Source organism: Xyrauchen texanus, chromosome 40, assembly GCF_025860055.1.
Source record: "Xyrauchen texanus isolate HMW12.3.18 chromosome 40, RBS_HiC_50CHRs, whole genome shotgun sequence".
In the NCBI taxonomy this organism is placed as follows: Eukaryota; Metazoa; Chordata; class Actinopteri; order Cypriniformes; family Catostomidae; genus Xyrauchen; species Xyrauchen texanus.
Window position 1 is genome coordinate 20,213,994 of NC_068315.1, and position 144,179 is coordinate 20,358,172.

The 144,179-nt window shown below is 38.9% G+C and overlaps 4 protein-coding genes across 5 annotated transcripts; 2 read left to right on the forward strand and 2 right to left on the reverse strand.

Moving 5' to 3' along the window:
• Positions 1-13,372: 13,372 nt before the first annotated feature.
• atpaf2 (ATP synthase mitochondrial F1 complex assembly factor 2) lies at positions 13,373-17,225 on the forward strand. Its single transcript, XM_052112942.1, has 8 exons — positions 13,373-13,778; positions 13,885-13,929; positions 14,063-14,211; positions 14,300-14,397; positions 15,128-15,208; positions 15,316-15,428; positions 15,511-15,626; positions 16,708-17,225. Exons 1-8 carry the CDS (start codon positions 13,643-13,645, stop codon positions 16,843-16,845), a joined length of 876 nt encoding a protein of 291 aa, XP_051968902.1. The 5' UTR covers positions 13,373-13,642; the 3' UTR covers positions 16,846-17,225.
• An 11,640-nt stretch (positions 17,226-28,865) lies between these two features.
• Positions 28,866-44,786, forward strand: tom1l2 (target of myb1 like 2 membrane trafficking protein). 2 transcript variants are annotated; one of them, XM_052112431.1, is made up of 15 exons: positions 28,866-28,984; positions 29,615-29,699; positions 30,048-30,126; positions 30,234-30,383; positions 32,561-32,695; positions 32,901-33,068; positions 33,175-33,291; positions 34,175-34,308; positions 34,422-34,470; positions 39,313-39,478; positions 42,351-42,468; positions 42,613-42,685; positions 43,258-43,317; positions 43,784-43,820; positions 43,927-44,786. In XM_052112431.1, exons 1-15 carry the CDS (start codon positions 28,933-28,935, stop codon positions 44,079-44,081), a joined length of 1,578 nt encoding a protein of 525 aa, XP_051968391.1. In that variant the 5' UTR covers positions 28,866-28,932; the 3' UTR covers positions 44,082-44,786. The 2 variants fall into 2 exon arrangements, with proteins under 2 accessions (XP_051968391.1, XP_051968392.1); XM_052112432.1 differs by lacking the exon at positions 43,258-43,317.
• Positions 44,787-54,769: 9,983 nt separating this feature from the next.
• Positions 54,770-58,095, reverse strand: LOC127633899 (forkhead box protein L3-like). Its single transcript, XM_052113276.1, has 3 exons — positions 57,915-58,095; positions 56,338-56,506; positions 54,770-56,100 (listed from the first exon to the last, which is right to left on the reverse strand). The coding sequence occupies exons 1-3, from the start codon at positions 58,019-58,021 to the stop codon at positions 55,684-55,686; spliced, it is 693 nt and encodes a 230-aa protein (XP_051969236.1). The 5' UTR covers positions 58,022-58,095; the 3' UTR covers positions 54,770-55,683.
• A 4,015-nt stretch (positions 58,096-62,110) lies between these two features.
• Positions 62,111-116,924, reverse strand: fam20cb (FAM20C golgi associated secretory pathway kinase b). Its single transcript, XM_052113252.1, has 10 exons — positions 115,639-116,924; positions 114,940-115,115; positions 114,024-114,102; positions 78,361-78,453; positions 68,149-68,264; positions 67,427-67,607; positions 66,446-66,555; positions 66,228-66,309; positions 66,035-66,094; positions 62,111-64,863 (listed from the first exon to the last, which is right to left on the reverse strand). The coding sequence occupies exons 1-10, from the start codon at positions 116,160-116,162 to the stop codon at positions 64,626-64,628; spliced, it is 1,659 nt and encodes a 552-aa protein (XP_051969212.1). The 5' UTR covers positions 116,163-116,924; the 3' UTR covers positions 62,111-64,625.
• Between the last annotated feature and the right edge of the window lie 27,255 nt (positions 116,925-144,179).

Genomic DNA, 144,179 nt, shown 5'->3' on the forward strand with positions numbered 1-144,179 from the left:
GTGGAGAAATTTCATGTAATTTAAAGCTGCACTAACTTTGTGCTCTCTATCAGCATCTGTGGTTGAAACTTAAAATTGCGAGCAATTTGCGGAAGAACATTTTATGTGAATCTGCTCTTCTGGCAGATGAATCTCATGATATGAGCTTTGGCTGTGTGTTATCATGACTGAAGATATTCAGAGCCGTAGTCATAAAGTGCTATTTTCATGTTGATATAATGTTCAACTTTATATCAATTATATTATATTAATACTACGAGGGAACGAGACGTTGTGTCGAAGAAGCGACACTAGGGGTCTCTCTTTAGTGCCGAATATGCCTCTGATCTATGAAAAAAGGCCAATGGGAATTAGGCAGACAGTATTTGAATACCCCGCCCCGGATATACATAAAAGCAGAGAAATAAGTCGAGTTCATTCAGGAGTTTTCTGAGGAGCCGGAAATGGTCACTACAGTGGCTCAGCTCAGCGACGTGGCTGGGAGGACACAAAATCTCGTTCCCTCCATCTGGGAACGGAGGTTACATCCGTAACCTAGACGTTCCCCATCTGTCGCTCACTTTGACGTTGAGTTGAAGAAGCAACACTAGGGGTCCAATTCAAATCACGACATGCACTGAGCCGTGTACGTGTACTGTTGACACAAGAGCGGGCAGATATTTCACGTGCAAAGGCAACCAGTTGTGTCAGACTGCACATAACCTACCCCAATGCCCCATAAAAAGTCGTCGGAATCCTTTTGGTTACCCTAAGCAGGGAAACAAGGCGACGCTTGCCAACCTGGGAATGGGCCGAGCCTAGCCAGGCCTCTTTTCTCTCTATGTTTCTCGCATAGAGCCAAACGGCTGGGGCCCTTACATGCATCGTTGGAAGGGGGTTCTAACCCAGTTTCCTATTCTTTCAGGGGGAAAAGACCCTGCGGAGACCACACCTGCCCAGGGACGGGGAGGTAAAAGTGGTGAATACATCACATGGGCAATTCAGGTCACATGTGGAAAAATGGCGCGGTGGTAGATCCAGCCTCAAGGAGGGGGGAGTTGCTACAACTGGAACTGCCTAAGGGAAATGCAGGTCCACTCGCAAGGGGACCGTACCACTGAAAATACACACAGGAAGAGTCCACGTAGGAGTCCCGACCTGTGCAGCACCTATTCCAGTACAGGGTAGATTTGAGTACCCGCAGTGGATTGGGTCAGCTAATTCCTCCGCCGAATTGCGGACCCATAGGGCTAGGGAGTCGTCGTCCAGGGATCTGAATATACAGAATCTCCTGGGAGAGAAAGCGCACAGTTTTACCTCGACTGAGGGAAAGGGCGCTAGGTGCAAGCGATCCACCCGGCCTGTCCGTCAGCGTGTTACCGAGTTCTACCAGCTCGGACCTGAGAAAACACGGGACGATACTGACTCAACCCTGAGATTGTAAAATCTTGCAAAGTTATTAGGTGTTGCCCAACCCGCTGCTCTACATATGTCGGCCAGGGAGGTGTCCCTGGCCAGTGCCCACTAGGACGCAACACTCCTTGTTGAGTGTGCTCGGACCCACAAGGGGGGGGGGGCACGGCCTGGGTGTGATAGGCCAATGAAATGGCGTCCACCACCCAGTGGGAAAGCCTCTGTTTGGAGAGAGTGTTCCCTTTCCGCTGTCCACCAAAGCAGACAAAGAGCTGCTCAGAACATCTAAAGCTCTGTGTGCGGTCCAAGTAGGTATGCAAAGCACGTACCGGACACAGCAACGAAGAGACTGGGTCTGCCTCCTCCTGGGGCAGCGCTTGCAGGTTCACTACCTGGTCTCTGAAGGGCGTGGTAGGAACCTTGGGCACGCAGCCCGGTCGCGGTCTTAGGATCACATGTGTGTCTGCCAGACCGAAATCCAGGCAAGTGTCGCTAACAGAAAACGCTTGCAGGTCCCCGACCCTCTTGATGGAGGCGAGCGTGATCAGCAGGGCAGTCTGTAGAGAAAGGGCCCTGAGTCCACCTGATTTTAGCGGTCTCTGAAGGAAGGGAACAGGCTTGGCCGGGAAGGATTTAACCTCCGGGTGCCTTTTTGGAACCTGATTATTAAGTCGTGCTTACCCAAAGACTTGCCGTCTACTGCGTCGTGGTGGGCCATGATAGCAGCGACATACACCTTCAAGGTGGAAGGGGACAGCCTCCCCTCCAACCTCTCCTGCAGGAATAAGAGCACTGACCTAACTGCGCACCTCTGTGGGTCTTCAGCCCGGGAAGGAGGCGTCGATCATGACCAGGACGCAGCGGGACACCTGCTGCAAGGGCACTCCTGCCCGCAAAAAGCAGAGGTCTGTCCAGGGATTGAATGTTTGGCAGCAGGCGGGGGTGATCATTACACGGTGCGTGCCATGGCACCATGCTCATCTTGGGACTCGAGTCTGAAACCTTTGCTGAAGCGGTCTCATATGCATCAACCCCAGAGGCGCGACTGCCGCGGAGGATACCATATGCCCCTGGAGCCTCTGGAAAAGTTTTAAAGGGACCGTTGTGCCTGGCCTGAAGGTGGCGAGGCAGTCCAGCACTTACTGTGCACGCTCGGTGGTGAGACGTTCTAACACTGAGAATGAGTCTAACTCTATGCCGAGAAAAGAGATACTCTGAACCGGGGCGAGTTTGCTCTTTTCTCGGTTAACCTGAAGCCCTAAACGGCTGAGGTGTCTGAGCACCTGGTCTCTGTGAGTGTATAGTAACTCTCGGGAGTGGGCCAGAATGAGGCAGTCATCGATGTAATTGAGTATGCGGATGCCAGCTTCTCGGAGCGGAGCAAGGGCTGCCTCTGCGACTTTCATTAAGACGCGAGTGGACAGAAACATGCCGAAGGGGAGGACTTTGTACTGATACGCCTGGCCGTCGAACGTGAACCGTAGGAGGGGTCGTGTCGAGGCAGAATTGAGACGTGAAAGTATGCGTCCTTCAGGTCTACAGCTGCGAAACAATCTAGATGTCGGACGCAAGTTAAGATGTGTTTTTGCATGAGCATTTTGAACGGGAGTTTGTGCAAGGCCCGGTAGAAAACTCACAAGTCCAAGATCGGTCGTAAGCCCCCGCCTTTCTTGGGTACGATGAAGTAAGGGCTGTAGAAACCCTTCTTCATCTCAATTGGAGGGACAGGCTCTATCGCGTCTGAGTAAAAGAGTAGCGAACTGAATTGCGTAACCGAGTCGAATAGTCCGGGCCAGCCAGCGTGACGGGTTGGGAAGTGAAAGCCATGCATCCATGCTCCGTGCTAGGGGCACCAAAGGGACCATTATTTTTGACGTACACGGCGGGGCTTCGCAGCAGTGCGGAGCAGGTAGTACGGTGTCAGGAGGCACGAATCCGTCCCGAGGCTCTGTGCTGAGAAAACACTCGAAGCACTTACCTTGCTCCGCACACCTGGCAGGGGGCGGTCTATTGAATGAGGAGGTGGTCCTGTAGTGGAGTCCTCTGGACTCGTCAGAACAGTCATGGGGCTGAGGGTGGAGGGTCCGCGTCCAGCGCGCCGGGACTGTTGAGGTGTGGCGGCAGAGTGCCGTGAGAACGTCATTTGCGGGCCAGGTGACCCAGAGACAAAGGAAATAGCTCTTTTACTGAGAATGTGGGTACCGCAGCCCCGTGTAGGGGTGCAGCAAATGAAATACATTCAACAAAAGATTCTCCTCCCGGCCCTCCACCGGGGGACGGAGTGGTCTGCTTTACCGCTCCGGAGCTAACGTCTTGGTCCCTGGGTCAATCGTCTCAGGAGCGCATGGGAGCCTTGCGGGTCCTCGAGGGGGTCCGGGAGATGAGGGGCGTCGACTTCCTGCGGGGTGCTCGACGTGTGGGCTGAGAGCAGGGCCCAGGTTGAGGCGGAGCAGGGCGTTTCTTTGCCGCAGGAGGACGCCCTCGGCTAGCAGATGGGGCATGGCCCATGGCGGCAGGCTTGCGGCAGGATACAGCCGCATCGTCCTCAATACCGTGGGAAGAAGGAGCAATGCGGGGGCGGCTGGAGTGGCGTGCTTTCTGTTGAAAGCGAGAGAGTTGCCAACGTTGCAATGTCTCGCAGCGAGAACATGAACCATCCACAAACGCTGTGATCGCAACCCAGACACACGAGACAACGCCTGTGGCCGTCTGAAGTGGAGAGCACTCTACCACATCCAGGAACTACGCAGGGGCGGAAGGGCATCTTTACGGACGTTCAACCCCAGCTGCGTATTGCTCTTTTAGAGAAAATAACTCTTTCAGAGAAAATCACTCTTTTATAAACTCTTTTAGTTTTTTGCGCTGTTGAAGCGCCATGGGGCAAACTGTACTGCCGTGCAGAGAAGGAGAAAGCCGCCCTTAGTGCGCCGTAGATCCAACAGCAGACAAATGTCAGAGGAACAGGAACAGGTGTGTAACTTGCAGCTGACTGCAACACGACCATCGGCTCTGAAGAAAATATTCGGCACTCAAGAGAGACCCCTAGTGTTGCTTCTTCGACACAACGTCGAAGTGAGCAACAGACAGGGAACTGAAAATACCAACCTGTGTGTATTTTCAGGGTAAAAGAGTATGTATAACATTGTAATTTACTTGATTTTATTTTTGTGTTTTCACTCTCTATCAAAAAGGAACAAAATAATATTCCAAGTTCAAATCCGGCTCAGTGCCTGTCTGTTATTTCTCATTACAACCCGCTACCTCCTTCACGTTCCCTAAATCTTCTGGTAAACCTAACTGGTCCAAAAGCAATTCATTATTGCCAATACCTTAGACACCTGTTACAATGACAAGCAATATTATCTTCAACAACCCTACCAGACAAAATATCCAAGCATTATAGCAGGTAAACAACTTCGCCAAATGGATAAAAGATAAAAATTATCAAGATTGCTGTCCTTACCTGTGTGAGTGTGACTGAACTGAACTGTTGTTTCTTTCTTTTTTTTAATGGCTACTCGCATTACTAAAACTACATCTACTGTACACATGGGCTCCGTAGGAACGAGACAGCTGGCTCTTCTTTCCTATGTTCATGGACATTACATAATGATGCAAGGATGTACATCATAAACCAGCGATTTCACGCCAAATTAAAGCATTTTCGAAGATAACGAAGATGAAAAATATTTAAACCAAGCCTTTGTTTATTAATAATCTTTATGAGGTTAAGACCTCATGTCGTGTTGTGAGTGTATGTTATTGAGTGAGAGACTAAGTTGTTCTCGGCTGAGTGCGTTAGAAGGCGGCACTTTTTAATGTAGAAATAATGCAAAGTACGTGCCTCATATCTGAAGATTTTTAAATGCAACCTATTATGACCATACTCGCCAAATTGAAGCCAACAGCTCAAAATTCTAATAATTTTTATGGGCTAACCGTAGTGAGGTAAGGTAAGAATTGTTTTGAACACTGGTTGTTTATGTACTCAATCAATAATGGCAATTTGTTCATTTTTAACCAAAGAAATCCTACATAGTGCAGCTTTAACTCTAGTCATTAACTGGGCGTGGCCCCTTAAAAACCGGAGTTCTGCGACACCTCCTTTCCAATGGGGTATTCCAGAAAGCAGGTTAAGCAACGGGGTAAGTTTACTCAGAGTAAGCGGATAACCTGAACTTCCTGAGGTAACTTTTATGGTATGGAAGTAGCCATAGCAACTGCCTCTCTGAACATAACCTGCTTCGACCGCTCTTTTTTTTTCTTCCACTTTTAATAAACAGCCATCAGAATAAAACCACAAAAGATATTTTTGTATCCTGTGGTGAATATTTTTTAACCCACTGACTACAAATAAATAAGATTCATATTATTTATGTTTGATCATAGTTATACTTTGAATGTTTGTATATTATAATTATTAAGCATGTTATTAAGCTTGTGTTAATTTGTTTGTGAACTTAAGTATGCTGTGGTATATATGGTGGTTATATTAATATTCAAAGAAAACTTATTAAATGATAACTTTTAATCATTGAGAGGAAAAAAAAATTTCTGAAATATGTGTTATGTGATTTTTTTTTATGTGATACAATAGAGATTCTTCAGTAATTTGGTTGCTATTTTATTCTGTTTATTATTTTAGAATCCTCTGAGTTCTCAAAAAGGAACACTGTGTTGATCAGTGGTTCTGTAAATCAATGGCATTTTAAAGCCCCAGTGAACACTTTTACAGAAAATCAGGTCTAGGTCATGTGTTCAATGGAGAAGTTAAAGGCGTCCATAGAAATTAGAAGTTCTTTTCTCTGGCTTATATGGATGTATGGCTGGTTCGATCCCCACCGCCACCACCATTGTGTCCTTAAGCAAGGCACTTAACTCCAGGTTGCTCTGGGGGGATTGTCCCTGTAATAAGGGCTTGTAAGTCGCTTTGGATAAAAGCATCTTCCAAATGCATAAATGTAAATGTATGAGGCAGGCAGGCATTTCAGATGAGCAGCTAAAATAGATAGACAGACAGACAGACAGATAGAGTCCACCCCCCAACCCATGCTGAAACCAAATTTACACCCTCGCTCTGGTTAACACCCTTTTGGCATGTTAAAATTCCACAACATTGTTAATTGCCCATTAAACCGAGTCATCCTGCATTACTTGTTTTCTGTTTGCTTCAGTACTTTTTTGTTATGAGCAATTTTGACAGTCTGTTAGGTTAGATAACTGGTGATTTATCACATCTATTGTATTTGGATAAAACACCTATGATGTAATGGTGTAATTGCGCAATATGGTCCATATTTAGGACCATATTTAGGACTTACACCATTTTAAATAAGGTTCATAATAAATTAGGTAGTCCTAGATAAACTTGTGAACTATTGCAAAATTGTGGTGTTAACTACCACAGTGAAGTGATGAAGGACCTAATAACAGGTTTTGTGCTTAAAGTATATAATTATCCTAGTGACAGATAATTTGCCTTCGATTTAATGTTACAACATACACCGATCAACCACAACATTAAAACCATTAACCATCTGCCTAATATTGCATAGGTCCCCCCCATATTTCTGTAACTGTTGATCTCTGGGGATTTTCACACGCAACAGTCTCTAGAATTTACTCTGAATGGTGCCAAAAACAGAAAACAAGCAGTGAGCAGCAGTTCTGCGGATGGAAATGCCTTGTTGATGAGAAAGGTCAACAGAGAATGGCCATACTGGTTTGAACTGACAAAGTCTACAGTAACTCAGATCACCACTCTGTACAATTGTGGTGAGAAGAATACCATCTCAGAATGCTATTCTGAGATGCGGGTTGGTGCTGTTTTGGCAGCAGGGTACCTACACAATATTAGGCAGATGGTTTTAATGTTGAGGCTGATCAGTGTACAGTTGCAGGACTTATTGTTGAAATCTAAAAAAGAGCTAAAAAAATACTCTCAGTAAATGTCAGAAAGCAATAACAAAAATAAAACTTTTCTGTTTTTTCAACATGAAGCTTTTCTGAACTTAATTGTTATTATATTTCCACAGTATCCCAATATTTGTATTTAAAAATTCCATATTAGAAATGGACTGTTAGAATTTAAACACAATCAGAAACATAATTTGCCCATATGCTCTGTCTCTGACCCAACTGTTTGTGTTCATGGACTAATAACTGACAACTGCTTATGAAGCTAGATTTGGTGTTAAATCTGAATGATCCATTTCAAATACCATGCCCTAAACTTCCTGCTTCCCACATATGGGTTATGTGACTTACAGGCAGAAGTCTCTTCATAGAATCTCTGCGCATCTCTGCACAGCCCACAGTCACATTTTTGTTAGCTGTATACAATGCCTAGGTCTGTCACACAGATTGGAGTGATATTTCAGGACATCAAATTCAGTGAAATCAGTAAAGTTAATACGGGCAATTTCAGCATGCTATTCAATAAAAAAAAAAAGTTTAAACCTAGTTTGCAGATTGGCCACAGGTCATATTCCCTGTTGTTTTTGGTCTTTTATGTTGTAATTCTTGTTTAGTTCCTGTTAATTTTTGTAGTCATTTGTAGTTTCATTTTTATTATTTGGTTTTCCCTTGTTTATTTAATCAGTTGTCCCTCGTTCCCTTGTTTGCCCCTGTGTTTTTAAGCCCTGGTTTTACCTGTTTTATTTGCATGTATTGTTGGATGCTCTGTGCCTGGTTCCTTGTGTTTTTGTTTTCATTATATTCTGAGTTAGTTTGTTTATTCTTTGTTGCATTTAGATCCTCATTCCTCGCCTGCATCATCACAAATAGAAACTATAAATGTAAGAGTAATACTTAAAAATGGGCGTTTCATTTAGTTTGGACGCACTTCCGGTTTAAGCCCCACGCACACTCGGTTCTATCGGAATACAGATCATTTTGTCATATGAACAGCTGTAGATACAAATAAAGATAATGACTCAGCTGCACACCCCTACTGATCAGTGCACTGACTACTGAACTAGGGAGCTGATTGAGCCTCTCGTAACTTATTATTTAATTCAGAGCTTCTGTGATAGTAGTATCCATATACAGTTTCTGTGGATCTCAAAGTTCATCTAGTACAATCCAATGGTGTCTCAAGGAGACACCAAGAACTGCTCCTGCTAAGAAAATAATAAATGTTACTCAATGTTAATACCAAATTTCATAATCACATGACTATTTCAGTGTTAGATGTTATTTGCACCCTGCTGTAAATAGTGGCAGACACTATTTGCACTTCTAAATAAATACTAACATACAGTATGACAGCATAACTGCAGTATGCTTTTTTTTGTGTTTATTTAGAGTCCCACAGACCTACACAACCCCCAAACCTAACCCTAACCTTCCCTTAGAAAAATTAACCATGTTTTTACTACAGTAACCATGGTATCACCATGATATTTTGTAGTAAAATCATAGTAACCACAAAATTAAACATGGTTACTACATTAACACCTTATTACTGTAATAACACCATGGTTATTTGCATTAAAACTATGACTTCTGCCAAAAAACATGCTTACTACAATTTTACTATTGTAAAACCAATTTGACACGGATCAAACTTTCGCTCAACTCCCTGACCTTCACAGTGACCAATTCACTGTGAAGAAATAAGCCTTTTTACAAATTTGTATTTATTATTATATGTAGTATTAAAGGAAATATTAAGAGGATGGGGAAAAGCACTTTATTAAAAAATAATATTTTATACATTAATTAATTCATGAAAAAACTAAAGAAACTGCACACAAACTAAATGACAGATAAATAAACAGACTACAATAAAATTTAAATGAAAATATAATACAAATATATTATAAAAGTATAGCAAAATATAAAAAGTAAATGCAGAAGAAGACATAATAATATTAATAAATAGAAATGTATAAAAGAAAGGTTTGAAACAATGTATGATTGTTCATCAACAATTGATGAACTCTGCCAGTCAATTGCACTTCATGTGCATCCTTTTACACATTTATTTTACAACTGTAATTACTACAAAGACTTCTGGATCCAGTTATCTATGTAAATATTTGATGCATTCAATAAAATAATTTCAATAGATGATATTATGATCCTGTTTTTGAACTGCAACACTGGCTTTCCCATAACTGTTGACAACAAAAACAACAAAAAAAAAACAGGGCCACGTGGTGAAAGAGAGGCACCTAAGTTTGCTGGCATTGAACATTTTGCTAACAATTTACTTATTTATTTGCAGCAAGTTGTTGCTCGTGATTACGTTACAGTGACCTAATTTTGTTGTTTTAAAAAAAATCGCAGAAGTAAACCAAAAATCATGCAGACACCTTTATGCATTTTTTAGGATATGTATGCATTTTTAGGATATGAGCAATAAAACATAGTGGCCCTGTTTTTGTGCTACTCTGTAAAATTAATAATTCCTCTTGGGAAATGTTACTTGCATAAAGCTAAGGTAATGTCTTTTAAAACATATTTTAAAGCAATTGTATTCAATTGTATTTTATTTCTGGGACACCTTACAGAATTGCACAAACTTTAGCTGCGTCCGAATATCCATACTTTCCTACTGTGTAGTATGCTTAAAAAAAAAAAAAAGTATGCAAATGGAGTAGTATGTGAATCAACGGTATTCAATCAAGCAGTGGGCGAGAAATACCAGTATGAGCTTCTGAAATGTGGATCGACTGAACATTTTTTCAGTCAAATAATCCCTCTGGTGCTGATGAGACATCACGTTCTAAACGTTGGATTTAAAAAAAGCTCTTTTCAACTGTTAAGTGATATCCACCTTTTTCCTGACTTCTCCATGGGCGTGCCATTGGGGCGAGAGACTCGGATACTCCACACTTCCACTTAGTTGTTGTTATCAGTTAGTCAAATGTTACTGGTGATGGTGATCAGCCTAGGCTCTGGATATTTATGCGCTGTTATAGGGTGTTATAAAACTACAGGTGGCTTAAAAACTACTGGAAAATTAATGCCACAATGATAAGCCCCCCAAAAGCAGCCAATGCTGAAACATTCCGAGTCGAACCTGATGTAATAATCAGAGATTGCAATAAACTAATTCTGTCACTTGTCTTTAAAAAAATAAAAATACATACAATATTTTTAAAATATACCAAATACTGGCCGCCATTTTCGAAGATAACGAAGATGAAAAATATTTAAACCAAGACTTTTGTTTATTAATAATCTTTATGAGGTTAAGACCTCATGTCGTGTTGTGAGTGTATGTTATTGAGTGAGAGACTAAGTTGTTCTCGGCTGAGTGCGTTAGAAGGCGGCACTTTTTAATGTAGAAATAATGCAAAGTACGTGCCTCATATCTGAAGATTTTTAAATGCAACCTATTATGACCATACTCTTTTTTTTTTTTTCGAACCTGTTTTCGTATTGAATTTCTTGTCATTAATAGACTTAAAATAAGATGCCAGGTAATGAATAAAGTTTAATAAAACTATAATAACATAAAATAAAATATGCATTTAACAAGACATTATGAACATAAGAAAAAAAAGTTATTGGTTTCTCAGGGTGTGCAGCACAAAAAATGATTTTGCTGCAAATGATGCATGATTGTCCTGCCCCAGTAACACCTGCATTTGATCTTTTTCTGCCAAATTGTAACTCGATTATGATTTCAAGCTTGATTTCACTTTCTAGTAATTGACGTTTGCGCAGAGCCCTAGGTGGCGCTATAATCTGTAATCGAAGTTAAAATCCTGATCTCCACGGAGACTGCTAATGTCAAGATTTATAGTCATACAATTTGTTATATTTTGGTCTAATCTCACCCTAAACCAATCCATTCAGAAGATATTTGTGAAACCACTGAAGTCTTATGGGTTACTCTTATGCTGCATTTATGTGTTTTTGGAGCTTCAAAGGTCTGGCCAACATTCACTTACATTGAATTAACCTATACATAACAGTGATATTCTTCTGAAAATCTTTTTTTGCTTGTGTTTTGCAGGAAAAATAAAAATAAAAATCACATCTCTTGGATGAGGGTGAGAAAATTATGAGAATTTTCATTTTTAAATGATCTATCCCTTTAATAGCACATTCAAATCAGAATGATCATATTTATGTTATGAATGTAAATGAACACCACAGTCCACAAAAACTGCAACATTTGAGGTTGAGTCATATTAGTGACCAGAACAGAGACTTGTGTGTGTGGGCTCTTTTCATTTGGGCCAATAAGCAACCACTCAGCAATCACTCAGAACACCCTGGCAACTGCATAGCAATGTGCTAAAAACAGAGTTAAAACAACTTAACTTAGCAGCATAGCAACAACCTGACAACCACCTAGAACACCCTGACAACTGCAGAGCAATGTGCTAAAAACACAGAAAACAACTTAGCAACAGCATAATTACAACCTGGCAACCACATACTGTAGCAATGCCCAAAACACACAGCAGAGATCACCTTGATTACTGCATTTCTCCTAGCAACCATCCAGAAAACCCTAGTTACCACATACTGTAGCATAAATGTGCAACAAAGCAAATATAACACTTTAGCAACCACCAGAAAACGAGTTCTGCTTAGGCAAAGACCATTCAACCATCTTCATAAAATATACAAATAAATATTGTTGGACATTTTCATGAGCGCTGGTAATTATTCATTCACATCATACCTTGTTTAAATGTAAAATGTAAACGCATGTGATTGACTTTTAAATGAACAGGTCCCCTGGAAAGGCTGATCGCACATAACTTAATTATTTAACAGCTTTTATAATGTTTAAGCCTAAACTTATCAAATTAATTTGTCAATAAAAAAAAAAAGAAACTCACATGAGCAGTTTCTTGTCTTCCCAGTTGCAACTGACAACGGAACACGTAATCTGGCCACGAATAATTCAGACCGCTTTTTGAATTTTTTTGTTCAGTTCAAAGGAATCAAATTTAGATTAGTCTCAAACAATAATTTATTTTTTTGCGGTGTTCAGTCGCAAAAGTAACGAAAGAGAAATTTATCAGAGTAAAATTATACATTTTCTCTTCAAAATGTAGTGAAGTGAAAGTCCAAAGAAATATTTATACTCAATTAATATTAAAAAACTGTACTTAGGTGCAGTAACAAAGTATTTGTACTTCGTTATTATACACCTCTGCAACTCACACCATTAGTTGATTAACGTTGTTGGAGCGGGTCTAAGTAGGTCACTCAAAACAAACAGAGCAATTTTCAAGGTGCCGCAGAGACACGTTTTTGAGAAAATGAATCTATGAATGGCTTACTTATAGATGTCTCTACATATTAAGCTGGGATAGAAGAATATATTTTAACACAGAACAAGTTACAGACTTCAGCTTTAAGTTATTTTGTATAGATATAAAAATGTTTAACAGTTTGGGAATTGCAATGACCAGTAATAAGTAATCTACAAAAACATTCTGTTGAAAAATGTATTTAATTTAAGAAAATATGTTTTTCTACATTGCTTAAGAAAAAGAGACTTATTACATTTTCATTCATTTCTGAATGAAATATGTGAAGATTGTTTCGTATTCCCCTATAAGTGCATTCCATGTTTGTTTGTCTTTACACACACACACACACACACTTGTTGTGTTTCCATGTTTTATGGGGACTTTACATAGACATAATGGTTTTTATACTGTACAAACTTTATATTCTATCCCCTAAACCTAACCCTACCCCTAAACCTAACCCTCACAGAAAACTTTCTGCATTTTTACATTTTCAAAAAACATAATTTAGTATGATTTATAAGCTGTTTTCCTCATGGGGACCGACAAAATGTCCCCACAAGGTCAAAAATTTCGGGTTTTACTATCCTTATGGGGACATTTGGTCCCCACAAAGTGATAAATACACGCTCACACACACACACACACACACACACACACACACACACACACACACACACACACACACACACACACTAAGGCAGGGACTTTTATTATGAATTGTCCTTTACGATCACTTCTTAGGTCACAGTCAACAGCTTCACGCTTCGGTTTCACGTTGCTGAATGAAGAAATGAAATAGCGTGCGTGCCTTGACATTCCCTGTCAGAATTTTTCTTCTTTCGCTTAAATAATAAAGTTAACTTAGATAATATTTAATACCGGGTGTTTTGTTGTATTATCGTTGAAGCAAGAACGATGATTTAGCAAGCTAGCTAAAACGCCTGCTAAACTTAAATTAATGGTTCTACATTTAAACTGCTGAAGTTTAATACTAATACTTACTGGTTTAGACATAAGGGATGTTGCGGAATTTTTGTAGGTATCACAGACAATTTAGTCATGTCAGTGTGCCATTTTTATTTCGTCAAGGGCAGCATGTCCTCAGCTTATCAACAACGCACATTCAGAAGGCAAAATATGCCAGTTCCATCACAGGTTAGATGAATTGTAGTACAAATGTATTGTAAGACAAACCTGATTAGATGTCAATCAAGATTATATTGTGTGTTTGACCACTTGTCTTAAACTTCCTTTTGTACAGAGAGAAAGAAATTCTATGAGAATGTTTCTATATCTCAAGGTGAAGGTAAGCATCATTCAAGAAAACATGCAGGTGTCCATAGCAACTCATGCCACCAAATTCTCGAACAGAAACCCAGTGTTTTATCAAGAGACTTGCAACAAATGTATTCATGTTTGATTGTGTGTGTCGTCTGTAGGAGGCTTATTTGAAATAAACCTTGACAAGCGAAAGCTGAAGACCCCAGGAGGAAAGCTGTTCACTGTGCCCAATGAGGCTCTTGCCATTGCTGTTGCAACAGAATGGGATGTTCAAAAGGACACACTGAAGTTTTATGCCATGCATTTAGTAAGACATTTATTGTGTCTAAGAAAGTTCCCTGATTGTACATGTGCTAAAATGACAAGACTTGTAAGACCTATTTTTGTCCATACAGACCACTCTTTGCAACACAGCTCTTGACAATCCATCACAGAAGACGAAAGACCAAATGATCTCAGCTGCTCTAAAGTTTTTGGAGACAGACACTATCTGGTATGATGAGATGCACTGGTTTATCACCTGTATTATTATTACAAAGTTTAGAGAGATGGTGTATAATCAAACCAAGTCCATACTTGGTGCCATTATTGTTTTACATACTGTTATTGCAGATTAATTAAAGGTTATGCATTTTATAATTGATCCTTCGATTATTATAGTCACTTGAAATGAGGCAAACTTCATTTAATAGCGAATACACATCTAATAAAATTAGCTTAAGTGAACAGAGCTGTTTAAAACATCTTTTTTTCACTCATTTTGATGCTGTGAACTGTTTATTTACTATCACTTTTACTATGACTTGAATCAATACATAAATAAATTGAAGTTCAGTCAAATGTAGTTGTCTTGCTGATGTTATATGTTCATTTGGGAATGAGGGCTGACAGTTTAATCCATGATTTCAAGATTTAAAAAGAAAGAAAAACACTGTTTGTATTCTCTCTGGGTAACTCATGTCACTATTACAGATTACCTGGTAACGACGTGTTTTACATTTTTTTTTTATTATATTGATCAAATCCTGCTTAAAATTACTCAAACACACATTACTTTCATAGGCTTTGTTGGAAAATGGCAAACGCGTGTCAGAGTAATTGCGGCAGGGCAACAGTTGCTAAATCAGGATTGGTCTGAAGCACTTTTAAGGCGGGGCTTAGTGAAGGGTCGATTGTTTTGATTCAAATAATGTCATGACATTTCAGATCAACCATCCTTGTAGTTACAGAGTCGAAGAACCTCCAGGTCTTGTGGCGCTTCAGAAAAATGAATGGGACCCTGTAATGGACTGGATAGAACAAAGGTGACATACATATTTATATCAATATGACTAGCATGATAAAATTCCTACTTATGTAATAATCACAATAGCCACAATATAAAAGCCATATATGAATGACTTTTGTTTAGGTACAATGTAGTCATTGGCTCATCATCCAGTATAATGGGACCTCAAATCCCAGAGGAGACTAAGGAGACTTTTAGTCACCACCTCAGGTCCTACAATTTCTGGTCTCTGACAGGTAGTCACAGTTGAGCTGTTTTTTATTTTTGTCTTATGAGAATGAGCATCATTCAACAGTACAGTTTTTGTTGTTTCTGCAGGGCTTGAGTATGTGATTACTCAACTGAAATCGTTGGTCCTGTCTTTTGGACTGATTGACAGACACTTAACTGTGGAACAAGCAGTTCTGTTGTCCAGACTGGAGGAAGAATTCCAGGTATGCTGCTTCTATTTTTCAAAGTGTTTAATTATAGCATATATCTTGCATACGTTTTATACTTGTGTTTGTGCTAGAAGTTTAGTAGAACATTTAACGGAATAGTTCACCCAAAAATGAAAATTCTCTCATCATTTCCTCACCCCCATGCCATCCCATATGTGTATGACTTTCTTTCTTCTGCATAACGCACACAAAGATTTTTAGAAGAATCTTTAGGTCCATACAATGCAAGTGAATGGTGACCACAAGTCACCATAAAGTAATCCACAAGACTGCAGTGGTTAAATTAATATCTTCAAAAATGGTTTGATAGGTGTGGGTGAAAAACAGATTAATATTCTAGTCCTTTGCTCTAAAAATCTCCACTTTCACATTTTTTTGTGTGCATATTGCCTCCTATTGGTTTGGGCTGGTCAAAGGTGGAGATTTATAGTAAAAGAAATTACTTGATATTGATCTGTTTCTCACCCACACCTATCATATCTCTTCTGAAGACATGGATTTAACCACTGGAGCCTTGTGGATTAATTTAATGTTGCCTTCATGTGATTTATTTTTTATTTTTTTGGAGATCTGTTTTTTCAGAAAGCTTTGTTGTTTTGGTCATCATCCACTTGCATTGTATGGACCTACAGAGCTGAAACATTCTTCTAAAAATCTTAATTTGTGTTCTGCAGAAGAAAGAAGGTCATACACATCTTGGATGGCATGAGGGTAAATAATGAGAGAACTTTTATTTTTGGGTGATCTATTTTAAAAGAGAAGACAAATGTAGATGTCAGATATTACAAAGTGTAGCTTTACAGTATTCCAATTATGTTGAGTCAATGGCAGTTGTTCTCAACCTTTTTGGTATGCAGCATCATCTTTCAGGTTCCAAAATTTTGCATTGTTGCATCCCCCACCCATGTCACAGCATAAAAAAATAAGATGCAGTTTATTGAAATCTCCTGACCCCATCTGCATTTCTTGAGACACTATGTGGAGTTGGAACCTCAAGGTTGAGAATGAAGAGAAGGTTGGTCTGTGGTAACATTTAGCTTGTTCTATACTTACAGCTTGTTCTGTTCTGTCCTAGATCCAGCACTGGGGAAATGTGGAATGGGCCCACGATTATGACATGTATGAGTTGCGGGCACGAACAGCTGCTGGTGCCCTGTTTGTGCATCTTACCTCTGAAAGCACAGCTGTCAAGAGAAAAATCTTACAGGACTGATAATGCCTGTGAACAAGGGCAAACAAGCACTATATAGGACTGAAAAACTCAGAAATGTGACTTAAGTTTATCCATGATAAACCTTTGATTTATATGATTATAAAAGGTTTTTTGCAGGAAGCTTCAGTGACATCAGTTTCTTGCTATATTAACATAGAAGAAAACACAGCTGCTGTCTAGCTATGTTTTGAGCAACAATGTGGATATCTAAGACCACAATAAATATATTCTGTTTCAGCAGTTGCCATATGGAAAGTGTGTAAGTGGCAAAATCCCAGTTTTTTTTTTAAAACTGTGATAATGTTTAGCTATTGTTGTGTTGGAAATTTCCAAATCTTTTGATAAATGACCATCACGTGCAAATGTGTGGTTGAGTCATAATTTCTTTTCACTACACAACCCAATCTGGCCTGTTTTACAAGAAGTTCCCTTAAAGGAAATAGTTAACCCAAAAATAAAAATAATTTACTTACCCTCATGCCATCCCAGACTTTCTATCTTTAACTGAACACAAAGATTTTTAGAAGAACATTTCAGCTCTGTAGGTGCTTACATTGCAAGTGAATGTGATCAGAATTTTGAAGCTCCAAAATGCACATAAAGACAGAATATAATTAATCCATATAACTCCAGTTAAATTAATGTTTTCAGAAGCAATATGATAGGGGTTGGTGAGAAACAGATTAATACATCCTTTTTCTACTACACATTCTCCTTCATGCTCAGTAAGTGGAGATGTGTAAGAAGAATGCAAATCTCCAAAAATAAAAAGAATGTGAATGTGAAGATTGATAGTAAAAAAATACTTAAATATTGGTCAGTTGCTCACCCACGCCATCAAAACGCTTCTGAAGACATGGATTTAGTCACTTGTTTAGTCACACTAGTAGTCTTATGGATTGCTAATCGTGTCTTTATCTGCTTTTTGGAGCATCAAAATTCTGGAGTATGATTTGCTTTTATAATGCCTTTATGTGCTTTTTATAGTTTCAACGTTTTGGACACTTGTCTTGCACTGTATGGACATACAGAGCTGAGATATTCTACAAATATTTGTTTGTGTTCTGCAGAAGACAGAAGGTAACACACATCTGAGATGATATGAGGGTGAGTAAATGATGACAGTTTTGGGATAACTATTTTTTAGTTAAAATATATTACAATCTTTGTATACTTAAGGAGTTCACAGTCTGTTAGGACACTCTACTGCATTAGCAATCACAAGCTGTAGAAAGAAAAGTCATCAGAAACATTTTACAAGGCAGAAACAGACGTCAATTCAATTTGCCTTAGTTCAGAATAGCGTATTACCATGCCATGCTACCAAGGTCGGATTAAGACCTGAGAGGCCCATAGTCCGGTACACCGTGGGAGCTGGGCAGATTTGGATGGATTTTCAAATATAGGCTATACGGAAGAAAAGTTTGTAGCAATGTCTGACACGGCCAGTTATATATACTTGTTATATGTGTCAGATATTGCTACAAACATATATATATATATATATATTTTTTTTTTTTTTTTTTTCTTAATGCGCGTTTCTACACTTTTGTTGCTTTAATATTTTTCTAAATGTTCTCCTTTTTTTGTTGCTGTAACTTTTATGGCCTGGTGTGCGGATTCCTTTTTGCTTTCTTTGATCGACTTAATATTTGTGACTTTATCAATTGGCGTACTACTTTTGTATTTATTAATAGGGAAGTGCACGGTATTCAAATCTGATTCAAAATTCAAATTCTGTTTTTCTGCACGTGTTTAGAGGTCTTTAACCCGATTGGAGTCCGACGGTACCCGACAAACCATTAGGTTTTGAGCCAGGGCGAGTTACGGACTGTTCACACCTGCCTCTAACTGCGGTCAGGCAAGCCTCCACTTGGAAAAGCATGGCCAAGCTAGCCCCCACGCTATTTTGTGGTCCGCGTATACACTATGCATTATGGTAAGAGCGACCTTCCGGTGAACATCATTTCACATTCAGTCACTCGGTCAATTTCAAATTAAAGCCCTCCAAAATGCCATATATAAGATGTGTTTTCTATAAATTCAGATAGATATTTTTCTAGAGATATTCTATAGATATATTTGAGTTTCGATAGAACAATTTCACATGAGAGTGATAGTATACCACCTATGAGTGACAAAGACGCAATGTCAGGGCAGTCTGATGTTGATTTTCAAAATTAAAGCCCTCTAAAATATCATGTTGTGTTTTCAATAAATTCAGATAGATATTTAAAGGAAACTACCTGTTTCAAAATAAATAAATAAAATTCACTTCAGAATGATAGTACACCACCCCAGAGTGTCAAACAATATAGGGGCATTCTGGTGTTTCAAATTTAAAGTACTAAAAAAATATGTAATTACATTGTCAGTTACGGTTCGATTATTTTTATTCGTAGCCCCAAGTTGTTTGTTATACTCTAAAAATATTCTTTATTATTACAGTGACACAGATAGGAGGTGGAGTATGTCAGTATGATGCATTACATGTGTCACACGTCGGAGTGATAGAAATCACTATATTGCCAACCTTTTACCCAAAAGGAACAATGAGGAAACCTCTAATGTCCGAGTGGCAGTAAAGAGTGATTATTTTGTACTGCTGTCTTGCACTCTGAAAATTAGATTTTTGTGTTTTCAGCAGACACTGTTGAATCACTCTGAAGTTGGTGCTTAGTGCATTTTTATGAAATTATATTTATAATAAATAACCAATTTCTATTTACATAGCACTTTTCAAAAGCTATGTTACAAAGAGTTTCACAACACAATAAAACATGATAAATAATATAATAAATATAAAATAACTTAAAACTGAGCATCTCAAAAAATATCAATGACAACATGGTATAAAAATAGTAAAAAATAGAAGTATATATATAAAACAAATATATATATATATATATATATATATATATATATATATCCATGCTTCAACACAAAGGGATTTAAGGGCACAAGCTGCAATTCTAATGGTCTACCTTGGACTGTTTCAGGTCCTTATCGTCCATGTCCAGGCACTGTTAATGGAACCACCTCTCACATGCGGCACACTGGATCTATAAAATGACAAGGTGGAAATATCAGGGTAATCTCACAAATTTATACATATCAGTATTTAACAACAAATTAGATTTTTCCGTTTTTTATTATTTTAATAAATTTGCAAAGATTTCAAACCAACTTCTTTCACGTTGTCATTATGGGGTATTGTTTGTAGAATTTTTATGAAAATAATTAATTTAATCCATTTTGGAATAAGGCTGTAACATAACAAAAAGTGAAGCGCTGTGAATACTTTCCGGATGCACTGTAAGTTTCTGGAATTTTGGCCCATTCCACCAGACAGAACTGGTGTAATGGAGTCAGGTTTGTGGGCCTCCTTGCTTTTTCATTTCTGCCCACACATTTTCTATCAGAATGAGGTCAGGGCTTTGTGATGGCCACTCCAATTCCTTGACTTTGTTGTCCTTAAGCCATTTTGCCACAACTTTAGAGGTATGCTTGGGGGTCATTGTCCATTTGGAATACAGACTGAGCTTTAACTTAAATCCACATAACTTTCTCATGATGCAATCTATTTTGGGGAGTGCACCAGTCCCTCCTGCAGCAAAGCACCCCCACAACATGATGCTGCCACCCCCATGCTTCACGGTTGGGATGGTGTTCTTTGGCTTGGAAGCCTCACCCTTTTACCTCCAAACATAACGATGGTCATTATGGCCAAATGGTTCAATATTTGTTTCAAAAGATAAGTGGACATTTCTCCAAAAAGGAAGATATTTGTCCCCATGTGCACTTGCAAACTGTAGTCTGGCTTTTTTTATGGTGGTTTTGGAGCATTGGCTTCTTCCTTGCTGAGCAGCCTATCAGGTTATGTTGATATAGGACTTGTTTTACTGTGGATATATATAATTGTCTACCTGGTTCCTTCAGCATCACAAGGTCCTTTGCTGTTGTTCTGGGATTGATTTGCACTTTTCACAACAAACTACATTCCTCTCTAGGAGACAGAATGCATCTCCTTCATTAGAGGTATGATGGCTGTGTGGCCTCATAGTGTTTATACTTGTTTTATACTAATTGGCTAATTGTCTAAAGGCTTGACATCGTTTTCTGGAATTTTACAAGCCTCTTAAAGGCACAGTTAACTTAGTGAAAGTAAACATCTGACCCACTGGAATTGTGATATTGTCAATTAAAAGTGAAACAACCTGTCTGTAAACTATTGTAGAAAAAATTACTTGTGTCATGCACAAAGTAGATGTCCTAAACAACTTGAAAAATCTATATTTTGCTAATATTAAATCTGTGGAGTGGTTAAAAAATGAATTTTAATGACTTCAACCTAAGAGTATGTAAACTTCTGACTTCAACTATAGATTACCTGTCTTAATATGCATTTTAAGGAATATTAACAATGAATAAAATGGGTTTACTGTCAATATGTTGGTGTATCTAAATACTCAGCATCACAGTTTACAAGTTCTATGGTTTTTCATCTCCAAATTCTGCTTTCACAACACCAGCATAAGCTACTACAAATGCTTCTATCACAGAGTTCAAAGTCAATGGAACCAATATGATATGCAGCCTTTATCCCAGTTTATTCCAAGCCTGTTCGTCCACCTCTAAACACCTCAAAGCAGCTTGTCTTGTGACACTGTGTTCCTGATTAATTCCTGAATTTCTCAATTACATTGTGGAGAGACACATATTTTACATCGATTGACAGATCCCTGTGTGTGAACTGTTTGAGCTACTCATCCAGGAAGATAGCCTTTGAGAAGCTGTCTTTAACTTACATGTGAATCAAATTTGCCTGACACCCCCCAACGCAGACAGAGATATTACACTGGCCAGCAAGTCGAAGGGATTAGCCAAATGGGCCACTGGCAGATTGAACTAGATTGTATTGTCAATTACTGTCCAGGATTTCCAGAGTTCTATTAACCTTTGCTATCACTTAGATATCTTGATTAGCCCAGCACACAACCCATTGTTTTGGGCTAGCCTATTTTTATTAGTATACAACCTTGCTCTAAATGCTAACCCTTCAGAATACATTTCATAACTGCTGTGAACTCTCTCTCTACTGAACATTGAAATGCTCATCATAACCATCTGTTTTCCTCTGATGCTTAAAGATTATTATCTTCAATTAGGAAGCTGAGTGAAGTTTTCTTAAACAAACAATTTCTTCTACAACTGTTTTATTATATATGTCTGCTGCCTTGTGTGTTTGAGTCCTGACAAAGCTGCATTATGGTTAGTGTTCCTCTACACTACAGACAAACACTTTCTTTACATACCTGATGCTTTCAGTGTCTGGAGAGCCATTGTTCTTGCATGTGCCATTTCCTTTTTGGACATCCCAAGCCTGATTAGTGGAACAGCTGGAAAGGGCTGTATCATTGCCTGTACTTGTATCTGATTACTATATAGCAAAATATAATTGCAAAGGTAAAACTGAGTTTAACGAAGTAATGGACTTAAATTACAGAAGACAACTGCGAGCTAACCTACTTAAGAATAACATTACATTTTTAGGTATTACATTACTTCACTTACCATGATGATAATTACCCCAAAGCTACTACCATCCCACTGGATTGGATGGGTCAGAACTCCTTTCTACTGTATGTCCACCCACTCTGTTTTACCATGGCACGTTCTTCTAATTTTTAGGTACTCACTGTATGTGATTTATGATGGAAGTTCTTGTATTTACATTTAGAACAAAGCAGATAAAGTTTGCTACATATGATCCATATTATAACTGGATCCATTTCATATTCTTAGTAATTTTACATTATGTTTGATAATTTAAATACACCCAAATAATCTTCTCAAACTCTTAATTTTGTTAATGAATCCATGCCAAAGAAAGTTGTTTGCCTTCTCTTTCCCCACCCTACAATCACAAAAAGCAGGTGGGCCCCCACCCTAACAGGCTCTGCCTACACTCATTGAATCAGGAGACAAAAATTCTATGTTACGTTATATTTCATGTTGGGCTCCACCCTTTTGGGATTAAGGTTGAAGCTGTCGGCAAATGTCCCACTGGCTCAGTGGCTCCAATAGGAGTGTTAACTTACAACACAATGGGCAACAGCCATCACTTAAAAACTATTACAGCACTGTATATTTTTAAAAGGTTACAAACTGTGACTGTCAGCAGAACAGTGTGGGTGTTAATATGCCCCACAACAACAGAACAGAACCGAACAACTCATGAAAAATGGCAACTATTCACAGAATGTGTACACCACTACACAGTAATGGAGGGGCCAGTGTAACAGCCGCTGGCCCTCTCTAGTCCTCTCCAAGCACCCAAGAGTGAATGGGACATCGTGGGCTGAGAAAGATCTCACAGATAAAAGTAGAAGAATGAGAACGAGGAAGGCCAAGATGCTGCTGTGCGTTGTCCCTCCACTGACAACCCTCTCTGTAGGCCCTTGGAAGAAGGCAAGCCCTTGGTGGAATGGTCCCTAGCACCACCAAATGCATCCCAACCAGATGCCACATATGGCTTATTAAACGCACTAACACTAGAAGCACCATAAAAAACTCCAGCACATGCATGTGGTAAAGTGGACATAGGTGGGGCCCTCCTAATTATCAGGGCAGGGGAAAAAAAAATCTTCCAACCAGGAGTAAAGTGCCTTGCTCAAGGACACAATGTGGTGGCTGTGGGATCGATGCACTGAAAATACATCTATGCACTGAAAATTATAAGGAACTATTTCCTTTAAATATCTATCTGAATGTAGATGGACCACATCTTATATATGGCAATTTAGAGGGCTTTAATTTTGAATTTCAACATCAGACTGCCCTGACATTGTGTGAGTGACACTCTGAGGTGGTGTACTATCACTCTGTAGTGAAATTGTTCTTTGGAAACAGGGACTTTCTGAATGACAGTCTGTCATTTTGGTGCTTAAAAGTCAGATGGTCTATGGAAATGTATTCTTTTATTATAAATGTATTATTACTTTATTATTTTTTATTAAAATAGTTTTTTTATTTATTAATTTTGTCTTATTTAGTTATTTATGTATTTTTATTCATTTATGTATTTTTTCATTCATTGATTATTGACCAACTGTTTGAATTAATGTGAAATTATTCACCGGAAGGTCGCTTTTATTTGGAAATCAGTTCTTGCACGCTCTTACCATAATGCATAGTGTATACGCGTACCGTAAAACAGCATGGGGGCTAGCTTGACCATGTTTTTTCAAGTGGAGGCTTGCCTGACCGCAGTTGCATACACGTTGCTTTTAAATTGTTTTTCTATGTTAACAAGCACTGAAAGGACGTTTTTGACCGTCACGTTTTTTAGACACTGCATTTAGTTTAAAAGAACTTTAATATTTATAAACGCATATCGAGACACTTGTGTTCTGTTTCATCATTTGTTGCACTGCATCAGCGCTGGTGTCAAATCGACATTCTGATGAAGTTCAGGTTGCAAAAAGGACTTAATGTGACTGTTACACATTATTCCAGAACCTCTGTGAAGTTGGCACCCCATATAATTAAATCATTACTAAATCTATACCATTTGTTTGTGCTGATTTGTGCCCCAAAAATGAACATGTGTGCTGGTTCAGTGATTGACATATTAGACATTATTGTTTTGGCTGTGTGATGTCACATTCCACCCACGTGGTCCAAATTGCTCCAAACTGGCCCCATTCTTTTGTGTCGTTAAAATTAATCTTGTATTTATTTTCCTTCCTTAAAAATAGCAGATTGTATTCGGGAGCAGTAGCGTCTCTCTCCACCCCATGTGGTCCAAATCACTCCAAACCGGCATCGTTCATTTCTGCTTGTTTTGTACCGTTAAAAGAAACACTGCAACTATTTATCTTACTTAGATATAGCATGAAACTTATAGCATGCAGTGACATCACTACAAAAGGCTCCTAAACGGTGTCGTTTGTTTGTGCTGGTGTTCTGCCAAAGTCTGTTCCCCCTATGTTTCCCCTTAGGTTAGTGTCAAAGTCTGTTCCCCCTATGTTTCCTCTTAGGTTAGTGTTGAAGTCTGTTCCCCCTATGTTCCCCCTATGTTTCCTCTTAGGTTAGTGTCAAAGTCTGTTCCCCCTATGATTCCCCTTAGGTTAGTGTCGAAGTCTGTTCCCCCTATGATTCCCCTTAGGTTAGTGTCAAAGTCTGTTTCCCCTTAGGTTAGTGTCGAAGTCTGTCCCCCCTATGTTTCCCCTTAGGTTAGTGTCGATGTCTGTTCCCCCTATGATTCCCCTTAGGTTAGTGTCAAAGTCTGTTCCCCCTATGTTTCCCCTTAGGTTAGTGTTGAAGTCTGTTCCCCCTATGTTTCCCCTTAGGTTAGTGTCGAAGTCTGTTCCCCCTATGATTCCCCTTAGTTTAGTGTTAAAATCTGTTCCCTGTATGATTCCCCTTAGGTTAGTGTCGAAGTCTGTTCCCCCTATTGATTCCCCTTAGGTTAGTGTTGAAGTCTGTTCCCCCTATGTTTCCCCTTAGGTTAGTGTCAAAGTCTGTTCCCCCTATGATTCCCCTTAGTTTAGTGTTGAAGTCTGTTCCCCCTATGTTTCCCTTTAGGCTAGTGTCGAAGTCTGTTCCCCCTATGATTCCCCTTAGGTTAGTGTTGAAGTCTGTTCCCCCTATGATTCCCCTTAGTTTAATGTTGAAGTCTGTTCCCCCTATGTTTCCCTTTAGGCTAGTGTCGAAGTCTGTTCCCCCTATGATTCCCCTTAGGTTAGTGTCGAAGTCTGTTCCCCCTATGATTCCCCTTAGGTTAGTGTCGAAGTCTGTTCCCCCTATGTTTCCCCTTAGGTTAGTGTCGAAGTCTGTTCCCCTATGATTCCCCTTAGGTTAGTGTTGAAGTATGTTTCCCCTTAGGTTAGTGTCAAAGTCTGTTCCCCCTATGTTTCCCCTTAGGTTAGTGTCGAAGTCTGTTCCCCCTATGATTCCCCTTAGGTTAGTGTTGAAGTATGTTTCCCCTTAGGTTAGTGTCAAAGTCTGTTCCCCCTATGATTCCCCTTAGTTTAGTGTTGAAGTCTGTTCCCCCTATGTTTCCCTTTAGGCTAGTGTCGAAGTCTGTTCCCCCTATGTTTCCCTTTAGGCTAGTGTCGAAGTCTGTTCCCCCTATGATTCCCCTTAGGTTAGTGTTGAAGTATGTTTCCCCTTAGGTTAGTGTCGAAGTCTGTGCCCCCTATGATTCCCCTTAGTTTAGTGTTGAAGTCTGTTCCCCCTATGTTTCCCCTTAGGTTAGTGTTGAAGTATGTTTCCCCTTAGGTTAGTGTCGAAGTCTGTTCCCCCTATGTTTCCCTTTAGGCTAGTGTCGAAGTCTGTTCCCCCTATGTTTCCCTTTAGGCTAGTGTCGAAGTCTGTTCCCCCTATGATTCCCCTTAGGTTAGTGTCGAAGTCTGTTCCCCCTATGATTCCCCTTAGTTTAGTGTTGAAGTCTGTTCCCCCTATGATTCCCCTTAGTTTAATGTTGAAGTCTGTTCCCCTATGTTTCCCTTTAGGCTAGTGTCGAAGTCTGTTCCCCCTATGATTCCCCTTAGGTTAGTGTCGAAGTCTGTTCCCCCTATGATTCCCCTTAGTTTAGTGTTGAAGTCTGTTCCCCTATGATTCCCCTTAGGTTAGTGTTGAAGTCTGTTCCCCCTATGTTTCCCCTTAGTTTAATTTTGAAGTCTGTTCCCCCTATGTTTCCCTTTAGGCTAGTGTCGAAGTCTGTTCCCCCTATGATTCCCCTTAGGTTAGTGTTGAAGTCTGTTCCCCCTAAGATTCTCCTTAGGTTAGTGTTGAAGTCTGTTCCCCCTAAGATTCTCCTTAGGTTAGTGTTGAAGTCTGTTCCCCCTATGATTCCCCTTAGGTTAGTGTCGAAGTCTGTTCCCCCTATGATTCCCCTTAGGTTAGTGTTGAAGTCTGTTCCCCCTATGTTTCCACTTAGGTTAGTGTGGAAGTCTGTTCGCCCTATGTTTCCCCTTAGGTTAGTGACGAAGACTGTTCCCCCCTATGGTTCCCCCTAGGTTAGTGTAAAAATCTGTTCCCCCTATTTTTCCCCTTAGGTTAGTGTCAAAGTCTGTTCCTCTATGTTCCCCTTAGGTTAGTGTCGAAGACTGTTCCCCCTATGGTTCCCCCTAGGTTAGTGTAAAAATCTGTTCCCCCTATGTTTCCCCTTAGGTTAGTGTCGAAGTCTGTTCCCCCTATGTTTCCCCTTAGGTTAGTGTCGAAGTCTGTTCCCCTATGATTCCCCTTAGGTTAGTGTTGAAGTATGTTTCCCCTTAGGTTAGTGTCAAAGTCTGTTCCCCCTATGTTTCCCCTTAGGTTAGTGTCGAAGTCTGTTCCCCCTATGATTCCCCTTAGGTTAGTGTTGAAGTATGTTTCCCCTTAGGTTAGTGTCGAAGTCTGTTCCCCCTATGATTCCCCTTAGTTTAGTGTTGAAGTCTGTTCCCCCTATGTTTCCCTTTAGGCTAGTGTCGAAGTCTGTTCCCCCTATGTTTCCCTTTAGGCTAGTGTCGAAGTCTGTTCCCCCTATGATTCCCCTTAGGTTAGTGTTGAAGTATGTTTCCCCTTAGGTTAGTGTCGAAGTCTGTGCCCCTATGATTCCCCTTAGTTTAGTGTTGAAGTCTGTTCCCCTATGTTTCCCCTTAGGTTAGTGTTGAAGTATGTTTCCCCTTAGGTTAGTGTCGAAGTCTGTTCCCCCTATGTTTCCCTTTAGGCTAGTGTCGAAGTCTGTTCCCCCTATGTTTCCCTTTAGGCTAGTGTCGAAGTCTGTTCCCCTATGATTCCCCTTAGGTTAGTGTCGAAGTCTGTTCCCCTATGATTCCCCTTAGTTTAGTGTTGAAGTCTGTTCCCCTATGATTCCCCTTAGTTTAATGTTGAAGTCTGTTCCCCTATGTTTCCCTTTAGGCTAGTGTCGAAGTCTGTTCCCCTATGATTCCCCTTAGGTTAGTGTCGAAGTCTGTTCCCCTATGATTCCCCTTAGTTTAGTGTTGAAGTCTGTTCCCCTATGATTCCCCTTAGGTTAGTGTTGAAGTCTGTTCCCCTATGTTTCCCCTTAGTTTAATTTTGAAGTCTGTTCCCCTATGTTTCCCTTTAGGCTAGTGTCGAAGTCTGTTCCCCTATGATTCCCCTTAGGTTAGTGTTGAAGTCTGTTCCCCTAAGATTCTCCTTAGGTTAGTGTTGAAGTCTGTTCCCCTAAGATTCTCCTTAGGTTAGTGTTGAAGTCTGTTCCCCTATGATTCCCCTTAGGTTAGTGTCGAAGTCTGTTCCCCTATGATTCCCCTTAGGTTAGTGTTGAAGTCTGTTCCCCCTATGTTTCCACTTAGGTTAGTGTGGAAGTCTGTTCGCCCTATGTTTCCCCTTAGGTTAGTGACGAAGACTGTTCCCCCCTATGGTTCCCCCTAGGTTAGTGTAAAAATCTGTTCCCCCTATTTTTCCCCTTAGGTTAGTGTCAAAGTCTGTTCCTCTATGTTCCCCTTAGGTTAGTGTCGAAGACTGTTCCCCCTATGGTTCCCCCTAGGTTAGTGTAAAAATCTGTTCCCCCTATGTTTCCCCTTAGGTTAGTGTCAAAGTCTGTTCCTCTATGTTCCCCTTAGGTTAGTGTGGAAGACTGTTCCCCCTATGGTTCCCCTTAGGTTAGTGTCGAAGTCTGTTCCCCCTATGTTTCCCCTTAGGTTAGTGTTAAAATCTGTTACCCCTATGGTTCCCCTTAGGTTAGTGTCGAAGTTGGTTCCCCTATGGTTCCCCTTAGGTTAGTGTCAAAGTCTGTTCCCCCTATGTTTCCCCCCTTCGCTACGACATAGAAAGTCATTTCACAAACTATTAAAAAAATAGTAGGCAGTATTCATACTACTCAGTATACGATAGTATTCCATTTAGAACATAGGCCTTCTTTGCGTCCTTGAATAATAATAAAAGGGACCAACTGAGCCACAACTGTCCCTTTAAATAGCTTTCAATAATAGACAGCGGGCTCGTCCAATAGCGATGCTGAACTGCGTTACGCAAATCAATGTGCATCTCCAGTGGGCGGATCTTCAGTGTTTACTGTTTTATTGACTGTTTGTCATTGGGAATGTTGACAAGATGGAGTTCTTGCTGGGAAATCCATACAGTACTCCGGTGGGACAGTGCATTGGTACGTTATTCATTTCTGAATTAATGCTTAAAATCGCGTCGCAGCAAGTTAAAGCTTTGAGCGATGCGTCTTTAGCTGTGCTGCTGTCCAGAGGCTGAACATATGGATAGCCTGTCACTTAGCTGCCGGCTAACAGCTAATGTTCAGTTATGCTAGCAGTTTCTAACTTGCTGTTAGCTTTTAATACGTGCTTATTTGAAACAGTAATGTACTTAATTCTTTAAATGACCAATTTTAAGAGAGTGAAAATGCCTAACACTGAATTTGTGTGTTAAAGTACCAAGTCCACATTCATTTACCACCTAGTCAGTTGCAACTGCGTTTATCTTTCACGCCCAGATTCTTATCTAAAGCTTGAAGTGATGTGTGTAATGATTCGTACTATTGATCAGGCAATTCCATTTTATAAACGGCCACTCTGTGTAAGGAAACGGACTGCTTGTTTTGGCTGATTGGCAGCAAGCAAATATTTCAGTGTTCAACAGTTCAGCGTTGTCATCAACACGGTGTCATCAGTTTCGATGTCTTTCCAGCCACTTTAATTAGTAACAGTCAGCTTTTGTTTTTTGTGCAGTCTGTTTATCAATATCTGTTTAATAAAAATTTAATTGGCCTTTTTATCTTCCCCAGAAAGGGCCACAGAAGGCTCCCTACAAGGTGAAGACTGGACTTTGAATATGGAGATATGTGATATAATCAATGAAACAGAAGATGGGTGAGAAATGAAAGAATTCAGTTTTATAACATGTAGCAGGTTAAATTAGGCAACCTCACGTATTCAACACTATGGAACTATTAGCATTACACAAGTACAGAAGATGTCATGGTTTCATATATTTTTAATGAATAGAATGCTTAATTGTGGATGAATCATGGGCATCATGAACAGTAATTGACATTACATAAATTGGATAATCATCATCAACAGCGTTATTTGTGCAACTTGACAATGCTTGCAACATGAGTCATACAGGGAGTCTTTTTAACCTCAAGTTGAATTGCTTGTTTGTTTGGCTGCATGAATGTGTCTCTCTTGAGTTTATTTAATGTATCTGATCTAAAGGCCGAAGGATGCCATTAGAGCTGTAAAGAAGAGACTTAATGGGAATAAGAACTACAGGGAGGTGATGCTTACACTGACGGTGAGCAACAACAAATCGAAAAGATGTTCTTTACAGTCTTGCAAAACAGCCTTGGATTGACTTCTTTAATTTGATTCTGATAATAATTTGTTTATTATTATGTTCAGGTTCTTGAGACATGTGTAAAGAATTGTGGGTATCGGTTCCACTCACTCGTGACCACCCGGGACTTCATCGATGGTGTTCTGGTGAAAATAATATCCCCTAAAAACAATCCACCGGCTCTAGTGCAGGACAAAGTTTTAGCTCTGATACAGGTATTGCAAAAGTCACCTGGATTTTTGGTTTTGATCACATGAGAAAATTTGATTGCCTCTTGGTTTACACTTAGCATGAGGAAAGGAAAGATTAGACATAAGGCATTTCAAAAGGAGAGTGTCACAGAGAGAGAGGGTGCACCATAGGCCTGGTTACCTGATGCTCCATAGTCAAGGAGACCTGGCTAATTTGTTGGTACTTGCGCTCATTACAACCAAGTGGATCTGGTTACCAGGATTGGCTCAAATGACCAAAAGGTGATTCTTCCATTAAGACAACGTTGTTTGATCTTTAAACTGCATGGTTAAAAGAAAGAGCTTGTTTTGCATAGTGCCTACAAATATTTAAATGATTTCACCCAAAAAATATAGTTCTCTCATCATTTACTCTCAAATGAACCCTTATGTCATCTCAGATTCGTACAACTTTTTTCCACGGAACATAAGTGAACAAATTTCAATGGAGATATGATGTCTGTTTGCCCATACAATGCAAGTGAATGGTGGTAACATTTTCAAGTTCTAAAAAAGGAAATTAAGGCAGGATGAATGTAATCCATAAGACTTCAGTAGTTTAATCCATGTCTTCTGAAGCAATCAAATCGGTTTTGGGTGAGAACAGACCAAAATGTAATTTTTTTTCACTATAAATCTTGACATAAGCGATCGTGATTTCAAGCTCAATTGCACTTCCTATAGCACCATCTTGCACTCTGCACATGCGTCAAGCACTAGGAAGTGTTATCAAGCTTGAAATCATGATCATGCCTAGAGACTGCAATGGCAAAATGTACATTGAAAAAGGAGTCATGTTTTGTCTGTTCTCATCTAAATATTTCAGCTCTGTAGGTCCATTTAATGCAAGTGAATGGTGGCCAGAACTTTTAAGCTTCAAAAAGCAAATAAAGGCAGCATAAAATTAATTCACTCCAGTGGTTAAATCCATATCTTCAGAAGCAATATGATAGGTGTGAGAGAGAAGACTTTTTTTACTGCCCAGTAGGTGGTGATATGCATAAACAATGCAAATCAGCAAAAGAAGAAGAACTCTTAGGAGAGAAAAGAGCACTTAGAAGGGCTGGTGAAAGTGGAGTAAAAAAATGACTTTAATATTTATCTGTTTCTCACCTACACTATACAGTACTGTGCAAAATGTTTTGGCACTTAAGATGTTTCACAAAGTCATTTGTCTTAAGATGGTTATTTATATCTTCATCTGTAGTGTGTCAATAGCAAAAATTAATTTTAGACTCCCAAACATTTCTTTTGCAAATAGAAAAGATTAGAATAGAAGAACAAGGCACTCTGCAAGAGATGGCATTGCCCCCACAGTGCCCCTCATTGAACATCAAGTCAGTCTGGGATTACATATAAAGACAGAAGCAATCGAGCCTTAATAGATATAAGAACTGTGGCAAATTCTCCAAGAAGTTTGGAACATCCTATCTGCCAACAACAAAGACAAACTGTATCCAGGTGCACCTAGGAGTATTGGGGCTGTTTTAAAGGCAAAGGTGGTCACACAAAATATTATTTAGCTTTTTTACTGGACTTTGTATGATGTTAATTGATAAATGAAAACTATTTATGTCATTATTTTTTAAGACATCCTCACTGTACATTTTTCACAACATTTTTCACAAGTGACTTTTGCACAATACTGTATATCACTTTAGAAGATATGGATTTAACGACTAGAGTCTTATGGATTATTTTCATGCTGCCCATGCTTTGCATTTTGGACCGTCAAAGTTCTGGCACCATTCACTAGCATTGTATGGTTCAACAGCTAAAATATTCTTAGAAAAATCTTTGTTTGTGTTCTAAAGAAGAAAAAGTCATACAAGTTTGAGACAACATAAGAGTGAGTAAATGATGAGAGAATTATTATTTATGGGTGAACCATTCCTTTCAGTTGTGAATTGTTCCATTAGAAAAGATCTTGGTACTCTGAACTTTGGTTCCATGAAAACATTTGAAGTGTTTTGTGTATAATTAAGTTTTATTAATAAACAGGGTATGATTTGTTCTAGTAGAGAAGACCTGGGCACGCAAAACTTGTGTTCCTTGAACACATTAGAAGTGTTTTAGCATGTACAGCTATTCATGTACATTTTTAAATGTTTATGCCAAGTTTTCAAGGAAGATGAAGAGTTTACACATGCTCTATATGTCAGGCTTGGGCAGATGCCTTCAGGAGTAGTCCAGATTTGACAGGAGTAGTCCACGTCTATGAAGAAATGAAGAGGAAGGGAATAGAGTTTCCTCGATCTGACTTGGAGACCTTGTCCCCCATCCACACACCACAACGGGTACTTGCTGACACATTGTTTTTGTTTTGTTTTTTGTCAGAGAGGCTCACTGATATATGTTTCCTACTCACAGTAATGCATTTACAATTTCAATTTTAACATCAGGGCATGGAAGGTATTCTGCCCCTTATCATTTACTTAACTTTATAGCTTTACCATTCCTCATATCTCTGTTCTTTCTGTTGTATTGCTCTGCTTATTTCAGCTACAAACTGCTCCAGAGATGGACCAGCCGAAATACAATGCCCCAGCCCAACCCAAGCCACAGCCTCACTCTGGCTCAGTTTCTCCCTTCTCCGCCCCTGTGACACATACTTCTCCACAGATGCCCAATCTGAACACGTCTGGACCCATAAACCCTTCTTCTGAACAGGCACTGCAGAACTTCTGTTTCATTCCTTTAACAGCATGAGTTTAAATTGCATGGATTGGAATTTGTTTTAAAAGCATAATAATGTAATTATATGTAATCATACTAGATTTGCAAGCTGCGTAGTGAGCTTGACATTGTGCGTGGGAACACTAAAGTGATGTCGGAAATGTTGACTGAGATGGTACCAGGTCAAGAGGATCCATCCGATCATGAGCTTCTACAGGTTTCTCATTCAGATGATTTTCTTGGTCTAACAGTCTTACAGTTCTAAACGTTGTGGCATCTTTTTATGATGTTGTTTTGCCGGGTAAGACTTGTTCTTATATCACATCCTTGTTGGTCCTAGTTCAACATTTCTATCAATTAATCAGATTTTAGAGTTACAGTACAGTGTCATTTTTTACTTTTAATTTAACTTTGAAAAGCACCTTTGCCCCATGAAGATGCTTAGACTACCTGACTCTCAAACTATAAATTGTTAATTATATCTAATACATGGGTGTCCAAACTGTGGCCCACGGGCCATAGTGACCTGCCGACTACTGTGATGAGGCCAGCAAGAAATATTTAGAAAAAGAAAAGATTTTGGCCAGCTTCTGAGCAATTATATGAAATTCATATTCTGAACACTAGATGTTGATATCAAGTGCAGCCACATTTTACAGCGCATTGTCTCCGCTAGTGTGCTCTCATTAGTTGCACCAGCTTGGGCAATTTTTTGTCACTTTTGGGGGCATTTATGGCCCCTTAATTTTGGACCCTGCATCACTGTTCTAATACAATTGTTCTTGGTAAGATAAATATACTTTATTAACACAAAATGTTATTACATTTTTAAAACAACATTCTAATCAACTTATAATTTTCCTCTGATTTTTAGTAGTTAATGGTTAAGCTAGTACTTAGTTTCTTTGTTTGTTCCAGGAATAACAAAAGATGTTGATCCAGCAACACATCTTACAAGGCAAAACTACAATGACTTTGTTTATTGCTAGATTCTCAAAAGATGTACAGAAGGCCACTAGAGGGAGTGTTGGTATCTTTCTGGTGCTGCATTATATGGGCTCTTTTATACTCCAGTGTTACAATGTTTACTCTGTTTGAAGGAGTTGAACAGGACATGCAGGGCAATGCAGCAGAGGATAGTTGAGCTCATCTCTCGTGTGTCCAATGAGGAAGTCACGGAGGAGCTCTTGCACGTCAACGATGACCTCAACAACATCTTTTTACGATATGAGAGGTGTGATCTAAAAAGATGAATTTACCTTTCTGCAATGCTTTGTGAATAAGTTATATTTGATTCTTTAATAAGATACATTGATTCTTATTGATCACTTTTTGTACTCCTTTTAGATACGAGAGGTTCCGGTCTGGCCGGACATCTCAAGGCGTTAACAATGGGGTAAGGTTGGATCTTCTGTTAGAGAAAGCTTTTATCTGTGTATTAGCATCACTTCATCTTCACTGTGTTTTATTCCAAATACATTTGCAGTAAAATCGTCATGCCAAAGGCACAGCTCAGTGTCACACATCTAATTTTCTCTTCCCCTTGTTTGCTTGCTTGTTGCTTTACGGTATTCTCTGAGAATGTGCTGAACATTTGCTGTGGGATGCAAAGACTTTCATGCAATTAGCAACAAGAAATGTGAATGCATGTTGCTGTTATTTATGGTGTGGTTTTTCTGTTTTTATTTTTTGTTATTGCTAGCTGAGGGAGGCAAGTATGAAAGTCATCTTATCATCATGCTTATCATGCTTTTTACTTTGACATGAAGATGCTAAGAAATTTAAATGTTGCTTGTACAGTCTTCCCATGTTGCATCTGGCATGTTTTGATCATGTGTTTCACCTAGTCTGTGACCTTTGCTTGGCACCGCCTCCATCTCCTTCCCCACTAGTTCCTAGTACCACTTCAGACAAAAGGCGACATAGGGATTTAGGAAAGATGCATTTCATGTAATAACTACTTGTTATCTCATTGCATATTAAAGGTCCTGAGAGCATTTTCAGCCATTTTGACTTCACATCCACTAACAAACACGCACTCTTCCCCAAATCCATCTCCAAAACATGGCTTACAGCTCCTTTAAATAATATTTTGCCATTGTAGATTATTTACAGGAATGCATGAGGTGAATATTTAAATTTTTTAATGTTTGTTTCTGTTAAATAACAATTTTGACCCCACACTCAGATTTCTTATAGAATTGACATTGAAGACAGTAATTTTAGAAAGGCCATAATATACAAATGCAGGTTAAATATGCAATTTCTACAGTAAATCTGAATTGTTCATAGAATCTGAAGCCAGCGTTGGAGCAATTTTTATAGTGAGGAATATCTCTATTATTAACTGGTAAACATAGCATTTATCACAGAATGATATTTTTAATTTTGTGTGATTTTGCTTATTTATTATATTACACTGGAAAGGGGACTGATTTTTTCCCCCCTCATATTAAAGGAATAGTTCACCCAAAAATGAAAATTCGCTCATCATTTACTCACCCTCATGCCATTACAGATGTCTGTCTGTCTTCTGCGGAATACAAACAAAGTTTTTTAGAAAAATATCTCTGCTCTGTTGAAACATACAATGCAAGTGAATGGTGATCAGATCTTTGTAGCTCCAAAAATTCACATAAAGGAAACATAAAAGTAATCCAGAAGACTCCAGTGGATAAATCCATGTCTTCAGAAGTGATATAGTAGGTGTGGGTGAGAAAGAGAACAATATTGAAATCCTTTTTATTATCAATATTCACTTTAAACTTTCAAATGTGAAAGTGAAGATTTAGAGATCGGCTGAAACAATTAGTCGATGTTGTCGACAAAAAAAAAAAAATGTTAATTGTCAAATAGTTGTTATGTCATTTAATGTATAACATGAGATCATATGAAACTCTAATGATGGAGCATGAGGGGAGCACCGCAGCTCACACCTGACTGACGAGAGGAAGAAAACACATGTCCAGATGCACTCTAAACTTTTCAAACAGCTGATGTAGATAAAGTATGAGGGAATTTGTGGCAGGGCGGAGGGCGGGGCCGGGTCGTGATCCTACACACCCGGTCCCGTATTAGGCTAATTATGCCTCCGTGAGGTTTAAAGGTCGACTGCAGAGGGCTGTGCGGGAGAGAGAGATCGTTAGCGGACATGTCCGTCATGTGTGTTTGTGTTGTCTTTTAAGTTTTCCATTAAACTATGATTTATATCGTCAAGCCGGTTCTCGCCTCCTCCTTCCCGGGTTTCAGCATCAATGTAAAACAGTTAAAGGATGGGAAAGGAGGAGGCGAGTACCGGCTTGACGATATAAATCATAGTTTAATGGAAAACTTAAAAGACAACACAAACACACATGACGGACATGTCCGCTAACGATCTCTCTCTCCCGCACAGCCCTCTGCAGTCGACCTTTAAACCTCACGGAGGCATAATTAGCCTAATACGGGACCGGGTGTGTAGGATCACGACCCGGCCCCGCCCTCCGCCCTGCCACAGAATTATAATCCAGAAATACGAAATGAGTAAAATGACTCTGATACTGTTTTACAAAAACTTTAAACTGTAAAGAATTGTAAGATGGTACATGCATTGGCCTTCATGTCTCCCTATTAAGCACAAAAACTGCATGAGTGAAATGGTATAAGGTTACCAAAAGAATCTGTCCATGTTCAGATGGACAGATTCTTTTCATTTTAAGGTTTCATTTGGTAACCTTATACCATTTCACTCATGCATCATGAAATATAGCAGAGCCGGATCTGGCATTCCGCTTAAGGAAAATGTACATGTCTTAGCATCTAAAAAGCCAGATTTAATGCATCCTTTATGAAAGTTCAAATAATAGCGAAGTGTGTCACAAACAAACTCATTTTGGCATTTCTCTGTGCTGTCAGTGCCGCTTCTATGATTCGCGTGAAGCGGGAGAGATTGAGACTGCACCCGGCTGATGCACACTCTGGATGTGGGACGCTCTGGATGTGTGACGTACCCCGTGTACATTTGCTGCAGCTAGATTATAACGTGATGGCTTGCAACATAATGAATCATAATATACTGTACCATTGGTAAATATGAGCAAAGTAGACAGAATTATTTTTTTTTTGCATTGTTTATCCTTTTGATCTTTCATTCAAAAATATTCACAATGTCTCCACGTACAGTGAGGAGGGTTCAAGTGGCCAAATAATCTCCAAGGACCACAGCTGGAGAATTGCTGATAATAGTTGGGTCTTGGGGTCAGAAAGTCTCAAAAGTATATCAGACATCACCTACATAACCACAAGTTGTTTGGTAGGGCTTCTCATCTCCGCTCTCATCCAACAACAAACTCAAGCATCTTCAGTTTGCCAGACACTACTGGAACTTAGATTAAACAAAAAAGAGATTTTTGGCAGCAAACACCAGAGATGGGTTTGGCGCACACAGAGTTCTCAATTCCCACGGTTAAATGTGGTGCTGGATTTTTAATGTTGTGGGCTGTTTTTATGCCAGAGCTCCTGGACATCTCATTTGGATACATGGCAGCACGGACTCTATCAAATACAGACATATCTGCCAGAAAGCTTACAATTGACCCTGGTTGGATCTTCCAGCAGGACAATGATCCAAAACAAACATCAAAATCAACACAAAAATGGCTCACTGACCACAAAATCAAGATTCTGCCATAGCCATCTCAGTCTCCTGACCTGAACCCCTTAGAACATTTATGGGGTGAACTGAAGAGGAGTCCACCAACGTGGACCTCTGAATTTGAAGGATCTGTAGAGATTCTGTATGGAGGAATGGTCTCAGATCCCTTGCCATGTGTTCTCCAACCTCATTGTGCATTATAAGAGAAGACTCAGAGCTGTTATCTTGGCAAAGAGAGGTTACAAAAAGTATTGAATAAAAGGGTGCCAGTAATTATGACCAATGCATTTAGGAGAAAAATATTTATTTAATCATTATATATTTCCTGTTTTACTTCAATTAAAGGTTAGTGTGGCAGGGCGGAGGGCGGGGCCGGGTCGTGATCTTACACACCCTGTCCCGTATTAGGCTAATTATGCCTCCGCCCTGCCACAGTTAAATTTTTTTTTTTTTAATGAAAGATCAAAAGGAAAAACGATGCAGATTTTTTTTTTCACAGCTGCCTTTGCTCATATTTAAAGTGGGTGCCAATAATTTTGTGATTTTTTTGGAGCTACAAAGGTCTGATCACCATTCACTTGCATTGTATGGACCTACAGAGCTGAGATATGTTTCTAAAAATCTTCATTTGTGTTCTGCAGAAGAGAGAAAGTCATACACATCTGGGATGGCATGAGGGTGAGTAAATGATGAGAACATTTAGATTTTTGGATGAACTTCCTTTTAGTAATAATATTCAGCCTTATTATGCCACATAAAGAGAATGTATTTTACAGTCTCGCCACTGTTTCACAAATTCTTAGTGCACTTTGAGTTACAAATATAAGCCAAACAAGACTATTTACCAAAATAAGAGTTGGTGAAACTCGTGAAAGCAATGTGTGTACAGTATTCCAGCACTTCATCTGAACTCCCCTCATCCTATAGTATGGCTGCACATAGAGGCTCTTTTTTGTTGTATGTAAACCAGTGTGAAAATTTTATTTTTGTGAAGGTAAGATATTGCTTGCGGGCACCAGATTATCCAGATATATAAAACCTTAATGTCTGTTTATTTATATTAAGATAGTCAAAGTCTGGCCATAAATTCCTTATTAAAATGTGGCTGAAGAATACTCTTAACATTCTAGGGCCAATATTTACAAATGATAAATATTTAGGAGGAACATTTAGATGTGCTAAAGCCCTCTCACATTATCAACCCACTTATGAAACCAATGCCCATATAGACATTTTTACTTTTACATTTAAATGTAATTTGCTTTTTTGGAATACAAAAATTTCCATTCTCCCCTTTCTCTGTTATACAGTATCATTCCATTTATTAAAGGAATAATTAGTCTTAAATTGCTCTGGTTGGCATGATAGCTAAATGCTGTTGCACATGCCATTGAGCGTTGTAATCTCACCTTTGAATGCTGTTGCTTGTGCCTGTGAACGCTGAGTTTTGCACTGAGAGCAATCTGGTATTTTAGACTGGGAGGCAGTTTTATAAAAAATCAGTCGGAGGGCCAGATAAAGATGATTAGCGGGCTGCCGGTTGACTAGCCCTACCCTAAAGTGCCAATCAACGTGTCCTTGAGAAATGGTGTTGCATTTCCACAGGTCCTGAATGAGGCTACAGAAGATAACCTGATTGACCTGGGACCGGGGTCTCCAGCTGTGGTCAGCCCCAGGATCATCGCTACTCCTCCGTCTAGCCTGCCTCCTTCAGTAGCTCCAATTCGCTCTGCCTCTCCAGTAACACTCTCTTCCAGACTGGCTGGTTTGGGTGAGTCTTGTGCCTTTTTGTGCCTAAGCTTCAATTTACATTTCAATGAATAGTTAATCCAAAAATGAAAATTCTGTCATAATTACATAATAAATAATTATTTTATTACAAAACGGTTGCATGATGTTTCTTTACAAATTCTCATTTTGTGTTAGTGGTAGGGTTAGTTTTAAAAAATAATGACAAAATTGTCATTTTTAGAGAAGACCTGAGACCCCTGCATGACTGCTGTGGGCATTTCCCTTTCTGATTTGTAACTAGTAGCACCTAATAAACAAGCAAAAAACAATTGTTGTTTTCCTAAAAATGTATGTCCATATATGTGGACAGTGGGACTAAGATCAAGCTGTAGAAAGTAAATTTTTTTCTTCATCAAATAGTTTGTCAAGGAGTGATTTTTTGAGACATTATAGACATTACAGCTGATTTTCTATAAAGCTGAATTAATATATCTTATTAAAAGTAATGGCCAGAATCATCACATCACTGCCAACCATGTTAAAATAAAATTTGAATTATAAAATTCTGAATCTATGTACTGATTATCATTCCCCCATATCTGCCAAACATGTTGAGCTGTCCTAACAACATATGCAACCTGAAACTGAACTTTTGGTCAGATTTTAGGGCTGAATACACTTAGCTGCATAAAAAGCTATAGGATTCACATTTGCTTCCTTGCTCCCTATTTAGTGAATGGCTTTTTTTCAGCTTTTGCATTTATACATTTATTCTCAATGTGAAAATGCATAGTAAATATATAGTAATGCATTAACTAATGTTAATGAGTAGAACCGTATTGTACAGTGTGAACAAAATAAAACAGTAGCAAAATGTATATAATAGGGATGTGCATCTCCATAACTGAGGCCGATGCGATACGCATCTCGATGCTTAGTCAATGATACGATACATTAAATATACGTTTGAAGCAGCTACCGATGCAATATGATTCACCCCTATTACGATGCAGTGCAATCCGATTTCGATTCAATGCGATTCAATGCAATAGGATGCAATGGGAAAAATATGATGCTATGCAGTTCAATATGGTAGGCTACAGAGAGTTCGCTTTTATTTTTTTGGTTCAGACAGACAGCAAATCATAAATTAACTTAAGTGCCTTCTGAACCATGGACCTTTCACAAAAAAGCCTTTTGAATTGCAAAACATTATTTGTTTATTCCTGTTCTGTTTCCAGTTACACTTAACAGTTCACACATTTAACAGTGAAACAATTTAAGAATACTCAGGGATAAACAATGAAGAAATGTTCCGTAACTTACCAGCAGACGAATGTGCTTTCGTGTCGGCGCTTCAAATGTGTTGTTAAATTAGTCGCACTGCCTGTATATTTTATAGCGGCATGACATATTTTACAAACTGCATGGTTTTATCAAAATCTCCAAACATTGGATTTGTAATTATTTGGTGGAAGATGCAGCTCTGCCTCTGCCATGTTAATCTATATTTTATGTCAGGGGTGCCCACACTTTTTTTGCATGATTATCACATTGTTTCATAAAAATAAAAAAAAATGCTTGTTGGGACTACTGCATGTATCCCTACATGGAATTCATCTTCTAATTAATAAAAAAAATATATGATAATGTTCAATGTTGATATCATTCAGTTTTAGCACTAAACCCAAAACACCTACAGCACAATAGATTACAATAGCCAGGGCATTTACCTTATTCTGATGACGCACTGAATGGAATCAGACTGTAGCTGCTGGTAGCTGGTCTCAAACACTGCTAACTTTGCAATTTCGCGCTCTGTTCTCAGAAGCCCTTGGAAGGCGCAAACCTAGTTGTCATGGCAACTGAAACAAAACTCTCGCCTGGTCAAAATGTACTTGTCAAGTGCAAGTCAGACAGAAACTAAAAGATGGAAAGACATATTTATTTTTATAAAAATTTAATGAAAGCACATTTCAGTTTTGTGCGATCTACCAGCATTGCCTTTGCGATGACTGGTAGATCGTGATCGACGTATTGGACACCCCATGTGACTCTCAGGATATGCCTCGGTCTCCGTAGTGTTGTTATATGTCATGTTAACGTAGCAACAGTGGTGATGAATGTGCTGGAGAAACCGTTTAGAGAGGAGAAATCAGCCTACATATAATATATGGTCACAAATTTTTGGTCACTTTCCAAATAATAAAATTATAGCGCATCTACTAATAATTATATATAAATAGTTTTTTACTGATGCAAATATGTGTGATGCATCGCGATACAAATGCCAATTTGTACTGTATCCGATGCACACTTTTTTAAATCGATGCATTGTTAGCTTTTATGCCGATGCGAATCGGTGAATCTTACCATCCCTAGTATATAACAATGAAGCGAATTGACCCAAAGATGTGTTAATGTTGAAAAGTATAAAAAATAACTAACATGTTTTTCAGCTTTGGAGGGAACACGGTCCTAATTTTCACATATGTGGACTTCATGTTTATTAGCGCTGACGCGCGAAAAATGAATGAATTTTATAAAGCTGCATATCAAACGAAACTACAGATGCTACTCTTTACAACCAAACAGGTTTCAATCAAAAGACTTACAGAGATTTCTTAACAGAGGCACTTTTGTTGACTCTGTGCCCGTAGAGGCACTTCCTGGAAATCAACTTCATGCTGTTACATCACGTGATGTGGTGTGCCAGACGTTTAACCCTTATATGACATTGTAGAGTGTTGTGAACAGTATTCAGTCACTTTTAATTCATTTAAATTATGTGTTGCATATAGCAAAGCCAAAATACAACAAGGTTAATTTACACAGAGCAACTGTTTAGTTTCCAGTTCAGTTTTTGCTAATGTATATTTATCCAGATTAATGTGAAAACTGTTGCTTTACAGATGTCGGTTCAGATAGCGTCAGTGGCACCTTGAGCTCTCTGACCAGCTGTCAGCCTCAAGATGACTTTGCCATGTTTGCCCAGACCAGGACTGGCACCATTCCTGATCAGAGGAAGAGGTATGAAAAATACAATACAATCTCGTTTAAACACTTTGGATAGATGCCTTCCTTTTTTTTGAGAAACCAACAGCATGTATATGAAATAACATCATATAAGCTTTTTGCACATTCGCTCACATGTTGCTGGTTTTGAACTGTCAGTGCACCATTCGAGGACACAAAGGCTTCAAGTGGAATGGCTCCGACTTTGGATGTCATACAACAAAACACAGGGGTGAGTGTTCTGTGACTTTTTGTGTGTGTGTTTTCATTTTTGGAAGGAGAAGAGAGACCGTTTCTTGTCCATCTTAAAAACTAAATTAAAAATTAAAAAATAATTTTCATCATAGAGCAGGGTGTTTGTTTTGAGATACTGGATTGGAATAAAGTATTTTCAAAGGGTACATATTCAAAATGTGTAGTAATGCAGCTATATTGTATTTTACACCCAACTATTGAATGAGAAGTTTGTGACTTTTAAGCTATGCATAGAAGATGAAGTTTGAGTTTGATCTCGTTTTGGAAACAAGTTGAAAAATGTAAGTATATTTTTTAGCAATTCTTGACCGATATTGTCCAGTGCAGCGCAATAAATGAATTGATGTATTCGGCTGCGTCGCATGTTGTTGAGTGTGTTTGGTGTTTGATTTGTTACCACGTGTCCATATGGGGGTGGGGGGTGGGGGGGTGCTATTGGTTTGTTGAAGACTTTTATGTTGATTTATGTTTTGTTTGTTTGTTTTGTCATGTTTTCTTGGGATGATTTATTTTGATTTGCTTGGTTCCGGCCCATGGTTTGTTTCATAGGCAGCTCTTGAGCAGTCCTCTGTCATGGATGACATTGAGGAGTGGCTCAGTACTGATGTGGTGAGATTTTCTTTTGTTTATTTTTATGAAACTTTTTTTCTTCATTAGGACGTTGCATAACAACATTATCTGAAAAGAAAGATGCCTTTTTAACAGCGTATTTCTTTTTGTTTGCCTTTATATTCTTGACTGACTACCACCAATATCTTTCTTGAATGGTGTTTTTTTCTGCAGAGCTGCATTCTTTTCTGGGATATTCTTACAGTTGATTTAATTTAGTTTAATAAACACTAGGAGTGCAATGAATAAATGCTTGCCTGACAACTTTTAACTCTTTATTTTCTTTATAAATGCCTCTTTTGGATGGATGTTTGGGAATTACTTTTGGACAGTATGAATGAGATATTTGTTCAGACACACCTTCCATTTACTGTTTTGAAGGGAAAAAGTTGTTGAGCTAGTTTTGATGATATGGTTGCAAATGCCCTCTAAATCATTTGCCCTTTTATTTTCTGTTGCTCCACAGAAAGGAGATGAAGGAGAGGAGGGTGTGACAAGTGAAGGTATGGAGAATTATTGGACTTGTATCCATTGATACAATCATATGTAGTAATGCTGCAACTCTATGCAGTTTTGACTTTCAAACACTCCATCAAAATGTTCTTCCAGAGTTTGACAAGTTTTTAGAGGAGAGGGCCAAAGCAGCAGAGATTGTGCCCACACTGCCGACGCCTCCTAGTGACGACCTTTCCGCTGCTGCAGGTGCTTCCGTGAGTGCAAGTAAAAAGGTGGGCAGATCCGAGGACGTGCTCTTTGCTGTGTAGATAAGTGTCAGCTCCTCTGGGGTTGCCCAGCACTACTCCTGTGTGTGAGGTGGATGGCCATGATCCGTCAGCCTCTCCCTCTTTCTCTCCTGCTTCCTGCTTTTCCAGCACAATCAACACTAGCACGGCTGCCTCTTGTTGCCTCTGAAGTGAATCGGAACTGTTTCATGACACAATCCATAAAAAGTGAAATTTTTCATATTGGACATTTTCATACACTAGTTTTCATTCCATTTGAAAGTGGTAAATAAGATCCTCCCATAACTTCTAAAAACATACCATTCCAGATGGGTTCGAGAGGTCAGTGTCTATTTTTGTTTATTAATATTTGTGGGATAAAGCAAGGAAATTCTTGCTGAAGTCTACGGCAAAGTTCATGGTCATATCTAGCTATGTGTTCCCTGTGGTCCTGCATGCAACAGTGGAATAATCCTATCTATTTGTCTTTCCTGAAAAACATTTCCCAAAATTTTTTTGAAAAGGGATTTTTAAGTTAGTGTTATTTATTATAAAGTTTCTTCTTAATTCCTCTGAAAAGATATACATCAACAAAAAGCTGATGGTAGCAGTTCATGTTCACATTCAGGAGCATTTTGACAAATTTAAAGGAATAGTTCATCCAGAAATGGAAATTGTCTCATTATTTACTTACCCTGATGCCATACCAGATATGTATGACTGTCGTTCTTCAGCAGAACACAAATGAAGATATTTAGGAGAAGGTAGAGATCTGTCAGATCCTTAAATGTGTGCCAGCACTTTTGATGGTCCAAAAGTCACATTTAGGCAGCAATAAAGTAATCCACATGACTCCAGTCGATCAATGAATGTCTTCTGAAGCAAATCGATATGTTTGTATAAAAAATAAATCGCTAATTAAAATGTAATTAACTTTTAAAAAGCGCTTCCTGCCAGCAGTTCCTACCATCTCGTAGGTGTTGTGTGATGTAAACGCATTCGCGAGTTCACACGAGAATTCGGAATTGGTTTATTCTGCAAGCTTATTTACAACAGAGGAACGAACGTCACGCCATTTTAAACAGCATCAGAGCCCTGAATGGAAGAGCTGACTTAAAGTTAAAAGCTTTTTAATTATCAACTTATTTCTTACATAAACCTATCGATTCACTTCGGAAGACATTCATTGATCGACTAGAGTCGTGTGGATTACTTTTATGCTGCCTAACTATGACTTTTGGACCATCAGAAGTGCTGGCACCCGTTTAAGGACCTGACAGAGCTCTACCTTCTCCTAAATATCTTCATTTGTGTTCTGCTGAAGAAAGACAGTCATACGAATCCGAGTAAGTGAATAATGAGAGAATTTTCATTTTTGCGTAAACTATTCCTTTAAGAGTTTTGTGTCATATTACCGAAGTTGGAATGAATAATTGAGAGAGAGAGAGAGAGAGATTAGGTTTTTTAGCTTCTTGGTATTTTAATTCTAATTCAGAATTGATTTTTATTTTTTTGCTAATTGGTTTAGCCTGTTTAAATGAATAATTTACCCACAAATTAAAATTCTGTCATCATTTATTCACCCTTATTTAGTTCCAAACCCGTATGACATTCTTTGCTCTGTGGAACGCAAAAGTCCTGTTGGTAGCTCACTTTAATGTCTAATTTGGGTTTGGAGTGACACAAGGGGGAGTAAATAATGACAGAAATAACATTTTTGGTTGAAATATTCCTTTAAAAGTCAAAATGTCAGGAGTGATGTGTCTCTTAACTACATAGACCACACCATAGGAGGAAATGGTATTATTTCACTGGACACTTTTAAATGCTATTATTTCACTTGGCATAGGAACAAAAGAAAAGTATGTATTTCAGTTTCATTTGCACTGAAATAATTATTAGCCTTTTGGCTGTGTTAAAAGAGCTTTTGTTCAAATACAACATTTTAGCTATCAACGTTCATTTAAACACTGCCTAATATGAGACTGGAGACAAATTGAGTTTATAGAGAACTGATGGTGACTGCAAGGCAGTTTAAATGGGATTTTACCTTGCATAACTTAAGCCAAAGTGGTGTCAAGCTCAGCGTTGTTGTTATTAGGGAATGAAATGGATCTGCCTTAAAGAACAGAATGTAGGTAGCTAAAACAAGGGATAGTCAGCTAATGGTCATTTAATGGTTGGTACTCATGTTTGAACGTCAAAGATTTGAACTGAAGTCAGAGTTGAATTTGCTAATATTGTAATGCCTTTAGTTTCAGTGCTGTCTCACGGTTGTGTACATACTGTTTTGATGGACCAAATGTTTAACCTGAGCAAATATATTAAGTGTTATGTCGATTAGCTTTAATGCATATATGACTTTTAGTGTCCATTGGAGTTGTAGTTATGTTTGTAAACATTGTAAGATCTTATTTGTTCATGTGGGTGAATGCAAATCAAAGGGACAGTGCTTTTTTGCATAGGTGAATATTTTATGTAATTTGTCAGGCCACAAATTATGTCTCCCAAATGAAAATGAATTACATTTCTAGAGCAAGAGGGCTGAGGTTAAGTAACTTTGAGGATGGCCTTCTATGGCAGAATCATTCAGATTTCATTGTGCGGTGTTTGTAAACTTTACGGTTACCACCAAACTCATGTTGCTGGTAGATTTGTTGATGTAATTTGTAAACAGGAAAACGTTTAAGGGGGCATGAAACAGAGGGGTTTTTCTCTTGTTGACAGTGATTCAGTCTGTTTGTTTGGCTGTTTGGAAAAGAACATAATAAAGAAGGGAGGAAATTCATCATTAGCTTTAGCAGAGATTTTGTAAAAGCTGTTATTGTGTTATTATTACTATAAAAGGTTTCGACTTATTAACACAAATATAGTGGATTCCATCTATTTTATTGATAAGAGACTTGAGGGCTGGACTGGTAATCGTGCATACCAGGCATTTTCCCAGTGGGCCGACACACTTTGGGGCCGATCGGGGGCGGACTGGCTATCGGGAGAACCGAGCCGGCCAGTGGGTCAGCTGCAAAACGGGCCAAATGGGCCGCGATTAGCTAAAATGAGCCGCCGCGTTATGCAGAACAGACCATAAAACTGCGCCGCGATATGCAGTAAAGGCCCGCTCAACAACATTTGGCTCAACTTTTAGGCCAGTTGCTATGTAAAATCCCTGATCGATTTCTCTTCCCAGTCCAGCCCTGCTTGAGGGACACGATTGGTGGTCACAACTGACCTAATGACAAGTGTTTCTTTCAAGACATCTATACCTCCCCCTACATATTAATTTGTACACTACGTTTAGCCTAGTGTGAAATAGAAAAATATTTGACTTCACATGGACGCTAACCATCTCTTTTAAATGCTGTTTTTAATATTTATGACACTATCGCTGAAATGTCTCATCCAGACTAAGATAAGAACGTGTAACTTATCGGAAATATAATTATTTATCATCTTCATTGTAGATTATTCAGCAAAATGTGCAATTTCAACTATCAATGCTGCACTACGGTTTCATTTCAGTCGTAATGGCTTTGGTTGTATATTGGTCTCAGAAATGTACAGTTTGAGAGTGTAGAACAAATTTATGTTGATGAGTCTTTTATTTCAAAAGTCAGTATTGGTTACTGTATATTGGTATGAAGTGGACTGTAAAGATCAGATTCTGAATCATAGGTTTTGAGATTCAACTCATCTCTGGACTATTATTTTCAGTACAGTTAATACAGTCAATACAATCAACTAAAAGGAATCAGACAAATATTATCCCCAGCATATGGTCAGGTTACGCCAATGCCATTGGTAGAGGAACCCTTTTTGTACTGAGAGCATTTCTTTATAGAAATGGCACCTTTCTTCTCTTTGATATGTGTTTGAAGTTGTGTTTGTGTGTGTGTGTGTGTGTGTGTCTCTATGTATACGTGTGAACAGCTCCTGATTTCATGACCTCTGCTGCAGACAACATGTTTATTCTGCATTTACCAAGGGAAGGAAAGGAGAGAATCAAGCTTTTTATAAAGGGACTGAACAAACAATGTGTGTGTGTGTGTGGGGCTGGCATAAGCTGTACTCTCTTAACCAGTGATCATTGCTGTGGTTGATCTTGGTTTTGCAGATTGTACTGTTGTTGGTCTGTGTGCTTACCTGTTGTTATACCTCAAGTTGCTCTCTGTACTGTTTGACTCATGCATGTGTTGAACTCCAATAAAATATACCAAGTTGGTGACCTGTTACCAGCCTATAATGTTTTTTTTATTTTTTATTATTGTTTTAAATATGGCAAAATGTAGACATTTGCTAAGACAAAATGTCTTAACAAATCAAACTCTAATACAAATCCAACATTGACCACATTTGCATGCAAGGAATTTCTGAATAATATCTTAAAATTATTGGAGTATCATATCCTGATATCATGTTAACACACTAACCCAATCAAGCCATAACCCAATATTCTGATTTCTAGAAATCTAAATAAGAGAGCTAGCTTATTCCTACATTATTTAGAATTTTATTTATAAAAACAATTAATAATTATTGCCAAGTCATTTTGAGTGTTACGTGAATTTTGCAATTCATCTGCATGTTTAATATGCAGAATTACTTTTAATGAATAGAAATAAATGGCAAGAGTGAGTGTCTCCAGTATTTCCACAAGAGAATAGTAAGAAAAGCATGTACATGTCTGGGATTATTTGGAATATGCTGATTACATGTATACAGCAATATTCCAAAAGCTCTGCAGTTGTAGTTTAATTAATTAATTAATTTTATGAATAAACGTTTAACCAGAATATCGTTAAGTGTGCATAAAAGCGGTTATTGAAACTTAGTTCTGTGTGATATTTTTATAACGTGTGTGTGTGTGTGTGTGTGTGTGTGTGTGTGTGTATATATATATATATATATATATATATATATATATATATATATATATATATAATATATATATATAATTTTATTATTTATGTATTTTTATTTTTTTAATGCAACATTGTTTATGTTAGAGAATATCTCTTAAAACCCTGAAATATGCTGTTTGCATAAGCATTCAGTCCTTGTATTGAAGAGGTTACAGATTCAGTATAACTGCCCTAACAGGGACACATACATCTTATACAAGAAACGCACATTCCACATAATGTGATATTATGTTAGTTAGAGTTATGTGGCTGCAGAGAATTTAAGGCTTCACAATTAGTTTCTTACAATTGCCTAGCCCTAAACCTTTGAAGACAGGACCTCCGGTGCATGTGGACAAATTTGACAACAATTTAGAGGAAATGATGCAAGCCCCAGTGAGAATCAGGCTTGCATGGCACATTACTGACTAAGGGTTTAAAATAAAAACTCCCATGTTAGCTTTATTCTCACTTTAAACAAATGCAAAACCACATATTCCTTTTCAAGGGGTTGAGGCAAATGAATTATTTCCTGATCATAAGCCCTTAATTTGTTTACATTGTTTCCTCTTTGTGCTCTGTAATCAATTCAATAACCCCACTCCTCAAATCAATGCCTAATTACTGCATAGAAAAACATGACTTGACAGCCTAAATGTTTGTATTGAGAGTAACACAGGTACAACGGATGTAAACAGTCACATTTTCAATAAGACGTGGCCTATTCAGTTTATGGTCTGCTGTGGTTTCAGGCATTTAGTCAGTGATTAATATGAATGTATTGTCTTCTATCACTAATGTCAACGTTTCACATCTACTTAAGGATATCTGTTTTTTTTGTTGTTTTTTTTATCTCCTGCTTTCACAGTCATTTAGGAGTCATTTTTCCTGTTTACTCTGAGATGCATTGATAAACTGCAGAGTCAGTGGCAACTCCATGTGATCACAAAATCACAAATGAAATTATTGATTTTCTAGTAAAAATGTTCTGGTGTCACTCACTACCATCCAACAAATAGCATCTTGATTCTTTTGTTTTAAAACCTCGTAACCGACAGTTATTTTAAGAATTATTTAGTTATTTTAAGGTTATTTAGAAACCCTTCCACTGCTTATTCACTGAATTGAGCTATTCAAATTAAAAATCACACCTTAAGGAAACGTTGATTGTTAATAAGGGACTTATTATTGGATTATTGGATTGCCTTTTTTCCCTGTATAAACATGTATTTAGTTTTTTAAGGTGTATTTCTGAAAGGCTTCATCACTATCTTGTTTTTATAATAATTTCCTCCCCAAAATCCAATTATAAAACAGGAAAAAAGGCAATGAAAGTTAAACATTTTGAGTAAATTTGCTGTTTTTGTTTATTATATGGGTGCCATTATCGTTGCACATCACTGATTTCCCAATTTCCTCATTGAGTGCTGTTTACTTAGCCTTAAGCCACTCATTTCACTACTCTGACAATGCTTCATTATATGTGCACAAATAGAAGGCTTTTTTACAAATATGAAGGAAATAATAATAAACATTATCTTAATATTTAAACAACTGTAGATAAGCTAAGAAAACAGCACTGGTTCAAATATTCCTAAACATGAAGAGACGCTTTTAAAAATAAAAAAAGGTTTGAATTATTTGGGGTATATCGGGTGTTTTAAGCTCAAGCCTTGGAGCACTTTATGCTAAGTTAATTTACCCAAATATATCCACACCAGAGCACACATCATCAACAGCGCTGTTAATAGAAACCTGCTGATCCATAACAGTTTTAGAGTTAGATGTTCACTTGGGGGCAGTGCAATATTTACGTAAATATCAGTGATCGATCAGAGGATTTGCAAGCCGGCATAAGGCGTTTAATTATAATTGCATCAGGATAGGTGTTGTGGTGGCAGCAGGATTTGAATAAGGTCACATCTCCGGCTAACCTTGCAAGTGTAATGCTATATTAAATGCCACTCATGTTAAGTGTGTTGAAACCTTTCTGATGCAGTCACTCTGTAATATAAAGGTTAAATTGAAAAATGTCCCCTCCTGAGCACAAAGCAAGCCATGATTGATACACCTTAGAAGGAAAATAAATGTTAACAGGCTTCCGTTTTAAACTCGCCACATTATGAGTGATATATATTCTAATAGAGTGTTTGGATCAAATTTAGTCCCACTTCAGATGAACGGAAAAGGTCAAACAGAGAGATTAGGGAGATTTGGAGAAGGTTAGACTGCACTTGTCTGACAGTTTGTTAGTATTCAGTTACATCTATTAAAATATGGGATTATTGTACCGTTTTGTTTTTCTATACCATTAATATGAATTTTCACATGACACATGTAAAATAGAATACATACTTATTAAAGACTTACAGTATATTTGAATGCCTTTTTTTAAATAATAGTTTGGTTATCACACATGAAACACCTGTTTATTTACACTTTCTAAATGTTTTATTCTTCACCTTTTCTGCTGTGTTTCATTTTAACATTATTGCAAAACTGGTGGATATTATTGAGATTTAGTCTGTATTATTTACACAATTTATTCAATATTTGATTTGATATCTGGTGACCTTTTTACATTATTTCACTATGGATTATAACAGTGAGAGTTCTCAATTAAACAATTGCCTCTTCTTTTTTTTTTTTTTTACTTTTTTTCTTTTTTACAATGTGCTATAGAATATTTTTCATTTTCTGCAGATTTTAAAATCTTGAATGAATCATGTGTTTGATATATAGGGGGAATAAAAAGTATCCTTACATGTGTTCTGATGTTCCAGGTGAGTCAGAGCTGGAGTAAGTGCAACTATGTCCTATAGTCATTCAGACATTCTATTGATGAATGACTATAGGCCGGTTGCCCTTACTCCTATAGATATGAAGTGCTTTGAAAGACTGATACTGGCACACATTAAAGCTGTCATCCCCACTGACCTTGACCAACATCAGTTTGCTTATCGAGGCAATAGGTCTACAGAAGATGTGGCCTCAACTGCTCTGCTCACAGCTCTGACTCACCTGGAACATCAGAACACATATGTAAGGATACTTTTTATTGATTTAACTCTGTCTTCAACACTATAATACCCATAAACTGGTTGGAAAGCTCAGCAATCTCAGTTTTGGCTCATCACTCTGTGCTTGGATAATGGACTTTTTAACAATTAGTTAGAATGTTAAGATTGGAGATCACTTTTCTCCACAACTTGGCCCTCAATATCTCAAAAACCAAACAGATCATTGTGGACTTCAGGAAGCAGAACTACTCTGCCCTATACATACATGGAGAAGAGGTGGTAAGGGCAGAGAATATATCAAGTTCCTGGGAGTTAACATTACATGCAATCTCACTTAGTCCATGGACACATCCAATTTGGTGAGGAAAGCACAACAGAGACTGTTCTTCATACGGAATCTGAAAAAAAGCACAACTACCTCAACAACTACTCATCAACTTTTACCACACTGTACTATGGAAAGTATACACTTCTACTTTGCCACAGTGTGATATGCCAGCTGCACGGCTGCTGACCGGAGAGATCTTCAAAGCCCAACCCACCCTGGACACTACCTGTTTGAGCTTCTACCATCTTGAAGACGTTATAGGACACTACATGCACAAACAGACAGATTGAGGAATAGTTTTTTTTCCATGAATTATGGCCTCCCTCATCTCAATTACATAAAGAAAATGTACATGTATTCATAAGTGAAAGTATGTATGTGAGGGTATGTATATTAAATGGATGTATGTATGTATATACAGTATATGTGCTGTATGTGTATAAGTATGTACATGAATGTATATGGGTGTATGTGTATATATATATATAGTGTATTTATTGTACTTAAATGTATTTATATTGCTTGAACTGCACATTTTCTATGTATATTTTGTATTTTGTTCTTTAACTACTGTTTGGATTGAGCCACACAAAATTTCATTGTTCATGTTACAATGACAATAAAGGAATCTAATCTAAGAAGCGGCCTTAAGTAATAGATTAAGTTACTGATTTATTGCCTTATACCAGCAGTCAAACAAAAATGGCAAAGATCATAGGATTGCTTTCTGCTAATTTAACAAATGTCATGGATATATTTTAAAATATTTATTTTTATATGTATCTTTAACAACTTTTTGGTCACCATAGTGATGTCTAGTCGAAAACTATTGGCAAAAAAGATTGGTATATATGTTGCAGAATACAAGAGCTATAGTGACACTAGATTGATGGATATACACCGATCAGCCACAACATTAAAACAACCTGCCTAATATTGTGTAGGTCCCCCTCATGCCACCAAAACAGTGCCAACCGCATCTCAGAATAGCATTCTGAGATGATATTCTTCTCACCACAATTGTACAGAGTGACCGTATCTGGGTTACCGTAGACATGGTCAGTTCAAACCAGTCTGGTCATTCTCTGTTGACCTCTCTCATCAACAAGGCATTTTCATCCACAGAACTGACACTCACTGGATGTTTTTTGTTTTTGGCACCATTCATAGTAAATTCTAGAGATTGTTATGTGTGAACATCCCAGGAGATCAGCAGTTACAGAATACTCAAACCAGCGGATCTGGCACAACCAATCATGCCACAGTCCAAATCAGTGAGATCACATTTTCCCCCATTCTGATGGTTGATGTGAACATTAACTGAAGCTCCTGACCCATATCTGCATGATTGTATGCACTGCACTGCTGCCACACGATTGGCTGATTAGACAATCGCATGGATGATTGCTGGTGCCAGACGGGTTGGTTTGAGTATTTCTGTAACTGTTGATCTCCTGGGATTTTCACACACAACAGTCTCTAGAATTTACTCCGAATGGTGCCAAAAACAAAAAACTTCCAGTGAGCAGCAGTTCTGTGGACATAAATGCCTTGTTGATGAGAGAGGTCAACTGAGAATGGCCAGACTGGTCCGAACTGACAAAGTCTACAGTAACTCAGATCACCACTCTGTACAAGTGTGGTGAGAAGAATATCGGGTTGGCGCTGCTTTGGTGGCACACAGTATTAGGCAGGTGGTTTTACTGTTATGGCTGATCGGTGTATGTGACACTAGATTTCAGTTGAACTACTATACAGCAAAATGTGGAAAATTCTGAAATCACCTTTCAATTCACCATTCCAAAGTCCACCACTTAAATGGAAAATAAAAAGAGAGTCCTAAAAACAAAAACAAAAACAAAACAAAAAGATGATTAAACATCCCTGGGAGGGCTCCAGAGCTAGAGTAAGTGTTGCCCAGAGGAGCATTTGCTCAGTCTATCAGTGATTGATACGGATCACAGACTGTCAAGGGCCAATGATACACATTATAAACAACATATGTAAACAACAGAGTCATTCAGCACGCCTGCAATAAGCAGGGAATGCTGATTACATTAACCCCATAGCTATGTTTGCGCATTTGTTTGGGAACAATACACTAACTACATATCCATGTCTACAAAATGATGCAGCACTAAAACACTTCAGGTGTGCATAAGATTTAGTTTTCCAGGTTTAGAACGTGGAATTGTGTCAAGGTAAACTGAACATGGAAGATCAGAATAAATATTTTTGCATTCCCATTCATTCCAACACTAATTGAAAAAAATCCACCACTTTTTTAGAAGATGAGAAATAGAGAGTGATGGATTACGGGAGTGAAAGATGCCAAATTTACTCTCATTCCCTCAACAGCTGTATTTGAAAGATTTTTAAAATTATTATTATTATATTAATTCCAGGGTAATATAACACAAATAATGTTGTACATGTACATTAAATAATTTTAAAAATCAAAAATAAGGAAAAATGTTGCTAGATTCATGTGCTGTTTTATTAGGACAAAAATGCGTCACCACTGTTTGTGAAAAGGGTCCATTGAAAGTCTGAACGAATAATTTAATCAAAATAAACTAGTGCACCCTGTTTAGCTCCTTTATCTATATGCTTTCCTCAGCTCACTACCAAATATTGTAAAGTGACTAAAATTCATGCAATATACAAAGCGACCCTTTCCAAGTGAGGATTGACTGTTTTAAAATCTTTTGATGAGATGGTGTATAATAATTTACATCTAAAATATACCTTAAACTCCTTTTAGTAATCACTGAATAATTATATACTCATAACTTACAGTTTTATCTATGCTTGTATTCTTATTTAGCAATTTTGCTGACATGAATCATTAATTGAGCAGAGCTGCCGACAAGAGCACTAGCACACAACACACTGCATGTGCATAATTACAAGCCAATTTGCAATATAGGAAAACTTACAAGACTATGCACACTACTGAAGCTTTAAAGTAATAGTTCACCCACAAATGAAAATGTTGTAGTTTGTAACTCACCCTCTTGTCGTTCCAAACCCAGTTGACTGACTTCTGTAGAATATATCAAAGGTGATTTTTTGAAGAATACCCTGACCATTTAATCGCTACCATGGCTCCAGAGGGCTTTGAATAATTGACCACTTTTATGAAACTTTATGATCCTTTTTTTTATTTATTTTTTCATTTTGTAGCTTAAAGGCCCCAGTCTTCATTCTCTTTTCCACATTGATAAGAGTGACCAGGATATTCTTCCAAAAATTCACCTTTAGTGTCCCACAGAAGAAATAATTCGCTTGGGTTTTTGGGTGAATTATTACAATTTCTCTCTTTTTTGAAACTGTTTCAACATCTGGATATTTACTGATTTGCATCCAATAGGTTCTCTCAGGTTGAATAGTCATGGTTACATGGTCCAGAAGTGCAGATTGAGATTTTGGGGCTCCAGGTGATGGATCACAGCTCTAGCTACACCATTAGCGGCTCTGAACCCAGGTAGAGGGTCCGGTGTGGAGAGTATGTAGTCGATGCTGAATTTGATCTCGGGCTCAGGTTTGCTGAGGGGTGGGTTGATTTGGGCTGGTCTGTGACTAGTGTTCATGGAGCAGAAAGAATCTGAATTCATGGATCTTACTGCAGCACCCTGATGAGTGTCCATGGCAACAAAGGGTTCGACTGGCTCCTTGAGGCCCATTTTCGAGTTACGTCTGCGGCGGCGACGGCGAAAGTTGCCATTTTCAAAGAGGTCCAGCATGGACTCGCAGCCTGTGGCAAATGTCCAGTAATTACCTTTTCCTTTCTCGTTACCTTCTGTGCGGGGCACCTGAGGAAAACACAGGTAGTCAGAATTGTAGACAGGCAAAGCAAAGCAAAATAGACTGATTACACTTAAGTTGAATGAAGGTAAAGTGGGACAGGTGGTAAAGTGGAACACTTAAACCTGTATTTAATATTTAATCATATTTCCTCTGTGTACTGTAGTGGAGATCTTTGGCTATTTAAAGATTAAGCCATCACATGTCATCACACTTATCTGACACTAATCTGTCATCTGTCATACCTTTATGAAACAGCTGTTTAGAGAGAGGTTATGGCGAATTGAGTTTTGCCAAGCCCTCTGGTTGGATCTGTAATAAGGAAATCTCTTCATGATGAACTCGTAGATTCCTGATAGGGTAACTTTGTTCTCTGGACTCTGTTGTATAGCCATTGCTATTAGTGCAATGTAACTAACAGAGAGAGAGACAGAGACGAATAAGAGTCAGAGATCATCTGTGACTTTAAAGAGTCTTGTACCCCCATTTATTAGGGCTGGTGTAAATAAAAAAAATTAAAAATAATATATATATAAAATAATAAGAAATAAAATCACACACACAATATTAATAGTATAGGGTACAATGGGGCTAAAGGCTCCCTGAGGTAAAAGGCTCCTTTTCAATTTAATTTTCTCTCAAAATGCTAAATAGCAACAAAAACTTCTACAGGACTTTCCTAAACACCTTTTTGTCACTATACGCTGGAAAAATGTCCTCTTCCATGAGATCATTGCATGTAATGTCTAAAGGTTGATAATGAGGCAATTTGATCTAACAGTTTCAGTTGTTGAAAATGTATGTAGCTCATGAATATCCTGGAAATTATCTAATTTATTTTGAGACTAAATACTTATTTGTCATTTAAATTTTTTTCAAGGTGATTAAATCAAACAATTTCCAATAACAGTCCAAAAAGTGAAAGGATAGTATTTGGGGTAAAAGACCCACTGTTGCGGGTGCTATAGGCTCCTATAAAACACGTTCCTTTTCTTAAGTGAGGGGAATAGATTTGTTCTGAAACATGTTAAAAGGGCCCACACTTCAATCTTAATGGAGATAAATTTGTTTATAGAATACATTAGATGTAATGAAATGTCAAAGGTGATTGAATTGAACAAGAAAATGTGCACCCTTTTCTGAAGTAGTTATTTCGATAAAGCATTATATTAATTTGTGACAAAAAACTTAACAAAAAACAACAATGTCTTGCTGTATTTGCTATTTGCTATATACTTTTGTACAACTATTTGCCCTGGTTTCTACACTATATCAATAACCCCCCTGTGGACTTTTTTTTTTTTCACACAGGTGTGGGGTGAAAGGCACCCTCCGACCTTTTTATTTATTTATTTAAATTCACAACAACCTTATGTTGTTATTTATTTTCACACAAATGATGTTGCTCCATCAATATTTTAATACAAATAAATGTATTTTTTTAATCTTGATACACTTTGAGACCAGAAAAAAAAAGCAGATTTTCCTTCAGGTGTGCCTTTAGTCCCGTGGCACCCTACATGCTTTAAATGAACACTGCATATTTTAGTAATATTGCAACAGCTTCCATGTTTCATCTTCAGTTCTTCACTGACCTAGACAGCATAAACTTATAAAGAATAATGAAATGTTACATTATACTGTATATTATTATAGTTGCATAATTATTATTATAATTTTATGGTACATCACAACTTTTAATTTGAAGTCAATTGTTGTCAGCATACTAAATGTATAATAATAGGCTACTAACAACAACAACAACAACAATAATAATAATAATAATAACAATAATAATAGTAACTGTAGTAGTAGTAATTACCTGTAAGCCGGTCGGCACACTTTCTTCTCTTCATCTGAGCCACATGAGGGGTATCCATCGCCATCATAGTTAAAACAGTTATAAGGATATTGCGAGGTGTCAAACATGGTTAGAAGTCCAGGAGGCAAGCCTTTATGATGAAATAAATAAGGCTCTAGCTGGCCAAGGCAAATGAAGCTGCTCTCATGAGAAGTGGGAGTGTGTAGGAACTCACCGGCTGCTGGTCAGATGCTGATATAATGGGCGTTCATGACTGGAACTACTGTAAACGTCGGAACCCGGGGCGTGATCCACAAACTACAGTCACTCATTCACTCTTTGATTCTGGGTGGTCCGGTCCGATTTAAGATTGGATGTTTTGTTTTGCAGTGTTTCTTTTTATAGTCGTATCCACTTAACAATAATTGAACGATGAACGAAACATTAACAAACATGCTTCTCGTGGCTGTAGTCTTAACTCTTTCAGGTTGTTTTTGTTTCTCTCACTAAAAGTTGTTGTGGCCCCTCGAAATGAATCACATATCTCTCGGCAGCAACTCTTGGCTTCTGTAGATGCGATCTGTAATGCGGCATAATAGCCATAAATTGTGTTTCCGTGACTAAAAAGGGGATGTGTGTTCAAAAGAACATTTAACTGGGCATATGAGGGACTGAGAAACGGAACAAATATCCCACGGCGCGAGATGTCTGTGTGTGTGGCCCCTTGATCTGAGACACAGATTCATCTCTCGGTTGGCGTGGACTCAGCTCGAACATTTAGGACTAAAATCCTTCAGAATTGCTTCGAAAGTCAGCTCTTATAGTCCAGCCAATTCATATTACGTATTATATAATAAAGCATATTATAAATAATATTATTAAGTAACTTCGCTTCGAACAAGTATTAGACACATTTTGCGGCTTTGATTTGTAATTTCAACAGGTGAGATTTTAACTAATATGGTTATAATCGGGAATCATTTTGCATTCGTTCATTTGAAATCACGTTAACAAAAGAGAATAATGATCAGACAGATATTTGGGTTTCCTGTCTGAGTGCACTGAGAGTGCGATCTGATTAGGGTCCCAGCGGAGTCCCGCTTCGTTCCCATGACGCCGTTTCCTCTGCTGGACCGTCTGCGGCCGCTCTGATTGCTGCTGTCCGATTAGTGGTCCCTGTCCCCCCAGACCGCTCTCAGTTGAATTTCCGGAGGACCATTAGGCCTACTAGGCCTCTGTTTACCCATGTAAGGTTTTCATCACAAATGCGAGTGTTTTTATTCTTCTGTAGCCCAACTGTAGACATATTTGAACTCCCTGTATTTCCTTGATGGACATATTAAGAATGATATGTTCTGAATTAAAAAGCACTTTACTTGTGGTGGTAATAGGGTGGAAACAGGTTATTAGTGTCAAATAATTTTAATGATCGTTTGTCTAAATATCAGCTGTTTTGGTTATTTTAAAAAAAATATATATAGGCCTATATTAGCTTTTTATAGATGTGATCAAGCTTCACCATCTAAGCGAGCACATGAGCACATTTAAAATGACTATTAGACTGTTACTAACAAAAGTAGGGGACAACAATGGAGACATGCCTTAATGAAAATGTGCTTATTTTTTCTCCTTATCACAAAATGCATCAAGATCGGAAAATTCCGATGTTTTTTATTGAATATTGATAGATCAACATCATTTGTGTGAAAAGTAATAACAGAAGGTTGTTTTGATTAAATTAAGTTTTTAAACAAGGTAGGGCGAGGACATTTTACTCCACACTTGGGGTTTATTGTGATGTTGTGCATAGAGACAAATGATATAGGTCAAAATTTGTCAACATTTGCAAAGACTTTTGAGACAGTAACAAGTAACAAAGATAATGCTTATTCGAAATAACTACTTCTGCAAACAGTGCACCATTTCCATTTCATCACATCGAAATACTCTATAAACAAATTAATCTCCATTGTGATTGGATCAGTTAATGTACGTCCATTTAAAAAAATAAATCTATTTGCCCAACTTAAGAAAAGCAATGGTGGCCTTTAGCCCCTTCAACCAGGGACGGATTAACGCATGGGCCTACAGGGCATTTGCCCAGTGCCTCCGGCAGCAGAGGACCCTGAGGATCTGCAGGGTATATACATATATATATATATATATTTTTTTTATTTGTACAAATTATTATTTTAGAGTAACAGAGCAATGTTGAAAAATTTGTTTTGAAATTGTTATTTATTAATATTTGCCAAATAATAATAAATAGGCCTTATGCTGCTAGTCAGAGCCCTCTGGCTTAGTGGTGAGGGGAAATAATTGCGTTATACGAGCATTAAAGGGATAGTTCACCTAAAAAAGAAAATGACCAAATTATTTACTCACCCTCATGATATCCCAGGTGTGTATGACTTTATTTCTTAAACTTTATTGCTTTAGAACACATTAATTTAACAGTTGGTGTGGTATGGATGACGTTTATGCTGACTGTCTGTGATTTTTGGAGCTTAAAAAATCGTATCACCATCCACTTGCATTTTAAGGACCTACTGAGCAGAGATATTATTCACATTTTCTTCAAGTGTGTTCTGGTGGAGAAAGAAAGTCATACACACCTGAGATATCATGAGGGTGAGTAAATAATAAGATAATGTTTTAGGTCAACTAAACCTTTAAGCAACACATTTTTTCAAAGTGGATTTATTTAAAGAAAAATAAAATAAAAAAGCAACTTGCTTCTTCTGTAGTTGCTATACAAAGCAAACTAGTGAGAGAACTGAACATTAATGACATTGTGGAAGACTTTTTTTGAAGGAAAGCAATAAAGAGAACCATCACATCAGCTAAAGCAAGAACACTGTTAATTTCTCTGAGCTTGTTGACATGTTGCTAGTTTTTAATGTATTGCCTTATGATTGGACAATCTGGAGAGGCTTTAAATCTGTAGTGAATACTGATAATAAATGTAATAGTACATAAGCCTGTTTGTTGTATTATCATTAAATAAAGCCTGTTTGGCCCGTCGTGTATTAGTGCTATTAAATTCTGTTTAAAGGGCATTCCACATGTAAACAATGCTGTAGTAAATGTGCTGCAACCGGTGTATCTTTGAATTCATTCATCAACATTACACTTGAAGAACGTCACAACGTGACGAAGATCAATCTTATTATATTGGAATGAACAATTTCCACACTGCATGTGCGCAACAGTACCTTTAAGATAAGTAGGAAAGATTTTTATCCAAAATAGAAATGGAACAAAATGGAAGTTCTTTTTTACTCTAAATCTCCACTTTCACTTTTACATCTAAAAGTCACATGTGGTGCCTGTTTAGTTTCACTTTCACATCTGAAAGTGAAAGTTAAAGTATAAAGTTAGGGTAAAAAAGTAATTATAAAAGGATTAATATTGTTTTGTTTTTCACCCACACCTATTATATTACTTCTGAAGATATGGATTTAAACACTGGAGTTGTATGGATTACTTTTATGTTTCCTTTATGTGATTTTTGGAGCTACAAAGGTCTCATTCACTTACATTGTATGGACCTACAGAGCTGAGATATTCTTCTAAAAATCTTTTGTGTTCTGTTGAAGAATGAAAGTCATAAACATCTGGGATTACTATCCCTTTAATTATATTATTATGAGCTAATATGAACCATGCCATATAACAGTCAGAGCCTGAACATATCCAAATAGCCCAATTGTAGCTTTGCTATAGCACAAACACAATTTTTTATGGTTGCCTGTGTTCTCTATCTGGTCATTGTCATTAGCCGGTTTAGATGATTGATCAGTTGGCTACCAGCGAGTGGGGTGTTATTGACCTGGTAGACCATCTTAGCTGGTTAGGGCTGATAGATCCACTCTGACCAGTAACAAACCAGCTACCATGTTCCAAAAAAGAGCTTGACCATAAGTTGATATGACCTTTTTTTCTGAATGTTTTATCACTTTTTATCACCAAAGACGTTTTTTAAAGAATTTAAATGAAAGAAAACATTTTTGCTAAAAAGTTTCAAATGCTGTTTCAATTTTTCTGATGAAAAAAAGGTCAAAGAAAAAGCAGTTCCCGTGTTCAGAAATGATCACTTAATTACCACATTGAAATGGTATTAAATATTGTTTTGATACATTTATATCTAGGAGTGTTCTAAGGCTGGTCAGTGGGCACCAATATACAGTAAAAAGGACGTTTCATTTTTTTCCACTTTGGAGTTTTTATTTCTAGGCATCAAATGCTGCAACTGATTTTATTTATTGATAAAAAAAAAATGTAATCTATGTATAAGACCATTTGCTGAATCTCTCAGTTTATTGCACTTAAACCAGGGGAAAAGTGACACAAAAATTCCCATTGAGAGACAAAATAAAGTACTGTAGCAACAAAAAAAGGCATACTGTAATCCTCCGTAAATGTGAAAATACTAACTGTACAAATAAAGGAAACAACAAAACAATGTACAAAATACTTGCCCAGCAGCAGCTATCCCCTCACTACAAATTGTACTGTCGCCATGATATAATAAACCACATTTATTCTGCTGATTACTCTGTTATCTACATAACCGAGTTTTCAAGTATTTCTATAATTGCACAGGCACTGGATTCACATAGTATTTACACAACTTTTTCAGCAGTTATACAAATGTGTTTTGTAGCCCAGCAAAGAATGCTGAGAGCTTTACATAAACACCCAAACTCTCCCCACACTGAAATAAAAAGACACTTAATGTTATAATGTACATGCAATGTCTATACATACACTGGAGCATACAGTATATACTGTACAAAATAATACTAAGAAAATATCTCAATCAGCAAAACAAACACGATCTTTGTGCTACTACCGATAACTCTGGGCAACTATAAATCAATTAATAGTTTTTACAAACAGATCAGCAATTCTAATATAAATTCTAATGGATAAAAGAATCCATTGTAAAGTTTGAGGCCAATTAAATGCTGAATCGTGTTTTTCTAATTTGATAGAAAGATTTAGAAAAGGTATAGACTGCTGTATCAGCATATGTATAGGACTAGAGATGGGTAAACCAGCATTTAGACCTATGGAGAATCAGTCATATACTCCTCTGAGCACATTAAAACATATTTTGTTTTTGTGTCAGTTTAATAGCATGACAATTTTACAATGATCCATACTGTAGGTTTATACATAATCAGCATCACTGTGCCCCTTTAAAGTCTAAATTTTTGGGTCAAATGTGGTAGAAATGCAGCAATCACACTGTTGACAATGTTGATTATTGATATTTGAATAACACTTTTTTCTTTTCATATTTGTTACTACATTTGATGTGCAAGTAAAGAGATTAGACTAAGCAAGAATTATGCAAGGTGTTAAATGCTTAGGATGTTTTTCTGAAATCCAATAAACTGTCAAGATTTCTTATACATACTACTCATCGTTACTGATCTACTTGCTAGCACAAATACTGCAACTCGTTTAATGTACTACACTGAATCTACCTCTTTGATTTGATGTATAGAAATGAAAATGGTATGAGTGACATGTTGAAGAATAAATATGAAACTCAATAAATAAGCTCTGATCATCTATAACATTGCAGACGGGGTGAATACTTTCTGGAGACAACTCACCCTTCACTCCAAGCTTTTTGTCTTTAACAAGGTACAGTAAAATAAAGTGAAGTGAATTGATTTTTGAATGCACAGTTCCTCATTTTCCTCACCATGAAGAGAAACAAAATACCTCATTTTATGCAAAAAACATATATTCAGACGTCATTCACATGTACTGCGGCAAAAAGTTTGGGAATCTGTCATTCCTCATTAGTTTGACCTGAAATGTGAGTAAAATGTTATCTTCTGTTTCTGCTAATACTGAACCTTCAGCCAAACATTCACTGTAGAAGTTGATCTGTCCCGCACATCAGCACATTATTGATACCACTCATTAAATCTCTAAAGTTTAAATAAAGTGACAGCAAATACTGAACCAATGATGTTCAAGCATTTTTCATTATTTATTTTGATCCTTTAACAGTGGTTCTAAACTGGTTTTGCTTCAGGACCCAGATTTTACATTAGACATTAAGTAGGGACTTAACACTTAAGTCCCTACTTAACTTGTTTATCCTACAACAAAATTATCCTTAAAATCAAACATTGAAAGTAATTAATGTTAAGCCCACTAAGGACTGCAAAGTCCAAAGCAAAAAGTAAAATGATTAAGATGACGTGGGTTGAATAGGAACATTTAAAATTTGGTAAAAACAACATTATAATCTGTGCAAATCAATGGGGCACTTGTGGATGTGCCCAGTGAGTCAGTTTATTATCAGAGATTTATTATTGTTATACAATTTATTTAACTATTTGTATTTAGCTTTGTGTTCTTCCTGCTGTTCGTGACCCAAAACAGGTCTGTAACCCATTTTTTGGGTCGTGACCCTCCAGTTGAAAACCACTGCTTTATAACACTTGTTGTGACCTACAGTATGAAGCTCAGTTTACATTTAAGATTAAATTAATGCAGGACTGCAGATCACATTCTCTCAAACTTTCTCTTTCAACTGTGTATCTTTATTTAAACACATGGTCCATTGGTTGAGGAATGAGTCTTTGGAATTCACTGAATTCAGAGTTTATCAACAAGAGCATCTCTTGCAAGACGTTCATGGTCTACAGAGCTGTGGTGGGACTTCAAAGGACCCAACAGGGCCACCTAATCAGTCTGTGCCCACTACCTCTGTGGGACTGTGCCCATGTCATCCTCTACTACATTGCTGTAGCCCTCCTTCTCAATGCAGCCAGCCAGTACCTGGAGCACCAGGCGCAACCTGCGGTCCATGGCCTCTAGGTGAGGCCTAATGAGGATCGGCAAGAGCGTGTCTGTCTGGAGACTTTCTTCCATCAGTGCACTCAGTTTGTACTCCTCCTTAGCCAACAGCTGAAGCCTTAAATGGGTGGACTTCTTCAACCTGGGTCAAGCAGTAAGTCAGAATCACTACTAATACCTTACAATACTACACCAAACTTTTAATCATTAAAAATTTGTATTTATTACTTTATGTACATTAAAAATATCACACAAAATATTTGGAAATACTCTTGCAGTCAGATGTGTCATGCACCTCTTTAAAAGACATGAGACAAAATAAGACATGACCGAAGCATAATTTTTTCCCAAACAATTTCAGTTATTTTACCGAAGTATTGTAAAGTTTTTGTTTGGCGTGTAAGGGGACACAGAATCATACGTATCCATTCATCCATATAGGTATATATATATATATATATATACCTATATGAGAGAGTACTGTTTTAGGCAGTTGTGAAAAGTGAGGATGTTTTCAAAAATAATGCCATGGAAAAATAAAATGTAACAACTAACTTCATACAAATTGCAGTAAATTAAAAATACCCATAAAAATCCATATTTGGTGTGAAAATGCTCTGCCTTTAAAATAGGGTATTAAACCTTTTTCAAGGTTGTTGGTAGATAAGTTGTTCCAAGCATCTTGGAGAACTTGCCACAGTTTTATGTATTTAGGCTGTCTCACTTGATTCTGTCTCTTCATGTAATCCCAGACTGATTCAATCTGGGATTGCAAAGTATTGTATGTTTATATGTATATACCATATATAATTTAATATATTTATAAGTTCAGATAGCAATTTGTATATATATATATATATATATATATATATATATATATATATATATATATATATATATATATATATATATATATATATATATATATATGTGTGTGTGTGTGTGTGTGTGTGTTTTATATTACAATTATATATATAGTAAAATTGCTATATGAACTTATAGTTATATTTTCATAAAACTGAATTTGTGTACAAGTTTCAAATAAATATAGTGGGTAAATGATAACAGCAAAAGATCTGTGGAATGTGACTTCATTGGACTGGCCAAATGTGGTTGTGAATGGGTTATATAATCATGCAACTTAACAATTAAAGACGCAAACCATTTTTGGTTTTTGAAAGTTTGAAATCTATTTTGGTCGAACATTTGGTGGGGCATGTGCAACCTCAGTTTAAATGGCCATGACACTTCTGCTTGCAGTGAGATGACAAATTTTTATAATAAATTCTTCTTTGTTTCGAGTTAATACTAACCTGCAGCATTGACTCAAAGGCACCAGTATGGAAAGCTCATCATGAGAATGTTTACCAAAGCTGAACATTAAAAGATAAATAAGTTACATTTCAAAATGTAAACAGCACATTAATAATGCATTTATAATGCTATATTCAATTGTTATATATGGTACTGCGAAAATGCATCCCAAAAAGTAATGTACTGCCTTACCCTCTTCCATTATCAAGATGAATAATGAAAGTTTCATTTCCAAATTTTTCAAATGTCTCATAATGATGACGATCCATATTTCCTTTGAAGAAATACAGGACAAAAATAATGTACACCATAAAAAGTTAACATTTATTACAAAAATGCCTTAATTGAATTATGACTTCAACTTAAAGTGTTTACATACTTAAGGGCTCACTTCTCTAAAATCATCTTACCCATGAGGAAATCAAATATGGTCATGTCCATAATGTCGAGCAGGCGAGTGCCGCTGTCATAGGGTGGCGTCTGCTTCACCTCCTCGCAGTAGTCTGGATCCACCTCCCATCTACAAACACAGACCTCATTAGTTTACACTGACACACACACTCTACAGAGAAAAACAACACAGCATTTATGCATGTCACGGTAACAAGAGGCAGGGGGGTTAGCTTGATAATTAGAGGCTAAACTGGCTGGTTAGAACTGAGTAGGTGCAATGTGTTGCATGTTTAATATCCTCCCATTCAGTTAGATCAGCGTCTGTCTTCCTGATACATGTTGCACTATATTTATAGTACCGCAGCCCCTACTGAGTGCACTCATTCGGTTTGTTATGAGGGTATACAGAGAGTAAAACCTGAAATAAATAAATGTTATTTATTTCAAAAAATATTTTGCCGTGAATATTTCAGCCTTTTTATCAAGGCGATTCTGGGATTTCAGCTTTAGGGAGCCTGAGCCCCTCATAAAGTGAGATAAGGGTGAGACCAGTGTGTTTGGATTAGACTGTCATGTTTTTTACTGATAGTGTGAGAAGTGTGATACCTTGCTAGAGTAAATTATTTCTTGAAAGTTTTGAAGGATCGGTGCAATAAGGGGAGAATTCATAATTCAAGCAATGTTTTTAGTAAACATGAAGAGGGATCAGATCACACAAAGATCACACAAGAGATTTTTAGGGGGGCACAGATGCACGATACATGGGCTGAAACCCAACTTAACAGGGATTAGAGTCACTTATGATCTAAATGAATTATCCCTTTAACACGGAGATATATAAAAAGTTTTTTTTATGCTTGGATTGTCTTATTTTTTTTAAATAAACATAAAAGACCCTTTGCAGATCGGACTGGTTATTTGCAATCCTTGGTGTTCTTGCATATGTTCTCATTTCTTCATCAATTTTATAAATAAAACGAGAGCTGTGTGGTCCTCACTCTGCTTTCTTGCGCTTGTGATAGGATCTCCTCCAGGGATTTCTCCAGGTCCTGCGCTTGGCCAAGGCCAGGTCTGGCAGAAAGGCTGCTAAAGAGCCCTCGATCTGGTCAGGCTTCCCACACAGAGCGTGTTCAGTAGAGCAGTAGTAAGAACATTCACCGTAAAAGCAAATGTTATTGGCTGAAGGGATAATAGATAGTAAAAAACAAAACACAAATGATATATACATTAAAGGTCAAACAAACCACCTTAAATTTATGTTACAGAGAGTTCAACACATTTAAATGCTGTGTTTGCTCTTAAAAAAATGTGCATTTAAAAAAAAAATATATAAATACATTTCTCAATTTCAGCCCATCAAGGAGAGTAGTTCCAATCAGAAGTCTTAATAGTCAATGACTTTAGAACAAACTGCCCCATCTGCTGGAATTTTAGAGTAGTGGGAGAAAATTACAGTTGCTTCTGATTAGTAATGAGATAAGTTCTGTTCCAAAAATGTTTGGAGATAAGCACAGAAAATATAAAGCACAATTTAAGATGACTGAATAATAAAACAATTCTTGCTTACATTCCTGTACAGAAATTGTTATCTTGCTTGGTTAAGCATTATATAGACCAATGGTGGGTCCAGTTTAAGCCAGTACATTGATTTAATGGATAACTAAGATGGGCGTGGTTACAGACAGACTCACGGGAGAGCTGAATGGTGGTTGGTAAGTACCTGGTGAAATGAAAAATGTTCTCCACAGTTTTTTGTCACGGGTCACGTCTCTGATCTCTTTGGTCATATTCACCAGTCTCCCAGCCACTGGCGGCACTCGACGGAAATCCAAGATCCTGTTGATGAATCAATAAGACATGGATATATATATATATATAATATTGATTTTGCAATCAAAATTATTCAACCCCCCTGACCAGCAATACATTCTGGTGATGTGAATTAAAACACATCAACTAAAACCTCAGTAAACAGTTTTTAAATGAAAGTAAAAAGTGTTTAATGAACATTTGAGTGATTTTGAGAATGAAGAGTTTAGTTTACCAAAATGTTTAAATAAAAATAACAAATTCTCTCCCCAAATGTCATGTCAAAAATATTCAACCCCCAAAGTCAATCATTTGTGGACCTTTATCCTTAATAACAGCAAATAAATGTTACAGGCAAGTGTTCTCAGGCTTCAAACATCTCTCTATTGGAATTTTTACACATTTATCATGAGTAAAATCTTCCAGCTCACTGGCATTCTTTGGTTTCTGTGCTGCCACTGCTTCCTTGAAATCCCACCAAAGTTTGAAATGGGATTTAATGATGGACTGAAAGGGCCATTTAAGGACATTCCACGACCTATCCCTGAACTAGATTTTGGACAACTTGGATGCATCCTTGGTGTTATTGTCTTGCTGGAAAGTCCAGTGATCACCGAGCTTCAATTTACACACTGATGGCATCACATTTTTCATGCCAAAATGGCCTGATCTCTGAAAGAATCCATGGCATCAGTCACATAGTCGTGATAGCCGTTTCCTGCAGCTGCAAAACACCCCCATAACAGGACTGACCCACCTCCATGCTTGAATGTGGGGATGAAGTCATTCTTGTTATCTCCTTGTCATCTTACTCCAGACGTACTGCTAACCCATGGGTCTAAAGCTAATTTTCAGTTTAGTGTCATATGTCTATAAAACCTTCTTCAAGGACTCCACAGGTCTTTCCTAATTACTTCATGAATATTCAGTCAACTGGAGTCAACATTTCCCTTGGAGAAGTTTTGCTTTCTTCCACACCCCAAGAAGGTTGTTGTTGTACCATATTTAATGTTTTTTATTAATGGTGCTGCCAACTTTGTCTATTGGAAATTGAAGTGCCTTGGAAATGTAGTTTTAGCCATGAACTTTCTTGTGTAATGAAATAATCTCCTCTATTATCTTTAGAGACAGTTTATTTGTAATTGCATTTTTTGCATAGAAATACATTTTTGCTTACTCTGCTATAAAACCATACATGCCATTGCAGTTTGATGACTTAATTTAGTTTTAAGACAATCATTTGTTTAGCCATATATATTTACAGAAACAGCTACACGCAATAGGGGTTGAATAATTATGACATGGCTGTTTTTTTTAATCACTGCTATTTAAAATATTAGATTATATATTCACACTATGACTGAATGTGTCACTCAGTATCAGTGTTAAGATTTCCAAACAATCCTTTTGCAAATTGAATAGAAGCAGAACAATGGTGGTATGGCCCACACAGAGCCCAGATATCAACATTATTGAGTCAGTCTTGAATTAAGACTTTAGAAGCAATTACGAAGCAATTACGACAGCCTAAATAGATAAAAGAACTGTGGCAAATTGTCAGTGTCAGATTAAGGTACTCTGGGAGTTGGAGTTTTGTTGGGCCCAGCCAGTCGTCGAAGCAGAATGTTCTTACCCTATTACCATATGCTATACAGACACATTTCGCTGTTGTGCACTGTCTCTGTGTTTACGTCAGCTTTATTTTTGGCTAATGTGGGCCCTCTAGTGGCCTGGGCCCCTGGGCACATGCCCGTAAAACCCATTGGATGATCCGCCCCTTCCAAGAGGCTTGGAACAATGTTGAAAAACTATGCAAGTGTACCTAAGATAATTATTTTAAAAGCATATGGTGATTACACTAAATGCTGATTTAGTGTTTTTATTTTAACTACATTTTGTACAAAGTTAATTCATAAATAACAAATATTTATGGCATAATTTTGGAAAACATACTCACTGTACAAAATTTTTCACAACTGCCTTAAATCTTTTGGACAGTAGTGCATATATGACAGAATCCACTCAAAGCACAACATTGATTCAATCTGCAGGAAGAACCAAAGGTAAGATTGGTAATATTTTCTACCACTAGAGGACGCTCAAGTCATATTACATCAAATACATTTTAAGCAACTTTTTAATAACAAATAGATACCCTGTCTGATTTTAACTTGCAAATAAATTCAGCCATATATTTTTTGCTGAATTGAAAATGTACTGAAGTAAATCAATAGCTTTAATTAGAAACATTAATCTGTTTTACTTTCATTCATTCTTTCTTTCTTTCTTTCTTTCTTTCTTTCTTTCTTTCTTTCTTTCTTTCTTTCTTTCTACAGCTTGCTGGTATATTTGTATAACTGATCTGTGTAAGTACTCTACCATCTGCTCATTCATGTTTTAGACATTCACCTTGTGTGCTGCATGTATGTGAATACCTTCTGCTGAAAGAGCAACTTAAAAAAAATAATCCTGAAAAACAACTAATGGACGGGGGCCTAAGGGATAAAAGCACTTGAAGCTTCTAATTGCATAGACATGCTGACAGAGATGACACAGAGAGTTTGTGTGTAGAAGTGTTCTTCTCCACTCTCTGTACAATACATTAGTCAGAGGCAACCATGGGACAAATGAAAGCTCCTTTCAAACCACTCTCCTCCAATACTGTCATCTTCCTTAAAGCCACACTACAATGAGCATTTCCCATCCACTAAAATCAGATAATTAATGGTAAAGTACCTTGTCAGATAAAGCCGTGGTGGGCTTGTGAGGACACAGAGGCCCACTGGGTGATGGTGCTTTAAAATAGAAATAACAACCTGCACTTTTGCCTAACCCAGATGAACTTTATTTAGAAAAGAAGGCATTTTTCATGCGTCTTGGTTTGTGCTTTCTACCCACATGCATGCCTGTGTGCACCGGGTGGATTTTACTCCCGGCCAGATGTTTAGATGTAAGCGAGGCAGACCAGGCCCATCTGGGCCAGGCCTGCTGAATAATGATATTGTGCCCAAGACTCACGCTGGGTTCAGTTTGACGCAGTGCTGGCCAGTACCGGGGTGAGAACATCACTGAATTACACTGTAACACACCATCCGTGTCAGGGACTTTTTCAGAGCATTCACAAACGTTCAATCAAAGTGAACAAATGAAGGGAAAAAGCTGAGGGTTTAAATGATCTATCATTGTAATAATTCATAGAGTAAATATTTGTTCTTTTAATTTGACAATGACTTGAATGATTGCGATGGTTTACTAAATAAAGTAGTGTTACTGAAATCTGAAAATTGGAGACAATTTGGCTGTTGGCAATTATTTGGGGTCTATAATTATTTCCAGAAATATGTAGAAGACAAATTTAATTGGAGGGACATTCAAGCATATATGTGCCAGAAGCTGATTGGGTATCTGGGTTTGTTGGATGAATATAGATGCACTGAAAATAGGTCATTAATTGCATTTTGGATAAGAAATAAACATGGAATAAGTAATATCGAACTTGCTGCACGAGTGTTGTTGTACTGAATATCAGCATGATCACAGGTAATCAACGCTATGCTAATATTTGGTACAACAGCATGGTTGTGAGTGTGATATTGTTTTTATACAATAGTACTATAAACAAAAACTTAATATTGAGTAACTTACAGTTCAGATGCAATATGGACAGTCATTTTGTCTATTTTTGATCTGCTAAGCAAAGTTTTGATTAGCTCATACTTATGATCGAATAATTGGTGTGCTGATATTCAGTACAACAGCACTCTTGCTCATGTGATTTTGATTTATATAACAGTTCTATAATTGTTCCATACTTTTATGCCCTATTCAGGTAGGATTACTTTTATAAGGGGATGTTGGGTAATATAATAAAAATGTTCATATCATTCATATCAGCCATTTTTCCAGACCTTTTAAAGACTGTCCCCACATTGGTAAAGATAACAGCATCTTTTTCCTTCTATAAAACGGCTGGTAAAATAACCACAGGTTACATTAATCACATGCAAATTGATATATTATAAGTGTAAATATTAAACAATCTCCTGTGAAAAAGGAGTTTTCCAGAATTTTCACACTTTTTTTAATATAAAGGCCTTTACAAAAAATCCAGAGTTCGGGCAAACTGGGTGCAATCTTGCCACAAATTTTCCATTAATTATTTTCACGTTAAAATGAGCTTGTGATTGCCGCAAATGCTTGCCAGAAGTTTGCAACTCTTCACTGGTAGTGGTGAACCAACAGCAAACCTTTGGTAACAATGGACAATGTGAAGCAAGTTTGCCAAAAAGCTCATTTGCATGTGAATATAATCAGTAGTGAATTTGCGACAAGTTTGTGGAAAATTTGCCTTGAACTCATGATTTCTATAAGGGGTGCTCCTGGATGCTTTTTTTTTTTTGGACTTTCCTAAACACCTGTTCCCCTTCTGTCGCTCTCTCCACGTTGTGTCAGAGAAGCGACACTAGGGGTCTCTCTTGAGCGCCGATATTCACCTCTGGACTATGAAAAAAGGCCAATGAGAGTTGGCAACCAGTATTTGCATGTCCCGCCCCCGGACATACGGGTATTTAAGCGGCGCAAATACGGGAGTTCATTCAGAAAATTTCTTCGGAGCCGATGGTCGTGTCTGCAACTGCTGCGTGTACACACCGAGTTCCTGTTATCCCTCTGCTGCATGCTGTTGGATTCTACGGCGCACAACAGCGGCTTTCTCCTGTTTGCACGGCTGTGCATTCCTGCCCCTGGGTGCATCGACAGTGCAGAAGTTTTTTCCCTAAAAGAGTGATTTTATTTAAAAGAGTAATTTCCTCTAAAAGAGCAAAACACAGCGGCGTTGAACGTCCTTTTAAGGACGCATCTTTATAAAGATGCCCTTCCGCCCCTGTGTTGTTTCACTTCCCGTTTTTCCCGGAAGTGCTCTCTGCTTCCGACGGCCACAGGCGCTGTCTCGTGTGTCTGGGTAGCGATCACACCGAGGCTGCGTTTGTGGATGGTTCATGTTCTCACTGCGAGATGACCATGACAACGTTGCGGTCGCGGCTTGCTTACAACCGTGAGCAAGCCACTCCAGCCGCCCCCCGTGTTGCTCCTTCTTCCCACGGGATTGAGGACGATGCGGCTGGCGATGGAGGCGATTTGGGGATGGCAGCGGGTGCAGCTCCGCCGGGTACGCCCCCCTCGGACCACCCGCACCCCAACACGCTCGTTGATTCCCGTCCGTGCTCGAGGCAGTGGTGACTCGCCTCACAGCCAGTCTGCCGACCCTCTTGCGATGGAAGCAGATGAGCTCACCGCGGCATCAGAGGGCGGGTTATCTGATGCTGAGGACTCCCCTGGGCTGCCGCTTTCGGGCCTGCACACCCAGGCTGAGGCTGACGCACAGATGACTGACATGCTTTCCCGGGCAGCCGACAGCGTGGGCTTGGATTGGAACCCTCCATCCTCCCCACAACCATCACGGCTGGACGACTGGTTCCTGGGGTCTGGGCGCCGCTCACAGCCTCGACCCCCCCACGCGGTCCCGTTTTTCCCGGAAGTGCCTGATGAGCTGACGTCTTCGTGGAGAGCACCCCTCTCCACTCGCCACATCGCCACAGGCTCGTCCGCCCTCGCCACCCTCGACGGCGGAGCGCGCCATGGGTACGAGGCGATTCCCCAGGTGGATAGGGTGGTTGCGATCCATCTATGCCCCGGTACCCCTACCACCTGGCGAGGTCGCCCCGTACTCCCTTCCCGGACCTGTACAGTGCCACGGGACATGCCGCTTCCGCCCTGCATGCCATGGCTCTCCTGCAGGTCCACCAAGCCAAGGCACTACGCGACATGCACGGGGGTGGCCCTGATCCTGACACGCTGCAGGAACTGCGCTCAGTGACCGACCTCGACTGAGAGCGACGAAGGTCACAACACAAGCGCTCGGGCAGGCGATGGCCACGCTAGTGGTCCAGGAACGTCAACTGTGGCTGAACATGGTCGAGATGCGTGAAGCCAACAAGACTCGCTTCCTCAATGCCCCTGTCTCCCAGTTCGGCCTCTTCTGCGACACCGTCGAGGACTTTGCCCAGCAGTTCTCCATGGTGAAGAAGCAGATGGAGGCCATCTCTCACATCATGCCTCGCCGCAAGCCTGCCGCCACGGCCCATGCCCTGTCTGCTCACCGAGGGCGTCCTCCCGCGGTCAGAAGGCAAGCCCCTGCTCCGCCTCAACCCGGGCCCAGCTCTCAGCCCCAGCGTCGAGCAAACCGTGGGAAGCGCACGCCCCCTGTCTCACGGACCCCCTCGAGGACCCGGAAGGCTCCCAGGCGCTCATGAGACAACGCACCCAGAGCCCAAGACGTTAGCTCCGGAGGTGGTAAGACCGCTCCGTCCCCCGGTGGAGGGCCGGGAGGAGAATCCTTTGTTTTTTCATTTGCCGCACCCCCTAACACGGGCTGCGGTACCCAAATTCTCAATAAAAGAGCTATTTCCTTTGTCTCTGGGACACATGGCCCGCAAATGCCGTTCTCACGGCACTCTGCTTTCAGGCGTCAACAGTCCCGGCTCCATGGACGCGGTGTCCCCGCCTTCAGCGCCACGACTGTTCCCCGGCCGGCCGGTTCAGACGAGTCCAGAGGACGCCAACATCAGACCTCCTCCTCAGTCACGAACCCGCCCCCCCGCCGGGTGCGCGGAGCAAGGTAAGTGCTTTGAGTTTATTCTCAGCACCAGAGCCTCGGGACGCCACGTTGCCTCCCGACGCCGCGTTACCTGTTCCGCACCGCTGCGAAGCCCCGCCGGTACGTCCAAAAACCCGTCCCCTTGGTGCCCCTAGCACGGAGTTTAGAGGCGTGGCTTTCACTGCCCAACCCGTCACGCTGGCTGCACCGGACCATTCGACTCGGTTACACAATTCAGTTTGCCAGGTCTCCGCCCCCCTTCGTGGGCGTACATTTTCCCGCAGTACACGGCCAACATGCCCTCTCCCTGCACGAAGAAATCGCCTCCCTTCTATTAAAGGACGCAATAGAGCCTGTCCCTCCAACCGAAACGAAGAAGGGTTTCTACAGCCCTTACTTCGTTATACCCAAGAAAGGCAGCGGCTTACGACCGATCTTGGACCTGCGAGTTTTCAATCGGACCTTGTCCAAACTCCCGTTCAAAATGCTCACCCAGAAACAAATTCTATCTGGCGTCCGGCATCTAGATTGGTTCGCAGCGGTAGACCTGAAGGACGCGTACTTCCACGTCTCAATTCGCCCTCGACACCGCCCCTTCCTAAGGTTCGCGTTCGACGGCCAGGCGTATCAGTACAAAGTCCTCCCCTTCGGCCTGTCTCTGTCCCCTCACGTCTTCATGAAAGTCGCAGAGGCAGCTCTTGCCCTGCTCCGAGAAGCCGGCATACGCATACTCAATTACCTCGACGACTGGCTCATACTGGCCCACTCCCGAGAGTTACTATGCGCACACAGAGACCAGGTGCTCAGCCACCTCAGCCGTTTGGGGTTTCAGGTCAACTGGGAAAAGAGCAAGCTCTTCCCGGTCCAGAGCATCTCTTTTCTTGGTCTGGAGTTAGACTCAGTCCCAATGACAGCACGTCTCTCCAATGAGCGTGCTCAGTCAGTGCTGAAATGCCTCGCTTCCTTCAAGCCAGGCGCCATGGTCCCGCTAAAACGTTTCCAACAGCTCCTGGGGCATATGGCATCCTCCGCGGTGGCCGCGCCGCTGGGGTTGATGCATATGAGACCACTTCAGCACTGGCTCCGGACTCGACTCCCGAGATGAGCATGGTGCCGCGGCACGCACAACATAAAAGTTACCTCTGCCTGCTGCCAAACCTTCAAACCCTGGACAGACCTCTGCTTCCTAAGGGCAGGAGTACCCTTGCAGCAGGTGTCCCGACGCGTTCTGGTCACAACCGACGCCTCCAAATTGGGTTGGGGCGCCGTATGCAACGGGCGCGCAGCCGCAGGCTGGTGGAACCGAGGCCCGCTGCGCTGGCACATCAACTGCCTAGAGCTGCTGGCTGTGTTTCTGGCCCTGCAGAAGTTTCTCCCATTAATTCGGAACAAACACGTCCTAGTCAGGACAGACAGCACCACGGTCGTAGCCTACATAAACCGCCAAGGCGGAGTACGCTCCCTACACATGTCACAGCACCTCCTTTGGAGTCAGCAGCGACTCAAGTCACTGCGCGCCACTCACATCCCCGGCAACCTCAATGTGATAGCGGACGTGCTGTCGAGACAAAGCTTGCCTGGCGGAGAGTGGAGGCTCCACCCCCAGTCGGTCCAGCTGATTTGGGACCGGTTCGGCAAGGCTCAGGTAGACCTGTTTGCCTCCCAAGAAACCTCCCACTGCCCGCTCTGGTATGCCCGGACAGAGGCTCCCCTCGGGGCAGACGCATTGGCACACAGCTGGCCTGCGGGGCTGCGCAAGTACGCATTCCCCCCAGTGAGCCTTCTTGCACAGGTGCTATGCAAGGTCAGGGAGGACGAGGAGCAAGTCATTCTGCTAGCCCCTTACTGGCCTACCCGGACTTGGTTTTCGGACCTCACGCTCCTCACGACAGCCCCTCCCTGGCGAATTCCCCTGAGGAAGGACCTTCTTTCTCAGGGACGTGGCACACTCTGGCACCCGCACCCAGACCTCTGGAACCTCCACGTCTGGCCCTTGGATGGGATGCGGAAGATCTAGCCGGCCTACCACCGACCGTCATAGATACAATCAATCAAGCCAGAGCCCCCTCTACCAGGCATCTCTACGCTCTAAAGTGGCGTCTGTTCGCGGACTGGTGTTCTTCCCGAGCCGAAGACCCGCAGAAGTGCGCAGTTAGGTCAGTGCTCGTGTTTCTTCAGGAGAGGCTGGAGAGGAGGCTGTTCCCCTCTGGCGAGCTGACTCCCGTGTATCCCTTAGGCAGTCATGGCTGCCTCGGTTGCCGTGCTGTATGTTCCCCCCTCTATGAGGCTGGATCCACCACCGCACCGACTTTTCCACACAGGCCCTAAGCAGGCCTCTGATGGTTTTGCCACTTAAACTTGCCTCCCCTCTCGGGTAGGCGTGGCCTCCGCAGGGTCTTCTCCGCCCTGAATAAGGGCAAAGACCCCCTTCCCTCAATGCGTGTAAGGGCCCCGGCCTTAGTTGCTCTATGCGAGAAACATAGAGAGAAAAGAGGCCCGGCCAGGCTTGGCCCGTTCCCAGGTTGGCAGCCAGCACCTTGTTCCCTCCAGGGTAACGATAAGGAATCCTGATGGCTTAAATGGGGCATTGGGGAAGGGTACGTGCAGCCTGATACAGTTGGTCGTCCTGCACGTAAGAATACCTGCTCGCTCCTGTATCAGCAGTTCACGTACACGGCTCAGCGCATGGCACTTTTATAAGTGGACCCCTAGTGTCGCTTCTCTGACACAACGTGGAGACAGCGACAGAAAGGGAACGTCTAGGTTACGTATGTAACCTCCGTTCCCTGATGGAGGGAACGAGACGTTGTGTCTCCCCTGCCACGTCGCTGAGCCGAGCCACTGTTGTGGCCGGACCATTTCCGGCTCCTCAGAAAAATCCTGAATGAACTCCCGTATTTGCGCCGCTTAAATACCCGTATATCACTATAAGCAGGCATTGTTGGATGGAGCTCTATTAGTGATCAGATACAGGCAGATGGGTTTATGTTCCTTCATAGTGATTCTTTTTGGATTTGGTCTTTTATGAGTGTTAAACTGCAGGTTTCAGGCTGCTTACTGCCCCAAAAAACATTCACAAACTGTACTTTCACACATACATGTAAACACAAGCTTAAACGTGCTGAAAACATGCAGAACACACCACAAGCATTATGTGCAGTCACACGCACACTAAACATTCTTATGCCAACAAATGCTGCCACAGAGATACATACTGCATGTTGTGGGCAAGCAGTTATCAAGCATGTATTGCACCCTACAAAAATGTATTGTGGTAGTACTATGGCACAGTGATGGTTTCAAACAGTAATATACAGAATACCATGGGATTTCATGTTCAGTACCATAGTAATTTTTTGTAAGTGGCATTTGATGCATGCATACATACATACAGTATATACATGCAAAGACAAATAAAAATGTGTAGACTTTAATGACATTTATGGCTCCAGGTAAGTAGCCCGTTACCTGTCTAGATGATATGCTGCTATCTCTGCATTGTGCCTCTCGAAATCGGAGAAGTAGAAGAAGTCGGGGGGTGTCTCCTGCTCCCGTGTCTGCCTGTAGACAAAGGTTAATCTGATGTAAGCCCCTTTCATCAACAAAGCCATAATCACAATCCTAGCCCTTGAAACTGAACCCACCCTCTAAAGAATAAAGCAAAGTTTGAAAGATGTCCCTCCATTTCTTCTAGATTGTTGTGAACTAAAATGTATTTTCTTAACATTGATTTTAATCAGTGTGGCTCTCAATAACATTATAAGGAATTCTAGGAACATGTTAGGAACAAAAAAATGTTACATGGGAAATGTGCACTGTCCTTACATAAATGTTACATAGTTCCGCCCACTGTGAAATCTCATTGGTCCATAATTCTGCTCTGCAAAACTGTATATTAAAAAGTAGGCACTGATGTGTTGTGGAGGCGGTCAGATGCAATGTCTACCACAGTGTGACATTTCAAAATGTGAAGGAAGTAGAGAAAAGTCGTTTTGGCACCTTGGTTTCAACAAATGTTCTTTTTTTAATAAGAGGGAAGTTTTGAATTCTGAAACTGATAGTGTGTTTTTTTTTGTACAATGACTGAACAGTAATATGTCAAAAGATTAAGAACACATTTTTCCTCATGTAATGACCCCTTTTAAACATCAAGTATATTCTGATTGGCCATTTCACTTTCGGTGGGGACACAAAAATTGCTTGTCGCTTGAAACTTGTCACTTCATACCTGGTTAGAAGGGCATGATTGGCTTATATCTTGGCTATACAGAACATCTTGTCAAAATATATGACATTTAAATGAGCACTTAAAAATAGACCAAACAACAATAAAAACTATATTTTTTAATCAATAATTGTAGGTCAATGGAGGACAAATCAATTCCAGACAAGCATCTTTTCGCAAACAAGAGCCAGAAACTATTTTTATCCACCAGCAGGACTTCATACGGTCCTGCTGAAATGATTTCAGCAGACTTCATTTCAAACATACTTGAGATTTCTCTCTCTCCTCTCTTTCCTTCTCTCCCTCTGTCTGAATGCTGTCCAAATGTCAGAACAATTAAATCCAGCTGGGACCTCCGCTTTCTCCACAGTCTTAATCATGTACAGTAAGAAGACGGTTCCAAACAATAACTTCTCTAGGAACCGAATCTTGTCACGCCCCAGCGTCTTTCTGGCAAAGCGAACAGCCTGAACCAAAAGCAAGGTAACCATGTAGAGGAGTGCCAGCTCTGTGATGGAAACAGATCCTATCTTGGCAAAATCAGGCATTCAGTATTGTCCTCAGCTGGTGGCAGTCGTTCAAGGCGCAGCTGTGAGGCTGAAACACTCACCGATCATTAAATAACACAGCATGAGACCTGTCAAATGAGAGTCTCCAACTATACATTCTTGTGCCGTCCGCTCCTCGAAGCCCCGGATAATATCACTCGCTCGCCAACTGTGAACCTCTTTTCAGGCATGAAGAGAATTAAAATGGATTTGTGCTTCTGCCGGAAGAAACAGGCCTACTTCTGCTACGAACCCAAAAGTGTCCTCGCTGTGAACCCGTTGGACCCTTGCCCTGAGATGCTCAGATGTTCCACTGACAGAGAAGACAAAGCATGCACGCATGTGTGAGAATGGACCAAAAATTTGTATTGCTTTACCTCGCAGTTCCTGTATCCTATAAGCTGCATCAGTCTGTTCTCACAGCAATGTTTATATCTCAGTGTCTAAACTGCAAAAAAAATATTCAGTCACTGAGTTCACAATCACTCAGTTTTTTTTATCTTGTTTTCCAGTAAAATTATCTAAACATCTTTAAACAAGATACATTTGCATGAGAAGCAAAATTACACATTGTTCGACATCTGGTCAAAAGGGCAATTTGCTTTCCTTTTTTTTTATTTTAATTTTTTTTTTATTTCTCTGAATGCAAGTCTTCATATGTCATTTAAATTCTCAAGTAAATGTATCTTGTTTTAAAGGGACATTATACACTCTGTCATCATTTACTCACCCTCATATTGCTCCAAACCCATATAACTTACTTTCAATATTAGATATTAGGACGAATTACAGTCTCAGTCACCATTCACTTTCAATGCACATAAAAAAAGAGCAGCATCAACATATTTTGAAAATTTTGTATAGATTACTTTTATGCTGCTTTTATGTGCGTTTTGGAGCTTTAAACTTCAGGCCACCATTAACTTGCACTGAATGGACAAACAGAGCTGAGATATTCTTCTAAATATCTTAGTTTGTGTTCAGCAGAAAAAAGAAAATCATACACATCTGGGATGGCATGAGGCATGAAAATGAGAAAATAAAGGTTTTTGGGTGAACTATCCCTTTAAATCACTATTTCTGTAAACTGGACCAGCCTGTTATTACAGCAATTATAATACTGTATCTCACTGTCAAAGGCACTATGAATGTACTATTATGTGTTTCTGCTGAAAGAAATAGGCCTACTTCTGCAAACAAACCCAAAGTGCTTTTGCACTGAACATATTGGACATGAGATGTTCATGTTTAAGAAAATAAAGTGTGCACAACTGTGAGAGAATGTACCACAATTTGGCTTTGCTTTAGTTTGCAGTGTCTGTAAACTTCATCATACTGTTATCACAGCAATTATCATTCCTCAATGTCTAATGCATTGCAAGTGTAATACTATGTCTCTTGTACTTATTGAGCACCTCCATGCCCAAGCACTTGACCCTGGCAAGGCCTCCACTGCAGTGACAGCACTTAGCATCTGCACAGATACGCTTCTGCACTACACTACAATGCTTTTCATCAAATATGATTTCCATCAAGGCAATTTCAGTGTTTAACATCAAGACTATCACACAAATGTTCTGAACAAAAAAAAAAAATAGGCTTTTAAGTGTCTCTGAGACAGCAGATGATGGCGAAAGCCTCCATGGAGTGTTCTGTGGGTGGAGAACCCTAATCCCCCTCCTCTCACGCTGGCACTCCAGACAACCTTGTTAAGCTGAAGCTTGAGAGCTCTCATTTATTCCTCTAAAACCCCAGAGAGACGCGAGGAAAACAACACTCAACTGGCTGTTGGACCAGAAAATTATAACAAAGGAAAGCAGACACAGGCCAGCCTGTCACAGGGTCAAAACAATCCCTTAGAAGGATTTGGTAAAGCTTTTAGTTTCTTACATAGACACGAACGACACCTCTGAGAGAACAAAAATTCCCTCTGTATTAGCAATAAGAGTTTATGAGGTACTAAAAATAAAAACAAACAAAATAACAAATGGGTTAGCACAAGAGACAGTTCGACTCTCTCTGTGTGGGAGATTTAGAGCTTAAAGGGATAGTTCACCCAAAAATGAAAATTCTCTCATCATGTACTCACCCTCATAATATCCCAGATGTGTGACTTTCTTTCTTCTGCAGAACACAGACAAAGATTTTCAGAAGAATATTTCAGCTATGTAGGTCCATACAATTCAAGTGAATGGTGACCAAAACTTTGAAGCTCAAAAAAGCACATAAATGCAGTATAAAATAATCCATACAACTCCAGTGGTTAAATGATAGGTGCAGGTGAGAAACAGATCAATATTAATTCCTTTTTTACTATAAATCTCTTTTAAAGCTTTATGTCCTTTTTGCGATTCAAAGTTCTGGCCACAATTTACTTGCATTGTATGGACCAACAGAGCTGAAATATAGTTTTAAAAATCTTTGGTCACACTTTATATTAGGTGGCCTTAACTACTATGTATTCTATCTACAAACATTAAATACATACAAGTTTATATATTTACTGTGTAACTATATGTTGTTCTGCGAAATTCCCACATTTGCTGCTTCTGAGGTTAAGGTACGGGTAGGTTTAGGAGTAAGGTTAGGGTTAGGATTAGGGGTAAAGTTAACAGTAGTAACTACACATGTAATTAAATGCAAGTACCTTAAATGTAATTACAATGCAACAACGTGTATGTACATAATAGGTGCATCAATTATAATATGTATCAGTTAAGGCCACCTAATATAAATTGAGTCCTGTTTTTTTGTGTTCTGTTGAAGAAAGAAAGTCATACACATCTGGGATGGCATGAGGGTGAGTAAACGATGAGAGAATTTTCATTAAACTATCCCTTTAAGGTGATTTTTTTCCATTCTGTTTTTTCAAACATGTGTTCAGTGGATGTGGTTCACCATAAAAGATGCCATCTGAACAAACTCTTAAAGACCCCATGAAATCGTTTGAGGAGCACAGTTTTATGATCCTGGGTTAATTTATTTCCTATTGAAACAGGACGTTTGGGCATTACATATAGAAGGGATCATATATAATATATATATATATATTTTTTTTTTTTGCCCCAAATAGCCAATATTCTTTAGTTTACGTCACAAACATGAATCCTAATTTTACCACAGGCTTGTCACTTGCAGGTGGAGGGACATTGTCATTCTAAAGGGCATTTGATTGGAAAGAATCTGTGTAGTGCAAGATGATTCATCAATATTTTTGGTCTGTTTTTTATTTATTTTTCCATAAGACTCAGACTGTACATTTTAAAAGCATCTGCTAATAGTACATTTTGTCAGCATTAAATGAATAGTTCACCCAATAATGATAATTTGCTGATAATGTGAGTTTCTTTCTTCATCAAAACAGAATTTAAGATTTTTAGGATTTCAATTCAGACCTCCTTTAAACAATGCATGTGAATGAACTCCATTTTTTGACGGTCCAAAATGCATATTTAGGGTGCATCAAAATAATCCACATGACTGAACACAAACTATTGATTATTTTTTAGAAACAAAACAATACTTATATACTTTTTAACTACAAATGTTCGCTTCCATACATCTCTGTGACGCATGCTCATGAGAGGTGTATTCAGGCTCAAATAGGTAGGGGTTGGGCGAAAAACTTCATCTCCTCAACTTTTCTAAAATCAAAATCCACCGAAATCGTGTTTGAAATTGTTTTGGACTGTTTTGGTTTGTGAATGGCGCTTGGTCTGTGCAAGTTTCTCTTGTAAACAATGACGTGCTTCCTGCCTCCTCCTCCACGTGACCACTCCCAAATATCGCGTCATCCCTCTCAAATATTGTTTTGTTTCTAAAAATAATCAATCGTTTGGGTTCACAAGTTCACATTTGTCAACTGGAGCCATGTGGATTATTTTATGCACACTAAATATGCATTTTGGACCGTCAAAAATGTTTTACATTCACTTTCATTGTTTAAAGGAGGCCTGAAATGAAATCCTAAAAATCCTAAATTCTGTTTTGATGAAGAAAGAAACTCAGATACATCTTGGATGGCCTGAGGGTGAGAAATGATCAGCACATTTGAATATTTGGGTGAACTACACCTTTAAGGAGTAGACTATCTTACAGATGTCCTTAAAGTGTTTGGTTACAGATAAATTAAAATTGTGTTGTCATATCCTCACCCTCATATCGTTCCAAACCCATGACTTCACAGATGTTGGGGCCAGGGGCATCGGACTGGGGGGGTAAAGGGTACCGAGTACCCAGGGCCCGAGGCAGGGGGGGCCCCTTAGAAGTCAGTTTTCTATACATACATATTTGGTACGGGGGCCCAGCAAGATGGTTTGTACCCAGGGCCCAAAATTTGGTGCTATGCCCCTGGTTGGGGCCCATTCATACCGAATGCATTTTTGTGTGTCCACGCTCTTTCAGCATCTCATGTTGAAACACTGCATTTTTTAGATGCCATGTCAAGCTAAAAAAAGATATGAAATGTTTAAAAGTGTTTTTCAAGACGCATGCATTCTGTTATATTTGTTGAGTTTAGATTTTTTAGCACAAGATTGCATTCAGCCTCAACGGCCCCTTGGGCAGAATATTGAGAATTGACAGCCCCAGTAATCTTATGGACAAAAGATGCAATGAAAATAAATAGTGACTGAGGTTTACATTCTGCCTAACTTCTCCTTATGTGATCTAGAGTAGAAAGAAAATATGGGTGGAACAACAGAAAGGTGTGTAAATAATGACAGATAATACATTTTTAGGTGAACTATCCCTTTAAATGTAACACACTAAAAGCAACAAAACTCATTTGAGATTTTATGAGGTCTTAAATGACATGCACGTAAAATGGCATGCACTCCAATAAGCTCAAGATGGGCATCTGGCATGTGTGTAACATCTTAAAACTGACTCAGCTGAGAGAAGGATGTCTTGAGTGATCAAAATTTGCTGAGGGTGCTCTCCATTACTCTTGCTAGATGGACAGGTTATCGGCACATACACACTGCCGCACATGCTCTGATGGTCATAGCTATACGTAACAGCTTGCCTTTGAAACAATGAAACAGGAGTGGATGAGAAAACTGCTGATAGACAAAAGTGCAAAAGACAACCACAAAAACTGAAACATCAGGAAATCACAAAGGATCAAACTAATGAATCAAAAAGGACACAATATCTAGGACACTATTTCCTGACAAACACCTTTGTTGGCTTTACACTGAACAAACACTGAAAACAGCAAATTCATCACAGAGCCTGATGGCTGCAGCAAGTGTGTTGGTCAGTTTGTGATGGTGCTAGGAGACACAGCAATGTTCAAGCAGACACTTGGCCTTAAGAGAAAAACTGTCGGATTGAGAGCTAAATTTGTTCAATTCACAAGATATTTTCCACAAGGGCCACTCTGTGACTTTTAAACTGTGAATGATTATCAAATGGAGCATTGTTTAAACTGCAAAAGCATGCTGAGGTGAACTTTGGAGCTAATATCATGGTGTTGGGAGCAAACATTACAGGAGGAGGGTCCAGGTGGAGAATAAAGCTGCTTTCTGTGGCCTGTATGTGATAACAGGTAACAGGTAATGTCAAGAGGCAGCTCATTTTACAAACTTCAGTAAGCATAGTTTCTCAATGTGCTGCAGAACATGGACAAAGAACACTATGTATGTATCTTGGAAGTTGTTGGAGCTGGAAATGGCCATGAACGCGCAGAAATGGGTGTGGTGGTGACGTAGTGGGCTAAAGTACATAACTGTTAAGCAGAAGGTCACTGGTTCCATCCCCACAGCCACCACCATTGTGTCCTTGACCAAGGCACTTAACTCCAAGTTGCTCCAGGGGGATTGTCCCTGTAATAAGTGCACTGTAAGTCGCTTTGGATAAATGCCAAATGCATAAATATAAATGTAAATGCTGGTATAGGTTATATTTAGTCATGAACAAAAAACTTTCCCTCCCTTTTGTAAATGTGAAACAAACAAAAAAAATACCAAGTTTGTCTAAAGAGACGTGTCAAAACAAAAGCTGGTGTAATATTTCTCTGTTTGGAAATGTAAGTGGTTAATGCTTTTCCATCTCTGAAGGGCAACCTCCCTTGAGTTAGGACTGAGGCCAGCCCATTCCTCCTCGCTGGCCTAGAAGTGCTACTAGCAGGTCAGCGGGGATGTCTGGTATTTAGTGTTACATCTGGCAGCAGCGGTAGAGCCGTTTATTGGTGGTAGGAGTGAAAGAGGAGGCTGATGTCGGCCTTGAGCCTGCTTTATGTGAGGAGATATTCAGCCATGCTGTAAAAGTTCCACAGAGAAACACTTTTATTCCCTGTCTCCTTTCTGTCTCTGGATGCTAGTTTTGCATTGGTGTTGTTTTTAAACTCTGACATCCTAAAGCACATCCGGGTGTATTTTTGTATGTGCTTATGCATGAGGTGAGAGTATACCGAATTTTTCTACATATTGAATGTATGTATTTGAATGTTATAGCCCTATTTTAAGAGTGCTATGACTTAAGTGCAGCAATATGTCAATGGGGATGGTCATGATGAAGTTTTGATATTTTAGTGCAAGCATGTGCTAAGTCTAGGCGCAAGTGGTTGGTGCAACCGAGCGTTTATGGGCTGGATCAAGTGCACTTTAATTCTGAAATTCTTTCCATTATTGCAACATTATATTTTCCATTTCATGTCAAGCTACTTCAATAAATGAAGATAGTCCATTCACAAGAATTAGGTTGTGTAAATGAGCTGTATGTGATGCATTCGCCTGTGCTACTGTGGACCATGACATATGTGTTGTATGTTCTCTATCAGCCTCTCTCGGACTGTTGGCTCTCAACAAACTCATCATGTCTAACCTCATTAAAATATGCTTTTCTTCTCTCCCATTGTTCATTGTTTTGTAATATATATTTGTTTTATGTTTCTCTGTTAAATGTTATATGTTTAATTTAAGTACAGCGTTCTTGAGCTTTGAAAGGGCACTTCACAAAATAAACTTGTCATTATTATTATTATTATTATTGATCTACTGACACACAGATCATGGCTAGTATTAAAAGTGATCAATAGCTCTTTGATTTCATCTGATGGTGGAATCCCCAACTTGCAAGTGCTGGAACTGAGTTTCTAGACAGGTTTCTCAAAAGTCTAAGCACAATTACCTACTTCTCAGGAAAATAGCAAATTGTGCTTTGCGTCACTTCATTAACACACAATAAACCCAAAGTTTGACCACATAAATCCACAGTTAACGCAAACACTCCCACCCACTGCCACGAAAATTGTGCTAAGAATTAGCATTCTTATGAAAATTGGTGTCCTTTTTGATCACCGTTTTGTGGTCCGTTCTGCATAATGCGAACTAGCCGATCGCTAGTATTACTACTAAAGCTAGGAAACTTTAAATTGCTTTAAACGTACAACTTCAGCATTACGGTTCATCACAGCTGAGAGACACAACAGACAGACTAATTACACAATGGATGCTGTTTAAAATGGCGGAGGACATTGCGGTTTCTATAGTGATCGAATCTGTGGCAACCGCTAAATAGGGAGAAATACCCTCGCTTGAGCGCTTTTTTTCCACTGACCTCTGCTTGGGTCTGGGAACAGGTGATTTGCTTTCTTTTATTAGTGACCAAGAAATAATGCTAAATTTTAAATATATCTTATTCATTCTTATATTTCTGTTTATTTCCAGGTCCCTGGTTTTCAAAGTGGTTTCAGTCTTTTGGACCCCACTGTATTTAAAAGCAAATTGTGTGATCTCTGTGCAAGTTGTGGCACAGAACAGAATTGTTAAAATAATGATTGTTTCCAAACTTGAGCAACTCAAACAATCAGCGCAATGTTTGGAAAGTACCACACTGCCAAAGTGCAGAAGTTAACCTACGAACATCTTAAAAATTGTCAATGCACATTGAACTGAGATATGAGGAAGTAGTTTAACACTGAAAAAAATTACACGCTTCACATTCAATTTCAGTTATTTTGTTTGTATTTCGCCCGTGTCTTGTCTTTCACAGTTTCACAGCTGTGCTCCAGGGTATAAGACAGAGCTGTGTGAGCCAGCAGTTCAAGTCCAGCGAATGTGAAAAATGACTTGACATGAATACGAGACCACGACTCGAACAAAACAATAACCCTTAGGAACAGGCTGCTTTCTGTATGGAGCAAAAAAATTGCTATGGCTAGGCTGAAAATAACAACAGATCCTTTGCAAATGCAGGGCTCAAAAATAAGGATGATGTAAGACATTTTCTGGCTAGTTGACAGACTGTCACTTGCCATATCTAATCATTGCTTTAGTTCTTACATTCCATTGATCTTAATATTCAGATATTTGCTAAAAGTTTGAGAATGTAGGGAGACCAACTTCATCCCCAGACAGGTCGCGGCTGTTCCCCTGGCAAACACAGACACACATGCAATGCGGCCACATGCATCTCTCTCTCTAACTGACGCCTCCGGCTCCCCTTTATCCCGCTCTCCTGCTGATCAGCTGATTCAGTGCCGGCCGTGCATCATCATGGCCCGGCCACGCCCTCCTCCTTGTTACAGGGAGTTATCATCATTTATAAGTTATCATTAAAAATCTCCTCTCCTCTGGAGAATATTAAAAGGTTTTTTAACTTCCGGAACCAGATAGTTGAGTGCTATAGTGCTTCTAAGACAAGCATTGTTCTTCATAAAATTACAGAATATGAGACTCATACGTAAAAAGACAATTTACTAACAGATCTGGACTGCACAGAACACCCTGGCGCTAACACACAAAATAAGAGTGGCAGAAAAGGAGAAGAGATGAAGAGAGAGAGAGAGAGAGAGAGAGAGAGAGAGAGAGAGAGCAAAATAAAAGAGCACACAGTAAGCTGACAGATAGGCAGGCCTAAATAAGCGAGACCACAGCATCAGCCTCTCATGTGCATCATCCCTGTAATGGCATCGTGTAAATATTCCAGCCAGATCAACAGGCCATAAAGAGGAATCCATCATCTGCACATAATCTCTGACAGATTTACTGGCCCGGGCTGACAGGCTTCCCTGTATGATAGCACGTCTGGAATAACACCCCCTCCCAACCCCACATGCATCAGCACACGCAAACACACACACACAGGCGCACACACACTTGTTGTGTTTCCATGTTTTATGGGGACTTTCCATAGACATAATGGTTTTTATATTGTACAAACTTTATATTCTATCCCCTAAACCTAACCCTACCCCTAAACCTAACCCTCACAGAAAACTTTCTGCATTTTTACATTTTCAAAAAACATAATTTAGTATGATTTATAAGCTGTTTTCCTCATGGGGACCGACAAAATGTCCCCACAAGGTCAAAAATTTCGGGTTTTACTATCCTTATGGGGACATTTGGTCCCCACAAAGTGATAAATACACGCTCACACACACACACACACACACACACACACACACACACACACACACACACACACACACACACACATAAACCCACATCACATCTCCCATCTGACAAGTAAATATGATGGCTGTGCTATCAGGTTAAAGAGTGCAGTGTGTGGAGAGTGTGCTCTCCAGCTTGCTGTGGTTTGTTCAGGGCTTTCACACGCTAAAGCGGCTGCTATTATGCATAACTGGGGTTAGAAGATGTATCAGCAACTCGCTGCTTCACATTTTAAGTGGAGGAATAGTAGGGGTGTGAATTGCCTGGGTTACTACAATACAATATTATATTATATTGTTTTATGTGCTGAGATGCACAAAGTATTTTGATGAATTGCATTATAGCTTTTTAATTTGACTGCAATAAGACTTTTATGTCATGCAGGGCTATACGTGTACTTTTTTTAGGTGGTAGCACAGGTGCTAGAGATCAATTTTGTTTTATTAGCACAACTTATAATTTATTAGCACTCAGAAGAGTGCAGTAGAAACTGTTTTATTGTTTTTTTAATAAGTTATTTATTACTTGTTTTTTTAATCTATGACTGCTACTATTTTGATACAATATCATATTTAATGATTTTTTTATTACAATACAGATAAATCATGGTGGTGCTACACCCTTGTAATTTATTTGACTGGCCATTTGACCCCACCACCACAGAATATGTATTTCCTTCTTTCCTGCTATATATATATATATATATATATATATATATATATATATATACATGCAATACTTAGATTTTTTATAATTTTATTAACATATTAATTGTAATGGTTTAAGAATAGACCAATGAAAAACACAGAACCAATTTTATCCTTTTGTGGATGAAAGTGGGAGTGTTTGGGAAACCTGAATATTGTCTATACATTTATTGAATTATTGATAAAATTACAATAACAATAACAACAACAATAATTGTATTAAGTATGATAAAACAAAACAAATATTTATATTAACAATTGTTATAATAATAATAATATTTAATTTTAAATTAGAAAAAATTATATAGCAACATGTAACAATATTTCAATAATAATAAAAATATCTCTAATAATACAATAATCATTGAAATGTTTTAAAACACTGCAATAGGGTTTTAGTGAAACTCAGGGGCCACAGATGCTCTCAGAAATGTCTTATTTTCCCCTTATCTCAATTCTCAAATTTAAGACATTCAAATTAATTTAAATGTCTTTGATTTCATAATGAGCTTGAAAATACAATCATGTATTTCAAACAGAAAATAGTTCCATCCTTAAGAGGCAGTTGTGACGCCTCCTTTCTTTCAGAGGACGGCAACCACTCTAATCCAAACAAGCGAAATAGTCAGGGACAAATGACTCTGCCCTGCAGGTCTGCTTGTCTCTTCTCACATGGCTGGTGATTCCTCTCTCATTGGGTGGGCGACCTCACTGTATCAAACCTTCACTCCTTTATTCATTTTAATTAAAAAGTAGATTGTTTAAGAGCAGGTTTATGGGACGTTCGGCCATGAATGCCACATAGGGGACTCTGATGTGAGGGGTGAATTCTGGTACCACGTGTTGTAAAATAGAACCATGTATCTGTGAACAAGGCTGTGACTCTGTCAGTCTCTATTACTGAGCTTTATCACTTCTGCTCGGCTGTAAAACCTTGGAGTGGGTTAATGATAAAACGCCAAGTTGGGGCACATGATTTGTAATGATCTACAATCAAATGTGACAGTGCATGTGAACAAAGAATAACAGTCATAAAGCCAGATGACAAAAAGAAAATCAAGATGTTGAATCACACTGCCAACATGTCTGTCAACATGACCATTAAAGTTTAAACATCAAACATCTGGTTGTCAGTTTTTTATGAGATCATAATTTTTATATGTATTTATTTTAATCTTTAGTGCAGACTGATTTGTGCAGTACAGGAGTTCCAATCACCTTCATGTAATTGGAATTGACCGCTCCATCTAAACAAATGCATTTCTGCAGAAAGAAAGCAGCTGCCATTATCATTTATAATTACAACAACTGAACCTTGGGACCGGTGAGTATTGCTCATTGATTTCCAGGGCTCAGCTATGCGTTCAAGGCAAACATGTCCTTTTCATTGGTTATATAAATAGAACGAAGCCCTGACAAGGTCAATGTTAAATGCATCATCTGTGATTTCATAATCTTTCCACTGAAAAACAATGGTTATGAGGTTAAAGTATTTTAACACTAAACTACAAATACATATATAATACAGATTAATCATTTGATTATCATAATAATCACAATTTGTTTTCCAGAATGTACTGTATATTGTACATATAAATCTATGCCCTTTTTTTTTTTCTAAAAGCACTGGGGCTTGTATTACTGGATCTATATGTATGTTTTGCATAGTTTTAAAATATCACACTGTCAGGGGAAAAATATTTTTTATAACAGATATTCTATATTATTATGTTTATGTGAAATGTTGTTGCTTTGTTGCTTGGCAACTAGGAGCAGCCTACAGTTAGGCTAATGAACTATATGTATTAAATGTCTGTTGATGCTTTTGTATCCTTGTTTTAATATTTCTGTCAAACCACTGGGTTTTACATCGGCACTCCTACAGTATGTTATTATGATATGTGGTCTGGCTTGTGTCTGTAATAATATTTCTTATTATCTTAATATCTTACAGTATTATATCTTACATCTTGTAATATCTTATAGAAAAACTATATGCAGTGTGAAAGTCTTACATACAGTGCAAAGGTTTTAGGCAGTGAAAAAATGTTGTATAGTGAGAATATTTTTTTAAAATAATGCTACGAATACGTTTTTAATCAATTAACTTAACTTTAGCGTAGTAAACATAAAAAAATAAAAAAATAAATATATATTTTTGGTGTGAGCACCATATGCCATTCTCCTAGGTACATTTGAGTACCGTTTTTCAAGGTTGTTGGTAGATAAGTTGTTCCAAGCATCTTGGAGAACTTGCCACAGTTCTGTGTATTTGGACTGTCTCACTTGATTCTGTCTCTTTATTTAATTCCAGACTGACTGTTGAGATCAGAACTCTGTGGGGGGGTCATACCATCTGCTGCAGGACTCCTGGCTCTACTTTTCTATTCTATTTGTAAAAGAAATGTTTGGAAATCTAAAAATGATATATCCTATTGTCACACTAAAGCAGAAGATCTAAATTAATTAATAATCTTAAAACAAATGTTTTTTGTGAAGCTTCTAATGTGCATAAGACTTTTGTACAGTACTTTGTACATTGTAATTGTACAGAGTATGCAGTATACAGTATATATGCATTCTCAGCTTTGGCAATCAGTCATGCAAATGAAGCCATTTTTAATTTAACCTCATATGTTAGGGCTTTGAATGTTAGAATTTTAGTAATGAATTATCTAAATGAGGTTAACTTATCTAAAAAAAAAAAGGAGCATAAAAAATGACACAATATAATGTTTCCTGAACCATACATAAATTCCATAATAAAAAATACACACACACACACATTAAGTATGTTTTTTCCTACCATCTGAGCAATTCAACTTGAAGTACATGTAACTTTGACTTTTTAAGAGCCATGTCAAAATGGGGCAGTTAGTGTGCCTTAACAAACCTCACAAACAGCGCAGCCATAGAAAAAGTGCAAAACAGAATGCAGGGATTTTGAGACGTGATTAAAACGTTTGAACTACTTTTGACTTGACACAGCAACCTAAAAATGCAGCATTTATGATGCTGCTAATCATTGAGAAGCTCCAAAGGCGCCCTAATGCACATGTACATAGGCCGACAGACAAAAAACAAGAACTGATTTATGTACAATTATATGGGAATAAAACAAACAATACTTTTTCATTCATGAATAATAACATTCATAAGTGTTAATATTCTCCTGGCACACTTCACAAAGCTCTGAATGGAAAGCTGTGTCTTTAGATGTTTTACAGATTTACAGTACTAAAGAGAAACAAGCTAATTGCTTTGCCTATATAGCAATTACCAATAATTAGTCAGGCTGAGTCATTCATTTTAGAATGGCTCTCTGTACACCTCACACACCTTAATTGTCTCTCCTCAGAATGAAGCTTCCCTCTGAGTACATGACATTTCTCTACCAACAGGGAAGCAATGCAAATGCCAACCCAGGTAACGGCAGAATAACTGCTCAAGGGACTAGCAACCCTAGAAAACTGAAGCCTTTATGAGAGGACGTTTTCTGTATTATTAAAAAAAAAGGCAGCCACATCAGCCCGTGTGTTACAGTGGGAGGGAACTCTGGGAAAATCCTTTTACGGCGGCGAATATCTGTCTCCAGCATTAAGTGTTATCTTCTGGCAGAAAAACAACACAGAGTATGCAGCAAAGCAGAGTCAAAAGCAGAACGCAGGATATGACAGAGCATCTCTGGAGAAGGCTTTACATAATTTATATCCCATATTCCTCCTCCTCTCCTAAGGGGCATTACCAGGAATTTCTGACATTCCATCCCAGTCTAATGATCATAAGCCACTGTGTGTATATGAGTGTGAATGTGTACTGTATGTTGTGAATACTTGGGCATGGAATAAATGTGTGTGTGTGTGTGTGTGTGTGTGTGTGTGTGTGTGTGTGTGTGTGTGTGTGTGTGTGTGTGTGTGTGTGTGTGTGAATTTATCACTTTGTGGGGACCAAATGTCCCCATAAGGATAGTAAAACCCGAAAGTTTTGACCTTGTGGGGACATTTTGTCGGTCCCCATGAGGAAAACATACTAAATTATAAATCATACTAAATTATGTTTTTTGAAAAAGTAAAAATGCAGAAAGTTTTCTGTGATGGTTAGGTTTAGGGGTAGGGTTAGGTTTAGGGGATAGAATATAAAGTTTGTACAGTATAAAAACCATTATGTCTATGGAAAGTCCCCATAAAACATGGAAACACAACAAGTGTGTGCGTGCGTGCGTGTGTGCGTGTGTGTGTACACGCTGTAGTGCAAAACATTGGTTAATTATTTGCAACAATGGAGGAGTCGACTAGATAGGCCCAGACATAATCTGAAAATGTTTGCAGCCTAATACAGTGACATTTGCCATTCACTTTTAATGTAGGTAAAAAAAGATGCAATGAAAATGAATGGTAACTGAGGCTATCATTCTACCTTACATCTCTTTTGTGCTCTATGGAAGAAGAAAATAGTGCAATAGAAGGTTTTTAAAGTCCCAAAAGTAATTCTTTGTGTGACAGTTAAAGGGTTAAAATATCGCCATCTGAACTGTAAAATCAGTTCAGCTTTACTGATGTGAGAATGTTAATTATTTGCCTATCAGCAGCGCAGGCTTAGATCACCGTGTACTGAAAATGCCTTAGAAAATCACACGTCTCCTTTGTGAGGGTAGGGATTAGCTGAAGATGGCATTCTGAGAGCTTTTCAGTGCTTTACAGGCATTTGTATCCCACTCTACCTTTCCCTTAATAGGATAACCCTGACGTCTAATAAAAAGCACATCATTTGTGCCATTCCAACACCTGCCTCAGCCACGCAGCAAACGCAGCCCTACGGAGGGCAGATACACAGACGGGCGGGTTAATGATGACACAGTCAGAGTGTCAGGGTGCCGAGGGCACTCTATTCCTTCATATCACATAGCTGCTGGAAACAGCTTAATGGACAGGATCCGAGGCCAGGGCGCAGTATGAGGGCACAAAGACAGTGAGACTGAGTAAGATGGACATGGAAGAGAGAAGCATGGGAGAGAAAGAGAAGAGAAAAGTCTCTCCAGAGGGGACGGTCGTTCAGATGGCAGTATTATTCCTCTGGGAGGGAACATGTATGAGGAATAGAGGGATGCTGTTAATAGCAGATACAAAGCATGAAAATACTGTACATACAGCTGACTACTCGCTGAGAAGGCAGGCCAGAAGTCACACAGCGCTCGTATAAAGCACGGACTGGTCTCTGCTCTCAAGATGACAAAACTGCATGATCCACATGGTTACACACAGAGAAAACAGGAAAACAAAAACCAATGAAAAGTAAAGTGGTAAAAAGTGTGGCACAGTGGGCTGTGCACACGCCCATGACTTATAAGAACTGTTGACTCACAAGGACCAAGGTTTAAAGGGATAGTTCACCAAAAAATGAAAATTCTCTCATCATTTACTCACCCTCATGCCATCCTAGAAATTACTTTATTTCTTCTGCAAACACAAATTAAGATTTTTAGAAGAATATTTAAGTTCTGTAGGTCTGTACAATGCATGTGAATGGTGACTAACATTTTGAGGCTCCAAAAAGCATATAAAGAGAGCATAAAAGTAATCCATACAACTCCAGCGGTTAAATCAATTTTTTCAGACATGATATGATAGTGTGGGTGAGAAACAGATCAATATTTAAATATTTTTTTTGGCACAAATTCTCCTCCCTGCCCAGTAGGGGACGATATGCATGCATAATGTGAATCACCAAAAATAGAATGAGAGAGTGAAAGTGAAGGAAAAAGGATATTGCTCTAATGTGGATTACGTATCTTTTTAGCACCTAATTTTGGCACCTATTCACTTGCATTGTATGGACCTACAGAGCTGAGATATTCTTCTTAAAATCTTCACTTTGTTTTGCTGAAGAAAGAAAGTCATACACATCTGGGATGGCATGAGGTTGAGTAAATGATGAGAGAATTTTCATTTCAGTCATGTACCGATCCCACCCTTACTTACTTACTTAACTTCACATTACTTTCAAAGGTTGCTTTTTAAAGCTCAGGAAAGTTAATAGTGTAGTCAACAACAGTGGGTGATGAATGCCCAATTTAACCAGCCACTTAGATTTTTCATACATTTTATAAACATATAAAAAAATGTAATGTTATTTTGTAATATAACATATAATACCTTAACATATAAAACATATGATACCCATAAACTATTAATACTATTATCATCATCATCATAATGATAATTTTGCACCAAATGCAGACTAAAGTACGGAGCCCCCGAAGTGACCTGTTCAAAAAAAAAATCACAGAAACTTTTGCGTGCGCACGAGGTACTGTTACAGTTTCCGATGTGTGTATAGCTCTTTTCAGATTGCGTCATTGCCATCATTCATTTACTCAAAGATACTGAGAGCATGAATGCGCATGAATTTATAGAAATATATTTTAACCTTGGCCTTCAATACAAAGACATTACTGTCTATGACATTTGTAATACTGTCATGGATTACTCACAAATGAGCATGAAATAACCACATTTGGCAGACAGTGGGTGTTAACTTTAAACCCTGGTTACATTAATGCATCAATTTTGTCTCAGACAGTTCTCCTAAATTTTCTAAGGAGGAATACAAAGACAACACATTTGTTAACAAACAGTAAAAAAAACAAATTGAGCTTTAAAAAATAAACCTGGTTATTATAGCTCAGATTCTGCAAATCTTGAAAGAATTTGATGACATATGTTTGAATTTATATTGAAATATCTGACATTTGATTGTAGAATTGGTAACTTGGCAGATCTGAGCATAGTCTGTGACACAGTTTGTTGAGATTTCTTCTGAAACATTTAACTGATCTCCATTTAAAGTCCCCACGAGTGTTGATCCCCATGAGTGTTGCTGCATTTTCTATTGAAATAAAAAGTTGGTATGGGACAAATCGAAGGGCTCATGTCTATTTTTAAATATCCAATGGCCTTTAGTTTAAGTCACAGCATTGAACATGATTTGGTACTTGCTATTAGGGGAAGGGACATTCTTATTCTAGAGAGCATTTCATTGGACAAAGGCAATATCCACAATATGTTTTCCTTTGAATACGCCTCTCATCCACACTGGAACAGCATTTTTCTCCACAAGACACTTTCAAAAATGCTCTCCATAACCGCATACTGTGGGAAACATTGGCATTAGGAAACTGTAAATGGTGTTTTCAAATGTACTGTACACAGATTAAAAGCCACACAATTCTGGTTTTGATTTCATGGGTTCTTTAATTTCATTGCTCTCTAGGAGAAACAATCGTGATAGATCTCATCTGTGATATTTCTTTCCTCTGGGTTTTTCCTTCTGTATCACCCTGACAGTGGGCTTCAGTTCAAGCACTTAACATTTACTGACATTTGAAGAGTTTTTCTCAGGTCAGGACAGTTTACAGCTACAGTATGCAGAGATAATTTAGAAGAGCAACTGCGATTGAGAGGCATTTCCTCTTCGCTGGGAAACAGCTCGGCTGCTCTGCCCAGAGGGATGAGTCCACACTGAGAATGAAAGAAACATCTGCCTGCAGAAGTGTTCTGTTGTTTTCTGTACTTGGTGCTCTGGCTGCAGCAGTTAACTGTCACTGCTGTAAAAGAGACCTCATGCTGGTGCTGTTTATGACATGAACACACAGTCTTCTGTTCTCAATATAGCATAATCACACTATTACATGTTATCTTTTTTAATATAGTCTCTACCCCTGCTGTCTCCAAATTAAAGTCTACTTTGTAACCAAATTTTAAAAAACATTGCTGTTTTGGTATTGTGAAGACATTTTTGTAGGGCAGGATCGTGCAATCCAATCGAGAGAGACATTGCAATATAACAGGCTTCTGTATTTATAGGTTAAGTACTTAAAACTAATGTTTGGAGAAAACAGATTTTGCTCTGGGCTGGATGGATTCTTTTCAATTTTATTTAGAAAAGTGACTCGTTTTCACAAATTGTTTATCAAATGTTTTGGCACGTGGTAAATGCATTTCTTTTTGTTGTTGTTGAAAAAGAAAAGTCATAATCATCAACTTTGTCTTTTCATTTAATACATTGTGGTAATTATGATATTGTGATTCCTTATGTTTAGCGAATTGTGATTTAAAGCTGTTGTGTACAGTATATAACTTTTGTTCACTAGTTTCTAAATTATGACTATTGTTTTGCACAACGAGTGTTTAACTTTACTTCCCTTTTCATTGTAAATCTGTGGAAATAGCACAGGCACATCATAGGAAAAAACCTTTGCAGTCTACCACACTATAGGCGAAGGTCCTTACAAGTGAACCAAGTCATACTACCCTACAAAGGCCAAACCCAGTAACTACGTCAACACTGAAAATAAGATCTGAGCAGAGTTGAGCCAATCATGTCATTTACAGTACAGATCATAGCTATGAGACTCAATTTTAAAATATGCATTTACTGCATTTTGCCTTTACATGGTAGTATTCAATATATATATATATCTCCTTCCTCAATCTGTGTTCATGTGTTCATGCCCATAACTTCCTCTATATATAAAGTAGTCCCGTTATTGGGGTAAATTTAGAGCTTGAGTAGAGCCTCTTCCTCGAGCCCCTCCTTTGCGGAAAGAAAGCCACATATGTTTACCCTTTATCACTCAAAGATTATATGGGCAAGCAAACTCATGACAACTAATAATGTAACAAAAATGTACAACCCCAATTTCAAAAATTTGGTACAAACTGAAAAATGCTAATAAAACAAAAAGGAGTGATTTGTAAATTATATTCACACTTTGCTATATTGAAAGCACTTCAACTACACATTATATGATGTTTTACCTTGAGAATTTCACTGTTGTTTTTAATGTACAGTAATTTCAAATCAGATGATTGTAACACACTTCAAAAAAGTGTTTACCACTGTGAGACATCACCATTTCTTCTAATAACACTTCTTAAGCATTCAGACACTGAAGACACAAGTTTGAATTAAAAAAGTTATACATTCATCCATTATGCAGGTCTTTCACTGCACAATTGTCAGAGGTCTTCAGTGCTGTATTGTAACCTTCATAATGCACCACACATTCTCAGTCAGAGATGGTCAGGACTGCAGGCAGGCCAATCTAGCACTCACACTCTCAGCTTATTCAGTATGTGGTTTGAAGTTGTCCTGCTGATTATGCCGGGATGTCTCTGGAAAAGACTGGGTGGCAGTATATGATGCTCCAAAATTAGTACATATCTGTCTGTATTAATGGTGCCTTCACAGATGTGCAAGTTACCCATGCCATGGGCACTGACACACCCCTGGCCCATACAGACACTGGCTTTTGGACCTGACGCTGATAACAGCTTGGATGGTCCTTTTCCTCTTTGGCCCGGAGAACACGATGGCTGTGTTTTTCAAAATCACGCGCATTCAGAAGTGGTTTTCGTCTTGCCCTTTACGCACCGAGATTTGACCAGATTCCTTGAATCTTTGAACTATACTGTGCACTGTAGAGGGTGAAATGCCCAAAATCCTTCCAATTTGTCTTTGGGGACATTGTTCTCAAAGTTCAGGATTATTTGCTGAAGCATCTGCTGGTAAATTGACAAGTCTTGAATGATCCTTGGTCTTGCAGGACTAGGCTGTTTTTGGAGGCTCCTTATGTATACTTTGTCAGGATTGCCTCATCTGTTTAACATCACCTGTTTCACATCACCACGTTATTTTAACTTTAAATTAAATTGTTATTAGTCTTGAATTTTAATTACTGTACATAAAAAACTAAGACATTCACAAGGTAAAACATCATAGTAGTTGTAGTGTTTTCAATTTAGCAATAAGATATTAAAAGATTATTTACAAATCACTCCTTTTTGTTTTATTAGCATTTTTGGAATTGGGGTTTTACCTAAAATATAAATACTTGGTGTCAGAATACATTATCGTGGATCAATACAGTATAATGGGGTAAAATATCACAATACTTCAAAATATTGATTTTTTTTTTCAATAATAATTGTTTTCTGTAACAGTATGTATTTCCCACAGGCGGACAGTCAACACCCACTCCTTCGACATGTCCCGCTTCCTGATTCCCCCGGCCCTGAGGCAAAGCAATAAGAAAACCGACAATAGCCAGCAGCACATTGTACCATCACAGAGCCTCATTCCAGCTGCAGAAGCACACTAGCAGTGTGTGCTTGAAACTGACAGAGACAGAGACATGGGAGAAGGGAAACACAAGCAGTAATAACCAGGGGTTCAGTCACCTGTAATTAAAAATAAATCCATATCATTATATGTCTGTATGCTACGATTACTCATTTAAGCTTCATTTATAGAGTACTTATGAATCTAACTGTGTATTTAATGTTTAATTGATTATTACTTTGTTTGCTTGTTTTCTAGCATATTGTAATGTTTAATGTGTGTGTTCATTTATTTCATGTCTTTTATTTTGAAAAGTCTGTGTTCATTGGTTTATTGTTTCATTATGTTGTTATCAGTTCTAGTTTGTCATTGGTTTTAGTTATTAAGTCTTGTTATCTTGTTTAGAGATCTGTCTGTTCATTGGTTAACTTGTTATTGTTTTACCCAATGTGTATTGAAGCCCTCATGTTTGCCATTGTCTCCTGTCAAGTATTGTATGTGAATGTGTTTATGTAAACTTTTTAAGCCAAGCCAAGCTCATGTTTAATTCAAGTCAAGTTCATGTTTAGTTCACGTTTGTTGTTACAGAGTTTTGGGATTTCACGTTTTGTTTAAATAAACTGCGTTTGGGTTCATCTTCACGTCTATGTTAATTGCCATTGCCAGCACCAGCATAACATTACAGAAATAAAAGACATGAAATACATGAACACATACACTATATATGTAATGTAATATTACCATTATAAGTTTTCAACACAATTATTAATATGGCATACACTTTTTGGAGGTTGTTGAGTGGGGAGCACCAGATCTTCGGGTTCCCCCACATCCAAATCCCAGTTTAATCCCTTGATTTTTTTTCTTCAAGGTTTATGCAGAAAGCACTTATCATGTAAATGAGTGTAAATGAGAACTCCAATTTCCTTACGCCATTTAAGGGATTAAGAGAAAGCGTTTTAACACACCAAGATTTCTCCTGGAAATTGCAGCTTATGTGGCAATGTAAACATAAGCAGCATTCTTACAGGATTTTAAGGAATGTGCATGTGCGCGACCAGATAAAGTCATAGGATGGCGTTTGCTATTCGGTTTCTTACGTTCCTTACGTTTGCACATGCGTGCTCCAATATTGGGGGAATCCAGAGATTTGCAGGCAATTCAGCTGTAGGCTGCAATGGTAAATTAAGGAAAAAACACAGCAACAACTCTGGAATATCTGGAATTCCATGTTTGTAATTTACACAAGTGTCGCGGGGAAATTATGTTGCTGTGGAGAAAGTTGTTTACTGGCAGAGTGGCATGTACTGTATGTTGGAGTTAAGAGTATGCCGCTTTTACCTTGTGGAATGCAACCGGAATGCCACTTTCTTGCATTAAGATGCTTTCTAGTGTCCATTTAAACATAATCAGTGTATCTCCTTGTATGTCAGTCAGACATCATATTAAGGCCTTCAGTTAAAGGTCTTTTGAAGTGTCACTGGTAGATTTGTGGTTTAAGCTTTGGCACCTCAACAAACTACGAGACACCATTATTGAAGAGTTCCTCCCAATATTTTTAAATCAAACGCTCACCATATAAATTCTATATAAAACATCCCCCAGTGTCTAAGTGCTTATTTGCTCCCCACTGTGCATATTATAATTAAAGATGCTCCCTGAATTCTTTCATGTCTGGCTTTAGATTTATTGCAGAGACAATTAGAGTAATTATACTGCTGGATTTTGGCCTGGCTGTTGGTGGCAAGGGCACTGGCAAGACTCGCATTCTACCCAAGATGTTTTCTCCTTTTCTCATACTTAATTGCAAAAGCAGTGCATGTTTGTCTGATATGTAAAAATTATTTAGACTTTTGTAAACCACTTCTCTAAAAATACACATAAGATTTGTCTGTTGTGGGTTTAAACACAGTTGCCCACAACAACTATGCTGTATCCATAGTATTGCCCCCAAAAGCCATGCACAGGTAAACTGCAGCTGTAAGCAATGAACAAGAAAAAATTCCCTGAGTCTGTGGTAAGCATCCCACCATGAAATTAAGTAAATTAGTGGGTAGAAAAGTAATGTTTGATAAGTGGAGCTCAATAAATTAAAGGGCAAGAAAAGGCCCAGCCCAGGTTGTAAGAGTCTAATCTAACCTCTTGAGCTTGCAGTAGTTTCTTACAGAAAGTAGTTGCTTAAAAAAAGTGAGATCTCTTTAAAATCTCAATAGTTTTTCCTATACAGCAATAAAAGAGCTTCCTCTACTGGAGTGGAAATATTCAGAGGCCTAGTCTTACTCTTTTATAGTTCTGAAGAGAAGCCATATTGAAAACTGTAACCAAATCCACACAGACTAAAAGAGACAAATGCTTCTGCACTTCTGAGATTTCACACAATGAAATATGGCTTTGGTCATGCGGTCATGATCATTAAATCATCCACTATTGACTGTGATGGGAATGTGGAATCCAGTAGCTGGCCCGTAGAACAATAAGAACATATCAGCCACACAGTAGAAGGCAGAGCCAAAATCAGAATCGTAAAACATTTATAGGAACGGTATCTGAGGGGGGGGCCTCAAGTTTGTGAGAGAACGCTTGGATTAACTAGACTTTTGGCGCTTGCTTGGTTTGAAGACTTCATATTTTCCAGCTATGTAGAAGCTCCTTTCATAATTCCCCAAGCACAGACACAAAAGACAGGGGAAAGAGAGAATTAAAAACAAAAACCCATTTGCTATTGTAGGCTCCAAGCTCTGAAATCCTCAGCAGTCCCACTGGTTTATTGGAGAGTGCAGTACATGGCATATTGTGTTTTCTGAACTGTGACTAGATAAAAGATGATAGAGATTAGAGAGTAAGAGTTGACAAAAGAGACAACTGCATCTCTCTCTCTCTCTCTCTCTCTCTCTCTATATATAAATATATAAATATATATTTTTTTGTGCTGTCAGTCAATTAAAAAATTTAATCGTGATTAATTGCAGATTTTGAAAGTGCTGAAATTTGACTCCACATAAATCTTTTCATGAATTATTTAGTGTAATGTCCCTGCCGGATACATCGCATAGGTTCCATGATATTCCAACCAGTGTTCAGAACTCTTACAGTGCTGAATAAAACGTAAGAATCTCTCTCTCTATATATATATGTGACGAGAATGAGGGCATGGCCGGGCGATGAGGATGCACACCTGGTGCTGAGTTGCCCCAATCAGCGGGAGAGAGAGATAAGGAGGAGCTGGAGATGCTAGAGAGAGAGCTCTAAAAAAAATATTGAGCCACATTACTTTTTTGGGTCTATACTTGCTGTTCAATATTTAAGAAGTTTCAATGATGTTCTAACCCAATGAATAAATTAAATTTTTCAAAAAAATAACTCATTGTGTTTATGTAATGTGTATTGGTAAGGCAGCTTCTAGGTGGGACTGATTGTGGAGGCAGGGATTATGAAGAACTTTGAGACTGAGTTTTTCAATGAGAGGTTTTTGGGCGTTGGCCATTGTGAAGGTGTGTCTGGCAGTGAACATTGGAATTCTATAGAACTGCATGACAAAGACATTTTTGCAGAATCTTCTAACTGTGCAATGGTATTATTCTAATGCACAAATATAATGCATGCACACTATTTTGCATGATTTGAGATTAGTCGCAAAACCACATGCATCAAGCAAAATTAGATTTCAAAGCTCATATTTGCATATGTTGTACAACAAATGGGGTTGCATGTTTTCCCAGGTCTACACATTTCTGCAATCCTGAGCAAACAGATCAATGGATTTCTGCAAGCTGTTTTGCTCTATTTCTGTAAAGTCATTAGCCTACATACCCCAGTCTAACAGTCCATTAGAACTACATTTAAGGATAAGGCTTATACAATTGTCTTTGCTTTTATTTCAGTTTTACCAAATGTTCATCAGAATGGTTGTTTTTCACTTTGCTCTTTATCTTTCAGCATAATGGTCTATAAACAGAAGAGCAGAGAACCTCCATTGCAGAGGCTTTTCCTGGATATAGTGAAGTGCTTATCACAACAAAAACAAGTATCTGCACTAATCCTGGAAGAGGGAGAAGGAGCACTATAAATAATGTGAGAAAAAGGACAGAGAGAGAGAAAAAGGGAGTTCGCATACAAACTCAGATTAGTGGTGGGCATTTGAATCCATGACCAGTTTCATAATTTAATTTGTCTTCCCAACTTTGCCATTACTCCAACACAAGCAAAGTCGAGGCCATTCAGAGGAGCAGTTCACATTCTCCTCAGATCAGCTCTACCTGAAATCCAATCTCAGAGTTCCAAAAAGAAAACAGAGTTGTGCTCATTCTAAACTAAGTTGAAGAACAGATGTATTCAAGGCTTAGGTTGGGGATTTAAGATGCAGTCCACCGCACTGAAGTGCTTGACAGAGTTGTATTCTGTTTGTCTCCCAATTATCTCTAACATTCAGTGTTATGTTTCAGATATATTCAGGGCTAATTAAAGAGTTTGTCTTACTGGGAAGGGGAAAATGGTGCATCTAACGCCTGTGCAGTTATAATTAAGAGTGACAATCAAGAATTTCAACAACTGTGGACAAAAAGTATTTTGCCTTGTGCCTCATTATCCCCATGTGCATAATTATTCCTAGAGGCACAAGATGGACAGTAGCTACTACAGGTTATAAAATAGATTTGTTTATGCTGTGGTGCTCTTTGTTGGATCTAATAAACCTCTCTGTTTTTATGGCATCATCAACAGGCAGACACTAAATAAAATGTCTGCACACATAACGAAAATCTGAGGAGAGTTCCTTTGATATAATGGGTCAAGTTGATGTTAATCAATTCTTGCAAGTCAGGACCTGGCAAAGACAACAAGAACTGGTTGGATGCACTATAAATTAGATTGAGCATTGAGCTGTACTTCGGAATGGATTTCACAGATTATTAGAGACCCAATAAAATTGCTTGACCTGAAAAGTTTTCTTTTCAAATGTTGATCTCCTATTAAAACAGGATGTTTGGTTACGAAATATTGAAGCACTCAACCCTTTTTTAAATAGCCAATTGGATTTAGTTACAGTCATGAACTGTGATTTTTTTTTACTTGCTAGTTGTTTGCAGGTGGTATTAGGTATTAGGGAGGGACATTCACAATCTAAAGACAAAAATCTGTACTGCAAAATGAGTCATCAATCATCAATTTTTCTATTTTCCCAGAAAAGGGCAATTTTGTAAATTGTTGCAAGAGCACTAGCATATAGATAATAATAATAATAATCCCTTACCTATATATATAGCGCTTTATAGCTAGGCACTCAAAGTGCTTTACATAGTATAGGGGGAATCTCCTCAACCACCACCAGTGTGCAGCCTCCATCTGGATGATGCGACGGCAGCCATTGTGCACCAGAACACCCACCACACACTAGCTACTGGTGAAGAGGAGAGTACAGTGATGTAGCCAATTCAGGGATGAGGATTATTAGGTGGTCATGATTGATGAGGGAATTTCTTTGGCCTGGACACCAGGGTTATACCCCTTCTGTTTACAAGAATTGCCCTGGGATTTGTAATGACCACAGAGAGTCAGAACCTTAGTTTAATGTCTCATCTGAAAGACAGTGCTGTTTTACAGTATAGTGTCCCCATCACTATACTGGGGCTTTAGGACCCACACAGACCGCAAGGTGAGCACCCCCTGCTGGCCTCCCTAATACCACTTCCAGCAGCAACCTTAGTTTTCCCCAGGAGGTATCCCATCCAGGTACTAGCCAGGCTCAACCCTGCTTAACTTTAGTTGACAACCAGGCAAGAGCTGCAGGGTTATATGGCTGCTGGCTTCAAAGCTAATAGGCATTGACTAAAGGAACAAAACCCTCGATTTTGATTTCATGGGGTCTTTAAGATCTGTCGTGAGAGTCACATCTTGGATAAGGACAGATTTGTGGAACCTTGTGAATGTACAAAACCTCAGAGTATTCAGACGGTAATACATTATGACAGACATCCCTGAAGCAAACACTTCTGAGACTATAAATCAAGCATCAGTACAAACCACACAAATCACTAAGACTCTTTCAGCAATATCCTGTTGTTACTACACCGCATAAAAGCAACAAATAAAGCTATGTTAATGTTGCAGCAAACACTTCAGAAAGTTAATTCAAGATTCTCATAATGCAGGATTGTTGGCTGGGAGATGTAATCGCAGCGTAATTCTAGCAGGAAGACTAGCAGCTGTACATCATTGCACCATTAGCTGGGTAATTCCTAGCCAGTCACATGTAAGCCATTGCTTTCTAAGTGTGCTCACAGTCTATCACATTGATTTTTCAGTGTGCTAACATGGCAACCTCCACCACCCCACCACCACCAGATGAGTCCCATCCTGCATGGGGGTAGGCTCCTTGTCCCTGCCTCCTATCTCCGGCAGGATATGACGGTTCTGAGTACAACTTCTTCAGACCGCCAGACGGGGCCCCGTTTTATATTCATCAAATAAATGTCATCTTATATTTCACTCCAGTCTGCGAGTCTTCCTAAAATAAGTGTTTTTCTGCTTATTAGCTTATTGCACCAAGGTTAAATACATTTTTTTTTTTTTTTTACAGAAAAAACAATAATCAATGTATAAATGACCATGTATAAAGCATGTACAAACATTGCCAAAAAGAAAATTTACAATAAAAAAAAAACAAATATGAAAAAATATTGTACACAAAAAACAAGAATGGTCTCTAAGTCTACCTAAGACAGACTGATCAAATTGGACTGTAGGTCAATTATGGGCTTATGTTTAATGATATGGAATTAAAACATACAATATTGATTTCTAAATTCACTTCTTATAAAGTTGATTCAATGCTTTCATCTGCCACAATACTTTAATGTTTTTTAATTATCTTAATTTGTTGGCTTTTCTCAGCCAATCCCAAGCACAGCTTCTCTATTTGATGAATGCTTGAGCTCTTAAGTAGGCGGAAATTCACATCAAATGGCCGATAATTGTGTTTGGCGGCTCGGAGATACATGCAGTTATTTGTAATCTGAGCTTACACATTTATTTCAGCTTTCATTGTTAGATGTTTCCTTCTTTGTTGCAAAAATAGTTTTGAGCTTAGTTAATTATCTTCACAAAAGAATTTGTAGTTGCTTTTGGGAGCAACATTGCAGATACCTAAAACAGTCTATGTTTCCCCACTTTTGAAAAGCACCAGCCACCACTCTACAGTCCTGTAATATATACTGTACACTGTATTGTGAAAAAAGCATTTACTTTGACATTAAGTTTCCACATGCATAAGAAATTTCTTTGCTCCTCAGCAGAACACATACCTCTATCAGACATTTTATATTACGTTGTCTCATCTGTCAAACAGTTAAAGGAGCACGGGAATGACTCATCAGATCATCTTAATCAATGACAGCATGTTTGTCCAAAAATCTCATCTAGTATAACCAGTGAGGAGCTAATTATGGATGAAGCATGTCAGTGTTTCAGAGGCAGTAAAGATGCAGTCTGCATCAACACTAATGGAGGTTTCATGAGTGAGCGATAACAGACAAACCCTCATTCATCACTCATTTCAAACCTTCTCAAACTCATAGTCTTGCTACCTTGTGAGATATTCTTTATTAGTATTATTTTTGTTTTTCAGCAGACAGTCAGTGACTATTCTTACCATTGCTGCAGTTTATCGTATTGGTAACACTTCACAATAAGCTTGTACATGTAAACATGCATTACTAATGTTAACATATACAATTTTTAATGTTAAAAATGATTAGTAGAACTAGTAGGAACAGTAAAATAGTAGTATTAGCAGAAGTTATTAACCAAGATTAATGATTAATGCATTGTTCATTATTAATTCATGTAAACTAATAGAGTGTAATTAAATAATGTTAATATCACTGAAGTAAATGCAGTGATTTTCAACGTGAATGGGATAAAACACCTTTAAACAAAATTGAATAAAAAATGCACAATAGCTATTTCTTCTTCCAGATGACAATCGGACACCACTCACATGCAATGCAAGCGGTTCATGTGCCAACAATGTAGCATATTGCTGTTTATATTGGAATAAAGCCTACTGTTTTACTATTTTTTTTTAAGAATAGTAGTCAGTATACAGTATACTGTGCAGTACTCAGTAAATAGTACATCTAGTTTGCCATTTCAAATATAGCCAGTGTCATAGACATGTGCTTGTCATGTGACATTTATAGGGACATGCCAAACAATGGAAGCATTTGAGAACAACTGTGCTGTTGTCCCTTTTGTCTCTTTTTCTCAGGACAGAAAGAGATCCATTTTGGAGCATTTCAAGCCTCAGAGAGTAGGCTTTAAGACATGTCTGTTTGTTATTGTAATCTTCTTTATCATTAAATAGTGCCTGAGCAATGATGCATTCAAAACAGTTCATCGCTCCTACGCCGAATGCTTGCTATATCTACTCTTTGGCCCATCTTTATTAAAACTTGAGGAGTCAAGTTGCTCACCCCCATCGCTCCATCTGATCTGTCCACCCACTAATCCACTCACACATCCATTCATCACAGATTTTCATTAATTCTCAGTAAATAGCCTAAGTTCATCTGCGTAAGTCGATTGCTTAAAGCTGGCAAACTACATTGGATTTACAGACCAAACAATCTGCTTTTGGGGCCAATTGAAGGTTTTCATTCTACTAAATGATTATAGTGACTTTGCTGTCAATCTTCCCAAATTTTTTGCCTTCTGTCCAGGGTCCTAAATTTACACTTGTTAAGTGCCAAATACACGTAAAAAAAAAATTGCTTTGGTGTGTAAATGAAACTTATGGAAATTAGGAACTGCAAAATTGCACAATACAATCATGCAAGAAGGCATGAAGATGCCCCTTGCTGATGTAAGTGACATGAGGAAACAAAATCAAATCTACACAAATCACATACTAAAAAAACAACAATTTTATCAATAGTTATTTACAATGCCTATTTTTTTCCTCCCAAACTTCATATGGTGACACGTATGTGGAATATTCCTTACCTTAAGACACAAAAACAAAAAAATGAGAAAAAAAATATTCTGGCTCATTTTATATGCAGCAATTGAAACACTTACATTGGCTGTTTGTCAGAAAATATGCAAGTAAGCAACACATTAAATTAAATAAATTGTCATAGAAACTTCTTAATTATAATTGTGCAAAATATAGTTTTAAGGCCAGTATAAAATATTTATAGTATTTTTTTCCTCAATTCAACTACCATTGGCAGGTGTGGCAATACTTTTTTAGATACTGCTTCTCTCTATTTTTAGTGGTACACAGTTACTCTGCTAAAATACAATCTCCAAAATTAATAAATGAAGGAACTACATGTATTTCACACAGTATTTCTGAGAAAACATGATTACGAGAACTAAAGCTGATTAAGGCTGTACGGTAATACTTGAGGAACGCCTGAATGTGTGGCAAATATGACCACACAGACATAAATCATATGACACAAACTCGTTCTGTTTAACCACATGTGTTGCAAAGACACGTCTACATCAAACTCGTCAGAGAAGCACTGGAAAGCATGTAGCCAAATCATTTTGTGAAAACAATGTAATTACAAGGTCCCAGGGAAAGTACTTTGAAAGGTTTAAATTGCTTTCCAGTAAAATCTTAATATACGTTTTGACTTTGATTAGATTAGCAATGTGCTAGGTGGTAAAGGCAAACATCTAAAATCTCTTTGAGTTTTCAAACTATTGGTGAAAAGGAGAAGGAAAGAGAGAAGATGATTTCAAAAGCAAGATGGGGGTGAAGTGCTTAGCATGTGGCTGGAAGAAATGAGTGTCTCTTTGTTGGTCTGTGCTAATTATAGCAGAAACAGGCTGGGTTCAGACCTCCTCGCTCTAATAACATTTATCAGCTTCTTGTCACCAAAGAGCCATTGTTCTCATCTCTCCTTAAATACTCCCAAAGCACAAACCAAGAGCATCTCAGATCAACCGAATCCTTTGGGACACGCTCATATGCAAAGTGAACCTTGCGAATAAACTTTCAGGGCTCTACTTTTCCAGTCCAGATTTTTACTTGCCCTAAAACATTTTCACTGGCCCCACCACAAATATAGAAAACTTTTAGAAGCCATTTTTAGCATCAAACTTTTTTCAGAATTTGTCAGTTTTTGTATTTTTTATTGTTCATTAAAGGTTATGATTTCATATAAATGTAATACAATGCCGCATTTTTACATTTTCGCAAGTATATATCTTGTGTAGAAATTAATGTAACTATGGGCTACAAAGCATTGCTAAAAGTCTTATTCACACAGCACATCCAGCACTAGTTAAAGTTTCTCAAAATCATACCTTTAAAAAAAATAGCCTGCTGTGGCAGGACCATGGTATTGGGATGGTATCAGATGGTAATATGGTGGTGCATTGATGTATACCATGGTATTTACATCGGTATACCATGTTGCAAAATCGTTTGTGACTTCTCTTAAAAAACGTCTATTTTTATCGTAGTAAACTCCACACACTGTTCACTCAAGTAGGATTGTTTAGTGTAAAATATGTTGAAGATTAGCTGACAGGTGGTCAATTCATTAAGTGATGCGCTGTTTCCTTGCAAAAGCAGTTTATTCAGCGCAATGAAGCATCTCCTCCATAGAATACATAAAACAATAACAGCCTCTTTTGTTCTCGCCAGTGAACCACCATATGAATGTCTATTGCACCGCTGCTTTGTGCTTTTTTCGCTAACATTGCAGGCTCACCTTGGAAGAGGGGCTCTGGTTGTTACAAAGCAGGGTCCGGGCTTGCTACGTTACGGGGACTGCTCCACCATTACTGAGAGAGAGTTGTTGTGAGACATGCAGTTGGAGTGAGTGCACTTAATAAAGTTTCAACAGTTAAGTTAACCTCCTCATCTGCTCTGATCATGACAGTTATTATTCCACTACATTGTTTTCTGTTCTAGCAAAGTCTTTCTAGCAAGTCAGTTCACTGTCGGCCATCTTTGGAATCCAGTCATGCCAGTACAGCTCCTATCTATTTGAATGGAAGAACACCAAAATCTAAAAAACGGTTGGTCAAGAATACGATCAAAGAGCATATTTTCAGTCAGCAGTAAAATCTGATAAAACTGGTATCATAAATACGCTCTCTAAGTTGATTGACAGGCAAGGAGGTCAGTATCTAAAAGGTGATTGGCTCTTTTGCCCAAAATTTGCAATAATTCTCAGTTAATCACAGAAAAACAAACATTTAATTCTGCAAGGCATAAAAACACAATCAACAAATGTAAGATGACCCAAAATGACAAGTGACAGTTACATGAAGCGGCGACCTGACCATCTTTATTGCTGAGCCCGGCCTTCATTAATTTTAAAACGTTACAATTTATGATTCTTGGTCAAAGTATACAGAAAAAATAAAGAGGTACATACATTCAACTAATATTGCGTGTAATTCAAGCAAATACAGATATAATTGATTAACTCTCCAGTTTCACAGTCACACATGAAAAGGCTTCTCATATTAAAGACTGTTAAGGCTACAGTGTGACTTTATGAATACAGGATGTTTGCATTTTGAACAGCAGCATCATGGCTAATAAAAGACTCTCAGCTGGAAGGACAAACACTCAACCAGTACATTAGTAATGATTCGGTCACCAAAGCCCACATCCTGTGTACATTAGTGGTTATATTGGCCGATGCCGATATCCAGAGAGCAGGGTGGGCAATAGGCAGATACAATCCCGATATATCACACAATTTAATATAGTAATATATTGTATATTTAATATAGTAAATAACATAAACATTCATTTGCTACAAAAATGTATAAACTCTTATTTAGCATTATATTTACTTAATGTGACACAAAACTTAAACTATATAAAAAAGAATAAAAAAATAATATTGTATTTGAAATGGTGGATAGCAGTTTCTTCTGATTTCTGTTTAGTCATCACATTTTAGTAAAAAACTTCTGCACATAAAGAAATTGTTAATATATATTAATATTAGGAAGCTGGAAATAACAGTACACACAGTAGTCCAGCAACCATGGATGGCATGTGCATGTTAGTAATCACATTTACTCCAAAAATACAGAATCAATCCAATTGAACATGCAGTGAATAGTGAATAAGACATTTACTTATAGCATACATGAAGTGAAGATTATCCAGCACCAGCAGCAATATTCTCCTGACAGTTTAAATGGGTTGGATCGCCTGCTTGCATTGTCACAGAGTGACTGTCATGATTTGAGATTCAGAGGAACTTTTGAACCTGATTCAGACATTTTTATTCTGGCTGAATGTGGAATACGAGGAAGATATTAGATGAGCGCTCGACGGGAAGAATGAAGTTCGTCAAATACATCTGTATATGTACAAGATATAATAATAATGCTATATAATATAAGTTTTATTGATTGTAATAGTTAAAGGTCGGGCAAGGAGGAGTCGGGAACCGGCTGAACAGTCAACATAATCTTTTAATGCATAAATTAACTTGAAACAACATAAAACATAAGGACACAGACACACATGCAATGCGGCTGCATGCGTCTCTCTCTCTCTCTCAAACCGGCATCTCCAGCTGCCCCATATCTCGCTCTCCCACTAATCAGCTGATTCAATGCCGGCCGTGTTCCATCACAGCCTGGCCACGCCCTCCTCCTCGTCAAATTGATATTTGCCTTTTATCATTAGAAAAGAAAGTTAAAAGTGACAGGGAACGGCTGAGGAGAGGCTGATAGAATACGTGCTTTAGAGATAAATTAATGAGCGCTGCACAGGATGCTGGATTTTCTCAAGTTTTGTGAGGTTTGTTTATTACATCGATTTAAACTACAGTATATATGCGCATATTTGCAGATGGTATATGATATTAGTTTTATTGATATTTGCCTTTTTATCATTAGACAAGACAGTTAAATGTTACAGGGAACTGTTGAGGAGAGAGAGAGAGAGAATGAAAAAGATGAGCACTTTAACATTATGAGCTCAAACGTGTCTGTCGTGGCTCTGATATGCAGACCGTTTAAATGTGACTGTGTTGCACACCGGTCTATTATTGTAGTAACACAATGGCACGTAACAGCAAAACTAACCATGACTGTTCGCTTACATGTCTCAGTCGCTTCACGTGCAAGCAGGCTAATTTTGGAGCCCTTAAAATATAAATCAGCCAAACAGGAACATTTATCAGCTGATGCAGATTATTAAAATGTTCGAATATTGGCCTATTTATCGGCATTGGCAACGTATCGGTCAAAAATTGTATACATTACTCCTTAACTGGTGCTATGAAAACCCACTGAGGAAACAGAGATGCAATGAGACCACTAAGACATAGACTGAGAAAAGAGAAGGCATAAGCATTGTGTGTGAAACCGACCGTTTCTGCAGCTCAGCATCTGACAATGACACCAAAGATTTACTTGCTGCCATTTATAGATCCAGAAAATTACAGGGAGGCAACTATTATTTGTGCTGAAGGGTTGTCAAATCCATAAAAACCTCTCTCTCATTGTAACCAACTTTTCAAATGGGATATGATCCATCCAATGTGGATCACTATGGCGACTATTATAAGTCCTTTTTCAATAGCCCTGATCCGAGCATATTATCACACGATTATAATAACACGCATATCCAAATTGAATTGAGCAACTGAGAAAAAACTACCGCACTATGACAGTGTGTCCGTCAGAAGAATTCAGAACAGAGTATAGACAATGACACTGCATTTAAGACCGGAAATATTCCCATAAGACAATATATAATACCCCACAGGGTGTAAGAATGCCATGCATATTCAATGTCTATAAGCAGGCCCACATGCAATCTGCACCCACAGATCTGCGCAAAACTCTTCGCAGATTTCCACCAAACTGGAACGCAAAGTTCAGAATATTCTACCAAAAATAGTGTATTCCTCTTAGTTCCGTTCCACATGTTTTATCGTACATCATAAATCAGAGCTGTAAATGCAATAGAAGTCTGCAGATTCTGCCTGGAACTGATTATTTCACAGGAGAAGCAACAAATGACGTGAAATTCACTGATGCAGAGTTCACAGATGTTTACACAATTACAGTATTTAACCGTAGGGATAATTAACACGTGAAAGTGTACAATCATTGTTTGGCTATCATTACTTACTTCATGGGTTTGAAGAGTGCCTGGCCATAATTCTGGAATGTCATGATCAGCTTTAGTTGTGTGCCTCCAGATTTCATTGCTATAGAGAGAACAAGAGAGTCACTAAACGCCAGTGTTAGGAGCCTTTATACAATGAAGTATCTTTAAGATAAGACTCATTATGTTAATAGCAAGAACAATGTGAAAATTAAGTGAAGTGTTGTAACTGTCAAAAAGGCAAGGGAGGCTCTTTGTCCTGTTGTCATCACAGATGGTGCAGGTATTGTATTTGATTATGCACAAGGCAACAAGTGAATTTCCTCTTTTGGAGAAGCTGATAAGACCTCTGCGAAGAAGCTTGTTGTATTGAACACTCGGACAATTACAAACAGATGAAGGAAAAGACACTGCCTCAAGTCAGCTAAGAGGCTGGTGTGCCAATAACTGAAAATGTCCTTTCTTTATTTTATATTTCACATTGCTTCTAGAGTTCTTAGGAACTCTAAACAGCATATTAGTTGAGATGTTGACCATGGAGCTACACACAAATGCACCCCATCAGCACTGTATTTTCTTCTCTACTTGACAATATGCATGCTTGGCAGGAGATACTTCTCCACAGCATGGTGTTAGATTAAGTCTAAATTGCACACTCTTCTAATTAATTTAACCCAGCTGGAATCCACTACCTGTAAATCTCAGTCCAATTTTATTGATGCATCCTCAGTTAGAGTGCAGGGACGTTCTAGCTATTATCTTGGAGGAACTTCACTCAAAGCATCTATTTTAGTCTGTTAAGAAGAGTCACACTGAAGTGACTATCCTCAAATCATACATCATAAGCGTAAAACATTACAATGCTAATTTCACATTATCTCTTTGTTAGATGTTCAAATCTTATGCTATTAATATTTTGCAACCTCAAATATTGTCTTACCAGTACTAGTAATTCTTTGCGAGACCAGGTCCTTCAGCATTGCATCAATGACTGGGTTATGCCTGGAGTAGAGCTCATACCGGTTGATCCCAATGTGGAAGCGGAGCCAGTTTGGGTAGGAGTCTGAGGACATTTCGCCCGTAGGAGCATAATCCCCTTCTTTCCCTTCCCCATGCCTATGGAAAGAAAGCATGGCCCAACATTTATTGCATTCAAGTTATTTTTCATGAACCATTTAAGAGTATTTGAGAGTAATTAAGGTGATTCATATCATGTTCTTTTAAAGTTTTCCATGACCAAGTTCAAACCATGGCATTTTAGATATCCTAAAAAAGTACTTCATAAGGTATTGCCTAAACTAACTGGCTTTATAAAAAATATTGTAAAAAAAATAATAATAATATATAATATGACTTTTAATATCATAATATATATATATATATATATATATATAATAAATCCTAACCAACTGAATTACTTACATCAACAAAAGCAGTTTTAGAGGTTAGATCATGTAGAATAATGTTACCACTTTTTTTACAGTGATGATTTCTGTTGTGAATCAACCCTGTCTGAGGAAAGCACTAAATATTATTCAATTATTTGCACACTTTTAATAAATCGTGTGTGTGTGTGTGTGTGTGTGTGTGTGCGTGTGTTTGTTTTAAAAGAGGATAAAAATGTAGTTTTTAAACCTACCACTCTGGGTTTTCTGCAGCTTTAGGGTCAAATCTTATATCAGTGTTGACATTGAACAGTGTATCTTCATCTGTTATTTTAGGCAATGGCCTCGTGTATAAAGGATGCTCAAACAGAGCAGACAGCCTTGAACCCTTCACGGATGAATTCTTGCTGAAGGTAGAGTCCCGTGTCGCGTGCCTCTTATCATCACCCGTCTTCAGCTGCTCAGTTCTTCTTATCGCCTCAGCTTTATCCTCGATGGTGATCTTTTCCAGTGAATGAGAGGACAGATTTGAGTTGGGCTCGTTGCTAAAGTCTTGAAGTATTCTGAGCGTGTGTTTATTAGGCCAACCGGACTCTGATCCCGGCTTGGCTCGATGCTTAGCCCAGTTCTGTGGCTCTTCGCTGGGTGTGTGGGAGCAAGAACAGGCGCTACTGACCCGTCTTTCCAGCTTTGGTAACAAGTCTATCATTATGTGCATAGAGCAGGCGATAAGAAACACCATTAAAATCAAGACGCGGAATTTTCTGAAGAGAATCATCTTGACTGTCTCCTGTTCGAGAAGAGACTTGTTTGGAATGGCAGGGACAAAAGTGAGCAAGCGCACTACATCGCCAACAGTACATAAAACACGGGCTCCCAGTTGTATGAGAACACATGGAACGTTTTCGTTTTTACTTGCCAGTTTAAGCGAATAAATGGTGATTTATTTAGTAAAAGATGTCACGCTCGTCCACGTCCATGTGAAGCAATAATCCAGTTTTTTTCGTGCGCTCGCGATTAAATTCCTCCCGTGCAGTCTGGACAAATGACTTGGCGACACGCGAGAATATTTTCCGATATTACCGCGCAATCACTCATAGTCTATTTTAACATTATAGTTCACATATAGAAATGCGAGTTGACATGCCTCAACCGATATATTATCCACAAAAGTGCATGTTCGCAATGCAGAAAACGCAACTGTCCATCTCACTGCTGGCGAATGACCGGTTCACGAAAACTGGAATAAAGAACATCTGTCGCTGTTCATACAACATCAGCTTTAGATCGCAAGAGATCTTTCTTTTACATCTGCTGACACGCGACTGTGCATTTGTATCCAGGATAAAGCAGTGCTGTTCAGTCGCTGAAAGCGATGGCAGGTTTCAAGAAAGAGTTGCATCTCAGCTTCTTCCGTCGATAAAAATGTGGTCTTTGGAGAAAGTTTCAGCGTTAAGTGTTGGAGATCCAACACAACGTGGGCACGAGCACTGTAACGACATATGACGGTGATTTTAACCCGTTGACAGGCGCTTCAGGAAATACCTCTGTCGGATGTTATGGGTGGGTGTGTTAAATATCATGATGCTGAACCCACTCTGAGCGAGCGTCACAAATAGAGGATTGGCTGAGCTTGAGAACAGCAGTACAGACAGCCCAGACTTGCTTCTTCCTGTAGCGTCTAAATTGTGCAAGAAGAGGGCGTCTCAACACACGCTACTACCTATTATTGTCAGAAATTCGTTTTTAAGATGTGCTTAACACGCACGCCCTAACCACTCTCTCCATCACCACATTTGTGGACAATTTCTTAACTGTGTCCCCTTCATGTGACAAGTCTTGGACACAATATATATGCTGTATATCGGTGCTTAGACCAGTTGAAAATACATGTATTTCACAAGACAAGTCTAAATGACCACATACAAGCACGGCATTTTCCGATTAAGATTTATATTCTGGCTGCCTTATTTCAGGTACAATCGCTATTGCGCTATGTATACATGTTAACCAGCATACTCCAAATAAACTAAAGTCATATTTACACTGCAAAGGTGGCACAGAAGCTGCATCTGAAGTTGCATTTTGGTTCATTTATTCACACAGACTGTTTAATTCTGCTCAGAGCAGGCCACAATGTATTAACACAGCAATTACAATTGCTTTAATAAGGTTATGAGATCAATGTTTTAAATAAAAAATATAAAAATGGTAAATTAATGAAAATATGAAATTATACGTTAAAATACAAAACTAAATTATGAAATACACTGGCGGCCAAAAGTTTGGAATACTGTACAGGTTTTGCTATTCGGAAGGAAATTGGTATTTTAATTCACCAATGTGGCATTCAACTGATCACAAAGCATAGTCAGGACATTACTGATGTAAAAAACAGCACCATCACTATTTGAAAAAAGTCATTTTTGATCAAATCTAGACAGACCCCATTTCCAGCAGCCATCACTCCAACACCTTATCCTTGAGTAATCATGATAAATTGCAAATTTAGGTAATAGAAAATGACAGAAAATGTAGAGAATGTAGAAAATGACTTTCCATTATATCAAACACAGTTGAAAATTATTTGGTTCATTAAATGAAGCAACATTGTCTTTGTGTTTGTTTTTGAATTGCCACAGTATGCAATAGACTGGCATGTCTTAAGATCAATATTAGTAAAAAAAAAATGGCTAAATAGAAACAGCTTTCTCTAAAAACTCCTCAGTCAATCATTGTTTTGAGTAACGAAGACTATAAAATGCTTGAAATGACCAAATAATTGAAGATTTCATACAAAAGTATGACTGTAAGGTGTACAGGAATTGTGGGGTGAAATGTCACCCGAGTATCTGGACAAACTGACAGCTAGATTGCAAAGCTGTCATTGCTGCACGTGGAGGATTTTGTGATGAGAACTCTTTGAAGTAGTTTAAGTTGAAGTTCTGAAAAAAAAATATATAATTGTAATAGTAATATTTCACGTTATTAATGTCCTGACTATACATTGTGATCAGTTGAATGCCACTTTGGTGAATAAAAGTACCAATTTATGTCCATAAGAGCAAAATCTGTACATTATTCCAAACTTTTGGCCACCAGTTTATATGCTCTATCATGACAACATTAAAATGTATGGCTGCTCTGCTCTGATACTGCTGCATGTCATTTACCAAGAACCAAAGCTGCATAAGAACTGCCTTTAATACTAGGGGCTGTGGAGGGTCATAGCAGGCTTAATTTAGTCTGGTTTTTATGCAGCATTGTGTCTTTTCACAGAATTTTGTACAGGCACAGAGCATACTTAACTTGGCTGTGTAAAGATGCCATAAGACAAAAAAATCTGTTTAAAATGGGAATATGTAACCTGTTTTATTTAGATTTTATTTGGGTTACAGCAATTGGGTACATTTGACATAGCCTAACATTTACATGCATGATCAGAATACAGCCTAGTTCAGATAGGAATATACTGTATGGGTCATTCCACGAGATCAGCACCTGTTCCATTTAAAAAAGGTGACATTTAAAGTAAATTTCAGTATGATTTTAAACATTTTATCAGTCAAAGAATGCTAGTGTGTTAAGAAAATTGGCAACACGTAAACACTGCCAAGCATCAGCTATTCATTGTTAAAGTCATTGTTATAGAAATATTCTTGTGCACGTAAACACAGTCAAAGACCGACAGCAAAGCAGTTTCCAGTATTCCAAGCAGTATCATTGAACCCTCCACAGGTATAATAGAGGAGCGTGCATACCGTTTATTCAGATTTTCTTCGACTTTTTACCGCCCGGTCCTGATCTTTCAGCTCCCCCGCTCTCACTACCCTTGATGGTGGGGCAGCCAGTGGACAAGGTGCTCACGGTGCACCTGTGACCGCAGAGCACCGCCACCTGGCACGGGCACCTGAAGCTCCCGTCTAGGGCCTGTAAGTTACGTCATCCCTGACGGCCAGGGCCTACGGTGCTGCTGGGCAAGCCGCCTCCGGTATCCTTAGTGGCATCCTCAGCGGTAGCCACACAACTCGGGTTGATGCATATGAGACCGCTTCAGCACTGGCTCCGGACCCGAGTCCCGAGATGGGTATGGTGCCGTGGGACACATCGCGTGGCCATCATACCGATCTGTCGCCGCCTTTTCAGCCCTTGGAACGAGGGACGGCTGTCCCCCTCCACCTTCAAGATGTACATAACCGCTATAGCTGCACACCACGACACAGTGGCCGGTAAGTCCTTAGGAAAGCACAACCTGATCATCAGGTTCCTGAGAGGCGCCAGGAGGTTGAACCCCTCCAGACAGCGCCTCGTTCCCTCCTGGGACCTCTCTGTAGTCCTGCAAGGCCTACGAGGGGCTCCCTTTGAGCCCTTAGAGTCAGCAGAGCTTAAGGCACTCTCTCTGAACACTGCCCTCCTGAGGGCGCTCACCTCCATCAAGAGGGTAGGGGAACTGCAAGCGTTCTCTGTCAGTGAAATGTGCCTGGAGTTTGGTCCGGGCTACTCTCACATGATCCTGAGACCCTGACCGGCTACGTGCCCAAGGTTCCCACGACCTCATTCAGGGTTCATCTGGTGAACCTGCAAGCACTGACCAAGGAGGAGGCCGACCCAGCCCTTAACGTTGCTGTGTCCGGTGCACGCTTTACGCATCTATTTGGACCGCACGCAGAGCTTCAGAGCCTCTGAGCTGCTCTTTGTATGATTTGGCGGACAGCGGAAAGGAATCGCTGTCTCCAAGCTGAAGATCGGCCACTGGATCATTGACGCCATAGCTATCGCTTACTAAGCTCAGCACATGCCACCCGCGGCAGGGCTACAGGCCCATTCTACCAGGATTGTGGCAGCCTCCTGGGCTCTGACCAGTGGCGCCTCCACAACAGACATTTGCAGAGCAGCGGGCTGGGCTACACCCAACACCTTAGCGAGGTTCTATTATCTCCAGGTTGAGCCGGTTTCGTCCCGTGTCTTAGCAGGAACGAACAGGTAAGGCCAGGTATATCGCTTGCACATAGCACCTTTCACCTCCCTTGAGCTGAAGATGTGCGTTGTTGATTCCCAGTAGCGTTCACAAAATGTGTTCCCTGGTTGACTTCCTCCTAGCCCTGTGGCAGGCGAGTTTGCGGAGAAACTCACCACCGGCTCAGTACATGTGCCATCTAAGTCCTGTACTGGGATAGGTGCTCCACATGTGTTGGTTCCCCTAGGTAACCCCTTGCGACGCATATCTCAGCTGAAATGTTTCCCTGTTTGTAAACTGCTTCTTCCTTGGGCAGAGGCCCCTCTGCCCAGTCACCATGTTTGTAGAGTCTTCTACCCCATTGGGTAGGACGTACCATGGGACTTCCCCACATGACATATTTCCGACTAGACTCGGTAAGACCATGTGACATATCTCCACTCGAAATACCCCCCCCCCCCCTTCTCTGGGCGGGGTGTGGTCTCCGCGGTGTCTTCCCCTTGGGAGGACCACCCCCAGACGTAGACACAAATGTCACTACATCGACACAACGTAGAGTGAATGACAGATAGGGAACATCACTTCCGTAACCTCGGTTCCCTAATGGAGGGAACAAGACTTTGTGTCCCTCCTGCCACAATGCTGAACTACCCACTGAAATGGCCGGGACCTTATTCTCGGCTCCTCAGCACAAAACCTGAATGAACGGTATGCACACCCCTCCTTTATAACCGTATGTTCGAGGGAGTGGCAATAAAACTCGCCAATTCCCATTGACCTTTTATCAAAGATCAGAGGGAACTCAGGCTCCCAAGAGTGACCCCTAGTATCACTACAATGACACAACGTCTCATTCACTCCATCAGGGAATGGAGGTTACGGAAGTAACCAGGACGTTTATCATAAATTCTCAATGGTATTTTGTGACAATGTGTTGTGTGTGTTTGTTGGTTGGGTGCTTGCATGGAGAAAGGCCCTCTGAGCACTGATTTCAAAGAGGCTTTGATTTCACTGTGAGAGAGAAACTATTATTTTCCCCAGTTGCACCATTGTAACTTATTTGAATTAGTATCTTCATTGTACCTTCATTAAATCTTACTTCTAACTTGTGGCATTGTATAGGAACTAAAACAGTTAGCCTCCTGTGAGGTCTGGCCATAACACAACCATAACCCTCCTCATAACAATAACTCAGCAGTGTCATTCACCCAGCCAGCAGTGTTAGGACAAGTGTTGAATCAAAAGAAAGGATATTAAAAAGGACTGAGAAAAAGGCATTTAAACCAGACTGCACAACTGAAGCCGATGAGTTGATACTGAGTCCACCTCCATCTCATCTCAAAGTAGTAAGCAGGCCAGCAGAATGGCACTGGCTATAAAGAGCCCTACAGATGGCAAAGGCAACAAAGGATTTGTTCCTTTCAAAGCGCTGACTACAGCAGAGGCAGTAAATAGGCCAGAATAAATTTATGATCAGTCCTGTATGTCTCTGCAAGGTATCAGGGCGGACATTAGATACAGTTCTATGGACAGAGATAGGGGATTATGCTAAAGATAGAGATACAGATACAGATAGTGTGAGGGCATGAACACATTGGTTGACAAGTCTATTCATTTTTTAGTCAGAGACTACACTTTCCTTGAATGGCAAAAGAGTGTGTGGGTTTGGTGGGAGTTTAAATTAATTTAGAGTATTCAATATTCTGCAATACTTTTCAATCAAAAGAGAATGGTGTGGAGTTGTAATTTGGACAAATTTCAACTTAAAATGAGCATTGATTATACTGTAGACACATTTAAATGTGAGGGAAACTATAATATTTTTATATATAGATACTGTATATATTTGATTTACAATTTTATATACTTAAACTAACAAAACCACAAAAAGCACAAGTGAAAAGCATAATTTGTTTCTGTAGTATTGGGATTGTATTGCTAATAAATGGAATGCTTATTATTAAAAAAATTCACTTAAGGCTGGTTAATTCTTTGACATATATGATTTCTGGTGTTTTCTTCGAGTGACTTTGAGAATTGTCTGCCACTTTGTTACCAGCATGAAATTAATGGATATAATTTAAGCACATACTCCTTTCACATATATATATATATATATATATACATATATATATATATATATATATATATATATATATATATATATATATATATATATATATATATATATATATATATATATATATATATATATATTTTGACCAGTAGTGTGTGTGTATATATATATATATATATATATATATATATACACTACTGGTCAAAACGTTTGAAACACTTGACTGTAATGTTTCTCAAGATCTTAAAAATATTTTGATCCGAAAGCGTATGCTTAAATGTTTGAAATTAGCTTTGTAGACAAAAATATAATTGTGCCATCATATTAATTTATTTCATTATAAAACTAAAACACACAATAAATGTGCAAATTAAACACTTAAGAATGTATAGATTCTGATACATTTATCTGCAAATTTTGGTAGGATTTTGAGTCATGTAATTAAATTACATGTTCTAAAACTATATTTTAAAACACTATTTTGTTGATAAAGTGCAACATACAGAATGAAAGAACATTTTGTAGTATACGACATGGCAGGCACATGCTGTTAGTACATTATTATATGTTTCTATTATGCTTAAATAGTTATTGTAGTATATATACTGTAGTATATTTATAGTAAATGTAATTCTAAACTTAATATTTTGTAATACATTATAATAATCTTATTAATGTGATAACACTTTTTTAAAGAATTGCTTAAATGGACTTTTGAGTTTCTTTTTCTGTTTTTTTTACTTTAGAAAATACATTGGGTATAAGAGGTTCCAGTATGTTGGCACAACTTTAATACAAAACACAATTTATGTAGTTAAAGTTATGAATAGTGTTTTAATTAAGATTAATTGTACTATATCAAAAAAGAATTACACTTAGGTGTGCATTTTGTTTAAATCTAGTATCACAATCAGCTAAGGTAAACAAACATTTAATATGATAGGTATAAATAGGATGATTTTTATGATAGAGGAAGTAGTAAACACTAAACCCATGAAGGGACTGTACTGTTGCACCAGCATATTCGTGGTAACATGAGACTAAAATAAGCTAGAGCAATAATCTTTTGAAATTTTTTATTGATAGCAGCATTTTTCAACTACAACCCTTAAGTCTATATGTTTGTTTAAGCAAGCATCGAAAGAGTGAGAGGTCACATAACCGTAGAATGCAATGCTTGTGTCTTGAGTGGATGATCCAGAGGAATAATTCACCCACTACAGGCCCCATATAATACTATAATTAGCTCTGTGCGGATGGTTTTAATGAGTGTGAGGTTTGACAGTGAAGCTTTCTAGCTCAAATTATTTTGTTAGGCATGTGTTTATTCCAGTGTGTGGGTTTTAATGTGCCTCCCTAAGGTTTGCTGGTCAGCACTGATTATAGTAACGACCCCCTTGCCCTGTCCAAATAACAGTCATCTGTGCCACATTGTTTGTTATTTTGCTCAAGTGCTATAAATATTCAAAGCTGAAAATGACAACCTTGGTTTGTTTTCAAAGACTTGCATTGCTGAGTGAAGGAACTCAAGAACTGGATTATTTAAGTAAATGTAGGACTTATTCAAACATGAATCCAACTGTACGGTAAGGTACTGTGAGGTAAATAATATCACTGTTGTCGGAGTATTGATTTGGATATCTCTTGGTAATTTAAAGGGATTGTTGTCATTAGCCCAGAGATTAGCCAATCCTACTTGTCTGTATGTCTCAATGAGAAATTCGCTCATTACCACCCAAAACCCCAGAACTTAGTAGATGTACAGATTTTTATTTTACTCTGGAGTTTATTTCGCAGAGTGGCACAACTTCGGGACAGTTTTGTGGATGAATCTGCATGCTCTTTGAGTTTGTTCCACCTATTGACTGGAGTTTGTTTTATAGATGATCTATTGCTGTGTAATTCTGTCGCACAAATTGTTTTATAGAAACACTGGACTTGAGTAATCCGACAGCAAAGTTGCTGCGGGGGTCCTCGTAGGCGTACATGGACTATCTTTATAATCTTGTCTTTGACACACGATCTATTTTTTTCTTACATGTCAAAATTTCAAATGTTTATGAGTGGATTGTCTCTCTCCAAGTGGAACGTGAATGGGTTGGTGAAATAGAAATAAACCTTGTGTAATATTGGGCGGAGACGTTTGACGGACTTAGTACTTCATCGTAGTGAAGCAAAAGTGTGCAAGCCCCCTAGAGCAATATTGACACTTCACAGGATGTGTAAATATCTTGGACTTACAGATTTTTGGAGACTTTTGAACCTATCTGGTAGGGACTATAAATAATTTTCATCAGTCCATAAGATTTACTCTAGTATATACTGTATATATATATATATATTTTGTATATCTAATTCCCTCATATAATCTGTTGTTGATTGCTCATTTGGAAAAATCTTAGTCTCAGATCATGCCCTGGTGTGTTTAGAGGTGTTGCCATATTTGAAGAAAAATAAATCATATAGTTGGCTGATCCAGCTAGACGTTAAATTATTGTCAATAATTTTGCCTAACCGATTAAGTATACACGTAGTTATGACATCTCTTATACATATAGATCAGGTGGTGTTTATTCAGGGCCATTACTTTTTTGATAACATTAGGTGTTTCATCAATATCATATGGTCAGTGGCGAATGATCAGGCTCCGGTCACAGCCATCTCACTTGATGCCGAAAAGGCGTTTGATATGGTAGAATGGGATTATCTTTTTAAGATTTTGGAAATGTATGGGCAGGAATGCTTTTATTGGGTGGATTAAGTTACTTTATAGACACCCGGTAGTGGCGGTTCAAACAAATGGATTAATTTCTGATTATTTTACTCTTGATAGGGGCACCTGGCAGTGTTGCCTTCTTTCCCCCTTATTTTTCTGTCTTAACCTGGAACCATTAGCAGCTGCGATAAGAAAAAGGAGGATTTTCAAGGGGTGGTGGCAGGTGGTGTGGCACATAAACTTTTGCTTTACGCAGATTATATTTTATTATTTGTTTCTGACCCTACTAGATCTATGCCTTGCCTCCACAGAATTATTCATTCCTTTTCTAAGTTCTCAGGATACAGAGTCAATTGGTGAATAGCTGACTCTAAATCTGAATCTAAACCCGGTAATGGCTTTTCAGCCGGACACCTTCCAGTGGGCCAAACAAGGCATTAAGTATTTAGGTATTTTATTCCCAGCTAATATGTGTGATTTAGTTAGAGTTCATTTTGACCCTTTAATAAAAAGGGATTCGAAGGATTATATATGACTGGGAAGGTTAATGTTATTAAAATTAATTGTATTCCAAAATTAAGTTACCACAATCTCTCCCTATGTATGTCCCTCTCTTTTATTTCAAGCAATTTGATAGCATACTGAAGTCCTTCATTTGGAATGGTAAACGTACCAGGTTACATTTCAATAATTTACATAGGCCGATTGACAAAGCTGGGCTAGGCCTACCCAAAATTTTGTTTTATTACTATGCATTCAGTCTCAGGCATTTGGCTCATTGGTCGCTTCCACATGAGAGGGCCCCTCCCTGGTTTTGATTTAAACAGGAAGTTTTATCCCCTATTACGCCATTGCAAAGCCTTTCTATTAAACTAACCGTAGAAGTTAAGTTACACCCTGTTATCTCACATTTGCACTCGGTATGGACAAAAGTCTTTAATTCGGACATTTATTTAAATGTTGCTTCGAGCATACGGCTGAACCCCAAATTATGTATTAATAAGTCCCCTTTCTGCTGTTCAGATTGGATTGTGATGGAGGTTAATACGCTTGGTGACCTATATGAGAATGGATTGTTGAGATCCTTTCTAGAGATGCAAGGGTGTGACTTATGCAATTTAAGATTTTACATAGATTCTATTGGACCCACTCTAGATTGTATATGCTTGGTCTTTAAGACACACCCACCTGCTGGCAAAGCCAATCAGAAGCTGGGGGCACAACTCATGTTTTTTGGTGGTGTGTTAAAATCCAAGAATTTTGGTTGAGGGTTCAGAGTTTTATGTGTGACGTATTTGACACTCAATTTTAATTTTGCCCCAGACTCTGTTTTTTAGGTTATGGGGCATTCATTAATATAGGGGAGAGATTTATAAACAGTTGAGTCCTAGCCGGAGTTATGATCGGCAGACGAATCATTCTTAGGGGATGGATGTCGGCTGGAGCATCCTCATTTCAGGAGTAGTGCACTGAGATGGGCGGGGTGGTGGCATTTGAGGAGGTGACATATAGAAGGCTTGGAAAATTGGATTTGTTTTATAGGAAGTGGGGTAGATATTTGGCCATTTTGGAGGGTTCTCAGGGAGTGGCAGTGGAGAGGGATTTGTAGTTTTTTTGAAAGTATACTTTTTTTATGTTCTAATTAATTATGACCACTTGGGTGCGGGTTTCTGTAGGGTGTGGGGGTGGGGGGTGGGGTGAATGTTCGGGGGAGGGGTTTAATTTATATAATTTGATTCCGTATTTTCTGTTATGTTTATTTCATTTGTGAATGGAATCATGAAAAATTGTTAATAAAAAAAAAGTAGTGCCGAAGCAGATAATTGAGGTGGCCCATTCCTGTGTGGATGTGGCTATATCATGTGGGCCACTCCTCTTCCTTTCTGCCACCACCTGCTATTTAGCCTTGTGATGAGCCAGTAATCAGCTATAATTGGAAGGTCTCTCCCTTGGGTCTGATTCCATTCATATGCTCTAAATTTAGTCTTTCTCTCTTTCTCCCCTGATATGCTGGTCTTCACCTGGTCTAGCTGCTCTTCCAACCTGGTCAGGATGGTCGCCAACTGGTCTAGCTGGTCTATCATTCTGTCCAAGTAGGTCTTCAGCTGGTCTAATTGGTTTTCCAGCCTGGCCAAGCCAATCTTCTAAAGAAAACTGGTCTTAAGCTAGTCAACTAGTCTGGCCAATATGGTCTTTGGCTGGTCTAACTTGTCTACCAGTCTAGCCAGGCTGTTCATCAGTGTTCTAGCTGGTGTCCTAGGCTGGTCAGCCTGGTTTTAATCTGGTCTAACTGTCTGGCCAAGCTGGTCTTCAGCTGGTCTAACTGGTCTAAAAGAATGCCCAAGCTGTTTTTTTCAGCAGGTCGAACTGGTCTCCCAGCCTGTCCAAGCTGGTCTTTAGCTGGTCTAACTGGTCTACCAGTCTGATCAAGCTGGTCTAACTGCTCTACTAGTCAGTCCAAGCTGGTCTTTAGCAGGTCTAACTGGCCTACCAGTCTGGCCAAGCTTGTTTTCAGCTGGTCTTCCAGTCTGGTCAGACTGTTTTTCAGCTGGTCTTCCAGTCTGGTCAGACTGTTTTTCAGATGGTCTATCAGTCTGGCCAGGCTGGTCTTCAGCTGGTCTACCTGTCTGGTCTTCAGCTGGTCTAACTGGTCTCCCAGCCTGGCCAAACTGGTCATCAGCTGGTCTAACTGGTCTCCCAGCCTGGCCAAACTGGTCATCAACTGGTCTAACTAGTCTCCCACACTGGCTAAGCGGGTCTTCATCTAGTCTGACTGCTCTCCATGTCTGGCCATTCTGGCCTTCTCCTGGTCTTGCTTGTTAGAGAATATAGCTGGTTTCCCAGCCTGGTCAAGCAAGTCTTTAGTTGGTTTAGCTAGCCTGACCAGCTGACAAGTGTCCAAAATCCCTCTAAAAACCAGTAAACCAGACCAGTCTGACCAGGCTAAGACCAGCAAAGCAGCTTAGGCAGGTTTATATCATTTTTTCTTCATCAGTGGCTTCTTTTTTCCTTTCCTCACCCCCTCTCTCCTTTGATTTCTCTTAATCCTACAGCTAGTAGTGGGGGTCTGGGTAGCTCAGCGAGTATTGACGCTGAATACCACCACTGGAGTCGTGAGTTTGAATCCAGGGTGTGCTGAGTGTCTCCAGCCAGGTCTCCTAAGCAACCAAATTGGGTGGTTACTAGGGAGGGTAGAGTCGCATGGGGTAACCTCCTTGTGGTCACGTTTAGGGGTTCTCGCTCTCAATGGGGCACATGGTAAGTTGTGTGTGACGGTTGCATGGATGAATTCACTCTTAAGGCAGATGGACGGTCATTCAACTTTCTTTTTATTGGGTCCACAGGGAGATATATCCCGGTCATTACATGCTACGAGCGGGATTCGTACCAGCATCTCAGGCATGGGAGGCGGGCATGCAAACAAGGAGGCTAAAGGCTACAGCCCCTAGCGTCAGTCGTTTACACACACCGCATGGCACATACCAGCTGGCTACCATTACACGCACCCCCCTAAATCTCACTCCCATCTGGGTCACGGCACCAATGTGAGGGGTTGCATGGATGAAGTCACTCTTAAGGCAGATGGACATCATTGAACATCCTCTAATCCAGTTCTAAAGGACCTTTATTTACACTAAACAAGTCATCAAACATGCATACTAATGATAAAACATATGTTTGTTGGCACGGAAACCTGCATAAGGGCAAATTTGCGCTTTTCAATTTAAACTGGACCCGAGTGATACAACCCACCCAGAAAAACACAATCTCTTCAACTTTAAAGTTTGTTCGAGTACTTTATAGCAATAATGAAAACATGGACTGATACCAGGAAAAATAGTGCAGCTAAAAGTGCAATTCATTATGGTTTTTCAGTTGTCTCCACAGAATGATTATACTGTAGATTTGATACATTAATAGGTTTCTGATTTAATGCTATCAGACTTTGGGTGTATAAATTAAAATGACAAATTTCTCAACCTAATAAAGGGATTATTATTATTAAGTTTTCCAGAAAACAGCAGTGAATGTTTTTCTCTTTTTCAGTGTTGTTGCTTTATTCTTCCCTACAATTTTATATGTACAAATCAAATGCAATATAAAGACTGTGGTTATTTATATAATAATTATTATATTAGTAGATACCATGTGCCTCCTTGATATATTTAAAGCATTATAAACTTTATATGCATCAAACAATTATGTTTTGTGCATGCGCTCTTTATATATACAGCAGGGTTTAACCATGGATTTAACAAATAAAAAATATTTGCCTCCACTCTCACATCACTCCACTCACATGCTCTGTTCTTATTTAACAGAGCAATCATCAGTGCAACTCACCCACAGCAGTATGCGTGTAGTTCTGCTGTGGGTCACATAGCTATGCAAACTATGCAAATATATGTAAATATAACAGCAACAGCCAATGGCGAATCGGCCCAATCTCAGCATGAAATTTACAGTAATTTCTTTTTTAACTCTGTTACACGTGGATCGCGGAAAGTAGCATGAGCCTCCACATGCTGTGAGTCTCCGCTCTGTCATGCACAACGAGTCACGTGATATGATGCGCGGATTGACTGTCTCAGAAGCAGAGGCAACTGAGCCAAAACTGATGTTCAGACTGCAGGCAAATCAGATCAGATCTTTTCAGGCAGACTGTCCGCACTATTAATTGCAAGTGATCAAATCAGATTTGCGCATTCAGACATAACCAACCTATCTGCTTGAGTTGCTTTGGTAACAACACAGGCGTACCCACATGACGATGCTTTCAAAACAGATGCGGGAAAAATGGAGGTGCATCATTGCGCTCTCCAAATAAGCTCCCTGTCCAGTTGTGGTGCAGAACTCCTCCGTTGCACAAGAAAAACTCAGTAAATACTGTGATGTTCCATGCTGCAGTCACCGATTTTTGACGTCATCGTTGTGTGTCACGTTAAGAGTGATGCAAAAGACCATTTGAAATCCGAATTGAGCAGCAAGAGCGTCCGGACTGAGATCTGAAAAAATCCGATTTTAATATGCATTTAAAACCACCTCCTGATGTGGTTTGAATCAGATTCAGAAAAATATGATTTTATGTGTTTTTTTGCTGTCCAGATTATCAAAAACTCATCTAGATAATCTGATTATTAGTGGCAGTCTCAACAAGGCCTGAGACTTGTCCTCCGCCACCCGGATTGAGGTGAGTAACCACGCCACCACAAAGACCTACTAAGCAGTGGGAATTGGGCATTCCAAATTCGGAGAAAAGGGGATAAAAAAAATGTATACAGCTAGTAGTCAAAGGTACTGAGGAAAAAATTATATAAAAAGCAATGCTTTAAGCAGGGCAGTTCACGTATCTTTTACTAATCTAGAGTACAATAAAAACCCTCAACATGCATGTCCGACTCGCCATATTGATGTTTTATAGGCTTTCAGCATGTGTTGCATTGATGTATTGCCAATCACCATAGCAATACACTGAAGTCAAAATTTCCCCCAAACTTTCCAAAATACTTTTAGAACATCCTCTCTGCTGTCTTTAGCCACAAAATTGTACCACTCACAACTCTACTACATGGCGATTATGTGAGTGCTGACTGAGCAGGTTATTTCCAAACAGTTTCTCACAGCTATAACTTAATAGACTCTTGTCTGTGGCAGGTAGCACTGCCAGCTCAGACCTTTAGTACAAAGGCTCTCTACCTGAAAATTGTCACCACGTTGCATTGTTAGAGATCTCAACTCAAATACCTGCATAAACACTCAGATTATAGTGCAATGACTGTGCTGTTCTGCCTGGGCCCTGAGTTAGGTTGAAGGAGGTGATGGGTCATGGTGTCTTGACTTGTGGCTTTGTTATTCAGTGCATCGATACATGAAGTACATCACCATGTGGCACACACTGCAAAAGAAACCCGGTGAAATACTAGCAACCTCAGAGCTGCAGCTGCAGTACGGTAAAACGGCTGTGCTCTGCAGATCTTGATTACCGTTTTCCTTGCTTTAGCATTATTTGTAAAATTTTTACAGCATGTACTTCATCATTTCAAAAACAGATGCAGCCAAATGAGAATTGTATATGTAGTTCTGTGTACAGTGAGCCTCTCTTGTTAGCATTGTTTAAACTGATGTGAAATGTCTTGCTTGAGGAAAAACTGAAGAAAAAAAATTCTTGTGATGATCGTAATAGTCTCACACGTATTTAAGTGGTTTTGTGCGTTTGCCAATTACCAACTTTAAAATAGGACTGTCTCTAGGAAACGTCTGTAGACAAAATGCTAATTCAGACACAGAGAGTTTATTGGGTTTGTGGGCTAGTGGTCTAGCAGGACGCAGTATCTGTTATCAGTATATCACAAAGATTTAAGAACGAAGGTGTAACGATATTTATTTTTATTTATTTTTTTATTAGAGCTGTTGAAAGTACTGAAAGTGTTATGCAAATGCATACATTACATGCATGTTTTAATGGGCAGTTTTCTTCATGACTATCTGAGGATATGGCCAGATTTCTATTCATTAAGATCTAATTTCTTAAAGCAGACTAACTTCTCTGCTAAATTGTGAGGCACTTTCCGATATAGTAAATGGAAGAGCATTGCTGGTTACTTAAAGTACAAAAGCTTTATTGATCAGTGACTGTGAGACGAGGTTGGGCATTGCCTTATCAAGTGTCAAGTTGTGTCTTTTTCCTTTACCTCTGCAATCATACGGATTTTAAAAGCCTTTTTTTTTAAGAAATTTTAATATTATTATATTTATTTTTATTAGGGAAATTAACCCAAAATGTACAATATCTTTTTTATATAATCTATTATCTATATATATTTTTAATAGGAATTATTTTATAAATTTGTATCACTCTACCTGTGACACTCCAATACCTCACCCGTCTTAATGATTTGTGAAGAGCAAAAGTTGAACTGTATTTTCATTATTTATTTCTGTTTTCAGAAATTGTTTCGTTGCTGGTATTTTAAAGGTACACTCAGCTATTTATTCCCCAATAACAGTTTTACTTCTAAAGAAATGGATTGTAATTTTGAAATATATTTATAAAATGATTATCACTCACATGAGATGAGGACTCTATCAATTATCTTATAAAAGTTGTTTTATTCTACATGGGGCAGGGGTGCCCTCATGGGGGCAGCCATTTTAGAATCAACTGAATACTACTCGCTAAATCTCAGTAACTGTGTTATTATTGGACAATTTCACCTTTGGATTGAATTAATCATGGCTGATTGTGAATAGTGAATTTCTACAATGACTATTGATTTTGATTGATGCTGCATCCACACCACTAGATGTCACTGTAAGTTCAAGATGACACAAACAAAAAGTTACTGAGTGCACATTAAAGTTGAAATTTTTCCTTATTCTTTATGTTTATTTGTTTAATTGTTAGTACATTGCTATTATTATTTTATTGTATTTTTCTAAATGTACTGGTTCATGCATTTGTTGTGACTTTTTGTATTATTGTGCCAGTTTGTTTTAAAGAGAAAAAATGTCACTGTTGAAATAAGTAAATCTCAAGCAATTTGCATTTAGAGTGATGGTAGGGATTTCATTGTGAAACTTGCAGATCTTGTTTCTATATTTCTTTCTTTTAAAAAAAAAATGAGCTCACTGTTTGATAGTTCATGACGGCATTGGAAAAATGTGTTCAATTTGTTTGTTAGTAAGTGTCATCTCAGGCAGTGAAGAACAAAGAATGATGATATTTTATAGAGATCTGCCATACGGATTATATTGACTGCAGAACAGAACTAAAAATCCAGATTGTTAATGGCCAAATGATCAGGATCTGTCAGAACAATATGTATGGCTGGCAGAATCAATGGCTTTAGGCATTGATTTTCCATTTACACTCATCAACACTGAGGGCAATTCATCTTTATATTTCAGTTGAGCAGAAATAAATAGGCACTTATTTAATCATTTGATATATACTGTATATCTTGAACAATTTGTGTACGCCACAACTAATGATGCTCTTTAAATAGGACAAAAGACAAATGTTGAAGCTGACCCACAAGTACAATGTTGTGTTGGAGTGTGCAGAATTTCCTACACTTAAGCAATATCACACAATTGCTGCTGTTCTTTTCTGATCAAAAGCACAAATGAGAGTGTGATATTAGATTTAGGCAACATTTTCAACATATGAACAAATGAAGTAAATTATATGAAATAACTAACATTTAAGACAAACGTTGTCCTGTTAGTTCAAGCATTTCTTCTCCGCCTGTGAAAATATTTCTAACAAAAAGCCACAGCATCAAGCACAGCTCCACAACACTCCAGGTTTTTATTGTCATTTTTTCGTGGTGTTTCATTCATAAATGAATCTTTTTTTTTAATCTTTTATGTGTTTTTTTGTTTTTTTTTATCTTTTAGGTGTTTTTAGTGTTCTTGTTCACTTCCATTGTTTCGGTCAGTAATGACTCTGTGCTTTTTAATGAATCACTTCAGTCAATGATTCATCGACATAAAATGTGCTTAATTTTTGCCACCTGCTGGCACAATCTGCAGAGAAGGTCACTGAACAAATCCGTCAATTCAATAAAAAGGAATGAGGAATGGAAATCCCCATCACTATTTGGGAAGCCTCAGACACATAGTAAAGCGTCCTAATAAATATCAGTGCTCTTGAAATGGTGTTACCAATTAAATTGGAGGTCTGGAACTGTTGTAATTAATATAAAAATTAGATCATGTAATGTTTTTATAGTTAAAAGTTAGTCTTATTTAGTGAGAACATCTGTTCAAAAACTGACAAACTGACTACTGGTCCATGACATACTTTTTTGATGACCCACTCACTACTGGAAAACTTACCACACTATTTGGGAATAAAGTCCTTTGAGGATTGACCTATGGAATTGAAGCACAGTTAAGCCCTCCATTCTTTATTTTAGCTCATACATGCCATTAATGAAACCTAATGTTCTCCAGCTCCAGTAGCTGACATGAAACGAATGAAAGGGGCAATTTACCCCATGCCTGTGTATATGAATTAAGCACCTTCCCTCTTAGATGAGAGGACAATGCAAATTGTTAAGATCAAAAAGGTCACGCTGTCTGCAGCAGCAATCTAAGAACGGAATTTTCCAGGAGAAATCCAATTAGAGCATTACCTAATGTGGAAGCTGAAAATAAGCCCCAACATCCCCAGCTTTGTTCAGCAAGACTTTTAACTTTGCTCTAGTACCTTCTGTGCTCTTTACCTGCAGAGGTGTGTTTTGTCAGAGGGTCAGGGAATATCAAACATCCAATTAGGGGGTTGTAACTGAGACACACACATATGCACACTGGTCTCTTCTCATTACACATAGGAGCAGGCCCTCTGTCAGTTAGCTCTGGCCCTGCAGGCTCACTTCCCCCCTGCAATATTAGATCAGCCATCAGGGAAAGAAGCATGGGTTCTTCAACACATTCACAGTCAAATGTCATGAAGCTCACATCCTTTTTGAGAAATGTATGTTAGATGAAAACGCAGAATGATGGCTTCCAGCATAAACTTTCTTTTACCGCACCACCATGAAAGTGTTTTATGGAAATGTATTTCTAAAGTGAGACCTATTTTTCCTATTTTAATTTAACAAATATATTCATTATCAGTCTGCACGAGCTAGCATTGATGACATTATCAAATATTCTGCTTGTATCCATCTGACTGACATCTGTTGAAATCAAAGTCAGGTTTATTTTCTTTTTTTTAAGGAAAATATGGTTAATGCATTATGAACTAGCATTAACTAGCAATGAACAACAGGATCTTTATAAATCAACATTAACCAAGATTATGCTGATAAATGCTATTTTGCTTATGATACCCAATGTATTTGCTAATGTTAAAAAATAGAACCTTATTGTAAAGTGTTATTGGCCTTCCATTCAGGATGTATGATATATGCAGTAAATTAACAAATACAATAAAATCAATTAGTCAATAAATAAGACAATATTGGAAAAGTAGATACTGTGTATACAGTACACAAAACTAGTTATTGCTTAAGGTTTGGTACACCATAACTATATAAACACCAGTTATTGCATTATAATAAACCATTATTTCACATCATGTGGAGGTAGAAAATAAGAGAATAAATATATTGTATATAATACACATTTACAGAAATATAGAATTGTTAAATGTATGCAAGCAATTCTTGTATTATAAATAATTTTTGATGTTCCTAATTTTTAAGTTGCTTTGGATAAAAGTGGCAGCTAAATGACTAAATATAAATGTAAAAATAATAATTGTTTAAATGCACTCTGCTTTTCCTGTAAAATACATGGCTGTGTAATATTACACAGGATCGAGAGAAAAGAAAACCATCAAGACGTGTACAGGCCTTGGAGATATCTCTATTGTGCATCTATCAGGTGATAAGGTTCACAGGTGATTTATCTTTCCCCATTGGTCCCAGGTTGCTTTGAGTCACAAAGATGCCCCCCAGCCCCCCTCCAACTGACCTACAATGGAGCATAATCAGTAATTGTCCACATCAATAAAGTTTTCATATTGCATCTGGATACCCTCCTTTACACAGTATCACTGGGTGGAGGACATCATAATTTCATTGAAAGGAAAATGGGGCAGAGGCTGAAATTATATCTATATTACTCTCCGAGACAAGGGGGGCTGGGACATAACTGTCCGGTTTGCAAGAGCCAATGATTTTTCTTACTTTCTTTCTTTATGATCTTGCCTCCCAATTACCTGGCAGTGATCTTGTGTAGAGAGAGGAAATGGATCTATAACTCATTTACACTACTGTCTATGAGGCCACAGTGGGCATTGGTTTCTTAGAGGCTGAGGAAGGGGGGATAGATTACTGTCAAATATAATGTGCTCAGAATAGGAACGGTCTCTCATTTGTTTTGATATCTCCTTCTAGGTCCCTGAAAGACTAATGTAGTCATTTTATGCGATTGAGATGAGAGAGATATAATAAAAACATGGAAACAGTAACAATAACAAAAATTGTGTGTGAACATTAACCATGTTCTTGATCAAGAAAGTGAAACTGATCAATCAACCAATTATGTCAACCAAAATTTCCATTGCTTATCCAGAGAGGATAAAAAAAATCACTGTCAGTAAGGTCAGTATTTATTAAGAGCTGAAAAGCTAGAATATCATCTTGTTTCAAATGACAGCTTGCTTTTATAAGGTGAGAAAGCCTGGGCTGTGTAATAATGACTGACCTTTGAATGAATCATAAGAAACTCTGACATTAACTGCCAGCCACTGATTCCTGCTTACTCTAATCATAGGTTTTTCTTATAAAGCAGCTTTGATTAAGACTGCAGGATTTAAACATGAAATTCAAATTGAGAACAGCTTCAAAAGAAGCCATATCAGCAACTGAACTTTAATCTAACAGACAGAGCAGAGGGAAGAAAGTTGAGTGGGAAGCTCATTTGAAGGATGACCAACATCGTTCATAGGTGCTACATTTTCAAATCTGATAAGTTTGACAATACCAATAATAAAAACTCTTCCTTTCAAGTCAAAGATATGCACAGTGACTGGACTGTGATAATTGTAGATAGAGCTGTAAAGCTAGAAATAGTTTGTTAAGAAGCAGTAGGGATATTTGCGTTTCAAATCAGAATCTATTTTGATATAGTAGAGCCATATGGTTATAGCAGATGGTTGAAAGCTTCCTTAAGACCTTAGAGAGAATTTTTTTATTGTTCCTCTGCACATCCCAAAGTAATCATATCTACTTTCGAAGAACAGCACATTGGATTCAGACAAAAGCAATTTTTAGTTTTTTATCTAAAACACACTGCGAGCAAAGAGGCCACAGATTTTCATAGGTTGGTTTCCATGAAATGTGTAACACTGTGGCTCTGTGGCACTATCAAAACATTGCTCTGTTTGTTTGAGCATCCCAACTCAACTAGCAACACCCGCTCAACCAATGGCATGAGTTTGGGGCAGGTTCTCTGCTTGTCCAACCAAACGCAGATGGGGCGAGTTTTCAGGAAACCTTTTTATTAAAAAAATACCCATGCCTAAAGTGTTGAAAAGTTTTCAGTGAGGAACTGGATTTAATTCTGGCTTTACTGGCAGAGGGATAAAGTGAGCATCATGTTGCTTCCATCCTTAAAATTAAGATGGCGGTTCATAAGAACATTGGGAACAACAAAGCAGACATTGGGAACAACAAAGCTACAGACCAGCAGAGAGTGAAAACGACTTTACACTGACCGGGATGAGTGCCAACTCATTCGAAAGTCACTCAACAACCGTAGGATGACATCAAAAGTAGCCTACAAAAAGAATGGCAAAAGGCAGCTGGGGTGAAGTGCACGGCAAGGACAGTTCGAAACAGGCTCCTAGGGTCAGGGCTAAAGTCGTGCAAAGCTAGAAAAAAGCCCTTCCTCAGTGAGAAGCAAAGAAGGGCCAGGCTGAAGTTTGCAAAAGGCCATAAGGATTGGACTGTAGAGGACTGGAGTAAGGTCATCTTATCTGATGTGTCCAGTTTTCAGCTTTGCCCAACACCTGGTTGTCTAATGGTTAGAAGGAGACCTGGAGAGACCTACAAGCCACAGTGTCTTGAACCCACTGTGAAATTTTGTGGTGGATCAATGATGGGTGCTCAGCAAGGCTGGAATTGGGCTGATTCGTCTTTGTGAAGGACTCATGAATCAAGCCACGTACAAGGTTATCCTGGAGGAAAACCTGCTTCCTTCTGCTCTGACAATGTTCCCCAACTCTGAGGATTGTTTTTTTCCAGCAGGACAATGCTCCATGCCACACAGCCAGGTCAATCAAGGAGGAGCACCAGATCAAGACCCTGTCATGGCCAGCCCAATCACCAGTCCTGAACCCCACTGAAAACCTCTGGAATGTGATCAAGAGGAAGATTGATTGTCACAAGCCAACAAAGCCGAGCTGCTTAAATTTGTGTGCCAGGAGTGGCATAAAGTCACCCAACATCAGTGTGAAAGACTGGTGGAGATCATGCAAAGATGCATGAAAGCTGTGATTGAAAATCAGGGGTTCCACCAAATATATATATATATATATATATATATATATATATATATATATATATATATATATATATATGTGTGTGTGTGTGTGTGTGTGTGTGTGCGTGCGTGCGTGTGTGTGACTCGTCTGTTTTCCTTCTTTAAAACAGATGGTGATGAAATCAGAGCAGAATCAAAACAGAATGTTGTTGTATGTAAAAATAAAGAAATAAAAAAAATTACAAATCACATCAAAGCAGCACAGTTTATGGGACTGGAGTTCCTCAGTTTCCACTCATCCTGTGCATTTTATTTCAAAGGTAAGTGTGTTTTACTTATGGTCGATGGCACTGTAATTGTATAAATTACCCTGAAATCTGCCATGTAAAGAAATCCTGTGGGATGCATAAAAGACAGAATCCTGTGTTCTCTGTGGCCAACATGTCCTCGTCCCCAAACGCAGTCAGTCTTGCTTTATCTCACGCACATAGAGAGGAGCTAATGGTCACGGCTGGAGGATGAGGTTTTTGTAAAATGGACGGAGCAATTAACACCTGACAGTTCTCATTATCCTCCATGTCAGTGGGTGGAGGCTGGAGGCCAGGAGGTGGATTAGAGAGAAAATGAAAGGAAAATTAAAGACACTTAATGGATGCTGCTTTAGATTTCACTGCAAGTTCTATTAACCATAATTTAAATCAATTTTCTCCTTTCTGCAATTCTGCTCTAATAAAGCTATCTGTCTGACAGAGACTTTGTGTATCCCAGGCGTGTATGTTTGAGATACCTTAGCCTAGTCTCATTTTGCTAAGTGCCCACAAAGCACACAATGCTGTTTGCAAGCACAAGGAATGGATGTACCGTTCTCCTGTGTGCCCTTTGGTTCATGTGAAACCAGGGTCCAAATTAACTTTTTACCACACCTGCTAAGGGCGAGTGAATTTTCAGGTCATAAATATTTATTACCAGCCATTAAACAGTTTTTTTTGTTTGTTTTGTTTTTTTGCATTATTTATATATTTCTTTACTATAGAATTATTTATCTGTTTCTTCCCTTGCATATTTGTGACAAACATTGCAGGTCATCATTGTGTCATAGTAAACAAAATGCACCTGTCACAAAACAACATGATCACAGGGAAAATCTGCATGTTAGCATGCACACGGACAAGTGTCATCATGCGGCGACTGTTCAGAATGCTGTTTCGGTCTCACAAAGCGAGAGGTGTGCACAGTTAATATAGAAAAAGTGTTTGAAGAAGAGAAAAAAAGTTCTTGCAATTGTGTTATGTATCATCGACAGCCATATCACCCTGCAGCTCTTGCCTGGTTGCCCACTAAAGCTAAGCAGGGTTGAGCCTGGCCAGTACCTGGATGGGAGACCTCCTGGGGAAAACCAAGGTTGCTGCTGGAAGTGGTATTAGGGAGGCTAGTGGGGGGTGCTCACCCTACAGTCTGTGTGGGTCCTAATGCCCCAGTACAGTGATGGGGACACTATACTGTAAAAAGGCACCATCCTTTGGATGAGATGTTAAACTGAGGTCCTGACTCTCTGTGGTCATTAAAAAATCCCAGTACACTTCTTGTAAAGAGTAGGGGTGTAACCCTGGTGTCCTGGCCAAATTCCCCCTATCTATCATGGCCTTGTATTAATCTCCATCCCTGAATTGGCTACATCACTGTACTCTCTCCTCCCCACCAATAGCTGGTGGGTGTTCTGGTGCACTATGGCTGCTGTCGCATCATCCCTATGCTATATAAAGTGCTTTGAGTGCCTAGAAAAGTGCTATATAAAAATGTAAGGTATTATTATTGTTATAGGACTTCACGTAACAGCCAGTAGGGGCCCCTAATCTTGTCATTTTATTTATTTTTAAGGTCCTTTATCCTTGTTTTGTGTCATCCTGTTTCCAGTCCTGATTTTTCTCCAGCTGTGTCATTAGTGTATTTATAGCCCTCAGGTTCTTGTGGTGAGTAAGGCCTTGTTTCTTTTTATGTCTATTTGCTTGTTTATTCAGATTTAATAAATCTGTGTTTGGGTTCTCAACTTCCACTTGCCTGAGAATCAGTGTTACAGAATGCTAGACTGCACCATGAACCCAGCAGATCAGACATTGGATTGTTGCAAGGGATTATTATCGGTTTCACAATACTGTGAAAAATTTGGGGACTTGGCTGCTTAAATCAAACAACCATGGCAGGTATTCCGAACTCTGTATTGGTTGAGTTTGAATAGGCCAATTTGTTTTGTTGGTTTACAATCAAAGCCTGCCCAGTGCTCTCTTGCCAGAGGTGGCACCCAGCACTCTCTCACCGGAGGTGGCAAGCTCAAAGAGGAGGAGGAGGGGAAGAAAATCATCCGTTATTTACTCTCCACGTTCGATGCTCTGGACATCCCTGCTCCTGTGGTCCTGAAGATCCCTGTGACAGAGGCCCCTCCACTCCCTGCTCAGGTTGTCCTGGAGGTCCCTATGGCAAAGGTCCCTCTGTTCCCTGCTTCGGTGGTCCCAGTGATCCCAGCCTTGCTGTCCCAGATTTGGTGGTCCCAGTGGTGCCAGCCTCGGTGGTTCCAGTTTCAGTAGGCCCGGTCACCCATCTTCGGTGGTCCCATATTTTAGTGTCCGGTGGTCCCAGCTTTGAAGGTCCCAGTGGTCCCAGCCTGGGTAGACCTACCTTTGGTGGTCCCAGAGGTTCCTGGTTCGATGGTTCCAGTTACAAAGGTCAAAGAGTTTCTTGGTTCTGTGCCATTGCCCTTGTCAGAGTCCCCTAGTGCCTAAATTTCCCTGAGTCCCATAATGCCTTATATATTTCCTAAGTCCCCTAGTACCATAACATTTCCTGAATTTTCTTGGGCCTTTAATATTCCTGAGTACCCTAGTGTCTTGATATTTCCTCTGTCTCGTAGTGCCTTGAATCTTCCTGAGTCCCCCAGTGTCATGACATTGCCAAAAGTCTCTGGACGCATTTATCCTGCCCGAGTCTCCAGCTGCCTTAACCCTGCCCAAGCTGGAATAAAGGGACAGCTCTGTCATGTATGGGACTTTCCCCAGTAGGGGCTGCTCGTCTTGTGGGGTTTTTTATTTTTAAGTTCTTGGTCCTTGTTTTACCTCTTCCTGTTTCCCTTCCTGATTGTTTTTCAGCTGTGTCTTGTACCCTCATTTGTACTTGTGTATTTACAGCTCTCACGTTCACCCTGTCTTTGAGTTCGGAATGGCAGACCACCAATAACTACTCCAGTCATTTCTGTCTATGGCAACAAAAAAAAAGTATGAATAATATGGTAGTAAGCAATTCCAAAATCAGCCTTTGTCTACCATTGTTTGATGAGTTTGGTTCTCGTGGTGAGTCCAGCCTAATTTCTTTTCATGAATATGCTTTTGTTAATTCAGTTTAAGAAATTTGTGTTTGGATTCTCAACTTCCACTTCCCTGAGAATCAATGTTACAAATTGCTTTGATACATTAATTGCAGAAAGTAATAAGATGAATTTAAAATGGTTAAAGAACTGAGGTCTCTGGATGCTCTGAATCAATGAGGTAAATATCTATTAATACATTGATGGCAGCCTGTGTTATAGCGGCGCTGTTTTACCTGATACTCACTTTGATAGCATTGTTAAAAAAATAAATGTCACTTGGTACAACCTTCACATTGCATTCCTTCAAAGGCGAAGGGAAGTTTACTTGGACCGTACATGCAATGGGGATTTTCCACATGCCCAGTGACACGATTTGAGCGTTATCATACGTTTCGGTGTGGATGAGCAACTTTTGGAAAACGCTTGAAAATGTTAGTGTGGATGGAGAATGTTTTGAAACGAAAACACCGTTTTCAAATGTATCCGGATTAATGTAGACGTAGCCTTAATCTACCGCTGCCCCTCAGTATTAAATGAGATTTTGTAGCCTATCAGCATGCACTCGTGGGGTATATTAGGGTGGCTACGTGCCACCTAGAAACACATCACGACAATGACTGCCCCCTTCCAGTATTGAACACTTCTGCTTTAAAGGTATATGTTGTTGGATTTTATTCTAACCGGTTAGGTCTGGTACCTGGGGCTGATGTTAGATTCTCATTGTGTATTCATGGTTAATCATGCAAGGCTCATATCGAGCTTCGCTGGTCGACTGCTAACTTCCTCCAGACTGTTAGTGTATTGTTCCAACTGTTCAACAGATGACGCCATCGCCACCACCCTCCATCTGGCCCTCATCCACCAAGATAAAAAGGACTCATATGTTCGAATGCTGTTCATAAACTTCAGCTCATCATTCAACACAATAATTCCTCAGCACCTGATTGGAAAACTGAACCTACTGGGACTGGACACCTCCCTCTGCATCTCGATCCTGGACTTCCTGACTGGGAGACCTCAGTCAGTCCGGATCGGGAACAGCATCTCCACCACCACCACACTGAGCACTGGGGACCGCAGGGCTGTGTGCTCAGTCCACTGCTGTTCACTCTGCTGACTCACGACTGTGCAGCAATGCACAGCTCGAACCACATCATCAAATTTGCCGTTGACACGACCGTGGTGGGTCTCATCAGCAAGAACGACGAGTTTGCATACAGAGAGGAGGTGCAGTGGCTAACAGACTGGTGTAGAGCCAACAACCTGTCTCTGAATGTCGACAAAACAAAAGAGATGGTTGTTGACTTTAGGAGAGCACAGAGTGACTACTCTCCGCTGAACATCGACGGCTCCTCTGTGGAGATCGTCAAGAGCACCAAATTCCTTGGTGTTTACCTGGCAGAGAACCTCACCTGGTCCCTCAACACCAGCTCTATTACCAAGAAAGCCCAGCAGCATCTCTACTTTCTTCAAAGTCTGAGGAAAGCCCATCTCCCACCCCCCATCCTCACTACATTCTATAGAGGGACTATTGAGAGCATCCTGAGCAGCTGCATCACTGCCTGGTTTGGGACTTGCACCGTTTCGGACCGCAAAGCCCTGCAGAGGATAGTGAGGACAGCTGAGAAGATCATCGGAGTCTTTCTTCCCTCCATCAAAGACATTTACACAAAACACTGCATCCACAAAGCAACCAGCATTGTGGATGACCCCACACACCCCTCACACAAACTCTTCACCCTCCTGCCGTCTGGCAAGAGGTACCGAAGCATTCGGGCCCTCACGGACAGACTGTGTAACAACTTCTTCCCGCAAGCCATCAGATACCTCAATACTCAGAGACTGGACTGACACACACACACACACACACACACATGTGTCCTGAGTTGCACTTTAATTATTGTCACTTTATACCTGGCTGCAACCTTAATAACTGTTATGTTTATATTTGGCATTTTTAGAAACTGTCATCTTTTTGGTCTCTCGCTGTCTCTAACTGTGCCTATTGTAGGCTTAGGGGGCAGTCATTATATACTGTGCCTGAGAGAACGAGGGTGGAATGCGTCGCCACATCTTTGGTGGGCAAAAATCCTATAAACCTATAAACTTCTGATGGTTTCACTGAGGTAAATGTCATTTGAAAACATGGGAGTCACGATAAATGTTTCCTTATGTATTACTAGACAATTTGTATGTCTTGAGTCGCCCGTCTCATGTCATCAAGCATCAGATTATGATTCTTATTGTTCAATTTAATCCATGTATGATGTTGCAGATCTTTAAAAAGTTCCTGGCCCCAGGCGAGTCTCCATTTTATTTACTCTCATTTGGCATGTGACAAGTGTTAAATTTGGACCCTGTGTGCAACCATTCTATTCAACACATTTTCTTTGTATTTGTTGCTCTGATGCGGAAACTGCTCAGGCAGTGTCAGTCATGTGTCAAATAGATGATGAATAAATTGTGGCTCTCTTTTTAAACTATAGTACAGGAAATCTCTGTCAACACCAAGCTGCTTTTAGAATACATTAGCATCAGTTACACAGCTTTATCTCTTCCCGCAGCCAGATGATTACACGCTAAGTTATGTCATCCGAGTTGATTATGTAGACTCTGAAGTACAATATTATATATTATTGCATCTGATAGGGACTTAATTAGGAGCATAATGGTATGGTAACCTATCAG

Coding starts and splice junctions, on each gene's coding strand:
- atpaf2 (XM_052112942.1), top strand. CDS start 13,643: ATGTTGCGGAATTTTTGTAGGTATCACAGACAATTTAGTCATGTCAGT. Junction 15,429..15,510: donor CAATTTCTGGTCTCTGACAG/GTAGTCACAGTT, acceptor TTGTTTCTGCAG/GGCTTGAGTATGTGATTACT. Junction 15,627..16,707: donor GACTGGAGGAAGAATTCCAG/GTATGCTGCTTC, acceptor GTTCTGTCCTAG/ATCCAGCACTGGGGAAATGT.
- tom1l2 (XM_052112431.1), top strand. CDS start 28,933: ATGGAGTTCTTGCTGGGAAATCCATACAGTACTCCGGTGGGACAGTGC. Junction 33,069..33,174: donor TAAACCCTTCTTCTGAACAG/GCACTGCAGAAC, acceptor TAATCATACTAG/ATTTGCAAGCTGCGTAGTGA. Junction 34,471..39,312: donor CTCAAGGCGTTAACAATGGG/GTAAGGTTGGAT, acceptor GCATTTCCACAG/GTCCTGAATGAGGCTACAGA.
- LOC127633899 (XM_052113276.1), bottom strand. CDS start 58,021: ATGTTTGACACCTCGCAATATCCTTATAACTGTTTTAACTATGATGGC. Junction 56,507..57,914: donor GTGTGCCGACCGGCTTACAG/GTAATTACTACT, acceptor TCTCTCTGTTAG/TTACATTGCACTAATAGCAA. Junction 56,101..56,337: donor TAAACAGCTGTTTCATAAAG/GTATGACAGATG, acceptor TGTTTTCCTCAG/GTGCCCCGCACAGAAGGTAA.
- fam20cb (XM_052113252.1), bottom strand. CDS start 116,162: ATGATTCTCTTCAGAAAATTCCGCGTCTTGATTTTAATGGTGTTTCTT. Junction 66,095..66,227: donor CATCTTGATAATGGAAGAGG/GTAAGGCAGTAC, acceptor TTTAATGTTCAG/CTTTGGTAAACATTCTCATG. Junction 64,864..66,034: donor CCTTTGAGTCAATGCTGCAG/GTTAGTATTAAC, acceptor TGCTTGACCCAG/GTTGAAGAAGTCCACCCATT.